A 144,179-nucleotide genomic window follows, 5' to 3' on the forward strand; every position below is an offset into this window, starting at 1 on the left:
CTAAACTTCCAGATCACAAGGCAACTAACTTAGTAATAAAACTCCAGTTAAAGGAACTTAGACATAAAAACCAGTGGAGACTTAAATCGAGCATCATGGGTAATCCCAAAGTTAGAGAAGAATTGTTAGCATAATTCTGGACGTATCCAAAAGCTGCAGCATGAGAGGGATGTGTTTCTGCTTGTGCAATCAATATTACATAGAATGAAAGTTTTGTGCAGAAGAAAATGCTCTGTTCTTGCGAAAAGAGAGAGGGAATACCTGAACAAAATTGAATCTACTTCCAAGAGTATTCTTACTGACGAAGAAAAAAATGCCAAGCTAGGCCAATTTATAGGAAACACGATCTGAAATATAGAGTCTGAATAAAAATTAATAATATTGATGACCTGTCACATTCCAGACTGCAGTATATGCACCAAGACAATAATAGAAATAGAAAAAAAAACCATGAGGCTATTTGATAACAATGGCATTAAATCGGATGACCCGAAGTTCATCTGCAGTGGGATCAATAAAGTCTACTGTAAACTCTACTCATGTTACGATTGCCAGAAGGATAATTAATGCAGGAGATGCCAGACAAATAAAGCTTCCTCTTGTGAGGTCTTGAGGTGTGAACCAAGCGATGATGCTGAGATATCAGAGGCAGGTATAGATATAACTGAAAAACATTTGATGCACTTTGAGATTATAAATGACATTGTCAAAAATGCTAAGCTTGATAAATCCCCTGGACCATCTGGCTTTACGTTCGAATTTTACAAAAAATACGCTTAGCTCTTGATACCTGTTCTACTCTCTTTTTACGAAAGACTAATGCCTCTTGAGTTTTCCCCGGAAGGACGGATCGTCTTGATACTAAATGCTAACAGGGATCCTGGATACCTGCAGAACTACCGACCGTTAACTATGCCGAAGGCTATGTATAAACTTTTCTCCTATGTATTGACTAACAGAATAAATAGTATGACAGACGCATATACGAGCCCCTCCCAGTACAGATTTCTGAAAGGTAAACTTATGGACAACATTCCCTTCTCTGTAGAGACATTCCTCGAATTTTCGAGCAACACCTCAGTGATCGTTCTAGATTTAGGCAATGCCTTTGAAACGCTGTCTCATGAGTTCATCATTCGTACGCTATATGATAGAGGGTTCGGCAATTATATTATTAGAATGGTCGGAGTGATATTAGCGGGTTCCCGTCCCATTGTGAGGAATGGGAATCAAGAGTCATTTTTTTGAGAATAGGAGAGTAGTAAGGCAGGGGAACCTCGTGTCTACGTTGTTATTCAACGTAGGGATTGACAGATTTTTTCAAAATATACAGAAAGTCAATTAAAAGAATTATGACCTTACGCAGAAAGTTATCCTCAACTTCCGGATTATATATTAATCCAGGAAAAACAGAGATATTGAGCACTTATGGAGGACTGATAGAAAAAAACTCATTGGAGTCTGGGTGGGGAATGAGAGTTGTCAAAAGAATAATGAAGAATACCTCTTTCTTCACTAACTTCAACCTAAATATGTGAGACAAAATATCAGTATAGAACTCTTATTTTGTCCCAACAGGGGTTCATCTTCTAAAAGTAACGCCATACAATGAGGACACTCTTAAAAATATATCCGCCATAGAGAGCTCATTTCTCCAAACGAAAAGAAGAAGGAACATCTCTTATGATAGGTGTCACGGTCTACTGAATAGTGGAGGACTGTCTGTGATGAGCGTCTCGGAAATATGGAAGGTACTGAAGTCATATTGGGTTAGGAAAATGTGGTATAGCGAGAAACCCTGGTCTATTATTCTCAGTGACTTCCTGAAAAAGAGACAAGTCTTTCTTATGGGTAACCCGTATGCTAGTTTTAAAAATATTCTAGAGAATCTCGCATTATACTCCAAACGAATGCAGTATCTGGGTAAAGTGTGCATAGATGTTACTACAAAGTTAGAGTTGCTTCTTGGTTGGGAGTTGCTCATAGGAGGAGGCCTTAATTTCCAGAAAGTGCGAACCGTCTCCACCGGTATTGCTCCCGGGTGTTTGATGGTCGACCTGTCTAATTGATAAAATTGCTGAACAGTCCTTTAGATCAAAGTTAGGTCATTTTAAGGCCTCTGGTGCCGTTCAGGATGAAAGCCTCAATAGTTTCTACGTCGGAGATTAGAAGATGTTTCAAAAATCAACTATGGCTCCTTATTGTAACTATTTGGAAAGGAAAAACATCAACAAAGGGGTACAGCATCAAAGTAATAAAAAATAAATATTTGACATCTTCTGAGAAAGGGTTCAAATATTGATTACTCTCAGGAACGTTGGAGATTGGGGCAAAATTCTTTAACGACCAGAGGAGTATTTGTCCGTTTTGTAATGAAGCAACAGAGACTACTGTCCATCTCTTCTGGAGCTGCAGGCTTTTAATTATAACATATGATCGGATCTCATATGGACTGCTTGATGATTTGGAGTAACAGCTGGTCTAGATGAATTTTTAGGACACTATTGTGGGAAGGAGGAAAGCAAGGTCAACGGATTATTACAAAGACACAACAATTAAAATAAGCAAAAATGATTAAAAAGAACTTAAACCTTACAGACGCCCTCCCCATTATTGATTTATATCAAAGTATTAAAAATATGGACCAGTTCTTCAGGTAAATGAAGACTATGCCACTAACGTTATTTTAATTTTGAATTGTTCTTCTGTTTTTTTTATCTTTATTTTTAGTTTGATAATTTTCTTGTTTTTACCATGATCTTTTTTTTTAAGTTTAAAATTTTATGTTTTATGCGATGCTAATAAGCCTTTAGTTTACTTCGTTTCTGAATAAAGTTACGCTATATGGAAAAAAAAAAAAAAAAAAAAATCACGAAAATAAATGGTGGACTTTTCATGTATATATACTGTGGTATGATATTTGAACTTTATAACACATTCTTTTTAAATTTATAATAATATATTTCATATTATACACTGGCGCTATACCGCAACTAATAAACAACTAATTTAAACAAGAAGCTAGAGACTTAGAGATAATATTTTTTTTGGTTTGCTCGGTTCTTAAATAAGGTAAAATCAATCCCTTATGACGTTATTGATGGTGTTTTTTAATTGTTCGACTGTATGTATAAAGAAAAAATTATATAATTAAGCAAAAATATGGTATGTTTGTATTATATTGCATTAAAATGAAAACAGGAATATTTTTGCAAAATATGTACAATGCTCTTAATGCATATCTGAGATATCTTATTTGGCTTAATGTACCATCGACTTTTTAGGGAAAATTCAAGGACCTACAGTTAAAGACCGGTCCTAAGGACTGTCACATGAATAGCTATAGTGTTTAAACAAAGTACAAATATCAGCGTCAGTTGATGCAAAAAAGAAGGTACGACGTATGAGGTCCTCAAAAAAATACATAGAGCCTGACAAAAAATAAAAATATCCACGATTTGAAAATTATTAATTTTAGTTCACGGTTTGAAATCACTGTCTCGACCGATTCGGTCTAGAAAAAATCATTTAAAATCTACCTCGCACGCAGCCTTCGGCAGATGGGTACAGGATCGTCCTCGAAGCGAAAGATTAGTCAAGCAAGCCTAAAGAAAGAAAAGAAAAGCCTTGACCAGTATATCGTTCCAAGACTGCTGGGCAGAAGTCAAAGATGTTTGAGGAGAGTCTTCTTATTTAACTTCTAGTCACCCCTGATCCCAAATATTGAAATAATGGACCACACCATCTGGTGGCAAGTGGATTCCAACATCTACTGAGTCTGTAACAGAAACATTGGTGATCTCAAAGTTATCCGTTGATAAGTAGTGGAAGAAAATGTATCATAGCTGTACCTCAAATCTGTGCGGCTTTTTGAGCACGCTTAGAGGCTGACATTGCCACAATTGGTGGCAAAATTGGCAAATAACGTTCTTGTATAAATATTGAATAATTGTATCTTTGATCTCTACCATGACCGAGTCCATTTGACTTCATTCATAAAAAATGAAGTACGGTAATCATCAAGATAAAGTAAGATTTATTCACTAGCCTGTATATCAACGTACATCACTCTAGTAGGAGGTAAGAGTATGTATTAAAATAGACGCTAGTTGACAAGAAAAAATACAAAGGAGCTGCTGTATAGGTTGATAAATAGAAAATGAATAATGGCATCAATCAATGAACTTAAAAAGATATATTTCTGCATAGTAAAATGATGATAATATATAAGTACATTTCTGACAGCTGTTAGCATTACATATTTTCTTCTGTTGATTCGTTTTGTAGCCACATATCTCAAATTGATCATTTCCCTAAAATGGAGAGGTATAGGAATTAGAACCCACTTTATTGTTGTTGTTTTTTTATGTGTAGAAGACATGAATACAAAATCAATCACAAGCCAAGTAGAATTCAATGACGATCATGGTAGGCGTTAAAGTGTAGTTTTGATAGGGCATTTTGATTACGACTATAAATGGTAACATGACTCCTCTCTATGTAGTGTGTCGATTTTCTATTGTTGACAAGAGAATAATTGATGGATATGGATTCTTCCTTTGATACTCATGGATTGTTGTTGATGAGAGGTGTTCGTAGAGAAGTAGCAAGGGCCCATTCCATCTCTCTCTTGATAAGGCGAAGAACAATTACATAAATGGACATATTTTTTATTATTTATTTACAACCTCATATTTTTTTTTGTTTTTTTTGTTTTTGAAATATGGGCATTAAATATTGTAGATTTAATAGTATGAGTTATTACTCAAGATATGATAGGAACAATAAAAGTATTATTATATTTTGTTCCTTCATCCTTTTAGCAACCCAAATCTTATAAGCTGTGATTACTTTTTAGTGTTTCATTTGAGATTATTATATTATGAGTATTTACGGAAATATAATTGCAACGAAGAACGGCAAAACCAGTTTTGTACATTTCACTTCTAACCATTAATATTATTTACAATTGTATAGAATATATTTGTTGCCAAAAAATTACCAAACAAAAAATAAAAAAAACGACAGGCTTAGCTAATGCAACATGTCATGGATGTAGGTAGATGGGTCAAAAATTCATAGAACCATGATAATGGATCTCTACAGATTTATATAGCAATAAATACATATGATTTGTTTTTGACATACATCAAACGTCTTTTATGACTTTGTAGACATTATCCTGCAATAAAGACTGCTCAATGTACAAAAATATTCACAAGGACGCCCTTTACCCAGTTAAAACCTGGGAGGAACTAAAATTTTAAACACTAAGATGAAGCCGAATTTCTGTCAAAAAATTCAAAATACTGCGTTGTGTCATCTTCCTGTGATATAAACTTTGCTTTGAGCTTGAATCTTTCACTTTGAATAATGTTCTATGTCATAATTATCGTTTTAAATCCTATTGAGTTTTGCTGCGACCATGCATCTGCAAACAAGTCGTGCAAGTATCGCGGAAATAAAAGACAGTTGAATCTAGTAAGAATAGAAATGATACATTATTATTTATAATCATAAAAGGTGATAAATCCAAGCTTAAAGCAAAGTATCAAAGGATCAGATATTGTTGTACTACTAATTATTTATCAGCCCCTGTCAGAGAATATGTTTGCTTCTCATCCTGTCATAAACGCTTTTCATAATAAGAGTATATTAAATAGTATATCGGTACATAACAGTGGATACTTGTGGATGATAGACAGAAAATCCTGCATTTTTATAAGTAATGTGCCATTAATTGAGTTGAGACGGGAGGAACATTTGCCTATATTTATCCTCATTCCCCTCAAATGACTGCCACAACACCTTTTGCAATTCCTTGCACGCTAAATAAATAATGTTAAAGAGCTGTTGGCCCATCATTATGACTATTTGTTTTTTATTTTGCAAATGGCATGTATCCTCGTGAAATATAAACATGCATAAATGCACTCGTTCCTTTAAAAAAAGGAAGTAATTTTGAGGAAAAAAAATGCATTTTTTCATTTAAAAAAACCAGAACAATGAAGTCTATCAAACATGTATATTGATGTACTTTAGTGTATTTAATGTATGTTTATTTGATTTGTACTATGCGCTAAATTTGAAACTTATTTAAAATAAATAATCTGAAAGAACAAACTATATTAAAAATCAAACATTCATTTAATACAAACACTCCTTTTTCAATATAATTACTGCTATTTGTCTCCAACTTTGCCCATCTCTATATCAAAGTAAAAGTTCTAACCTCCATCATTTTGCGGACAATATATTATAATGAGTATTATCATAATGTTTAAATAGAAATCGACAAAATAATTTGTTTATTGTGTATGCAAATCTTTTTATCAAATTGAGTAATCCATAAAGGTTCAACAATTTTGAAAAAATTAAGGAGTTCTACATATAAAAAAAATCCCTTCCAATAAGGTAAGTGGACCTAACAGATGCTCTTTGTATTTTTTCTTACATTTTTGAAATTTACTTTCAATGGAGGATTTACCAATTGGGACGTCAATTCATCAGACAGATGTAACCTATCTCACAGATTTGGTGCATTTTTGCAACATTTTTTTTTTTGAACTAATAAGAATATAATCTATTCAAAATTTCAAGCCAATATCTTGATGAACACCAGAGGTAGAATCGTTTAACGATCGGAAAATTCAAGTGCAGGATAAAAGTAAAACGTAAAACGCACACTCACTTCAAATCCCAACCGAATCAGTCTTTTTCAAAGTAAAATCTTCAAATTATTAATTAAAAAATGAGTAAAGGATACAAAAGTGTAACATCATTGATTATCTTGAATTCTTTTTCACATATTTTCTGTCGTACACATGTTTGAAAAATGCGTGACGTCACTATTTACATGCATATTTTAGCAATGTCTCCCATTTCATATTTAATTAAACATGTTATACATCACTGGAAAGAACACACTTCATACTATCAGAAAATCCAAGGTAGTTAAGTATGTTTATATCTCAGTTCAAAATTTTATTCAAAGTGACTGAATCAATAGGAGTGGCAAAATTAAATATACATACACAAAGTTGGACAATCGATCATAATACCATGCAACATAATTTTCGCCTCCTTCCCCGCGACTAAAACCCATTTTTAAATATTTCCCGTAAAAAAAAAAAAATGTTCTAAAATCAAATATCACTTGTTAATCGATTAGAAAATATTCTATTAAATAGACTTCTAACAATCCCTTCCACTAATAAATGAATATAAAGAAAATCGACTTCCTGTGGGTATCAAACAGTACATGAATAATTCCTTTTTACAGCCTCTTTATAACGTTTAAATATTACATCACCACGTTCCACACCTAGGTATATATTCAGGTGATGCTCAATAATTCTTTATAACTTGAATATTAATGACTGCCGGTATGATAGGCAATTAAGTTTGATAGAAAAAATAATATATATATATTTATAGTCAAAAAGAGAAACATATTCTCAGAGGTCAAACCCCTTAATAGTAGTATCGCATAAACCATAAAAATTAACAAACAATTCATGATTTGATGAAAAATGATTGGATAAAATGTAAAAATGTCATGCCCGAAAGTTAGCTACTCTGACTTGAAAATTTTCAACAGCATATAATTTGAGAAAAAGCAGTCTGACAATTCTAATACTTTTTTGAATATATTACCCAAAATATTAACTATATTTTATATACAGAATGTGACTCTCCAACAGTAACCATAGCCTCCACAGGAAGCTTGAATGCCTTGCAGACTTCGACAACATACTGGTATGTTGGTTCACTCACTCTTCACATCAGCTTTAAGGTCCTTCAAATTCCTGTAGAATAGGCCATAGTCCAATGATGAAGAATTTGGCATGGATGGAGGCCAGAAATACTGTCCGCTTTTAGTGTTTTGATTGTTAATCAGTCCTACCAAATAATATAGATATTGTTGGTTATTTCAAATTAAAACGAAAAATATCAAATGATTTAATGCATTGTAAAGAACTTGAATCTAATTCAATTCAGTTCATGTCAAACACAGAAAGTTATGGAAAAAATACTTGTGTTAAACTTATTTACATTTAAATCAAAACGAATAAAAAAATAGTATTAATGAAATTTTCAATCCTATCGTTAAAATTTAATATCCAAACATCCCTAATGTATTCATAATATTTGATCCCTCTACACAAGACATAGGCGTCCGCAGGAGTATATTTATACATATATCCTTCTTATCTTTTTCTTTTCTCTTTTTGGGGAAGGGGAGGAGGGGGGGGATTGGTCCTTGGAATTTAAAAAAAAAAAAAAAAAAAAAAAAAAAAAAAAATTAAAATTCTCTGTAAAAAATTTGAAAAATTAAATTTTTTTATAAAAAAAACATTTCAAAAATACACAGTTTTTCACAAAAAAAACCAATTTTTTTAAAAATTCCAAAATCTAAATTTATTCAGAGAAAATTAAATTTTGTGGAAAAAATTTGAAAAGTTAAATTAAATCGCAAGTTTTTTGACAAAACATTTATAATGTTAAATTTTCAAATAAAAAGCAAAAATTCTTAATTTGGATGGGAGTGGGGGAAGGGGGGATCTAAAGCCTCTCCAGCCCACACCCTGCCGACGCCCCTTGCAAAACCAAGCAATTATTATATTTATAAATCGAATGCAATAATGAACTATGTACGTATATATTTTTTTACTTTAAAAGCCATATCAGGGATAAACTAAATTCTATCAATTAAGTGAAGATTCTACATACTCAGTACATACATGCTATAAATTATTTGCTGGCTCAAAATTGTAATAAAAATATTTATTCAATATATATGTGTACTATTAACGCATTTAGCTATTAACCTTAAAAAAAATTTACGCCACATTGCTGAATAAGATCCTGGTACCTAAATTCTACGAGAAATTGTTCGAATGAATTTCTTACTTCGATTTTCATCCTTTGGAAAGGCATGGAAGGAGACATGATTCAGTGTGTTGTCGGATCCATATCCAGAACGACATCCAGGAATACAACATTTTCTTACCATTTTGATCAGAAATACCCTCTCAATTAAACTTGTACGTATAAAAAATATATCATACAATGGACCAAGGTGGTAGAAAGGTTGAGTGATTTGGAAAAGCTTGAACATCCATTCCCTTGGCATCCATGAATAGTGCTACTTTGTTTTTTTCTTCATTATTTTTGCAGTCGTAGCTTCATTTTATCTGCCACTGTGATGCTTGCCTATGCAGCTCGTCGGCTTCGTTTAAAAACAGCTATCCAAAATTTTACTTTTTTAAATAGAGGATCATACTCATCCAGAGAAAAATCTAGTGCAGTTTTTACATTGGTTGGGCTGAGGCATGTCAAAATATAAAAGTATTGTATCACATAAAAATGACTAATTGTCTCTATTTTCACAAACACACTGACATCCTTCACTATTCCTGTGCAATTTAGAATAGCTTAGAAGTGAGACACTTTTCTATTTCCTCCTTATTCGAATTTAAGATTCTAAGGTAAAGGCTATTTTATAATTAATTACACATCTTACATGAATATGTAATTGAGTAACATGTAATTATGCGTTTGATAATAATACGTTCCTTATTATTATTTTTTTTTTTTTTTTTGCAATATAATTGTTATTATTAATGAATAATGATCTTACACATCCATTGAAACGCGCTCTTTCATTATTGAATATTAAGTACAAACGATAACAACACATCCCGAGAAAAAAAAAAAGTGACTTGAACGAGCGGAGATTTAAAAAGGAAGAATGGTTCATAATAATAATAATGATAGAAAAGAGACTTGAACGCACTCAGTTCTCAAAAGACCGACATCGTAACAGCAATACATTGTAAATTTTATTTTAGTTGAGTGTCTTATTAGGAATCATTTCCTAAATAGTGTTTACTTCTTTCATTGCTCTCTGTGATTGTGATCTCTGAAAAATAATGTCACGGGAGCCAAAGAGAACCAATACAGCCTCTGGTCTTATAGGATTATGGAACTCACGCGTCGTGATGGCTCCTGTACTTGGAGCAACTATGAATTACAATCCTTCTTCATCCACTTCTTCGCCCCCACCCAGGAGAATTGCTGCGGCTGGAGGAGTAGGAGAGGAATCTTCGAATAACGTTGAAGGTCAGAATTTTTGCAACATTTTTTTACTCTATAATATGTAGATAGGGACATACTACTCGTACATTGCATATATGGATTGTTTGTTGCTAAAAAGGGCAGAACGAGTTATATAGTATTTGAATCTGTTATTTGTGGTTCGAATCCAGTTTTTTTTTTTTTTTTTTTTTTGTGTGTGTGTGTTTTTTATCCCTCTTTTTTTCGTTCGCAAGCCAAAGATACATGATCTGCATTTTGTGAAATATCAAGATCAATTATATGTGTGCTTTTTGAGCCATATTCATATCTAGTGAGAATAGAAGAAAATGGTAAAATCTGCTAGAAATTGCATTTCTTTCGACTACATGACTGTCATTAATTTAGAATTAATAAATTGTCATTTGATATTAATAGTTGAAATTAAATTATTGCAACCTTTTAATAATAAGGAAATTATACTATACGAAATATTGTATTGGACAAGGATTTCAATTTTTTCGAGATATTTCGACAAAATAAGTATGTAGAAGGTCTCATTATGTGTCGATCTGTTAAATGAAGGATGAGGCCGGAGGAGATCACTTTTTTTCCTTGTATCTACCATGAACAACTAACATATAATTGTAGGATGAACTTAATTCGTGTTGTGTTTGGCCTTATTTATTCGGTATAACCCCAGTCTTATCCGTCCTTGGGACCAGCCCTATAGACTTTCTGTACTTTGGAAGTTCAGTACTGGAACTGATTAATAAAACAAACAAAAAATTGAGGGACGTCATAAAGGATCGAACTTAATAAGTTTTAGGACTGAACTGGATCGGACCGAGACTGAAAGGGACGGGAATCCAGACTTCAGTCCTAAATAAGAACTGACACAACACTAAACGTAATTGGTATCATGGAGAGGAACTTCTATGTCATCAAATCCATTATCCAGCCAAGATCCCTCTCCTCCGAATCGAAAAATATATTCCTCCCTTTGCCAAGTTATTTTCTTATTATAAAAAGGTTGCAATAATTGAATTTCAACTATCCCCTGGTCTTGTCTCCGAATTTGAGATAGAATGAGAAAATGTATACTGTGTGCCCTTAATTTTTTGAACTTTACTTCGCTAAATATTTAATAAATAAGGGAGTAACGTGGAGCTAATCTAGTATAGGAGAGACTAGACAATAAATAACTATTATTAATCATTATCGGTGGGCAGTTTGTGAAAATATGGGGACATGTACATATATGATTATTTTTTATTTTTGTGTGTTTTTGAATATCTAATAAACTAAAGGCATAAAATTTGGTCCAAGGTTAATCTACATTTATAAGGAAATGAGCGCGCTATCAAATGTTTGGTTTTTTTTAACTATGTATACACATGTAGATATTTTATGTTTAGGTATTTGAAGAGGGGGGACGGAAAGGTTTATAATCATGGGGACTACTCACGTAGTGATGAACGGTATAATTTAGAAATACACACATAAAATCAACTCAATAATTAAATTATAGGAATTATACTATATACATTATTTACTGGGTGTTGCATGGAAATTATAATACTTTTTTTAGCTATAATTTCAATAACATATGTCAGGGGCGTCCGAAGGAATATGTATATATATATTTCCTTGTTTAGGACGAAGACCACTGTCCGAAAATTTATATAGTTATGAACTTCATGACGTCCCTCAACCGTATTTCTTCTTTTTTTAAATCCGATGCGGTTCAGTCCGAAAATTTATAAAGTTAGGAACTTCATGACGTCCCTCAACTGTATTATTATTTTTTTAATCAGTTCTAGTACTGACACTCCGAAGACCCGACGGTCCTATGACTGGAAAAATAAGGACTATTCTTGTGCCAGTCCTTATTTAATACTAAAGAATGCAGTCCCATCTAGTTCAGTCCTGCATATTAGTCTTAAATCTTTTAAAGTTCGGTCATTGATGACATCGCTCAACTTTTTTTTAAATCAGTTATAATACTGACAGTCTGAAGTACCATTCCGGCTTATAGGACCTGTCCAACGGTTTGACTTGACCGAATAGATAAAGACTGATACTGACTGGTAGTATTTTGCTGAAACAACCATCAATTTAATAGGCTGATTTTCCTCTCCGGATCATAACATTATAATTAATCATATCTTCTAGTAGAACAAAGACAACAGCTGCATTAAACTCCTCAAAATTAGAATATGTATTCTTCATCTGCCTTAGCAAGTAAAGTGCCCAAGTAAAAATAATCACCTTTATACATATTTTTCTTTCCCTATAGTTCACACGACCTCGATTTATAAAGTTAGAAGGAGTGTGCTAATTTCCATGCACCACCCAGTACAAGGATACTATGTATATAATATGTTTTTAACTTGGGTTTATAATATTTATATACCTACATACCTATGTAATAAGTATATATGTCTTGAAAGATAAATAAGGAAAAGAATAAGTAAGACGTTCCCCACCCCAAAATACAAAACAAATATATACATATATATTCATTCCTGAGTAAAGAAGAAGCCTTTGATTAAAACATCACTTTTCTACCCCTTTTCCATCCTGTCTGTATTACGCATGAACATCATCAAAATAAAAACCAATTCAAGAGACCAATGAATATCTAATAACTCCATTAGCTACTATATATAGTATGTACTTTGAATCATGAGTCACCATATTACAGATACAATCCTACTCCATTTATAATCATAGATAGTTTGTTTACATAGAAATACCATTGGGTGCCAATAGTTGGATCATTATTGGTTATGAACACGTATTGTCACTAGTAGAAGTTGAGTATGATTCTCACATATGAGTCCTTTAAGATGAGTGACTAAGCATTTTGGGTATTTATTTCTTCAATAATAAACCTAAAACCTTCACTTTAAAGTCAAAAGTTAAACTGTAGAGTATGATTTAGATCCTCTTACTTTCTTGAGCAAAAAAAAATACGAATTAAATTTAAAATATGCCACATAATTATTATACTAATGGTCCGAAACCCTTCCCCAGAAAATTTCACCACATAAATTACAGAACGTTTGACCCCCTGAAATTACTTATGCAGCCTAGAAAGTAGATTTTTTTTTGTAAGTCTGATACCACTAGCTGTGTCTAGCCTCAAGACCCCCCTGAAAATAGCCTTTGGACGGGTTTTTTGACCCATAAGGTGCATGGACATAACTTGCACCAATGTATAAAAAATTTCCATGGGAAAAGTGAGCTCAGATCACACACAAACACAAGGTACTCCGAAAACCCGTAAAATTTACAATTTTTTCAGCTCATAAAGGTTCATGGACAAAACTTTTATCAATGTTTAGTACTATGTCAGAACATCATAAAAAACCGTCAGGAAAGTGAGGTCAGACCCCCCAAAATTCGTCCCAAAAACGTTGAATTTACGGTTTATTTCACCCCATAAAGTACACAGACAAAACTTGCATCGATATAATACTATCTGAGGGCATTATAAAAAAATAAGACTGATAACCAATTTATGTCCGAGAAAATTAAGTAAGATCCCCAAAAAGTACCACTTTTCCCCATAAATTAAAACAATATATTGATTCTGATTTATCAAAGCATTATAACAATCCCAATGGTGATATGTTTTCAGTTACACATTGTTTATAAACTTAATAAATACAATTTCAATAAAAGTTATAAAGACATTTTCTATGGAAAGTGTGGATTTAAGTTTTAAAGTATCCGCTTACACCAGTTCCACTATCAATTTTTAATGTAGATGGAACAACCCCAATTATGACGTATCTCGAGTCTCCAGTTTCAACAAATCTCCATCATCAATTAATACAACCATCATCGATGTTTCATTCTTCCTACATCTTCAGTTAAACTCTGCTATACGGTCCAAATATGTTGAAGTCTCTCACTTTATTCTCAAGAAGATGCTTTCATGAGATGGGGACATTGTGAACTTTTTGTATGAAAAATAGCTGTCTCCATCAATCAAGGACTGCGAGAGAGATTCAAAAGCTTAATCTTCTATCGCATACAATATTACTGGACCATCACAGAAACGCCTAAGTAACTGAATTCAATCCCTCAGAAATACCAGTTTTAAAGAGTCATTGATCAATTTAGTTGTCGACAGTTGGGAAGATGATAGTTTTGCTTGCTTGTTGTAACAGAAACACTCTTTATTAATTCAGGGGATATTTGCGAAAGCTACAAGGTAGTCAATGGAAGAATCTTTAGAAGTGTAGAAGATGTGCTGTGCTGCGACCATAAAGAAGATGATAGTCGTATGTTTTACCATTTTGCAAACATACCACCTCCAAATAACGTTGTTATCCGCACATCCGACACCGATTGTCTTGTAATTGGCTTAGGCTGGTGTTACTCTTACGACCCTTCATTGAAAACATGGATAGAAGCCGGATAACAAACCAACAAAACTCAGTGATATATAAACATAACTCAGATGCATGCAGAACTTAACGATACATTCTACAAATCACTAATGGAAAGGTAAAATAAGACCACTAAAGCTCCTGACCAGAGTCAGCTTTTAACCAGCTTGGACTTGCATCTGAAATCAACATATCCACTAATGCTACTGTTGAAAAGTTTGTGTGCGAAATGTACTCCAGAAGAAAATTACATCTGTAAATGAAGTGCGGTTCGAGTTGTGGCTGAATTTTAAACTATTTTAAAACTAAAAACGGACTATATACCATATTCATTGACGTCATAAATTACATCATAATTGAAGGAGACGCTATCTTGCAGGCTCAAAGTTGATATTTTTACTACATAAAACCATAGAGTGACGAAGTTTAAGTTGATGGCGCAGCAGTAGTGGATTATGAGTCAGCTGTTGTCGGGGCAAAAGTTATGTTATGAATTGAATCTTGTTAGCTATTAATACTTAGTTATGAGTAACAACTAAATTTTTTAAATATTGGATGGATAGCTTTTGTAATTTTGTCAGATGATAGATAAAACATTTTGCTTGAATAATTTACGCTAAAAGTACCGTTTTGATAATGAATACGGTTATTCGAGAATTGATTAATATATATACATAATGTTATTTATTTTTGTATTTAAAAAAACAAACTTCGAAAAAAAATAATAATAATTAATAGAAGTTGTAGCTCATGCATAAAACTACAATTTAAAATAAACAAAAATATTTTTATCAAGTCCTACACAAAAATGTATTATTGAATGAAAAAAGATACTATTATTATGTACATAGAAATAAAGGATTAAATATGGCATAGATGGTTAATGCTAGCTTTATAAAATTTCATAAAATGAAAGATGAAATATTTTGGTTTAGTAATTTATGCTAAAAATAGAATATTTTTTTAAAAAAGTGAATTTTATACTTATTAGTTATCTAACCTTGAAAAATATCACTCTAATTTGGAGGGAAAAAGCCAAAAGCAGCACAACTATGAGCCCTTTTGGACACTAATTTGAATTATTTAATTCAATTTCGTATCGATAAAGGATTTTTTTATAATATCTGGGAATACAAAATTAAATACGTGAATAGATAATAAACATTAATGATAATTGCCTCCACGACCTCTTCATTTAAAATTATAATACGTCATAACTCATATGTACGTCATACATAAAGTTATTGTATCATTATAAAAATATAAAGTATTGTAAGATCACAACATCTCTTCTTAGAAGAATATATTTGATTGATTTTCTGCTCCCAACAATATTTGAATGAAATCAAAGTAATATGTACTAAAAATGGCTAGATTTGTATTTTTTTAATCAATTAGAAACGAGAAAAGTAGGATAATTAGAGAAAAATATATTATTTTTCCCATAGTATTAGTTAATTTAATTCTACAATATAAAAATAAGATTGTATAACGATGTACTAAGATACTTTTAATACATTTTAGGGTCAGATATATAATAAACTAGCCATTAGAGGGATTAAATTTTGATAGACAATAAGGTTTAGGCAATGTTACTAGAATGTTCTAGGAACATTTAGCTTAGGTCTTTTTATTAGTTGGTTTATAATCAGGACAACATCATCAATATTAGTTATGTCACGTAAAAATATATGAAATAATGAGTAATATAACTCTGGGATTTTAACTTTAAAATGTACCATAGAATGCTTGTATTTTCGTAATATGTATTAAAATAGCCCAAAATTACACTATAAATTTATTGATCATCCATGGAATATTCCATTATTGTTTGATCCTCATACCAAGTACATTTAATCCTTCATCTAATATTACTCATCTATTTTTTTGGCTGGAATTTGTACACAACATATATTATATATTTTTATCTCTCGGTTTAGGATTAGGTGGTCAGACAGCAAGAAAATAATACTGTTACCAAAAATGATTTTTGAATCGATTAATATTTGAGTATTTACAAACAAGGAAAAAGAAGAATATTTTAAATTACTTGGAATGAGGGTCATGCAATTATTGAATATTCTATGGATGATCCATATTTTAATGTTGTAGTTTTTGACTATTTTATTAGAAGTAAATAGAATTATTCTGTGGCACATTATAAAGTTCAACATACTCACAAATAAATAATAATTAAGTAATCTTTATAGATCAAAATGAAATGATAGAATTAATAAATAACTGGTAATTAGAACGATCAGTATTGTAATTAAATCATGCACAAATAATTATTGCAATTAGCTTATACAAGTACTATTTAGATATATATGTAAATTGCAAACACAACGGATGTTTTAAAGTGGAATTAATTATCTGCATAGATAATAATTTGCACCTCTGGATAATTAAGTTACCTTAATTTTTATTATTTTTTACCAGAAAAAAAGTGAAGAAAAATGTACTAGTCGTGACTAGCATATTTTTTTTTTTTTTTGCAAAGCAAACAAATTAGTCAAATTCCCATTATTTTATTTATGTATACTGTATATATATATATACATATATGAACCTGTTACTCATATAATTTTAAAGGAATTAATAAGAGATTGATGATATTTTATACTAATTAAAATTTTTATTACATTGCCTAATGATATATAATAAATAATTTAAGAATAATAGGATAGACTAAGGAACATTAAAACAAATAAATAAGGGTTATATATCAAAGGAGTAGAATAAATATTTAACTCTTCTACTGAAAAAATGAGGCCTAATAGAGCTAATCTATTGATTGATGAAACTATCTACTACAAATTAAATTACTTTTTTTTAATGAACAAAAATATATTATTATACGTAGAAAAAAAACATTAAAATATGTATCTTAGCTGATTTATGTAGGAATAAGTAATTATATACAAAGTATATATCTATATATATAAGCATGTGTTAACAACGCCTCCTGGTGTGTTGTTCAAAAAACAATCGAATCGTCCAACAAATATTATAAAGCTTTGCAAAAATCATGCATTTTGCAAAAGATAGGGAGCCCTTTCACATGATCTTTCTTTTCTTTTAAAATAATTTATGACAACATAAATTTAATTTTTTTTTGTTTTATCAATTTTCTTTTGGACAAAAAAATAATGAAGAAATAGCATTAAAATTACACGGAGTGAACTAAACTCCAGTTCTTCACAAGAATGCTTTTAATAATTAATGCTATATTGTATTTTTTAAAAAGAAGAGATTCTTTTAAAAGGGAGGAAAATGATATTCCGAGGATATTTCGTTCGTAAACGAAATCTTTTAAATCATGAGTATATCACACACTTCACATCTACCCTCGACTGTGGATACACATATATGTGGATTAATGTTATTTTCATTATCAGAGGAGGAATGAATGGGATGAGTTCGCTGATTGCGAAGAGACAGAAGGAGTAGGAGTCGTGTCCAAAATGCAGGTTTCTTCTTGGCAAAAGCAAGTTCTTGTTCATGGTTTAAAGAAGGAGGAGATGATTGTTCGGGGGAGGACCAATTTCCTGCATCCAATGAGATCTTGCAACATCAATGGCCCATTCGATATCTGCAGCCGCGGGTCGGGCGGGGTAATAGCGCTGTCTGTTACGATAAGACTCACGACGTAAGTCTGTCTTTTTACGAGGCTCTGCAGGTGTGTATACAAGGGGACTGGATGCTCCGAGATTTCCTCTTCGTCGTCCATCCTGAGGTCCATAGCACTGTGCAACAATTTCTGAGAGACGATAAATCCTCGGAGGGCGAGATGGTTCTGAGCCGGATGGAGGTGAAGGAGGAGGGGGCGAGAGGGCATGAGGATAATTAGGTTTCTTTAAAAGTCTGTTATGAACTGCAACTTTGAGGTAGAAATGCCCGGCTCCATTTCTATTTTTGGGCTGACTGGAAGAAGATGCAGACATTCTTCTCATGGATCGAGAGTTATCCATACTCACGCCCTGGTGTAGGATGGGGGAAATGGATTTCCTACGACGATGAATACTACGATTATTATTATTATATTGATTGTGAATGGATGACGGAGGCGGTGGATCAATGCGAGGGATACGATAGCTTCGCTTAAGGCTCCTGTCCATGTCCTCTATCTCGAACTGACTAGTTTATCTTCTAAGCTCTAATCATATATATATAAACGCGTATAATAAGAAAATAGAATAGATCCTATTCTTTCCAGATAAGAAGATGATCAGAACAAGTAGTTGTGCTCTGCTGCCATTGCGCTGCTCTCCCTAAAAATCTATGCCACCTAATCAAATAATCATTTTCCTTTTTTGCACCTTCACGTCAAACGTCACGACAGACCTTGCACGACAGTTATTGAGTGAATTGAGAGAGTAGGGTGGAGAGGGAGGCTTTTGTAGCCATTTTTCTGTAGCATGTCAAGGGATCAATTCATCTCTTTATCGTCACGACACGTGAACAATCCAGATAAAGAATAGACTCATCAATAACAAATTAGACTGAGTAATGACCCATATCCTTTAAACTTTTGCTGATAAAAGTTCCGATAATAATATTATTAATTTGTCTCATATTTTTATTTTCTTCATTGTTTCATCATTTGTGATGGGATCGTGGGATTTTGATAAAATACCTATGAGTGATGTTATGTAAATGACAAGCTAATTTTTAATGTGGGATCCCCAAGGTATTATGTAGTCTGTAGAGTGTAGAGGGAAATGAAATTACCGAATAACTCAGGCACAGCAACAAATAATAAACCCCTGTTTGTATCATTTAAATTTATGTAAGATTCAGTTCTACCGACTGTGTAATATCTCAGTCATTATACTCCCTATGATGATGTAGTATTTGAATAGTTTTTTAAAGGAGTGGAGAATATTTTAAACCTCTTCCTTAAAAATAAAGAAAAATAAATAAATAAGAAGATTCATCTTGCCCGAGGTCGTGTAAACGACAATACAATTTAATTTAAAAATCTTCATCTCACACCTTGGAATGATATGAATAATACATTCTTACATGATTTAAAAGAGTATTTAAAGTCAAATAATACTGTGAGGTCCATAGACCATCATAAGTCATAAAAGAGACGACGGAGAAGAGGCAAGCAGTACCTTGTCATAAATATATATTTTGTTGACGACGACACCTTGACCTTTGATCTACGAGAGAAGCACTTTCATTCAAACCAAGAAGAGTCTCTTATTTGTCTTCCTCCATACATTTTTCAGTCAAAGATGATCCACTTCTAAGGAGAAATTGAACTTTATTCCTTAGCGTGTAGGTTTGTAGATGTGAGATGAGAATATCACCTTTCAACCTCACCTTGAAGACATGTCTTTGAGGGTTCTATATTAGATCGGTTTGATTTTATATTTTTGTCGAATTTGGATAGAGCTATAAAAATTATCAATGCAAAATTGCATTGTCTTACGAGGTCATCCTAAGGTTGCACATCTCGATCAAATTATGAAAAAAGGCAAAAACTCTTTACTTAGTGAATATAGATACTAAAAATACATTTTTAGTTATTTTGCATGAAATATTTTTGATAAAGATTTTTCTATATAAAAAGTATTTAATCATTATTTTTTCTTCTAAAATTGTCATATTCAGGGGGGAAAAGAGAAAAAAAGGTTAAGAAAATTTGATTATTTGTGTATAGCGCGGATCATTTTTTTACATTTTTGAGAATGAAGGATCAAATTTTTCTGATGTTATCTCTCTTTTTTCTCCGTAGAGAAGCTTTTTAAAAAACTTTATTAATCTTTTTTATTGATTAAAATCATATCTATCATGATTAAACATGCGGAATATTGATTAATATTGTATTTTAATATTAATTGGCGAAATAAATAACTTTTGTCTTCTCTCAAACTTTGAAGATGTGCTACCTAAAGATGACATCCTAGAAAAATGAAAAAGGTTATTTCCTAACCAAATCCCAAATTTCCAAACTAGCCATAATCAAAATTCGAAAAAATTTGGAAAAAACCCGGCCTATTCTACATATTTATTTTATATAATGTACGCAGCAATTTTAAAAAGTTTGAACTTTGAGGGTGAATACATTCTATAGTTATTATTTAAGTTATCTGGGGCATTCGTTTTTTTTGTTTTGAAATCGTAGATGTGACGTAATTTCAATTTCATTCTTTCTTGACGAATGACTCATAAAGTAAAGTGTCATCTTTCGTATTATTATTTATCATTTGTTGTTCCTATTGTTCAGTATCATATTTTTCCCTTGCGTCGTAGAATTTGAATTTCTTCGTGAACTGGCATGGATGACTGTAGTGTTGTGTCGGTCCTTATTTAGGATTGAAGACTGCAGTTCCGTCCATAAAGTCCTGCATATCAGTCCTAAAAATTTATAAAGGTCGGTCCTTTATTACATAATTCAACTATATTTTTTTAATCAGTTCTAGTTAGTGTTGGATCAGTCTAAAAAACTACAAAGACTGCGTTCCTATCAGTCCAGCTCTTTTAAAATTTGTCAGTCCTGGAACGAGTCCTTATCGCCGACCTATATAATAAGTAATAACTGGATACTCAATAGCCAAAGAAAATGAGAGTCAACTGTCAGCTGTTGGCAGCCATCTTAGGTACCCATAATTTGTATATGAAGATATATAGGAGACTTCTCTCTCACTTCGAACATTGGAGGCACGACGATATTCTCGAAGCTGTACAAGGCTTAAGATAAGGATAAGATTCAAGTTCTTCTCCTTGCCCTTTTAATCCAAATTCATTTATGTACTTTGTCGTCTGTTAATACCTATAATCGGAATCCTTCTTTTAGTTAAAGCACTCTTACACTTTCAACGTTCAGCGTCTACACTCACCTACATCTTGCTCCGTTACCTTATCCTTCTCATTGATAACAAATGTTATACAATAAAGTCAGTGTTCTTTGAGAAGCCATGTTGTATCAGAATCAACAATAAACTAGAATAATTTTATTACAACAATCTTTGCTACTATTTATTTTAGAAAATAAAAATATATTATAGACTATATCAAGATATTACGTTTTGTAATTTAAGGATCCTTAAACATCTAGGATTTATGATTGCATATTTGTAGGACACGGCTGGTAATAGTGTTTTGTATCACAGTAGCTTTGGTTTTGAGAACTCCTTGAATTTTGAGTCTGGAGACATTTTTCAGTTTCTATACATATTTCTAATACACTTTTTGATGGATAAAGGAGAACTCCATTGGATTTCCTCGCAATTAAAGAATTGCGGTAGTTACATGGATTATGACAGTAAAGAGCTTCTGAGCAATCAAGGCATACTAAGTACTTGGAAACTGACATTAGTACATACCCACTGATGTATGCAACCACGCATTCTTTGAATTGTGTGAGGCTTTACACAAAAGGAGACACATTGCAATAGTCGTGGTCTTGGAAAAGTAAATGTTTTTCTTTCAGGCCATATTTCTTAATCAGGGATAAATCTTCATCATCCAGCTGTGATATGACTTCCCATTCTGTCCTCTTGTTCTTTCATGTAATGAAGAGTGCTACAGTATAATCGAGTCTTATGCAATTGCCTCCGCCGTCGAAAACATGATGTCTTACTAATAGCCGCTTATAAAAGGATGAAAACATTGGACAAGTTGGGTTATTATTATTCCCTAAATGTGATCGTATGGCACAGAAGAATAATTCGATATGATCCTAAAAAATAATGAGGAATAAATAGGGCTTACAGTGAAATTAATATGTATAGGATAATAGGATGAGCCGACCGTACCGGGTATTATTAAAACGAAAATGTATTTAATTTAAATACAGGAACGAACCGAACACAGCACCGGTAACAGGGCCTAACCAAACGGGGTACCCGGTTGGCTCCTGATAGATATCTACTGAGATAGTTTTTATGTCATTTTCGATTTTACAAGGGAATCGAATATGCCACTAATTGAAGTTATGGATGCCATGAATCCAACAAAAGCTGTTCTTTTCTTCGTTTTGACCAAAGGATTGCCAGATTCATCCTTCAATTCGTTAATATATACGATAGCATTTCTTCAATAAATGGTTTCCAAAAGACTTCATTCCCAATACTAAGAGGATATTTAAATCCTTTGGCCAAAGGATTTCGGCTGTTGGTGAAATCAAATTCTCTTGGACCTCAGGTCTTTTAGAACGTCAACCAAGTTTCCTAACTTCTTGGATATTGTATTCCGTTGACATCGGTATTTTTTTAGAATGGTCTGTAAGCCCGGAAATCCTATTCGTTTGCCATTGGAACTTCCCCTTAATGACTTGAGCTGATGGGAGAAAATAGGGATGATCCAATTACACATTTTTCGTAGCCTCAAAGTGGGAAGGATATATCTCGAGTCCAGGAAATGGTTTGACCTTTTTAGGAAGTGAAGAGGACCTCCTTGTAGGAGACTTGCGTTTTCGAAGAGTTCTTGCAACTTCTTCCTGAAGGCGAGGCGGGAATGCTTTGAATAGAGTAGGTATAGCATTTTCTCCCAGCCTTACAACGTCCAGAGTCTGATTGAAGGATTCTGGTCTAAAATTTTCCGAACAAATTCTCGAAAACTTTTTGGGAGTTTAGTCATTTCACTTGAGATTCCTTACCCATTGTCTGCACCTCTCTGGATCCTGGGTCTGAAAACGATGATCTGAAATTGAATGGCCAGCAGCATACTTGTTTTTGCAACCAAATGCGACACAAGACATGGTAATCCTCGACTTGTATGCACCAGTAATTTGCATTAACTTATTAATGACTAAGTAAAGTCCCTAAAGAGTGTTTCGTACAAATAGATACTCAAGATGGCAGGCTACAGCAGAAGGGTAACTAACTCTTTTTCGCCTTTTTATTCTATAGGTTGTGCATCCAGCATTTTAATAATAACTGGAATAACTTATTATATAGGTCGATGGTCCTTATCGGTCTTTTATGGTAGTTACAACAGTTGAAATGACGTAATTTACTAATTACGTTATCGGAAGTGTGTGACTAGAACGTATAATACTCGAGTATTGTATTTTCTATCTATCATTTTTATATTTTTTTTTATTCTTTAATCCTAGCTAGGAGTAAAGATAGCTAGGACAGCAGGAACGGCCAATCGGGTCTCTATAACTGATGAATGATAATAAAAATAGACTGAAAAAAAGACTGAAAGAGGGGAGGGGAGACTTTGGATTTTTTTGCCAAAATGAGCAAAAAAAGAGTGCTAAAATTTTGAAAATATGAGCACCCAAAATATCACAATATAGTAATTTGTCTTTGAAGAAAGATACAGTTTAATAAGGAAAATTTCAAGTAATTAATTTTTCTTTATATTTATGATAGTTCATTGATAAATTTTGCTATATTGTATCGACAAAGTAAGATTTTAGAAATATTTTCTTCCAGTAATTTTTTATTTCGATCAGTATTCGTAGTAAAAGTACTAAAAGACTGTTCAACGATCGCTTTCGTAGTTAGAACAACTTTGAAATTAGCGAGATCTTCAAGAATATTGTTAGAATGAGGCATCTCATCATCACTGCCATTTATTATACGCCCAAACTTTAGCATAAATGGAAGATCAGGATTTCGAAATTTGGTGCAAAAGTATTTTTCCTTTGTTGCAATATTCAACAGTCAATTTTGCACAAAATTTCCCTTCCTCTAATCGGCTGTTGTGAGAATCTGGCTCCCTTCCATATCCGATTATCTAAGAATTACCCTAATTGAATCATTTACATAGTTTTGCCTACAAAAAGAAAACTTAATGAAGAAAAGTTTTAGAAGGGGATTTGCCCTCAAAAAATATCATATAAAGCTGTTATATAATCTATCTAGAATGCTATTTTTTTCTATTTTTCTATTTTTTTTTTCACACCAGTTTAGAAAATGATCCATTTTTCTCAAGAAGATAAATGTGAGCAATTACTCAAAAATCTTAAGTCTACTGATTAGCAAAATCAGTAATAAAACCGATCCAATACTAGTTATGTTACTAACAGTCCGAAGGACCGACGGTCCTAAGGACTAGAACGTTCAGAGTAGATGTACCTTCATGTTGTGGATGTAAAAAATTTAACACTGATCTCTAACACAAAACAATATTTGAAGTTAGAGGCCTTTTTTAAAAATCTGCTGTATAGCTTTTAGTTAGATAATAGTATTATATGATGATAAAGTGACGTAGAGAGCACACACCTATATTGTGGGCAAAAAGTGTTTGTTTGTCTTTATATATACTCCAAATCCTCCTTTGCAAAGTTTCACAAATCTATACCAAAATTCAAAGGATTACTAGTTCTGGATGCACCTCCTACAAATTAAGGATTTGGAAGCCTCATAACAATATCAGAAACATCCACAGTGCCAATATTACTCCAATAAGTGTGTCCCACATTACCCCACAGAGACATTTGATATATTTATTATGTTTCTTAAAAAAATTATCATCTTAGAAACTAATTCCTAATACCACATAATTATTATATGTTTACTATTTTATCTTTGTTTGTACAACAGATTTAATCCATAAATGGAGTGCAATTAAATAAATTAAAAAATCTGGGGGAAAAAATAAAAATAATAAATAAATACATTCTTCACATGGGTCACACAATTTGCTTGAATTCAATATGCCTGAAAGATTATCTCATTTACTGTCACATGTCAAAGCAAAGTAATTCTAGTCTTAATACTAAAGTGTATAGATGGGTATCTCAGGAGCCATATTACCCCAGTTGCCCCTAATAGTTTTGTGATTCTTGATTTTTTTGTATTCAGGATTTTTGATCTTCTCTTTCTTTATTTTACAAGGGAGTCAATTTTCTAATATTATAATAATAATATAACTCGAACATTTCATTCCTTTATAAAAAAAAGTCCCCGAAAGACCTATACAAGATGTAAAAAGAGGATATGCTGTAGAAAGTTCGGATCTTTAGATGTAAATATTCGAGTAAATTTGGGATTCGAATTCGAAACCAAAATTAGACGGTTACTTGTCTTAAGTCTTATGGGTATTTTTTTGCCCCAATTTCGGACCTTGATAAAATAGTCTCCGGATTAATGATACATATTTACGAACTACTGATGCCCAAACAATGAATAACCCAATTTTATTACTATTAAAACATAATTATTAGTTATTATTATAATCATTGGTATTAATAACTTTGAAATAACCACATGAAGCAAGTGTTAATGTAGAGGTCGCTCCAAGCACTAATCAAGAGAAATATATATGTTACATTCGATATAGATAATATCTTCTTCTTATTCTTCGAGGAATACAAATTTACCTACACCGTACCTGATTACTTTGGATCCGGATCCAAGACCCTTTCTATCTTTATTAAAAAAATACTTTAAGTGTTTTTAGATCTTACAAATCCCTTATATTTCTTTAAAGATCCATAAAAGTTCGAGTACCCTGGATCGGCTCTCTGTTTTTTTCTGATAATACAAGTTTACTGATACAGTATCTGTGTACTTTAGATACAAGGGTTCAAAAGCCGTCCTATCTCTTACTGCAGACAGATATGTAATACCTGGGGCTGTTGCCCAACAAAATTCTACTTGTGATTAAAAAAAAAATCTTTGATAATTTCAACCCTAAAAAATCCTACAAACGCCCCTGGAGGCGGGTATTCAGAGATGCGAAAGGAATATTTATTTAGTTGTGAGTGTGTCTAGTTATCAATCTGGATAAGTAGAGTTCTCTCATTGTCAGTCAATCAAACCTATAATCTGTTTAACTTAGGCGTTCAATATGTAGGACAATTTTATGTTTTGATGTAGGGCTTGAGGTTGCTGAAGCTTTCAAAACCGCTGACAACAATACAGAAGTAATACTATCTAGATAAAAATCAAAATTAAAGGGACATTGATGCGATTGTCCAATGGTATAATAGATATGTTTCAAACATAAAGGAAAAACATGTCAAAACTTGAATTATAAGCTAAGCTTTGTTATCCATGTAGCCATGGTTTTATTATTAAACCTTTCTTTCTCCTATTATAGTCATAGATGCAACATTGCAGTAATATGCATTCGATGAGGTTACATACATACATTACTATCAATCATAAGTGCTCACTTCTAAAAGATGAATTAAATACTGTACTGATGAGTCACCATGACCTTTTTATGTAAGTTCATAATTCGTATTTTCTTAGTCTAGACCTCTTGCTTACATATTTGGTGAAGTTCAATTCTACTACAATTAACATATAGATAATGATGCATAGAATATGTCCTGTCGGTATGTAAAAATAAAAGAAACCAAAAATGATTGTGGTAATCCAAACTATTTGAAGAATATTATTGTGGAGATCAGCTTAGCTGTCTTGACATTTTATTGGATCAGCTGGAAGCACCCATGAGACGAAGTAAAGAAACACAAATCCTAATCCTTATGCATATATAAAAGTTTATGAGTTACTCTCATATCAATCTAAGGGCTCCAACAAGAATAGAATAGAGTTATCGGAGTAATTCATGCTTTCGCCCTTGTTTATTTCCGTCTTCCCCTCGTCACAGCTGCTTGTAGCTGATCCAATGAAATGTCATAAGAGCTAAGCTGCTCTCCAACAAAACATTCTTATTATTGTTATTTTTTTTTTTTTTTTTTTTTTTTGAACATGCCTAAAATGCTACAGACTAGCATCATTGCTTATAAGTAGTAAATGATCACTTCATAAGCCCACATACTAGTTATTACTTAGATGGTATGTCTTCAAGTATTAAATAATAATTTCAACAGCTTTAGGAAATAAAAAACCTTGTTTCGAATGTCAACTATAAAACGCCACTCCCGCCTTCTAGGACATATTATATACACCACTACATATAGAAATTACAAAGTGAGTGCAGTAAATATATGTAATATAACGAATAATACCTTTATTATTGTGGGAATGAGAATTGAGAAGAGGAGTTGGTGAAGAGTCAAAGGGTCATTGGCCAGGCAACTCCCATTAGCTCCTTTGTTTATTTTACTTAATGTCTTCCTTACAAAAACAATGTGTGAATAAAGTACAAAGGCATTCATTCTACAAGTATAAGGAATTAAATTGTCAAGCAGTAAAAAAACAAAAAGAAAAAAAATATCTTCATGAGTACCTACCCATATAAATACATTCATAATACATAAAACAGGCAAACAAGCCACTCATCAGTGTTGCCAGAGCTACAGGGGCTAAGGGGAATACATAGTATATAGATAAATTGTTTATAACATGATATCATATGTAGTTTCATGTACAATGACGTCATATGAAGTTTAAACAGGGATAGCTTAGATGAATTTTTAATCCCATCGTCTCTTGTGGAATACAGAATTATGAATTCGAGCATCTCCTGAGATGGATCTTCACTTTAGAAATATCTTTCGTCGATTTTTTCTATCTCCAATTGGTCCTAACTCTTGGAGAACATAGAAGCCCCCTTAATAAAATTATAAAACAAACCAAGGGGGGACGGATTCTTAATTACGACTTATTATGTATCACACAACTGATTTGCTTGTATAATCGAAATGAATAAATTTATATTATTTGTATACTGTATTTTTTCTAGAGAATATCTTGCACTTTGAGATTTTTTGGAAAAATAAATCACGGTTCATCTAGAGAAAAAAAAAATTGGCCTCTCATAACTCATGGGGTCACTTTCCTAACACAAAAATGTTCAGTGCATTTTGTTGTCAGCTGTCTATCTTTCTCCTTTTTCAGTGTTCTGAATTGGTTGACTCATAATTACCTCTTTTTAAGCTCTAAACAATAGGGCATGAGCAAACTATACATAGATGTACTATCTACAAGGTGAGGTGTCAGTCTGTAGCTTGTTTAAAAAATGGCACATGCTCGGAAAAACTTTTGACAGGACTCTCTATTTTCTGAGTAACATACCCTATGTTAATTCTTATTAATTGATATTATCATTGAGGGAGTCAACTCTCTGTCACTTGCTTTAGAAACAAATATAAGTAAAGAACGCTCATTCCACATTCCCAACATTAGGGACTGTTAAACGTCAGCACAACATATATGCAGATGCAAAGCGCTAGATTTGCAGCAAAACTCAATTGAACTTTAAACGATAATTATGAGTAAAAATATTACGAAATGTTTTAGAATCCTTGTTCAAAGCAAAGTGTACATCACAAAAAAAGAGGGCACTGAGTAATTGGAACTTTTGGACAGAAATTTGACTTCCTCTTAGTGTTTAAGATTTGAGTTTCTAGCAGGCTTTGACTACATAGAGGGGGCCGTAGGGGCTATTCTTGTTCATTAAACCGTCCTTATAGTTGTATAATAAAATCATAAGGTTGTGTGTATCGATATTTCCGCTTCTTTTCTCATAATCACTGGTCTTCTGATTGATTGCTTGAATCAGAATGAACTAGGTTAAGTCATTTCTCAACAATTATTGAATAATAGTTCCATAGTTGGGAAGAATTGGCTAACTACCAACTGATTTTTGACACTTTTTTTGTTGTTACTTTTAGCATAAAAGCTTGCGTGATACATTATTAAAGGAAACGAGGTTGACTATGACAACGCCATTATTTATATATACCCTTACAAATGCATTCCACTCTCCTGAGGTTACTTTTATCTTTCAACAAAAATAGAAGAATTTTTTTAAGGTGACCTTTGACCCAATATTGAATTATGCGTCTGTTTTTTTCTTCCTCTCTATTATTGAGCATGAAGTATGAAACGGGGAGTACAAGGATTAAAATCAAAAAAACCCTTTATCAATTACTTAAAGAATATGTCCTTGAATATAATGTGTATTCACCAAACCAATTAAACACATAATTTGAATTCTCTCTCGTTGTAGGTGCTCAAAAATTGAAAGAATTCTGTAAATTCATTTCCGTAGGGAAAAATAAAATCATTGAGATCTTTACCCCCTTAAAACCAATTCTTACAAACATAATATGTAGATTTATGAACAATATCTATTTCGTGTGTGGTAACCTTGAGTTCCTTCCTTCGTCTGACTTCAAGGTGCAACTCATGTTTTATTGGAGTGATTTTCATAGACTTGACTTACAAATTAACACTATTTTACAATAAATATAATTTGTAGAAAGTTCTTAATATGGGTCTCATGATCGATAAATACATCGCTCTTTGAAAATATCTCAAATTTATGAGGGAAAGAGTGCAACTTTGAGCATCCCCCATTGTTATGTATATTATTCTATCGAGTATACACGACAATATTTTCTCATTATTCTTAATTAAGGCTTAATTAATGTATTTATTGTTCTGATATTACAATGACATCGTTAGAAGATCAACAAAATTTCTTGTCAGTTGTTAATTTATCAACTCTTTGCACGGCGTTACCTCGATAATAATGGGACGGAGCCAAGTCGGTTCGGATCTTTAGAGGTAAATATTCCAATAAATTTTATGTACTCGAACTTTTGGTTCTAGATCCGTAACCAAAATTACAAGGATACTTTTTTGAAATTGTATGTGGACTTTACCCAAAGTTCGTACCTTAATAAAATAGGGTCCGGATTAAGGTTACATTTTATTTTATTACTGATGCCAAAAAATAAATAGATAACTCAAGGTTATTAGAGATAAAACATAGTAATTAGTTATTATTACAACTATTGTTATTATAAAATTGGACACGTCGTTACGTATATTGTATCTCACATCCTCTCATTCTAAAAGAAGTAGAAAACCCCCTCAAAATCAGTTGTTTGTTTGCCAACTATGAAGTTATTATAATTCAATAATTATAGTTGATAATTGTTAACAGCTTGATAAGATGGAATTGTAATTCACAAAAAATCAAAATTTAATTATGTCATTTGATTTATATTTTGATTATTGGTTTTACTTTTGTTTTTTTTCATTTTTGCTTCTTTTTTTTTTTTTGGGGGGGGTCGTCTCCCGTCATCGACACCAAACTAACCACACCCAAACACCAAAAGAGACGCACTCACAACTCCTACACATCTTGAGACCTTCATATACTTTCCAAATCCTCCAATGTATTAATTATCCGAATAACTCTAAATAGTCGAGGTCCCTCTCCTAATAATCCATATTGTTAATAAAAGTTAATCTATATATATAAATATATATTTTGGATATTTAAAAAAAGGCACTGTTGATACAAAAAATAATAGTATTAGTCATATTAATGAAAATTTGTCGGCGTATTGACTGTATATCAAGCGTACATACAAGAAAATGTTCAAAATACTTCTTGATTTACTTATAATGAAGGAAATTATTTATGAATTTGCTTTCCCCCAGCTTCAATTTAAGCATCCTAACGAGCTCAAAATGTAAGTAATATAAGTCCTGGAAATGCTCCTTTTCCAATGTAGGAACGTCCGCAGGATTACATATTTATTTAGGGGGAGGGACTTGATTTTTTAGATTTTTTTTTTTTAAAAAATTGAAAAATTAAATCTTTTAGAAAAAAAAATTTAATTAACCATAGCTATTCTCAAATAATTAAATTTTTTGGAATAAAAATTCAAAAATTTATAGCTACTTAGAAAAATAGTTCAAAAATCCGTAGTTATTTGGAAAAAAATTAAAAACTTCAAAGATATCCTCAACAAAATTAAATTTTTGTGAAAAGAATAAAAATAATATTAAAGGTTCTAATAGAAAGCCAAAATTCCTTAATTTTGGGAGGGGGCTACAGCCCCTACATCCCACCCCTTGCGGACGCCCCTCCAATGGGACTCCAAATAATCTTTGATATTAATAATACTACTGGGACCGGGCTCTACATGCTTTAAACTCAATGTGCCATCACATTGGCCAGTTCAAAGGATTCAGATAAGAGGGTAGGGAGCCCAAAAATCATTGTACCAGAAAGTTGTTTTCAGATCCTCCAATTTTATTGGTCTATCACTTCTAGGCCGATCCCTAAGACTGTCTTAACCCTTCTCAACCAATGTGACAATCTTTAAACTTTTAGCTTCTATTTTTATTAATATAAATGTTACACTACTTTATTATTAGTGAAGAAATCCAGCTTCATCTGATATCAATGAAAAAATTTGATTGAAAATTTACATAGGCTCTTAAATCGTCGTCATAAATGTTGTCCAAGACAATTCGAACCCCAGATAAATTTAAGGTATATGTTAAGAATTATTTTTTGGGGGCCTTGGTTTTTGAATTTTTTAATAAAAATCAAAAGACTAAAGTTTTTGAAAAAAAAAAATTAAAAATGCATATCTGTTCATAAAAAATCGGAAAATTAAATTTTTTGGGAAAAAATTTCAAAAATGAAATTATAAATTTTTCTGAAAATAAGTTCAAAAATTGACAGTTTTTCACAATAAATGAAATTTTTTGGAAAACAATTTCAAAAATTCATAGTTATCAACAAAAAATTTAAAGTTCACATTTAAAGAAAAATTAATTTTCTTGGATATTTGGAGGGGACGTACAACCCCTCCAGCTCACTTCCTGCAGACATCCCTGAAATCTTGTAGGCGTTTAGTTCAACTCAAATTTTGGAAAAGTGATGGAATCGCCATATCTCTGAACTTGATGTGTACGTTCGCGCCCCGGTGATTCCTAGAGAAAGTTATATACTATATGTTGTATATGGATTTCACCATAAGATTCCTCGGATTAGATGGAGTAATTGTAATACTATAATGTTTACTTATATTTAATCAGTGCAACTCCATTAACGGAACATAAAAAAAATAAAAAATAAATTGGAAGTTCTTTTTATGAAATTGAAAAAAAGAATCGGACTTTAGATAAGGCATTGAGGATGTATTGGGAGTTAACTTTTATTTTATTAAAACAAAGTATGTCTCTTTGTCAACGCCTAATAGCTCCAGGTAATGCCGGTTACAACTTAAAATAATATATAATTTGCTTCTCTATCCTTTTTTTTTAAATGCTGCAGGGATTTATTTTCAACTTTCCACTGTCACTGCCTCCAATTTCGAAATAGAAAGATAAAACAGACAAACGTATCCACAATACTCACATAATATAAGTCTGTATAATGTTCCATGTATTTAAATATTATGGTAAATTGATACAAAAGGTACATTCATTAAACGTAAAGGGTTTTTTTTTTGTATGAGGGGAGAAGATTTAAGGCCACGTTAATAATAAATATTCAAATGTATGACTATTTATTTTCTTTGAAAGATAAATTATTGTATTGTATGTTAATTACACATTTAAAAAAGAAAGAACAAACGAGGGAACGAACAGGAGTCAAGCTATGACTCGAGGATAAATTGAATACAAGATGCATTTAGTTAGGTGGATATGCTTGAGAATAATAATAATAGCAAACTGCATTATGTATTCTTTTAACCTTAACATATTCCAAGGGGTGGCCAAAGGGTAGGCTATAGGGGCTATAACCCCCTCAAATTAAGGAATTTTTTCTTTTTACTAGAACTTTTTTTCGTCATTTGGAGAAATTATACATCAGAGCAAAAAAATTTAATATTTGATATTTTTTTCCAAAAATTTAAATTCTTGTGAATAGCTACGAATATTTGATTTTTTGCCAAAAAGTTTAATTTTCTGTAAATAACTATGAATTTTGAAAAAAAAAATCAAAAAAGTTATTTTTTTATATTTTTTTTCAAAATATTTTAGTTTTCTGTTATCTTTATTAATAATTAAAAGTAAGACTGAGGATTTGTTGCGAAGTTATAGGTTTAGATAAGTGATTGTTGGACTTGGAGTATAACTGAAGATTCAAATCGGACTTTTCCTGCCTATATAATTGCTAGATAGGGAGTGGGGTTTATCTTTATTTCCTTAATATCATTGCTGTTTACAGTTAATCATATAAAACCTCATTACAGCTAAGCTTCTCTTGACCCATACGTTCTTCAAATTGTTCATTTTCAATTTTTGTAAAGCATACTGACAGATGAACCATGAATATAACACAATAGAGAAAATAAATTTTATATATTGTCTTACCACATGAAAACTTTACACACTAGTCCTAATCCAAATTCGAAAAATTTTAAAAACAAGCCGCCCTAACATACATCTTTGAAGAAATGAATCTCTTGACATTAAAGTTAAAGTCATGTGTGTACATTGTATATACACACATATGCATGTATTTTGGCAATTCTTTTTATTGCTAAATAGTATGTAAGAGTCATTTGAATGCAATTTTGCACACATTTGTAAGAATGCAAAATTAGAAAGGAAGATTCCATAAATGCAATAACTAATAATAATTATGTATGCATAAGTTACAAACATTTGCTTGTCGTTCAAAAACATATTATTAAGATTGAGTATTTCAATGTTTAAAAAAAACAAAACAAATAGACAGTTGTACTATAAAATCTTTATATTGTAATTGCCAGAAGATTTGGAATATGTAAAAATTTGGAAAGGCAAATTGTATTTCCGAAGGAGCATACAAATTTACCTTTTGACCTTAAAAAGCGCTCACATTATTGATCGGGCATAATATACAGTGTGTACAAACTATCTATGCCGCCATCTTTGACGCACTTTCTTGGGAAAACAAGGGCACTTAAGCAGTAGATTTGTTTTCTTGGATAGCTTGTTCAAACTTGCATGAGTGGGAAAAAATGGAATCAATTGACGAATTCATTGTCCCAAATATTTGGAAAAGGCAAGGAACCCTCATTCGAATCCACACCCGGAGTGACAAGATAACTTTTGCCAGGACAAGAAAGTAAGCAACCAGTTTTAACATTGTGTACCTTGTAATTTTTTATGCAATCTTGTTTCATGATTAGTATCACTTCTTGTAACTACTGAGCAAAGCCTCAATGTTACTGAGGACACGACTATTGATTAATTTATACTTTGCCGCGTTATATCTTCAAATATTAAACAATAATGACAACAGCTTTGAAAAATATATACCCTTTTCCGATTACCGACTAGAATAAGCCCGCGAATAGATGAAGGGCATGTCCATAGCGTAGCAAGCTGTCATGATGGCTGCTCATAGCAAATCCTAATTTGGATTATACATATGGTATCTCATAGACGCTCCAAACTTCAAAATACAGGGGTTTGATGTCTGGGCTAGAGGAAGGCCACATGGAAGCAGGCTAGAAGTCAGTCATATTGTTACTCCAAAATTTTAGGTTCTTCTTGGCTGCATGGGGCTGTAATAAACTTCTTGATGTTGTAGGCAGTTTGGATGGAGATGGCAACGGCCTTATAGTCCATCTTGGGACTGACGCCGGCCCAGAGAGAATCCCAGACGCCTGGGCTTCTTGTGTTACTACTTCGACATTTTTCCAGTTAGAGACATGGTATAAAAACAAAACTTGTTTATTATTGTTGAAGTTGTCGTTTGATTCTGTAACTAAAAATCTTTATCAAAAATTTCGGAAACAATATAATTATTATTAAAATACTACTACAAGTTTTGAGTCCCCACTCTGCGTGTAAAAAAATGTAGGATTTTCAAGAATGACAGGAACAACAAAAACCGAGTTTTCATAAATATTTATAATGTACATAATAATTATCTAACTAGACACCATGTTGGAGTTTGTCACTACTCTTATCATCACTTTGACACTTCAGAATGCTTATTGTTAAAAACACAAAAAAACTATGACTCATCAGTATCAGGAAACATTTTTAAAATTAAATCAACAAAGTCCTTAAAGTTACTTAGAATGTGTCTTTTAGTCGTTATTGAATAATATCAAAAACGTAGATTCTTTCAAAAATGTTATAAGCCCAGAATGGTATCTCCACAACATCAACATTTTTTATGCATTTTTTGTCAGCAGTTGATCGATCTTCTCTTGTCACTTATTTTAAATAGTGTCAAGAACGTTGATTTATTGAAATTACATTATATATATGTATATATAGTAAATTTGTAAATATCAAGACACCTTATAAATTACATCTCTCCTCGTTTCATTCAAAAAGAGAAAAGAGGCTTGAAATCAGTTAGTAGGTAGCCAATTACGCACTCTCTTCAGCTCTATATAATATTCTTAGCTTCATCAATAAATTATTTGAGTTCTACGAATCAATGCTCATAATACTAATAAATAATAAGAATGCGTAACATTTATTGTATTTTGTAACACTTTTCTTCCTAACTATGGAATTATTACACAACAATTGTAAAAAAATAGTTTAACATTAAAAAAGAGCTAATTCAAGTTTAACCAATCAACAGGCATAGCACTCATTAGGGAAAAAGAAATAGAAACATTGCAAGGAAGATCCGGAAGACAAATTTTATTTATCTTTATTCCTGCGTTGTCGGTCCGATGGAGGGAAATATATGTATGTAGTTCTTCTTTATATTTGAAGGATTTTCACTTGTTACGTAACAACATTACAAATGCTTTTCAATCCTTTTTTCATGAAAACAGTGTCTCTGATATATCTTGTATCCAGTTGTCATGAGTGAGTTAACAACCTAGTTTAGTTAGAGTTGCATAAAGTAGTACCTAGAATCCGTGCAAGACTTTTAAAAAGAAATTATAATACTATTATAAATTTAATGCTTGAGGAGGGAACATCTAAGTATGCAGATGAAAGAGGGAATAAAATAATGGAGATTTACTCGAGGGTTATAGGTAGTGAAACTAATCGGCTGTATTATTTAGCTTCCCCCTTTTTATGGAGTTGCCAATCTGAAGAGTGAATTTACTTTTCTTAAGCTGCTACCATTATTATTTAATTATTGAGGAGTAAACTTCTTTTTCTACTACATACAAGCTGTCATTGACATATACGAAGCCGTATTGAACATTTGTGTATCCACATAAAAGACGAAGGGTAGCCCTTGGGACTTTGGGCAAAGATATCATGGTAAGTCTTTGTTCGACTCAGAATAGAATTGAGGATCAACATCATAGTAGTTCATGCATATAACCATGTTTATTTCCTTCTCCCCTCCTCAAAGCTGCTTGTAACTGATCTAATGAAATGACATTACAGCTAAGCTACTCTCCTTCAAAAAAATCTTCCAACTGTCAGTCTTATTATGATGATTTTCGGCTTTTATTATTTAATATGCCCAAAATACTACCGATTAGCATCATTGTTTATTAGTCTAAGTCCTTGTTGGACTCAGATTAGAATTGAGGATCGGCATCGGAGTAGTTCTAGCAATTATGTCCTTGCTATATAGGGAGTGGGATTTATGTGTATTCCCTTCTTCTCCCGGCAGCTTGAAGCCGATAAAACAAAACTTCATTAGAGCTCAGCTGATATTCTCCCAAACATGTTCAAATTGTTTGGATTTACACGTTGATTTTCGGTTTCTTATATTTGTATATACTAGCAGGACATATTTTATACTAATCAACAACTATAAAAAAAAAAAAAAAAAAACCCTAATAAAAAAAAAAATATATTACCATCTATTAAAATATTCCTATGTCGCGCTTCCTACGCAATTTACTCAAACACCTAAAGTATCTAATTATTCAGAACACTTGCCAAGATTTTCATATCATTCACAAAGATATATAATATAACAGAAATTGACTTATTCACTTATGTTATACCAAACAACCTTTGCTCTAGACCCCTTCCAAAAGATACAATTATATATATATATTATGAAAGAAATAACAACGTCAGTTCTGAAAGCCAAGAGTATGAATCACTTAGTCCAATGAACCGACTCACTCTTAATTGCTGAGAAACATTCAAACATAGATAAAGCGTTCATCCATAAATAATACAAAGTCATGATAATGATTTTTTTTAAACTGACAGGTACACACACACAGACTAACCCAAGGCTCACGTTTTAAGAACTCACTATGTTTTAAGTAATTGAATATTTATCTCTTTATGTTTGTACGTTGTACAAACTTGTAGGGGCGTTTGCAGATATTTTGATAGTTATTCTTTATAAAATTATTGCCCTTTCATTCCTTCAAATTTAGTGTCTTCTATAAATTTTCTGTCTAGCATTTATATATATATATATAACTTTTGTAGTCTTTCACTTGTTATACGGTTAGTATAGGTACGATTTGGGTAAGAGCTGTTTATCAAATGATTTTGAGGGGCTAAATTAACTACTGCTATAAAGAAGAGAGACTTCTAAATTAAAGATGGCATTTGTGCAGGGATAATATTGTAATTACATACATTCAAACTCATATTTATTCATTTTATTTTGCATTCACACCAAAGATAGGCAAGAATTCTTCTTTTAGAGGGAGATGTTAATTCAGCCCCGACTCACTAAATAATGAAAAAAAAGAAGAAAGAGCACACGCATCAACTGTTTTTCCTTATCGAATTGCTTAACTTAGTTGGGTTTTTTTATACAGATTCCTTATTTTAAGTTTGTTGATGGAAATCGGGTGCATTTTTAACTCCCCGTTTTTTTTTTTTTAGTATGCAAACTGAAAAGTAAATTTTCTTTACCTAAGCTGTGTTCATCATTATATATCCTAAGGAGTGAACTTACTTTTCTACTGCATGCAAGCTACCATAACTATATAGTATACAAAAAAGTATTAAATATTTTTGTGTGTCCATAAAAGACGGAGAATAACCCTAAGGATTATTATATGGTAAGTCATTGATGGACTAAGAGTAGAATTAAGGATCAACATCGGATTAATTTGTACCTTTCTCCTTGTTTTAATTCCCATCTCTCCTCCTCGTCACAGCTACTTTTAGCTGATATAAATAAACGTCATAGCAGCTAAGTTCCTCTCCTCAAAAACATTCTTCAAATTGTCAAGGTTACAATGTGGATTTTTGGATTCTTTTTTTAACACTCCCATAATGCTCACGAGTAGCATCACTGTATATGATTATGTACTATAAAAATAAAGTAAGACGTATCAAAAAAAATTTGGGTTTGTTAATGAAAGTAATTTGCTACAAAGAAATCTTTGTGTCCTTTGTTGTAAATCGGATTTTGAGTATTCTATAAAATGAAGTCGATTGTATATATGTATGTTAGGGTGACTTTATATTTTGATTTCCGAAAAGGAGGAAAAGTGGTCCGATCAGTTATATATATATATATATATATGTACATTATATTTTGGAAATTTGATTACTTTTTGAAAATATATTTTATGATTTTTGGTCTTTCTTAATTTGTCAATATTCAACTGTGTGTCACACAAAAACTTGATATTTAATAAAAAATTTACCCGGGAGCCCAACAGGGACATGTTTGATGGAAAGAAAATGTTTGACCTCTCCTAATGTACTTACATTGTAGATAATATTCTTGTTAAGTTTATCGAGTTTCGGAAGAATAATCCCGAACTTATATAGCTCAAAACTGGAATTTTTATTTCTCTTTTCAAGGATTCGTTAATATAGTACGAAGTAATCTTCATTGCCCCGACAGTACTTAATTTGAGTTCAACAAATCAAGATTATACACACAAAAATCTATATTAATAAAGCAAAGTTTGTCTGTATTTATACCTGAATGTATGAAAAGCCAACACAAATTGAAGTGTGTTTAGTTCTCCTTGATGTATATCATAAACATATTTGGATACAAGAAATAAAAATGTAGTCACATTAATTAAATATGAGAGGCGTTTCGCATGTAGCATTGGGTGTGAATACAAGGTGCATTATTATATATAATGATCCCTGATTTAAACGATATAAATATTGTAGATAGATAAAATAATAATGTGGTCGTATTAATGAAATATTGCAGGCGTGTGTATGTACCATCGAATATATAGCACTCTTCCCGTTTGTTTTTTATTGCTCTCTAATGTTCAAGGGTTGTTTGAAAGTCCCTGCTAAATCCTAGAGATGGTACTACTGGCTTGTAACGAGGTTATATTTAGTTAGTTAGATATCTTGGAAGAATACACACCAACTTTCAGCCAGATCGGTCTATTTCTTTCTGTTTTTAAACATCTGTATCTATAGATTAAGCGATTGAATCTATAAAGGTCCCCTACTTGTAGTTAGCTACATTAATTGGCTTTATTTTTGTTATTGTTCTTAAATCAATTAAGTCAGGTTTACGATTAACAACGAGGCCAAAAGTGTAATGGTTGCAACATTTATTCGCACCGGAAGGTCAATCGGGAATCTAATTAAAGACACAGACATCTAAGACCTCCGTCTAACTAGTCCCAAAACTTTTCAGACAAGGTAAATACATAAAGGAAGGTCTTTGGAGCAGTAGATCTCGAAAATTGCATTGGACTTGCTGAAGAAAGCCTTTATGGCCAACCCAAGGATTTTCATAATGAAAGTAGCTAATAAATAAATGTCCACCAGCCTACGAAAGCAAGATGGGCGATCCCTATGCATGATTGAGTGATCTTTATTGTCTCAACTTCGACGTAAGAGCGTGTGAAGTGTTGTTAGAATGAAGCATGGACTTACCGGTCGTATTATCATCTTTTCGGATAAAAATAATTTTACGGTTGATCCGCTGGTCAACAAGTCCAATGGTCGTGTGGCAGTCTTCAAAAATAAAAATAACGTAGTTGACGGACTTTGCACAATAATTACAGTCAAATATACATCATATTTGTTGATATTTGGTACCATTAAATCAAACGGAGCGAAAATTAAGCATATTTAGTTTGAAACTGGTTTCTAGCTTACATCAGAAATTTTCAAGGGCAAAGTGCTACCATAGGCCCACGAAAACTCCAAGGGGCCTCATTTGTATTCTAGCTGGACGGGGCAACTGTTCACAACGAAAATAATATCAAGACCTTTTTGGGTCAAAGACTTGTAGCCCCCACAATTACATGATTTGAGCCCTTATGACTACGAAGCGTATGGTGTAAAATAGAGAAAAAGGTATGTGCTATTCGACTGTAAAATTTGTACTCATTCAAGACCACATTATATTAGAAATGGGCGGTCATGAAGTCCCAGTACATTATCAACGTCTGCAAGGCTTTCGATGACCATTTGGAGAGCGTCCTTGCGGCCAAAGGGCGGATATATTCTCCAACTATATCTCTATTTATAAGTAAATATACTGTTTATATGCAAAAGGAAATATTTGTCATTAGTGTATTATCTGACGTGAATAAACAGATTCAAATTATGCAACCACCACTTTGTTAATATACAGAAAAAAGACAACTAATCTATAGCTCCCGGAATTTCTTTTTCCTTTTGTGTAATCCATGGTAAAGAATAATATATATAAAAATATGATAATTGAAAAGAACAAACCTATTAGTTTATTTCAATCTATTTATGTGTAGGTCTCAGACACACTTCTTCGTTTATTAAGGTTATATAGGAATTTAATATAACAAAACACTCATTATAAATAAATATTTCTATTGACAGGTATATGTTTACAATTTTTCATTGGATATTTTTGACTTTGGATGAAATACAATTAAGCCCTTGGGATGTTTTGGTTCAAATTGAGTTCAAATGACAGGTTAATAATTCACATAGGCTCTTTTCTACTTCATGAGCGTCTTTCACGATATGTGTACTGTGTACCCTCAAGAATATTTTGTTTATAAGACTTTTCCTTCTTTTTTGTTGTTGAAAAAAAGAGGAGTTATTTTTTATTTGTAAACTGTCAAAAAAGACAATTTAAAAATATTTATATTTATTATCGTTCTCGAAAGATATATTATGTTCATACGAGTACATGAAATGTACTCGTATGTCCTTGTAAATCTGCCTTTTTGTGGTTTGATATAAACAAAGGGGGCATTATAATTATTAATAACAAAGTCCACCAACATATACTCGTATATATACAAGGCTTTTCAAATGCCTATATCTCGGCTCCCAATTTGAATTTTGCTCTAAAAATTGCTTTGCTGAATTCTCTCTTTCGTAAGCCAATAAGAGGCCATAGTTGTTTCAAGCTTTTGAACTACTTGAAGCACCAGGGGCTTCAAAAGTCATTGTGTATCTCCATGAGAAAAAGTTTGTGGTGCACGCATAAATTAATCGGCAAAATGCACAAGTGATCATATGCGATTCGACTAAAATCCCCCCCCCCAGTTCGAAGTTGATGAATCTGACTGGAATCATGGTTTTTGGAGCTGTGACCAGCGATGGTTCCATCGTGCCCGTACATTTAATCGAGGAAAACACTTAAGATCAACATAGCTGAGTATCTGAAGATCCTGAAAGATGACATTTTGCGAAGGCCACTTTGATGAATGGAAATTTCAGCGAAGGGAAATGTACCACCAAATGTACAATTTACAGAACATAAATTTTGCCCAAGGACCATTTCTAATATTTCGCCGAAAATGTATTTAATAAATTGATATATGCAATTGTATATTTTAATTCAATTTGAAGGGGTAGTATAGTAAATCAATATTATTGATATACTATATATGTCATATAAGTAAATAAATTATTGTTATTTTGCAGAAAAATACTTTTTTTATTAATTATATTAATAATGATCTTTATGTAAACAAAACACAGTAGTATGTGGTTCGAATGTAGTTCGAATCTTTACCGTTGTAGTACTTTAAAAATATTTATTATTAAACAAACAAGACAGCACCTCGAGTAGAAGAAGAGCTAATCACTATTCCTTCATCTATTAATTATCATTCGACATAACAGATTATGGGCACGTTTAGTAAAATCTACCATCACCACTTTCTCTTTCTAGTTATTCTTCCTTTTCTCTCTCTCTTTCTATACCAAGAACTTTTTTTACCTAGACTCAACCAGATATTAATATTTTTTTTGCTAATTGAATATACTTTTCTACGAGATGCCGAGAACACCTATACCAGGAAATGCCTGCACGCAATACTTCCTTACAATTTCGGCCGTACGAACAAATTACGACCGACGGAAGGAGTCCTCGGTCTTGAAGCCAAACAATTGCAGCTTCTTGGGATGCAAGAGCATTAAAAATATCAGCACACGTGTTTCCTCTTCTAAATTCACGAATAGAATGGTACTATGGGGAATTATGAGTATAGTAATGCCCATTGATGTACTTTGAACGATCCAGACTATCAAGATAATAATTATCATAGGGATGTATTTATGTATTGTAGGAAGCATTTTAATATATTGGGTTGTTGTAGGATTAATATCTAGTTAAGTTAAGGGAAGAAAAGTTCTTGGTATAGAAAGAGAGAGAGAAAAAAAGGAATAATAATTAGAAAGAGAAAGTGGTGATGGTAGATTTTAGCAACCGTACCCCAGATTATTCATGGATTGACGAAGAAGCATAATATCAGCAAAGATCATTTTTTATTTAAAGTACTACAACGGTAAATATTCGAACTACCTTCATACCACATAGCCCTTGTGTTGTGTTTTTATAATGATAACTTATTAATAAAAATACTTTTCTATAAAAGAACACTTATTAATTTACCTATGTATATGACATATGTACAATTCCTATTTATCATACTATCCTTTTAAATATGAAATCTTACATATCAATAAATTAAATAATCCCTTCATTAAAAAATGAGTACCCCACAAGCAAAAAGGCATGAGCTCTTGACTACTTCAATCTGTATGTCACCTACGAAAAGAATGGGAAAAAGGTTTGGGTCACCATTGCAAAAACTGTTGCATATATCTGCCTATATTTTGCGTCATTTTACTCCTTATTAAAACAAATTGCAACCTTACAATCAAAACATCAATCTTTTAACAACCACATAAACGTAATTATTAATTTAACTTGATGACGTCAGTTTTTGTGATGTATCGGATTACTCTTGACATCATCCTTGCATTAATCAGTAAAAAAAATCAGTATATTTTGATGAAATAAATCAATAAATTGCTACTAAATCTTACAAAATGTGTTTATTAAATAGGAAGTTCTTAGTCAGTTTTGATTTACGAGCACTCCCTGGGAAGGGATTATGTTCGTACATCAATAAATAAATACTTAAATATGGAGCATTAATTGTTGGCTGATTATTATCTACTTTTGCCCAAAATTAGTGTTTTGAAGTTAATATAATCGGATAAACATAAATTAAATCATAAATATCCTTCTCTATAAAATAAATATGTAACACTAGTCTACATAAGAAGAAAAAATCCTTTAATCTCTGTATTCAATTCCAAAAGTACTTGACGCACTGATTACGGATCTGTAACTTTTGCCAACGTCCTTGTTTATTTCATTCTCCCCCTCCTCCCATGTCACAGCTGAGTGTATCTAATCTAATGAAGCATCATAACATGAGCAAAGCTGCTCTCCTCCAAAACTTCTACAAATTTGCCAGGGTTACCGTGTTGATTTTCAGTTTCTTTTATTAATATGCCCAAAAAACAACCGAATTTCAATTTCATCCCTTTTTTTTACTTATTGAAACCGTCTTATTAAGCCCTTTTGATACCTGCTAAGACTCTTGTGAGTAGTTTATTTTGAAAGAAAATAAGTACCAGTAGCACTGGTGTGGTTTTTTTGTCATCTCTTGGTAAAGAGAAGATGTGTGAAGGAACTCCCACTGTGAACCATTAGTGTTTTTATTCCCTTGAAACAAATAAATTATGATACTATCTATCTGCAATAATAACAACAGTATAATATAATGTGCATTTGCACTGTCTCATACTCACTAAATTTGCAATGAACTTTGCACTCTGAGTTCACGAGAAGGCGCGTGACTGATCCTTTTCGTAGCTATGATAATTGTTATTATTATTCAATCTCTGAATACATGAGACCCTTATTATTATTTTTTTTTTTGTAGATTCTCAATTATTATAATAATATGTAATATTGATTTGATTTGATTTGTTAAGAATTAAGGATCAATAACAATTTTTTTTTTAAATAATAACAATAATTTGATCATTTCCTCATCTTGAATAAAGAATGTGAGGAATGAAGGAGCTCTTATCTGCTTTGCAAATCACGACATTTCTGGGATAATGATTCCCTTCCATATTTTTTATTCAATATTTAATATGAGGCATTACTCAATTTGGGGTTCCTAAAAAATACTTGGACTTTGTAGTAAGTACATTGCATTTACTACAACGACCAAAAATTGTCTTTATTTAGTTCCTTGGAATATATGAGCATCTTAATGCAGTTAATGTTTCTAAACATCCAACAGGATCCTGAATTTTTCACCCGGCTTGGCCCAATGGAGGGAGTTACTCCCTAAGATGAATCATGCACAGATCTGCCACCTCTATGTAATATTTTCTTAGATTTCCTTCAACAAAGATATTTCTTACGGCTTTAATTGTTATGTCTTCTTCTGTTATAAGTATTTTTCAACTTGGTCCATATTCTTGGGCAGTCTTTATTTCATACTTTCCCACATTTCTTTCAAAATGTTAAAGATTGGATTGTCAGGACTATTAACTTTACCAAATACAGCATGCACTTCCGATCATTACCTCTGATATGTATGCCTACAACATTGGCTGTGAGACCCTGTGTTAATATCAGCTTCAATGAAGGAACTTTCTATGAAGGGCACAGAACGAAGTTTCCCTTTTTCATAGTATGGAGTATCAGAGACAAGTAAGGCAAGAATTTCCACTTGGTATGTTTCACCATGAATGCCCCTTATAAGTTTTACATCCATGTGCATTCATCAGTAATCAGCCAAATTTCCCTTGAAGTAATTCAAATAACTTTGGCATAAGTTATGGCGAGTATTTATTCTATTTCGTCTAGTTGTTGAGGCTGAAGGAACGTCCATAGGATTATATTTTGGGTAGAGCTGGGTTTTTGAAATTTTTTCCAAAAAAAATACAAAAATTACGTTTTTTTTTTGTAAAAAAATTGAAAAATTCAATTTTTCTCCAAATAATTTCAAATATTACATTTTCGGATTTTTTTTCTTAAAAAAAACCATAACTATTCACAGACAATCAAATTTTTTGGATAAAAAACTATAAAAATTCAGAGCTGTTTACAATAAATGAAATTTTGTGAAAAAAAATGTCAAAATCCAAAGCTGATCAGAAAAAAACTGATATTTTTTGACAAAATATTTCTAAAATTAAATTTCAAATAGTAAATTTTTGGAAAAAAAGATTGAAATAGTAAATTTTTTTTGAGAAATTTTTTCAAAAAAACATAAGTATTCATGACAATTACATTTTTTGGAAAAAAAAAATGAAAAATTGAATTAAATTTCAAATATTAAATTTTGTAGTAAGAAGAACTACAATCCCTCCAGACATCCCCTACGGACGTCCCCAGGCTGATATAACAAAGTCAAGATCTGCGCCTCTTGTCTTCAAAACTGCAGTCACTATGAATGTAAGCAGATTAAGAGCAACTTTTGAGATTAAATTAAATATCATACACTGGGAGAGGGTGCCCTTGTTGGAGGGCTGAAAAGGGGAGAATAAAAACAAAGAATGGAGGTGGAATGTAGAAAAAGGGAGAAGAGAAGAGGGAAAAGACAGAGAGAATGGAAAGGAGGTTGAATTCTGGTCAATATTTTATGATTTGATAGTCAAAATTGGCTTCATATAAATAAACAGATGGCCAAAATAAATATGTATATATTCCTATATTTTTGGAAACGGTGTATAAGTGTAAAATAACTTATTACTTTGTTTATTTATAAAAAAAAAAAAAAAAACGCAGGAATCAACAGCTGACAATAAAATACATGGGGCATTTTTGTTTTAGGGAGGTAACGCCGTAACTAGTTATTAATCAATCTGATCTACATAGATACAACAGTAAAGTTCAACCCGATTATATAAAAACATTAAAAGTCGGTAATGCAGCAAAATCTCCTCGAATCAAAATATTCAGCCCCAAAAATGTAGATGGCGAAATTACCGGTCACGAGTTTATATCTTGGAGAATGGGAATCATAGCAGTTTGATGTAAAAAGTCAAACTTGAAGAGTATAATGTACAAACTTGACGAAACTTTTATGGTCTAACTTGTGTTTCTTTCACCAACCTATAAAGGGCACGAATAAATGTACCTTATACAGATGAAAATAATGAAAATCAGAAAGATAGATTAAATAAAGAGAGAGAGAGATCTAAATAAAGTTAGGAAATTGGATAGTTTTCAAGTCTCAAAAATTTTGAATATTTATTCTTTGACCTTTGTAAACATATGCATATATATATATATTTAGTAAACAGGGATACATTTTTTTTAATGTGTACGTACGTATAATAAAGTATATGTAAAATACGGAAGCTCAACGTATTAACATTAATTAAACACATACATATTTGACAGACGAGTACTAACGAGATTCAATCCCTTAATATGATGCATTATGCAAATAATGTTATATGTAATAAAAAAAAATAGCTATACATTTGTGAATTTTTAATTTAAAAAAAAATTAACATTAAAAATTTTATTTTGTTTTTAAATTAAAATTTTTTTTTTTTAAATTTAATTTTCTGTAATCAGCTGCAGATTTTCGAAGTTTTTTTTCAAAAAATTTGATTTTTTAATTTAATTTAATGTTTGAAAATTATTTTTTTTTTTTTCCAAAAAATTCAATTTTTGAAAGTTTCTTTTAAATAGCTTCGGATTTTTGGATTTTTTTATATCAAAATTTAATTTCCACCTTTCTTAGCCTGACCAAGTTCAAAAGAGGAACACATGCTGCTATGTTTCAGCATCCTAAAGCAAACAGTGTGGGTACCCATAAAATACACACACAATCTCTATTATATATATACAGATAATATGTAAGTGGGTAGCAACGCCTTGGCGCTTTTTCATTTGCTTGAATGTTGTGTACAAGTTGCAAACTTGTACACAACAAATTGTACAAGTTGCAACCAAAAAATGATCTGAAGCATCTCGTACGATTGATTTAGTGTACTTGGGATGAGGACAGTTGACAGGAAGGAAATGGGCTATTGTGCCCACTTCTAGGGTTTTTTTATAGTTGTCACCAAATTCGACTTGACTTAAAAGTTTAAAGTCTCCTAATTCTCGAAAAAAAAAGTTATTGATTCAAATTTAGTCTCTTCCCAAAAATGTTAACTCTAGTTACGCAGATAACACTGATGACGTCACTTTTATATGATCCCCCCACCCCTCCACTACCACTTGTAAATAAATTCTGAAGCCGGTGGATAAGGATAATGCAATAAGCTAATAGTCCTTAGATCAGGGGCCATCAACCATATCTCAGGCGCACCCAGTTGCCTTATGGCTTCTTCTTAAACGCCCACAGGACTTGTTTTAAAAATATTGTATGCTTTTGATTTCTTATCTTAAAGTAGCCCTGATCTTTATATAGGTTGACGATCCTTGCCTCAGATGATCGACAGATAAATTGCATCATTTTTGACTTTTTTTGATTAAAACTACTAATTGATAGTGTTGGATCGATCTAAAAAAACTAAAGAAACTGGAGTCCATTCAGTCCAGTCCTAATTAATTTCTTCAGTCTTAGGACCGGTCCTTATCAGTCTTTTCAGTTGTTGGAAGTTTTATCAAATCTTATCTTCCAAAGAGACGAGATATATGAAGTTTAAAGTAGAAAGTGTGCGACTAGAATGTATAGTTTAATACTCAAGTATTATACGTTTTAGCTATCTTTCATTTCTTTTTCGTTTTTATTTTCTTCGAACCTAGCTAGAAGTGAAGAAATTAAAAAGACAACTAAGTCTGAAGGACTGACTGATCAATCTGAAAAAGACCGGACCAATTAGGAAAAAAAACCTTTAAGAGGAAGAAAATAAAGACTGATTATAAAATCAGTCCAAGGACCCATCCAACACTACTAATTGATCAGTATTCCGTGGTACGCTGTAAAGTTCAAATGCCCATAGTTACATTACTCATTAACAATGAATAATCAAGTAATTTTAATCAATCAGAATCAAAAAATAACATCAATTAATATCCCTTGGTATTGAGAATGCCCAAAATGTATTTAAATAAGACATTTCAAGACAAAGAAATTGCTAGTTGTACAAATTCGCTTATACATGTTTCAACTTGTACAAAGAATATTTATAAAATATATACAATAGTGTATAGATAGACTACATACCTAATCTTATGTTTGTTCATGCGCCTGGTATTTATTGACGTCAGTATTAGTATTTTAACATTTATTAAATGTTTGATTTTTATTTTCGTTCTCTTTTTAATCTAGTAAATATCTTTATGGCATCTCTCAGACTTTTTTCCTCAAAAAGAAAGAAAATAGAGGTAAACTTAACGGGTAGTCTGCAAATTAACTTATCATTCATTCATCAACTCTTGAAGAATTCTTATTTATTGGTATGGAATTTTTCAAATTAGCAAAAACTGATTCGAGTTCTATAAATAAACTTTCAGAGAGATACCTAATAACTATTAACCAATGGACCTACACCCATGATTAGAGGTGTATAAAATATGTTTCAGTTGAATGGGCAACGCGCTTAGGAACAATTTTTTTTTTTTTTTTTTTTTTAAATCAATGTGCGCAGTTTTGTGTTTCGGTAATTGCTAAAGAAGATAAGATATTTTATTTACAAGAGGGTCTGAAAAGTTTTCGACCAAGCAAAGATGTTAACATTTTTCCTGATTCATTTTTTTATTTTTTCATCTTATCTCCTTGTAACTTTAAACACTTCCCTCGGTAATGTTCCCATACCTAAAACCTCTACAAATAGTACTCGGCCTTTTTCTCTGAAAAATAATTACCTCTTCATTTGACCAAAATATTTGTCCTCCGAGCACAATTTTTAGATGAGATAACAAAAAGAAATCACTTGGGGCTAGATCTGGTGAGTAAGATGTATGGGTAAGAAATTCAAACCATAAATCGTGGTTTTTTGGTTTGGCAACCGCTGAGGTGTGAGATGGTGCGTTGTCCTGGTGAAACAAGATTTTCTTTTTCTTCCCCCCCCCCCAAAAAAAAAAAAAAGGTCATAATCACTTTCACAGCCAAAAAAAGTGTTTTTGCTTTTTTTGTCAGTCCACTGTTTGGACTGTATTTTTGTTTTTGGTGTATCCAAGTTTCATCTACAGTAATTAATCGGCGCCAAAACTATAATTTATTACACCAAACTCGAATTTATTGTGTCTAAACTGCACCAACAGAGCTTTGGAAACGTTGATTCGAACACGTATTTGGTATAACGTGTGCATACATGGTACGCAACACGCAGACAGCTTTCTCATGCATAAATGTTGACATAATATGTGACAAACACGTTATAGCAAAGGGCCATTAACTATTTAATATATATATTTTTTTTAATTGTGGATGTTTTGGAAACTTTTTTAGAAGTTAGATCGAGATTTTTTTCACTTTATACAGTATATACTGCTCTTTTTTTTTAATAATATATTTTGCTTTATGAATCATGGAGCACTCACTCTATACAGTTCACCCGGTGACGTCTTTTTCATAAACTATTTTTTAGTCGCTGGATGACTCTTAAGTTTAAATATTGTTACTTATGAAAGACTTTTTTATAACAACAATTATTTAAGTTTTTTGCAAAAGGGCAAATCTTTCACTCAATTCAGTCAAATTATATCAACTCAACGAATACTCAAATTGTATCTCATGGTCAAATGTCTACATGGGGTAGGTTGGAGTGGCTGTAGCTCCCAGCCCCCCTCCCAAAAAAAAGGATGAAAAAATTTAATCTTTAAATTTTTTTTACAGAAAATAGTTATGGATTTTTGAAAATTTAATATTTGAAATTTTTTCCCAAAAAATGTAACTTTCTAAAATAGCTATGGATTTTTAAATTAAAAAAAATATATATATATTTAAAACCCTGCGACCGCCTTAGTTGATCTTACTATAAATATTCATCAGAAGTTAATTAAGTTTTATTTATTTTTAAAGTGGGAAAATATGTATAATTTACTATCAACCTTTTCTCTTATAGGTAAGTTGATGCGAAAAAAGAAAGATGAGTTCCCATATCGTTAAAATCATCAAATTGTCTTCACAGAATAAGATTTTAACCCTTTAACATTAACTCTTATTTCTCTAGCGATATATCTCTCTCTCTACTGTCTGTATGTGTGAATCTTGTTAAGGAACAAGAAATATCATAAATTATCGTATTACCCACTACTAAAAGTATTATTATTCTTGTAGTGTTTTCAAGGGCATCACTTTTTCACTCATTTCTTGTTTGTTACTCAAAAATACTTTTGTATTCTTTCTTAATAAGACTTTGAGTGTGAATCAAATCATGTTTTATAGTATCTCCACGTTGACATATTCATATTAATTAAGAATACGTACGATGTATAAGGAAACTATGAAGATAATTAATTAATTTTCAAGTAAGAAGAACAGAAAAAAAGAGTAGGATTGAAGCACCGTTATATCGTAGAAGGCAATAGATCAGATTGATTCATCAGGAATTGGAAAAGTCTCTATGTAAGTAATCGCATTATTTATCTATCTTTATAAATGTTCATTCTATTCCTTTTGGATCAAGATTTATTATAAAGATCTTGATCTTTTATTTTACCTATGTACATAATATAATTTTTTTCATCTATCCATATTCTTAACCCTCAAGGAAATGATTAGGTTACACTGTAAACCCTCCTATACATTTCATGAAAATTAATTAATACAACTTTTAATTAAAGCCTTCAAAAAACCAAAAGGTGGAAGATATCTATTAAATGACTATCCTGTTATACCTAAATAAAATACTTTTGATATACATACAGAATGGCCAACTCAATTGAAAACAATGAATCCTCTTCACATTGACTCGCTGATTCTCATAAACCACTAATGTTTCGGGAATTTCTTTTTGCAGGAGATTAACTGTAGAAAGTGTCAGATCGGTCTAAAAAAATAAAAAGGCTGCCGTCTCAAACGCAAAATGGTGCTTATTTCTAATATACCCTCGACTTATTTGCAAATAGCACACCTCTAAAAAAAATATGATTACGATTAAGGAATGTTTGCTTTTTACAAGATTTTTTTTTTGTCATTGAGCAAAAAATTGTATATTAGAAAAAAAAAATTCAAAAAAAAGTAAAAGTTGTGAATAACTACGAATTTTTGAAATTTTTTTCTAAAAAAATTTAATTTTGACTCTATAAAGTTTGTGAAGCACTAGGCTAGACACAAACATATTTTTTATTTTATTTATAATGCACTAATTGAAAATATGTGTGTTTGTTTAGCTCCTAGATACACCCCACCAGACCCGAACTCAATCCGGTATGAGCCAGTAGAGGTTCATGTATGAGTCTCTAATTTTATTACTTTAAAATAAGCCCTAATTACACAACATATTAAAAATCCTCAAAAGTTGCTCCTCCATTGATTTTTTCTTTTCCACAGACTCCATAGCAAGTTCAGTGATTGAAAATACCAATTGAGAATCCAAATTCACATACCCCAAATTATGTTAGATTTATTTAATATTTATGCTGATTTTTTTGGTTTTCCTTGAAATTACCTTTTTTTGGAAAGATTTCCTTTCATTTTAAAAAAATATATGCATTGAGAGGCCCTTATTTTGAAAAAGTCAAGCGTGGGCTAGGGCAAATTAACTTAATACACATCTAAAATGGGTCCTATGGGCCTGTCTTCTCCCACTACTACTAATATTTCAAGGGAAGGTATATTCTAGGGGGCAATTAATTGAGTAATTTCTGCATAAAAAATATAGAGTAGGTCGAAAATTTTTATTTTTACTTTCAAAAAACGAACCAGCAATTCACCTTTTATAAATAAATCCGGCGTTTTTGATTTATCTACTTTAAATGGTCATTTATTTCAAAATTTTAGCAACAAATACAATAATTGAAAATATATCTCCGTTGGTCTCAATAACGGCCTCGATTCGGATCCTGAACCGTACGCAGGCTTTGAAAACTAAAGTATGATTTAAAATTCAGCGTTTCTCAAGGTGGGCGACCCCCCTTGGGGGCGGTAATGCGAAAGGGGACGATGTGGGAGCGGTAGAGCAAAAAAAGCGGTGATTACATATTACTATATATAACAAACAAATTGATATTCAAAATTTAAGAAATATGTGATTACAAGGTAGCCTCAATTAATATGCTGTATATTGGCTAGTTGATAGGATAGAAGTATGTTATATCGAGATCGTATTATTGCACTTCATTATTGGTGCCTTTATATTTTATTGTAAACTTAGTATACTTTTATTCTCTAATGCAAACAGTCTACTTTGAATAAATACTTACACTCTAGTTAAAAACGTGGAATCACAAAAAAGTAATATCCATAAACTAAAATCAAATTATGTAACCTAGACATTAAGCAAGTACTTAAAGGACATCCTGCAATTATAAAACTGTATTAAGATATTTTTTGCATCAATAATCCTTTATTTCACAAACTATTTAAGCGAAAAAGTCCCTCAGAGTCAGACAACCTATTTGTCTGCGGCTTCGAGAAATATTCAAGGCACAAAAACTATTGGAAATATAGACTTAATCAACTCACAACAATCCACTAACGGTTTGTATGCTTCATATGACATATCTTTGCTGGTTGCTAGATCTGCTAAGACTTACACGAATGGGCAGTAAGAAAGATTATGCACGCAGTTGAATATAAGTCACCAGGCAAAACTATGAAGTTTACACCTCCCACTAATAACTCAGTCCAAGGAAGAATAGATTAAATGGCTGAAAACATAGAATATAAATTGTACAGGATTCTTGCTGCAACAAAATTTAGCTTCCAGTTTTATTAGTCCATTTTACTAGGAAATGAATAGGTGCTTCTCGCTTATGTTTGTTTTTGTTAAAGATGAAAAGTTGGTTCAAAAAATAATATTTGTAAGAAATCTTCTAATAAATACTAAAGGAGAGTCAGTATATGATATCATTGATAATTGTTTCCAAGAAAAAAAAAGCCCACTTGCTAACATTCTTGTTGTGCAATAGATGGTGCACCACAAGAATGTTATCACAGCAGTAAATAAGTTCCAGGGGCATTCCCTCAATTCCCGACTGGGGTTTTAACGTATATTCATACACACGGAAGTAACATGGGTATTAAAGGGAAACCTCCTCAAACTTTTTTAATCTTTTTCGACTCTAAAACTGGTCTATGTGAGGATTTATAAAACATCAAGTATATCATTGCTTATTGTAAGATATATTTACAAAATTCAATGAAATTAATTTGAAGTTGCAAGGAAATTATACTTATCCTTTTAAGTTAGATCTGTTATCTCCACCTTCCTATCTAAGTGTTATTTATTGAAACAAAATTTAGCCTCCCATGAATTGTACCAGTTCCCAAGCCGCTGTGAATTGGATAAAAAAAATTATCACCTCCAAGTGTATTGTACTCTCCTGGAAGAGTTGCAAAGATACATGTCTAAACGATTTCAGGATTTTTATAATTAATAGTACCAGAAGACTGGGTTGTCAATTCATTCTTAGAAGTATGGAGTGAGGAAACAAGAGAGGTAGAGCAAGAATTATTTTTTATCAAAAACGATGGGTACATTCTACAAGTTTGCCCGCACGTCATACTTTCTCTTTCTATCTTGAAATTTGAGACAACGACAATGGATAGTTGAAATTCAATTATCGCAACCTTTTAATAATGAGGAAATAATTTCGTAAAGCGAAGAATATAAAACTGGTTTAGGAGAAGAAGGATCTCAACTTATATATTGGACAATTAGCATTTTGGGGGATCATGAAAGTAAATGGAAGGTCATATTATGTGGAAGAGGTTATCAGTGGACTGAGGGATGAGGCCGCAGGAGATCACATCTAATTAAGTAAAGCACTACAACTGTTTCTTGTATCTACCATGAACCATTACAGGATGAATGTAATTGGTATCATGAAGAGGAACTTTTATGTCATCTAATCCAATAACTCCTGTAACAGAAAATGAATATAAACATACATAAATATGCATAACAAGTAATGATTCTCTAATCCTACGTGGAAACTTATTCGAGCAATTATGATCGGTTGAGTCGATGTCCCTCTCCTCCTACTACAATAATAATATATTTTTCGTTTCAAAATTATTTATGTTGTATATAATTACCTATCAGTAAAACCCTAATTAATATCCCAGACTTATTGCCATTTTCTATTTATTAACTATACGTCTCATTAAAAAAAAAGGCACAGACGCTACAAAAATATAGAGTTCTTTTTAAGATATAGAATACTATAATAGATAAACCCGGTAAAGTAAGCCTACTTAATACTATAAATTACTAATATATATATATCTACTATATATTTGGTAGAACGGCAAAATATACTCATTCCATTATTTTCAATATGGAAGAAAAGCTTATATGTGTTTACGGGGGCACTTGAAGTTTATATTGAAGCCAAGAGGGCGCCAGCCTGAAACAGTTTTCGAAGCCCATTCTAAATTCTTACATTCCATCACAATGGACTTCTAGGTGGCCTGAGGACATCTGTTAACTAGTGTTGTGTCGGTCCTTATTTATTCGGTCCAGTCTTAGGACCGTTCCTATCGGTTCTTAGGACCGTCAGTCCTTGTGACCGATCCTTAGGACAATCAGTCCTTGGAATTTTTTTTTTTCATAAAAATATCGATGGTTTATTAAGGCAAAAAAGATATAAGAAACATTTATTATGATTATTGCACATATCTTACAATAAATATGCTATTTTTCCTGATAACACTATTTAATACGATCATATTATATTGTTACTTAGTTATATAATTTATTTTATTATATAACAGAATCATTAAAAAGAGGAAAAACACGCTCATTGACGTCACAAGGGATCGATCTTAACTTCTTTAAAGACCGACAAGTGGGACTGGACTGAATCGTGGTCCTCGGTACTAAAAAAGGACCGACACAACACCACGGTTAACATTTTACTCAAGGTAGCTCTACACAAAATAATCAATCGGATTCAGTTCCGGGGAGCTAGGAGGCTAAATATCCTGCTGCGTTCCGGCAGCTTCTTCCTTGTGATCACTGCTTGTGTAAACTTAGTTTTTGCTTTACACAAATCCCTTCTTTAACAATTAAAAGTTATTCTCTTGAATAAAAAAAATAATAAGAGCTTGAGAAATTTACCCAGTGCACACTGTATATACACTTGATGCTACATGCAAAACGCCTTCCATATTTCATTATTATGACTATGTTGTTATTTCTTATATTAAAAACTTATTTTTCAAACGTCCAAAGATAGATAAACTTTGCTTTATCAATAGCCAATAAAATATCAGTTTGTTTCTCTTTAATGATCCGGGTGGCCCGTAAATGCAGGGGAAGTATACCCTTCCCCTTCCTGATTAAAATTATTTATATTAAGTTAGTTTGTCAAAAAATCAAATTATGTTGTCAATTTTTTGACATTTAACAACAATTAATAATTTTCCATTTATCGAAGAAAACGCAATTCCAAGCATTTGAAATACATTGTATTAAAATTATAAACTGTCGAAAAGTTGTCATATTTTTTTACTCGACAATAATAATAAAAAATTGCTGTTTTAAAATAACGTCAAATATTTTGTCATTCAAAATGTGTGCCTCGTCAACACAAAAGCAAGCTAGAATGATTTTCCTCAAAATGGAGCGTGGATTATATATTTTGTATACTTTGACGAATGATCATCAATTTCGATCTACATATTATTCTTATTAATCACTTTTGCGTGCTGCAAGTTCCACTTATAGTACCCAAAATTGATGGAAACAATAAAAAATGGACAAATTATGTTTGAAAGAGGCCAGTATTAGTCATTTTAACGAAATAAAACTTCTAAACTCTAGATGAAATTCTTCTGTATCTTAACCTATCCCACAAATTTTAATAATAAGCCTATAATTGAAATTAAAAGATGTCTTTCAAATGTTGCTCCGTATTTATATATGATGTAAAAAAGTAAACCTTTTCTAGATTTTGTTTAAAGTTGCTTTAATGTTGATGTACAACATGTATCCCGAGAAAAAAGTCAACTACCAATGGGACATGAGCGGGATTTATTTATATTTGCAAACAAAGCAACGGAGAGTATCGCCGTCTTCTAGCAAAAAATAATACAATTCCATGAATAAAATTATTATTTAAAAAAAAAAGACAATTATGTATGTTTTCCCCATAGACAAGCACTGTCAAAATTAATCCACAGACTACAGAGTAGTGATGTAAATAAGGGGAGTCCACAGAATTTTCTTTTTGGAATTTAAAAAAAAAAAAAAAGCATTTCAAAAATCCATATTTATAAAAAAAAATTAAAATTAAATTTTGAATATTACAGTTTTTGGAAAACAGAATTTAAAATCCATAGATACACACAGAAAATTAAAATTATTGGAAATTTTTTTCAAAAATTAACAGCTTTTTACAAAAAATTAAATTTGTTGTAAAAAATAATCAAAAATTAAATTTCAGCAATTAAAAGTAGTTCATTTTTTATTTACTGCATAATTTGCCAGAATGACAAAAAAATTATAGTAAAAGGCAAAATTCCTTAATTGGGGGGAGGCTTATAGCCCCTCCAATCCACCCCCTTTGGACATCCCTGTAAATGGTGTATATTTTTTAGACTTAGTTGTAAGCTGTAGCCCCCCCCACCCAAATTAAGGATTTTTTTCTTTTTCATAGAAAATTAATATTATAATTTTTTTTCAAAAACTTTCATGTTTTAAAATTAATTTAGTTTTTCAATTTTTATCCAAAGAATTTAATATTTGAAATTTAATTTCCAGTGAATATTTTTGAAATTTTTCTCAAAAAAAAAAAATTATTCTTGTAAATAGGATTTTTAAATTTTTTGAAAAATAATAATTAAAAACAACAACCCCCCCCCAAAAAAAATATATATATATATAATCCCTCGGACGCACCTAGTGATATTACTTAGAACTACATAACAACCATATAACTTTCATTTTTTGAGAATACCTAAGGAATTTTGAATAAAAAAATCTAATCTTTTTTATTTTTTGTGTGAATAGCTGTGGATTTATGGAAATTTATTTCTCAAAAATTTAATATTTAAAATTTTTTCCAAAAATTCATTTTGTTCATTGGTTCCCAAAAAAAATAAAAAATACTGAGGACCCCCCTGTTTGTTCATGCTCTATTCGGCGGACACTTTGAGATATTATTGTAGGAGAAATGTCCTTAAGTTGCATTTACGTATGGTATTTCCGGAAATACTTATCCGAATCATACGATAATAAGTAATATATTATTTAGCTAGTAGTCTACAACATATATAACTATAATAAGTAGTAGATCTGCCTGCATATATGTATGCACGATATTACTAGTATAAGAAGTGTACCTATAACAAGTAGTTAAATGTTCCGTCCCATCTTTATTAGGTAGGCATATTATATTATTTTGTAAATCCATTCTTAGATGTTATTGAATTATACTCGTGAAGAATAAATGTACGGACACATACTTAAAAGTCAAGAACATTCTTATTTCAGCATTTTTTTTTTTTTTTTTTTTTTTTTTTTTTTTTGTCATGAGATAAGTATGTTTTGAATTCACTTGTCCAGCCTTCCTCCCTCAATGACAAAAACTCATTCAAGTATTATTTTAACTCTAAGGTGTAGAGACTCTCCATACTGAAATATTATCTTAACCCTTACAACAAAAATGTATTATACATATATTTATAGTATAGAAATAACTTGACATTAGGGTAATTTATATATGAAAATTAGGTTTAGGCATGCGGATTACTTATGTTATTAGTCTTATGATTGTCTTCATCTCTTCTCTACTCTGTATGTTTGTGTCAGTAGTGTTGTGTCGGCCCTTATTTAGGAATTAAAACTGCAAGTCCTGACTCTTTCAGTCTCGGTGCGGTCCAGTGAAGTCCTAAAACTTATAAAGTTTGGTCCTTTATCACGTCACTCAAATTGATTTATTCTTTTTTTTTTATCAGTTCTAGTACTGACAGTCTGTAGGACTAACGGTCTAAAGGACCGGCCCTAAGGACTGATAGCACCAGCTCTAAGACTAGACTGGACTGTTTGTATATAGAGTTGTGTCGGTCCTTATTTAGAAATGAAGACTACTAGTCCCGTCTAGTTCAGCCTCGGTTCAGTCCAGTTTAGTCTTGCATATGAATCCTAAAACTTATCATGATTGCTCCTTGATGACGTCATTCAACTTTATTTCTTCCTTTTTTAATCAGTTTTTGTATGAACAGTTCAAAGGACCGGTCCTAAGACTCGACTGGACCAAATAAATCAGGACTAGAACAACACTATTTATATATATGTATGTACTCACTTCCTAAGCCGTTAGTGCTTCGAAATGCGCAAAACTGTATTTACGGGAAAAAACGTAAATCAAATGAAATTCCAAGTATTTCAATACATAAATAACTATTTTACTTCTGATGATTTTTTTCAGCTGTATGTTGTACTTAAGTTAGATTATATTATATTTACTAATATTATGTTTTCTATATATTATAATAATATAATATGTATATTCGAACCAGTTTGAGGAGGACTTACCTATAGCTAGAAGTATATTTGATAACATTCGGTACACTATGTCATCGATCATATACCGATTTGAAGTAGGGAGCCACATAGCCGTAGCAACAGGGGGGGGGCATAGGGTGAGCTGAACATTTCTTCCTACGTCCCTGAATGAGGAATTTTTTTTATCTTGATATTAGCTGAGGGTGTCTTCTTGCTCTATTTTTAGGCTTAATGAGAGATGGGAGTGAATTACTCCGTATAGAACACATAATATATCATGCACATTATTAGTATAATCACTAAAACAAGTGATAAATGGGCGACCATTTAATAGAGTGGATTGCCTCGCTCCCTTTCTCTTATTGTTTATCAATGATCCTTTTTGCCATATACACAGAGTAGCCTCAGTGGGGTACACTCCATGGAGATCCTACCTAATGATAAGAAAAATACTATTTTACGATAACTTTGGTTGCTTGCCAAAAAAACATCTAAGTATGTGTAGAAAAGAAGGAAAATAAAATATTCCGCTTTCCCCTTCGATCCCAGCACTTTATAGCAGGCTTACACACGCTTCTACATCATATACTATAGTCTATACTACATACAATGAAAGAAATTTTTTTAAATTTTAGTTGTTTCATTTAATACTACTTGTTAAAATACTTATATACCCAGATATCGACTTGTCTCTTCTTCTCCTTTCTTCATCATTTGTACATGTCGCTGTGTGTTAGAGTATATGTCGTGACTATCCGTACAGTGTAAGAGCTGAAGGGGGGGAAATATATGTACAAATAATAACAGTAGATATTATAGACAGTAGTAGTAGCCTGAAGGGGGGGAGCAAGTAGTACTCCGTGCCTGATATACCTTATCCTTTTTATACTGGTGTAGTCCATACGGTGAGAGGTCAACTCTGAAAATACAAAAACTTCCAATCATTATTTCCTCACCGAAACATTTATTAAAATTAATATTCATCATCCGTAAGGATCATCCAGCAAGGACACACCAGCGCCATTTTTAAATTTGAAGAAGGTAAGTGTCTCCTTCTCTCACAATTAAACCTAATATCTAGCTAGCTAGATAAGTAGTTGTCTTGATGTGATGTTCCCTGCTAGATACATAACTATTTATTCCATTATACTGGAAGAAGTTATGACAGTATTCATAATATTCAATTCACTACAATTTAGACTCGTATCTTTTTAAAATATCCTGGAGAAAGTATTGCCTCCTTATGTCTAGAAAGTTCGACAGGGAAAAAAGAAAGACTTAGAAGATAAATTGTTGTGTCAGATCAATGACGTTTGTGTGCCATATTTAGTCAAATGACAAATAGCGATCATCTCTCTATTATTTTATTGAAGAATCCTTGCATTCATGCTTGTTAAATTATCTTTACATAATACAAAAATAAGAGTACTTCAGAATGGTTAAGCAACAGTTATTTTGCTTAATAAATGCACAAAAGGACTTGAATTCATTGACTGTGTGGGTGGAACCCCTTTAAATAACTTGTTGACAGTCATGCCATTAATGACTATATATATACAGTCTTGTATCCGTATATCAAAAATGGTTGATATGAACGAGAAATATGTATTTCCATTGAATTTGTGAGGTTTTGATGTATGAGATACGTATGTTTGTTTGTATATAAATAGAATATCCAGTCTGATATTAAGTTTCCTCTTGTATTAATCATAACTTATAATTGTTAGTCTGTAAGAGCCTCCTCCCTCCCTCATTTCACCTTCCCATTTATAATGAATTCAGTGATCATTTTATGCTTATCTTTACTTGATTATTTCAGACTGGATTTTAATTAAAGTGTACATACAATTAAACTGTTACGCATCTCATCGATAATCAACTCTCTAATAATTAGAAGAGTTCACAAGTTGTCATATTTCACAAGTTATCATGACTGTCCATACCCACCAATTGCACGTACCAATTAAAATCATTGATAGATATAAGAAATAATATAATCTTTTAGCTCCCATAAAAAACCACGATCCTTTTATTACTGAGTGCAATTTATTTTCTACTTTAAAATGATTTATCAGACAGCAACTTGCAATATGTAGAATGACAGTCAAATTAAATGTGGTGTTTTGTATTTTTATTATGCAATCTGTACATGTCTGTAATTTATCAATCGCAAGAGCTTTTCATATGTTCTTGGTTTTATAAAGTACATACCTAACTTGTGAAATATGATTGATCTTTTGAAGTTAAAAAATGTTTATTTTCTGTTTTGTGTTTATCGAATCAAGAGCAATAATAGGACTGAGATTAAACTTTGATACAAGTGTCTGACACATATAATTAAAAGCTATGACAGAATTGGACTTTTTAACACGACGAGCCCTGAAATCCGAGTTGATTACTTTGATGGAAAAAGGGGATTGGAGAAAAATTTTGCAGTTCTATGAAGAGAGGGATGACTATCGAGAACCACTCTTACTATGGATACGACCCAGCCTAGAGATTTTGCAATATTTAGAATTCGAGTTGCATTCTTATGGATTGAGCAAGGTTTTTCCTGTTTTTCACTTCTACTTTTCCATTACTACCATTGACTTTTGTTGATGAAAGGAGCCTATTTGAAACACTCTGAGGAAACAGTAGCCAATCAAATTTAGAAAAAGCGAACATTAATATTTTCCCGCTTGTTTTCAATATTTTTATTACATCTAATAGAGTGTTTCAACTAAGTTCTAGTACAAAAATACCCATTCAGAAGTTTTCAATCATGGTTAAAATAGCTCCTATGATCTCAGTGTTCTTACGTACTTATTTCCGTCCCTCTCCCAAGTGAAAAGTTTCTTACTTTTCAACACTGAGAAAACAATTTAATTAAGTACTACTCCAATCATTAACATCTTCATTTCCATCCTTGGATGAACATAATAGATTTTGAGCATTGGGTGTGGATGTGGATTCTTGGAATGGCTCATATGCCAAACAACAACCCTTGGAGTAACTGGACTTGAAGTGAATAAATCATGGTGGACAGGCCCTCATGCAACACCTCACTACATACCATTGGAATTCACTGAACCTGGCTCTATTCCAAAGTTGAGTCCGGAGGCTGCTCTTCTGTTCTGTTATTTTAATAACTCTGAATACTTCCTTCAATATATTAAGGAATATAGTGGTCCCATGATTATTTTGATCGGTCCCATGGATGGATTGAGACACTGTGATCCAGAGCCAAAGTTTTTACTGTCAAGTGAATACAAGGATTGGAGACGAGTCTCAACCAAAGACATTTACTCTCGTGATGAAAGGGATCAAATTGCTATTTATATTAGGAAATCCATTTTATAAAAAAAAAATAAAACATGTTCTGTATTCATAAATAAATGTTTGCAAAATATTTGCAACCATGCTTCTACTGTTTATAATTTTTTTTTCCCTATATATATATCATGGAGTGGGAATTATTTTTTCACTCTTCATCTACTATGTCTTAGTAAGGCCAGGGTTTGTCAATATGCCAAAACTATCTGTATGTATATAATACATAGATAATTGTCAGCAAACGGTGAAAATAATAATATATCCTTCGTTCGCTCTTTTTAATAGATTCGCTTTCTTTTTCCACAAAATAATATCTATTTATATGTAGAATTCCTATCAAATTTGTTATTAAATAAGTTATGCATTTGAATTTGAAATAACAGCATGACAGAGCATAGTTAACCAAGCTAGTATTGAAAGAACACATAATCAATTTTGAAGATTAATACACATACGATAGATACCTACATGAGTTTCAATAATAATAGCTATTATTAAACTGTTCCCTTCACCATGGGCCTACTTCCCTCTTATGTACATATTATTTACTTGATAATGATTTTCATAATAACATTGCTAAATGAAGACAATACTCCATCTTATAGTTCTTATTTATAACTGAACACTTCCAGTTCAGTCCTGTATATCAATCCCAAAACTTAAAAAGTTCGGTCCTTGATGATATCACTCAACTTTATTATTTATGTTTTGAATCAGTCCTATTATTGACAGCCTAAAGCACCGGTCCTACAACTGGACTAGACCGAATAAATAAGTACACACTAAACTAGTTAAATGTATCCCATGTAGTGTTGGATCGGTCCTAGGACTGATTTCCTAATCAGTCTTCCTTACCCCCCTTCAGTCTTTTTTTTTTTTTAAGAGTAGAATCTTTTTTACCATTCAACAGTCCTAAGGACCGGTACGGCGGTCATGTAGTCCTAGCTATTCTTCATTCATAGCTAGGATTGAAAACGAAAAAATAATAAATGAAAGTTAGAACGTATAATAATAAGTTCTAGCCACACATCCACTACTTTAAACTTCAGCATGGATTCCTCAACTACTTCTGTTGAGAAATCCATAACTTTATGAGGTTATATGAACGCCATTTCAGCTATTGTCGTTACTATAAAACACCGATAAGGACCGGTCCTAGGACTGACAAACTTTCTTGCTGGACTCCTGTCTTTTTAGTTTATTTTTTAGACCGATCCAACACTAATAATAATTAATAATACGTTCGTGTCACACATCTCCTACTTTTAACTTCGGGTATCTTGTCTGTTAAAAAGAGGTTAGGATTTATGAATTATGATAAAACTTAAACGACGGAAATGAGGTAGTTAGTTATAACTACCTCATTTTAGTTGTTGTAGTGTCCATAAAAGATCGATAAGGACAAATTTTATTAGGTCTGCAGTCTTTTTAGTTTTTTAGACCGATCCAATAGGTATGGATAGTAATAATGATTTTCATAATAACATTAATAAATGTAGCCCATGGCTACTTGCTTTTAAATCCATTTGACGTCAGTCTACCAATTAAATAAATGGATAGAACATAGTCAATTGATGTGTTAAACTGAATATAAAATATCCCATTCCTTGAAGGTGAAGTAATAGTTTAATAATGGAAAATGTTAGTTTTTATAATTTCTTTCATTCGGCCTCGATTTTAATGAGTTTTTTTTCTTTTTTTGTTTTTTTCTCTCTTTGTCGTTATTAATGACGTGAACTTAGACATTTTCTTAGTTATTATTGTTATACTAGTATCAAAATATACATATAATTATTAAGAAAGCCGGAAGGGAGCAAGATGAGTTGTATTATATTATGCTATATAAAACTAATTAATAACCCATTTGATTGCTGTACAAAACTAAGTACATATTATAACCATTCAAAAATTGATTTTTGAATGTACATAGAGTTGAGAGAAACAAGTTTTGTCTTCCTTCTATATAATCTATGTATGTTCCACCTATAGTATAGACGATTCTACATAATATGTAGATTCATCTGTGCCTTTGATATATATTATGTATGTAGCCATTTTCATAAATATAATACATTATAACAATGAGGAATGATGAAGCAGGTTCTTCATCCTACGAAAGAGAGAGGTGGTTTACATATTATTATGTATTCAATGAAATACAAACTAATTAATTATACATCACTGACAAATTTTGTATGAGAACATGGGTATCCACTACTTAAACCAAAGCAAACTCTATTGTAATCCTATTATTAGTTGTGTATGAATTATGAAGGAGTTCTACTCTACACTTCCGCACTCATTGAATATGAGGTTATAGATATGGGGGAGGTCTAGCTCAGAAATATCATTAGTTGTGGGTATTAAGCTTAATCAACTAGACATTATTATTGAATAATATTCTTTTTAGGGGGGAATGGAACTACAGACCTTACTCCCTGTGGATTCCATGGTAAATGTTACCTAAGAACTATACCCTTTGCGTATCACATGTCCTGTTACCAATGACCCAGCTTGGGTCAATGCTATTAGATTTTTTTTTAAATTGTCTTGGGTTTCAGTCAGACTCGAGTTGATTTCCTATTTCAAGTCGGCTTCATTTTTATCACGAAACCTTATTAAATGTTTTTAGTTTCGTGGAGCTGTTCCTAAGTGATTTTCTAATTCATCATAATTTCAAATGAAGTTCTTCTAATCTCTGAGGTACTAGACAATGCTCTGTAAGGAATTGTGCGATCTCACAGTTACTAAAAAATATATACCTACTCATAAGTGTTCAGAAAGCAAAAAAAAATACTTTTAATTATAACAGAGGACATGTCTAGCTACTTAATTTTGTATGTTCCTTTTTTGCTTTTCTAATTAATCGATTCGCGTCGATATTTAACGACTCAAGTCGATACAACACTAGTCAAAAAGTATTTTTTATTTCGTGCAACTGTAATTATGTCTACTATTCAAGGCTTTGGTTTAGAAATTTGGCCTAACTCTATTTGTAATTGAATATTCCTGTATTGTAACTATATATTACATGTTATTTTAAATATTTAATATGTACAACCTAATATAATATTATGAGTAAAATAAATAATTTTGGATGTATTGTCTTTGTCCTTTTCGGCAGGATTCACTACGAATGTTCATGGTAGATGGGCAAATTGTTTCTGTAGATGGTGACGAAGAGGGAGGAGAGGAAGACGAAGAAGATCCGATATTCTTTGGGTTAAATACTCATCTAAGTACGTGATTTTGTTTATACTCAATTTGTAATTATTTAACATCCATACATAATATATGGGCCCTGGTATTATAAGTACATATCACAATGAACATAGATTGATTTTTCTTTTGCAGATTAATTGAAAGTGGAATATATTCTGTGCATCTTTATTTTTCATCCTACATACAACGTTTTTCGAATTTTAAAAAGAGCTTACAATAACACATTGTCATCCTTACAAGTTGAGAGATTACAATATGGAAGGAGTTGAAATTAAAGAAAATAAGAAGAAGGAGGAAAGATCTTCATCTTTGACGTCGTGCTCATTGATTACGGAGGATTTAGCCCCCAAATTACTTAACAAATTAAAAGAAGAATCTCTCCATTCGACTTCTCCCAAGGAAGCACTCATGTCTGCAATCTCAGCATCCTTTCAAGATTTATCCCAATTGGAGGATAATGTAGACGATGAAGAAGGACCGGGTTTAGCGCCGGAATTGGTTGTGGAAGTTAATAGCGTGCTTTCTAAATTAATGAACTCACTCAATGAAAACCTTGATCCTGAGCTCATTCCCACCATTAAGGACCTTCAGGCTACTCTCAATTCCAAGAAGAAAAGAATAGAACTGGAATCAAGATTTCGGCGCCAATGTCCTCCACAAGATACTCCATCGAGTAAGGTTCCTTGGAAGATTCGAGCTGCAAGAAAGAGAGCAATCAAACATCATACCACAGGCATGACTAAAGATGAGTTTCAGCTTATAAAAAACTCTCTTCAGGAATCTGCTAAATCATGTGTGTAATCTTCATTTTGAAATCATTATTCATGTGATTTCTGTTTACTTTATTTAAGCTTATTTAAACAATACTTTTATTTATACACTTTAGTCACATCGATTCCAACTCAGTCGTATGCTTTATCCCGAAACAAATCAGAGAGTGCCATTCGAAGTCATAGAAATGTGATATCAGAGAATTTGAGTAATATTCATCCAGAACCATTCCACAAAGATATATCAAGTGTCATAAGCAAAGATGGAAAACCCATTACTTTACCACTTATAGCTAATGGACCCGAGCTTAAGCCATCAGACCTAGGCTATGCGTCAGATGTGTGCGACTATAATATCAGCTCTTCAAGTGCATCCGAAAAAGTATCTAAGTCCACTCCCACATCCAAGGCCGATGGAAAAGTAAGTTATTTTCCCATATCATTCCATCTAAATTTGTTACATACGGCCATATATGAATGAAGAGGCGTGGGCTTCTTTAATTGAATTCAAACTTCAAGTATACTCTTTTTGGTAACACAAATAAATAAATACATAAATATATAAGGCTCAGAAAAGGTTTTGTTTTGTGCTTTTTTGTCCTGTAAATTGATTGTTTTTATGACAGGATCTGTGTTACTTTAATATATTAGGAGTCTCTAAATTCAATTATATTAAGAGGGTTTCATGCTAATTGGTAGTTCCCTTACTACATGAAATCGGGAATTTATTTATTTCCGTGATTCCTATTTACCTATGTAGAGATCAATTATTTTTAAGGGATGTTATAGGATATATTAACAACTTTAGCGAGTCATTTTATACACTAACAAATAGATTATGTTTTGCTTTAAAATATGATTTTGCATATTTTTATATATTGATATTCAATTTCATTTTATTTATATTTTTAGACTGAAGCCTCCACTCTTCAAACAAAAGAACCCATTTCAAAAAATAGCGAAAAACCACCTCGACGCAATACAAAGTCTACTTCGGGATCAGCTATCAAGGCTCGAATTGATCGTCGTAAAAGAATGAGGCATGCTAACGCTATTGATAACCCTCATGGATCATTATCAGATCAAGAATCTTCCATGATCGAAGATAATGACGAAGATGATGAAGAAGAAGAGCTGCTTCATTTGGATGACCATGATAAGACTGAACCTAACATAAATGAAGAATTGACGTCCGATGATTATGTGAATCACGAATCATATCATTATAAATCAAATGGAGACTCCTCTGATCAGAAGAATCAGCTATCAAATTCTACCAATTATAATAGTTCTAGTAGTGAATTAACCCCTGAAACCCATAGAAGAAAAAATTGGAATTCTCGTTTTTCTAATATAAAGAATGCTTTCGCTTCAGAAGAAGAAATTTTTTATAAGTCTCGCTCACCGTCTATAAATAGAGATAATAATAATAACGCTATTCCTCCTCAAGGAGGGAAAAAACCTGAAGACAAGTATATGAAAATAGTTGTTCAAGCTCGACTTGAGAATAACAAATCTCGACGAAATTTAAGCAGATCTAATTCAAAGAACAATGGCTCAAGTAGCAGTAGTGGACACAATACTGTTCATACTAGTAATAATAGACTCAACAATAATCACTCAGAGAATAATGAGAACAAGATATCATCATCCAAGTCTAAGCAGCCCACACCAAATAGAGATCCTCAACCAAAGTCGCCTTCTAGAATATCTAAAAGTCTTCCAAAGGAATCAAGAGCTGAAGCCATGGGTTTAGAGCCTACAAATAAAAATCGAAATGATATGGATTATCAAGAGTATATGAATATTATAAGTCGTGTTCGAAGAACGAAAGAATCAACACGTGTCAGAACAGAGCAATTCAGATTGGCAAGTATGTACGCCCAGGAAAAGCGAAGGCAAGAGGAAATTAAACGTGAGGAAGAGCGTTTAAAATTAGAAAGGGAAAAAGTTCAAAAAGACTTGGAAAGGCAAAAACTACAGGAGCAAAGTCTAGAAAGTCAAAAAGTCAAAGAATCCAGGTCCCCTAGCTTAGTTACTCCTGTTCAAAAAATGACAACAGCAACTCTGCCTTCAGATATTAATTTAGATGCATCTAATGTGCTTACTCCAATTAAATCCAGTGATAACTCTTCAGATGCATCTCCAATTCTAGTTTCTTCTACTCCTATTAACCCATCTGATAAAGTGGTCAGTGATCAAACAGCAACAATTACACGATTGGAAGAACAGGCACGTCTTGAAAGAATGAGGCAAGAACAAAAGAGACAGCAAGAGCTTCGAGAAGAACAAGTAAAAGCTGAACAAGAGAAGCTGGAACGACTTCGTCAGGAACAAATTCGCCAGGAAAAAGAGCGTGAAGAGATTCATAGGCTAGAGTATGAACGACTCAAACAAATTCAGGAGGAACAACGTAAATTAGATGAGGAAAGACGGCGTCAACAGGAAAGAATTCGACTTGAACAAGTTCGACTCGAAGAGGAAAGAAAACGGCAAGAGACTCTACAAGCCGAGAGGAATGCAGAATATAACAGACAACGGTTGGATATGGAAGCTCAAAATGTTTATCTTCCACAAGAGACTAGAGCAAAATTGTTAATGAGTCCAACAGCTTCCTCTGCTCCTCCTATTTCTATAGCTTCTTCAACTTCGAACAACTTATCTAATTTTGATGATCTTAGTCCAGAAGAAAAAATTATACAGAAACGTTTATCAGATCAAGAAAGCTTAAGGAAGTCTCACAGAGCTGAAGAGTCTAAAATTCGTCAGGAAAAGTTAAAGTTAATACAACAAGAAGAAATGCTTATTTCTAGACAAGAGGAAATGCTAAGACAAGTTGAAGCTGAAAGGCAGAATCTTTTAAAACAAGAGCAGCTTATTCGATCCCGTCAGCAAGGACGTCTCACACAAGTTCGTCAAGAGAAGATGCTATTAGAAAAACAAGAGGAAATGCTTCAAATGAGAGAACGACAGCTCATAGAAGAACGGATTCGACAAGAAAAACTTCGTATGGAACAAAAGTCTTTAAGGGAACAAGAAGAAGTTATTCGTAAGAGACAAGAACAAATATCAAAGGAATTAATGGGAAATATGTCGATTTGTGATTCATCTGAAACGAGGCCGTTTGATCCCTCACAGTCCTTGGTCGTTTACTCTACATCACAGTCCAATGATTCAAATATCCAAATGGAGGGAGATGAGGACGAAGATACTCTTGATGAAGATTCTGAAGAGGAAGAGTTTTACGAATCTACAGTCGAAGTGATGCAAAAATCTACTACTGTTCCTACTAGTGTAAGAACTGTCGGTCTAGCTAATACTGATCATAAACCCTGGGCTCATATTACTCCATACTTATCGACCTATGAAAACTCTCGAAGTGGGAATATGAACCAAACGCCCCCATCAGAAATGTTTATGGATGAAAAAACGTATGTAAAATCAGGAGTTATTACATCTCCAGAAAGTTTGAGAACTTCTTCGACATTAATCACTACACCTGATGAAAGTTCTCTTCAGCTCTCACTGGACGGAAGCTGTATTAGTACTCCACCTCTTGTGCCACCTTTACCCTTAGATGATGTATTTATACCTGTACAACCAGAAATTCCTCCAAGAGTTTCATCTTATGATATCGTAGCCTCATCCGTATCAGACATTATTCTACAGGAGTCATCTCCAAGAAGAAACTTAATTGATACAAACGTGAACGTAGTTCATACTAAAGCCACAAATAACTACAAATTATCTCCAAAGATAGGAGGCCCAGGCTCTGCCTTCAAACCCTATTCTAGTTCGGAAAATCTACATGACCCTTCATTGTTTTCACCTATTGTATGCAATGCCTCTTATGAAAGTAATACAAATCTGCTTCTCCCTCCGACCTATCCCTCTGGAGGAATGATGATTACGAAGAAGCATCCAGTGGTCTACAATAAAGTAAAAGAACTGAGAAAGCCAATAAGAGCTCCATTCTCAACGACTGATACTGAACCTGAAATGAAGGAATGTCATTTCCCTCCGGAGAAAAATAAAAGAACTGTGATAAAGCAGCATCCGTATAAACCTTCCTACTCTACAAGTGAAACGGAAGACGAGTCCTATCTGGCCCGTAAAACAAAATGGTCCAGACATCATTACCATCAACATCAACAGCATAAACATTCTGGATCTTGGGATCCCCTTCAAGTCGACAGTCCTCCTCAAATTACTCAGAAACCTGTTGGAATTATCCAAAAGCCCAAGCCTCAACATCAATTTAATCCATCAACAATTACTCTGGGTGCTGTTGAAGCACCAATCCCTCCTGCTACTTTATTGGAGTCATTTTATCCTCCTGTAGTGATCGAGAGAGGCGCTCAAGTACAAAATGAAACAATAGCTCATTTCGCTAATCTCTTATCTACTAATTCTAAAAATCCGAATGAACAGGTTGAAATCAAACCTGATGATCCTTTTTCTTTAATTTCTCTACCAAGAGGAACAACACATTGTCCTCAAGGCGCAATTTCTTCTACACAGTCCAATCAAATTCGAAATACTTACAATGATAACCCTAACCACCGATTCCTACAACAACAACATTTACAGAGTAAATTGAATATCAATATTAATAATAATATCGACAATAATTCAATTATCCATGACCAAAAACATTATCATCAACCTTCAAAGCCTACTATTGACAGTAGTCATCCAAGTATATGGAGTCAAATCCCAATGGGAGGTACAAATTCAACGATCCAGACTGAAGATAATTACCCAAATGTAGTTATTCATCAGTCTGGTCCTCCACCGCCTCCACATCACCAGCAACCTAGTCATGTTGAGGAAGAAAAAGATACAATTTCCTCTAAAACCGATAATAATCCTTATCAAAAACATGGCCAGACACTTATACCCATGAATGAAATCCCCTCTGTTATATCCAATTCCACAGTCTCAATAACAGAATCATCTAAAGAAAATAATGGGCCTATGATGTTTGAACCCTCCAAAGTTTTAAGGCAATCTTCATTTTCTAATTTACCCATTAGAAACTCGACCAACGAAAACGTTCCTCGCCAGGCCTCATTCAATTGTGTCTCAACATTTGAAAGACGTGGGGAAGAAAGGAGTCTTGCTGATGCATTTCTGTCTGATATTCCGATCAAAGGAAGTTCGGCTTCACAGCCAGATAAGAAGCAGGACTCGGCCACAGTTATGAATAATAATGCCTCACTTAAAAAAACTACACATCTTCAAAAAGAACTAGAGCAAAAGCTAGAACAGCGCAAAATTTCAAAAGAAGAACTTTTGCATAAAACGTCAAAAGATGAGGGTAATAACAGTGCTCTTGTGCCCTTGACTGTTGTTGAAATTAGTTCTCAAGGACAAAAAAATAGGACTAAGGAAGAAGAAGCTTCAATCTTCAGTGATCACGATAATAGGAAGAAAAAAAGCTCTCCATCACCGATTAGTGAACGAGGCCGTGTCTTTTAAAAAAGATTATGAAGTGAAAAAGAAGTCAGCTCCAAGAAATAATCCAACCATAACAGCCATGGAAATAATGACACGGAAAGAAATTAGAACTTGCGAATTAGAAGAGCGTTTATTTAGAGAAAAATATGGAAAAGTGAATGATTCCTCTGAGTCTCTAAGAACCACTACGTTCCAAAACGTGAATTCATCGAACAAACCCGTGGTCACTCCCAAAACATCGGGAGCTCACAACTACAATAGTACAAACTCAAGTAAGCCTCCTCATCAGACTCCTCCCAAAATAATACTTAAGAAAGAGCCTAAGAGGCTTGATCCTGAAGAAATCAAGGCTCGCAAATCTTCTACTGAAAAAATGCCAAGCCCTACAGCACACATGGAACAGAAGAAAGAAGCAAGAGTTATCAGTGCCAGCAACGTCATCACCCGGTCTAACAACGGAGTTGTTGAGAAAAAGAAAGAAGAGTATATAGAAAATCTTTCGAAATCTTCTTCTGTTGAGGATATGGAAGATTCTCGAGCTGCAATAATCAAACGAGAGAAGGTGAAGAAGGCTGCAGAAAGATTTGAAAAAACAGCATCCCCTGTATTAGGGCCCAGTGCGTCACCAGGATGTGATAAACTTCCTTGGAATGACGAAAATACCCCTTCCTTAGGTAAACCTAAGCCGGGAATCCTTCGAAGACGAGAAACGTTTAGAAAGAACGGATACGCTCTAAGAATGAGTAAATCTTCAGACAGTATAACAGCTTCAAAAATGATGTCGAAGAATGCTAGTGGTCTACGTATCAATCAATTTAATAATCCTGATTCTGAATCACCCTCTGATGTCTATCATAAGACTAGAGATGAGATCAGAAAAATTTTGACAATTGCGAAACAGAGCTCTGTGACTGAAAGGATCAAAATTTTCAATAATCAAATTATGAGAGACGTAAGAGTAATGGATGATCGGGATCGTAAGGCAGAAGCCATCAAGAAGGAAATTTTTGAAGCCAAATTGTCTGCAATTGAGGACAATAATGAAAATGACGTTCCACTTGATATGAGAAGAAAGTCACTTCAAATTCCTAATAAGAATCCCAGCTCAGAATGCCGGCTAAGAATCAATCAGCCACCAGGTAGTGATGCATCACGGCAGAAAATTGGCCGTAAATTGAGTGAACCAGCTTTGAACGGATCCGTTAAATCCCGAATTGAAAATTATATAGGAAGGAAGTCTGCAAATAAGAAAGAGCCCAAGTTAATCATGAACTCGCAATCTCACCAGATTTATACACAATCCGCGACGGATTATTCAGCAACTGAGGAGGAGGCAGAGTTCAGAGGAAATAATGGTCACTCTATGGATTATTTGGAAGTGCCAAATTCATCGTACAATAAAAAACATAGAGGACTTCGAAGAAGCAAGAGTTTTGCAACTTCGGGTCAATATGAATGTGTACTAAGTGACGAAGAAGTTGACGAAAAGACCCGACAAATGATGGCTTTTTTCAATACGAGCTCTTCTTTCAGCCAAGAGCAGGTTCAACCCGTGTCTAGTAATAATAGTAGCAGTAACAGCAGCTCCACCCCTTTGAAGGGAGTGTTGAAGACGAAACAGCAATCGATTTCAGAGGAAATTCTAGGGGACGATGACTTGGGGAATGTGGACGATATTTTTGAAAGGTTACTCGTAGAAAATGCAGTAGGGGATGACGGAGGAGACTTGGCGCACTCGCCTCGTATTAGTAGTATTAGAACTTCCAAACTTAAAAATACTACTCAGAGTAGTTGTTCCAATAGCAAAAATAATGTAGTATTTGAAGAAGGAGGAACAACGCGGAACCGGAGGGGCTCTAAGAGTGGCCCCCTTTGTGATTCCTTGCCACCCACAAATCATGTTATAAGTAGTGGTAAAAAACACCACCATACTCATCATCAGCACCATTCCTCATCCTCTAGGTTACAGGCCGTAGGAGTTGGAAGACATGAGTATCAAAGTTCCAGTCCTACTCAGAGTGAGTACGAGTCTTGTGATCCATGGGAGGATTACTAAATATGATTTATGTAAATTGTCCTAGTCAAAGTAACAAACAAGCAGCAGGCAATGCTAGTATAATTTAAATGTGTGCTTCTACATCTCTTCATATTAATTATGTGTCTTTTTAAATTTAAATATATATATATTTTTTATGGATTTAGATTTTTTTTTCTTTCATAGAAGGCTGTAACATCATTTATTTTTTCCAATTTTATACAGAGATATTATCTCTTGATAAGATATTATTATTATTTTTTACTGCATATTATTATAATTATTATGTTTATTCATTATTATAAACCTACTCTTATATACCCCTCAAATATTATCAATGACCTATAAAAACTTCATTGGAATAGCTAAGCATAGAATATATATTTCAAAGAAAGTAATAATTACTAAATTAATAAAACAAAAACAAAGAGTAAACGATTTTAAATAAAGATATTATTTTTAAGAACGACTAGGCCTTTTTTAATCCTTGCACCTTACATCATACACACAAACACACACTGAGAGAGATTACATTTCGTTATAATGTACTTAGTAAGTATGTGCTATACAAACTTAGCTAGTCCTTACTGAGAATACTCGTCTTTTTCTTGGTGAGGATCTTGTTTGTTCCTCCCTAATGCCTTGTATTAAGGTCATTCAATAATATGTATACACGGGTTTTGGGGAAAAATTGCTTTCATCTCCGCTATTCTGTTTGTTAAAGTTCAATAGAAAGCAAAGTTAGGAATAAACTAATAATTGTGTGCTTTAGATATTTAAATGTGCTATTAGTTATTATTAGTGTAGACTCAAAAGTGTTCCATATCGGACTCTCAGACTAATCACGACCTTTTTCTTCCTTATTCCAGGTATGTTTCTAATTTGTGCATCCAGTATACTTCATAGATTTGTATGTACATTTAGTTAGTATTTATAAATATATTAAGAGATGGGATTGGAATTTTTCTTATTAAGAAGTATGATGTAAGTATAGTCCTTCTCTACTCCACACGTCATCTAAGTAATAAGGATTAGTGGTATCGCCTCTTCATTATTTGTTAATTAACAAAAAAACTATAAATCTTAAAACAAAACCCGCAACATATAATGTATAAAGTAACGAAACCTTTCTCTTTCCATCATTGATGTAGCTGAAGATGTTTAATTAGTTAATTAAAAGAGGAAAAAATTGACGAGTTAGTCTAAGTCTAGAATTAGATAATTTTGAATCATCTTATTTAGAACAGTTAAAAGAAAATTCTAAATTTTGAACCTTCTTATTTGAAAAAAAAACGATGTTTTAAACAATTATCATAATTATTATTCGTATTTAACGGGTTACTGCAATGAGCTGTCTGTTAAGGTATTTGACATAACGACAGCATTGTTGATGTCGGCCGTTTTGGGAGTCTAAACAACCAAGTTTTCTAATAATGAGAACCTTTTTCTCATTTATATTAAGGGAATTAGTTAACTATTGGATGTGAAAATGGCACCAAGAAATAAAAAGACTGCCTATAAAAATGGTATCCCTCTATTGCCTAGTTTTATGTATATCTGACCCTAAAAAAGAATTAGAAATAGGCTATCACATCGTTATACAATTTTATTTCTATATTGTAGATAAAATTAACAATGGAAAGAGTAAGATATTTTTCTCCAATTACCTACTTTTCTTGTCCTTAATCGATCAAAAAAAAATTATACAAATCTAGCCATTTTTAGCACATATTACTCTGATTTCAGTTGTAATGATTAAACACTACCTATATATTTACGGAAAAGTGTAAAGTCATTTGTACGTGAATGAGGAGTGACATAAGTAGGTCACTCTTCTAAAAAGGCCACCCTATCTCAAGTACTACATGATTCAAGCCATTCAGCTTCTTTGATTATACTTAAACACCATTTTTCACTTATTTCTAACATTTTGAATTGCATGCACTTATTTTCCTAGGATAATTATGCTTGTAACCCATTATTTGCTTTGTTCTTTCAATCTTCAGGAATATCGGTCAAGTATAAGGCGGATAATAATGAAAATGTGTGCTTAAATGCCAAGATACTTTTCCATATTATAATCTCAAATTGTTACATACATATATTATGAAATCCATTGGCCTTTCATCTTCTTTCCTCTATAAATCTAGTTTAACTGAAGAAGGCTTAATATTCTTCAGTAGAGTCATCTCGTCATCTTTCATTTTGTTGAAACCTCAACTCTAGTTCTCACGTACAAGGAAATGTTATGTGTATATTGTATAGTCATTGAAATTCATTCAATTGAATTAATTATACATATACATAAGAAGGAGTAAACATTTGTAATCCTTGACATCGGAGAATACATATTATTTGCCTTAATGATTCATTTCTTTTAAAAGCTACTTATCTGCGTTTCCCTTTATTATACGTACAAGGCAATATGATACCGGATAAGGCTTTTTCTTTCAAGATAATTATAAAACGACATCCATGAAGAAAATAACTAAGCTATTCCAGGTGGATAGTTGTTAAGAAATTCTCATTTTGAAATAGTTGCACTTTTTGTCTAATTTTTTTTATTGCAATGACTTTAAGAAATTCCCAAAACAGGAGCGTCCGTAGGATTTTATTTGGGAGAAGGGGGCTTAACTTTTTCCAAACAATTTTACAATGAAAAATTTCCTTAATGGCTTAGATTTGATGATACATCGAAAGAATTCATAAGTGACACCCTCCCCCCCTACAACTCGAATCCTGCTTATGAGCATTATTTTTTACATTTAGGAGTCCTAAAATTGATACTGAGGGAATTAAATCATTCTGCATTTTACTGCTTACATAAATTATATTGTAATTAATAAATGACGATAATACATGATTCATAAATCTTTCAAGTTGTCGATCGTTTATTTACCTATTAAAAGTTAATTCTTATAGAAATGAAATGATGTATGGTATATTGTTTTTATATATTTTAAGCCGAAGAGTTATATAAAATAGTGTAAAGAAGCATTATTAATTGATTATAAATATTGTGCATACGATTTTTCTATTCAAAGGATTAATATCTATCGAAATATTTGAGATTAAGTGATGAAGGATGCAGTTTTTACTCAGTTGATTTAATAACTTATATCGACATAATATTAATGTGTAAATACTAATATTCAATACTATTATCAAGAAAATGTTAGATGCGATCGTTGACTTTGGCCTTTTTTTAAAAGATAATATTTCCATTGATTAGCGCATTTATGTATCCAAATATAATATTAAAGAAATGAAACAATTAGAATAAGTTTCAAATTACAATTTGAATCCTGATGAGACTAAGGGAGTATTGCATGTCCATTTCCCAAGTGTACGTAAGAGTAACAATGAGTTAATGGAAATCCATAGTTGTGACAAGGCTTGTAGTTGGTCCATAGTACATATTTTTGAAGGATCCCATAAATTAATCATTGACTATATTTCAAGTACTGTGTGTTCATTAGTGATTTTTATATAATTGAAAAACTTCATTAAGTTTTATATTCTTGCTTCACCAGGCGGGAGTTCTTATTTGAAAGTGGAAGCTGGAAATAAGCCCAAATCCTCGTTTACAAGATTCAAGCAACTGGATAGGCAAGCAGTCATGGCTCAAAAGTAAATTGAAATTAATACAACTTTTTTTAAATGTTTTCTCAATTTTTTATAACAGCTCATCGTCTCCGAAATCAAATTCTCCTCTCCTTCCATCATCTCCTACAAGTACTCCATCCAAAAATAGTAATACAAGTTCAGATTCCACTGAGAAAAAAAAGTTTGTATCTCGATCAGCTTCTTCTGCCAAGGAGGTGATACTTTTATGGGTCAAAGAAACCATCAAAGACTATGATGTAATTTTACTATTTATCCAACATTCTCATTATATGGGTCTATAGTGTTCTTTATCTATTCTAGAGTATGAGTGTGACTAATTTTTCTTCAAGTTGGAGCGATGGTCTAGCCTTTTGTGCACTTATTCATAACTTTTATCCTGAGGCATTTGATTTTGCAACCCTCAAGTCTGAAAACCGAAGACATAATTTTGAATTAGCATTTTCTGCAGCCGAGTAAGATATAGTTATATATATATATAATTCTAGAGTCATTTCTACATTAAATCCTTTTCAAAAAAGAATAAATAATAATACTGATTAATTAAAATTTTATTATAGGGAGTACGCAGGAATATATCCTTTACTTGAGGTAGACGATATGATGAAAATGAAAAATCCGGATTGGAAGTGTGTTTTCACATATGTTCAAAGCTTTTACCGAAGATTTAGGAATGGAAGAGAACCTCCCACACCAAACAAGTCTCTTATACTAAATGCTACCCCCTCCACACCTTCCTCCTCCTCCGATGTAAGACATCGATTAGAGAAACAACTTAATTAAGTTGAAATTAAACATACCATCCCTTCCTTTCATTTCAGGCAACCCGAACCCGCTAAATCCGCAACCATGTCCCTGCAATCCTTATTCCTTCCATAAGCAGGACGGAGTTACCATCTTCGTCCTAGACATGACACGTTTAAACCGTTAATTCAAGTGCACGTACCAACTAACCCTAATATATATTTGTATTTATTAAAACAACCAAATAGAGAAATAAACGACATCCATTCAATTAATTCACTATTTTATTTTATTCCACAAGAAGTTTGGGTAGTTTCATATATAGGTTATCAATATTACATTTCTTTATTTTAATGATGTACAAATTCAGAAAAGTATTTTAACAAATCCACAGTTTAAAGCAAAGAAGGTTAAAATTTAATCTACTTCTTCAATGGTGGGTCCGCCGGATCCAGATGGGGGTGGAGGGCCACCGGGCATACCACCAGGCATTCCTCCGGGCATACCGCCTGGCATGCCACCGGGCATTCCTCCTGCACCTCCGGCAGCAGAGTACAATTTAGCAATGATGGGGTTGCAAACACCTTCAATTTCTTTTTGCTTGTGTTCGAACTCCTCAACCTCTGCAAGTGAGTTTTGATCCAACCATTTAATAGCCTCATCGCACTTGGAATTGATAGCTTGTTTGTCAGAGTCTGAGATCTTGTCCTTGAGCTTTTCATCATCAACAGTAGACTTCATGTTAAAACAATAAGATTCTAAGCTATTTTTGGCAGCAATCCTATCCTTTTGCTTATCGTCTTCAGCCTTAAATTTTTCGGCGTCAGAAACCATTTTTTCGATTTCTTCCTTGGACAGACGTCCCTTGTCGTTGGTGATGGTGATCTTTTCTTGTTTGCCTGAAGACTTATCTTGAGCAGACACGTTCAAAATACCATTGGCATCAATATCAAAGGTGACTTCAATTTGAGGGACTCCTCTGGGTGCAGGTGGAATACCTGTGAGATCAAACTTTCCCAATAAGTGATTATCCTTGGTCATGGTTCTCTCTCCTTCGTACACTTGGATCGTGACAGCAGGTTGGTTGTCAGAGTAGGTGGTAAAGGTTTGAGTTTGCTTGGTGGGAATGGTGGTGTTTCTCTTGATGAGAGAGGTCATCACTCCTCCAGCAGTCTCAATACCCAAAGAGAGAGGAGCTACGTCCAAAAGGAGAAGATCAGAGACAGACTCGTGGTTCTCACCGGTCAGGATGGCAGCCTGTACAGCGGCACCATAGGCAACAGCTTCATCAGGATTGATGGACTTATTCAGTTCCTTCCCATTGAAGAAATCTTGAAGGAGTTTTTGGATCTTGGGGATACGAGTGGAGCCTCCAACCAAAACGAGGTCATTAATGGCAGATTTGTCCATCTTTGCATCTCTCATGGCTTGTTCAACGGGAGCGAGCGTTCCCTTAAAGAGGTCAGAGCACAACTCTTCGAAACGAGCTCTCGTGATGGAAGTGTAGAAATCCACCCCCTCGAACAGAGAATCGATCTCAATGTTGGCTTGAGCAGAAGCAGAGAGCGTTCTCTTGGCTCTTTCGCAAGACGTTCTCAGGCGGCGAACAGCTCTCTTGTTCCCCTTAATGTCCTTCTTGTGCTTCCTCTTGAATTCGTTCACAAAGTGGCTCACCATTCTGTTGTCGAAGTCTTCGCCACCCAGATGAGTGTCACCCGCCGTCGACTTCACTTCGAAGATGCCATCCTCGATCGTCAGGATGGACACATCGAAAGTGCCGCCTCCCAAGTCGAAGATGAGCACATTGGACTCCTTCCCCTCACTCTTCTTCTTGTCCAAGCCATAGGCGATGGCAGCGGCCGTGGGCTCATTGATGATCCGAAGCACGTTCAGACCCGCGATCACACCTGCATCCTTCGTGGCTTGACGTTGCGAGTCATTGAAGTATGCGGGCACTGTCACAACGGCGTCATCCACATCCCGACCCAAGTAGGCCTCGGCTGTCTCCTTCATCTTGATTAGCACCATGGCGGAAATCTCTTCAGGGGTGAAAATCTTTTCTTCGTTCTTGTACTCCACCTAAACAAAGCAAATCTTAGTTCGAAACGGGCTCCTTGCGTCCTGCCACTCTCTCTCTTACCTGAATCTTGGGCTTCGTTGCGACCTCAACCACGGTGAATGGCCAGTGCTGCATATCAGCTTGGATCACGGGCTCGTTGAACTTGCGCCCGATCAATCGCTTGGCATCAAAGATAGTGTTGTTGGGGTTGATGGCCACTTGATTCTTGGCGGCATCACCGATTAAACGCTCGGTGTCTGTAAATGCCACATAGGAAGGCGTTGTTCGATTACCTTGATCGTTGGCGATGATCTCAACCTTTCCATGCTGGAAAACACCCACACAGGAGTAGGTCGTTCCCAAGTCAATTCCGACGGCGGTTTTCTTACTCATAGTGATGTATTAGGCGCGTAAATACGAGGATAACAAAGCTCTCAATGGAATGGAATGAATTTGTCGTGTGATGATCTCTCGATGACACTCTTTTGAGGAATGATCACACTTTTGCCGAATTAAAATGGCGTTTCTTCTTCTTTCTCTCTCTTTTTTTTCTTTTTGTTCTCTATTTAAAAAAAAACCGGGTTTCCAGAATCTTCTAGAAAACAAAACAAGTGCGTTGGCCCGGTAAACTTTGCACTCTAATATAGCCGGCATAGCAATTTACTATGTAAGTTTCTTGAGAATGCCGGAAAAGGGAAAGAGCATGAAAAGGCTTTTCTCTCCTTTTCTTTTCTATCTAGCTATTGTAGTTAATAGGAACCTGATAAGAAGAGAGGGCTTGCCATACCGTAGAACATTCCAGATCTTATTCTTCTTATTTTAACTACCTCTCTGAAGTAGCATAGCATAGCATAGCGTGTAGGAACCTCGTATGGATTAAAAATCAGACGCTTCCGATTCATCTTTAATTCGTTTCCATATCATTCCGTGGAAAAATAAATTCAGATTTTCCAAAATATGACTCCTATTCATAATAATTCAGTCATGTACATGTAGTCATTGTTTGTCCGGTCTATTAAATTATTAATTACCTTTCCTGAGGCTATTTTTTCTTTTTTTTTTACAATATTTAAAGTTGTATCTATTAATTTTAATCGTAGTTCATACTTAGGTAATTCCCAAAAAGGAGGAAATATAGTTATCTAAATAGCTGTAGGAACCCAGAATAGACTGATCAGTGACCATTATTAGCTATAGAGCATTTTTATTGACGTCACAATGTGACGCTATTTTGGGGTCTAAAAGTTGATGTTTCTACTACATAAATGGACAAATCTCCTAGCAATCTTGATTAAACTTCATCAAATGGCTTTACGAATAGAAAAGGATCCCTAACACTTGCTATTTGATGTCAATAAAAAATGTGATATTTGAATATAATCAGTTATTGGTATGGAATATCACTAAGAAATATCTTATTCTTTCCATTATAATGATTAATTTGTATCTAAACATAGAAATAAGATTGTATAATTGATGTAATAACATAATATTTTAAATACATTTTAGTGTAAGATATCTAATAAAGCAAGGCGATTCAGGGAAACCATTTTAGTTCAAGTCATTTTATTTGTTGGTCCCATTTTGACATCTTCACTACTATTTTCCTTAATATTTCTGGAAAAGTGTTCTTATTGTTATAAAACTAGGTTGCTTATGGTCCAAAATGTACGACATTAAAATTGTGACGTCAAGTGAAAACGTTTTATGATATAGCCAGGCTAACACGTGGGGAAAAATGGATTTTAGTGTTTTTATCTAATCAAAACTTGATTCAATCGTGAATCAGTCTCATTTCTTCAAATTATGTATCAAAAGAAAATAATTTAAGCATTTCTTGCTTCATTGTCTCATAATTTATAGAGCATGGATAGAACTTCTCATTCCTAATTATGTGATTTGTAACCTTCCACCCGTGCCAAATTATGGAACAAATTTTTATTTGTCAATGAACAATAGAAAAGTTTTTCCATTTCACTTTTTTTCTTTTCAGCTGAACGGTCAATCATAATTATAATAGTCAATATAATATTATTAATCCGTCATAAGTTATAAGCGCTAGTTGGAAATACATTGATAATGTAACTCCTACTAGTTTTTTAGTGTAATATGCATTAATTATCATTAACATAGCTTATAATAGCATAAAAATAAAAGAGACAATCTTAAATAAAAAATATAAGAGGTTGAGTGATCTTTCAAAAAATAGAACTTGGCATTTTCAATTAAGCAAATATACTTAATTATATAACTAACTTTATAGAGCAGAATTTGATAATTGAATTGCCATTTGTTCATGCTTGTAATCTTTTCTACTGAATATTTTTAAGGCTTCTATTTATGGCCATCCCATTTAAATATGGCTTATGTTTTTCTTTTACATACTTTCTTTCTGTCAGAGACATAAGGATTCGTCTTTTATTGATCAAACTCAGGTTTTCCTCTGGATAAGGTAATATTCCCCCTATATTTGATATATATATATGTTTGATAGATTGATTCGGATCGTCTGGACATATTGATAATAGTATATTACATAATATTTCGTTTGCTGTTGATAGCATTGATAAGCAAGATAACAGCTGATTGTTTAGTTACAGACGTTTGTTATGTTTATGAATGATTGTAATTAATGCATCGACTGTTCTTATTTGAGGCAATCTGCAAAAAATGATCCTTTTTACACAAAGACTTAAGCACAAGATTCCATACCTACCTAGATACTATAGTTCCTCAACTCAGGACAAGGAGAACCTTGGACAGAACTTAAAACGGGATTACCTAAACTTTGAAAAAAAATTCACTCAGAACCTAGATCTTGAATATCTATCTCCAAGGGAACTCACTATCCACAATGCTCATACCCTTGCAATATCCAAAGGACATTATACTTATGACGATCCAGAGACGGGTCTAAGAGTTATGAGTCGTATGATCCATTTCTATAGAGCAAGATGCTGTGGAAATGCCTGCAGGCACTGTATCTATAACTTTGAAAATGCTCCAGATGAACTAAAAATGGGCAAAAGATTCAATACATCGTTTTGGACGGACTGATAGTTATTGTTCCTAGGATTACAATTTAATTTGACAGTTGATAGAAGTTTATTTTTAATTGGTATTTGGTGCTAAATTTTATATATGTATTTTTTTTGATCAATTAATGAACTTAGAAGTAGTAAAATGTATGTTCGTACTTAATAAGATATACACATTGATATATAGGTGAAATTATATTAATTCATGAAGAATTCTATTTTTTATCGAAGTATGGATTAAAGCCTCAAATATTACTCCAATAGCGAAATACATAAATATACATAATATTAATTTTTATATTATAATAACCTCTTTAATTTAATATCAAACGAATATTTTCATAGAATGAATGAGTATGAATATACTGACAAGGATCTCAAAGAGTTTCTCGATGTTGGTGTGAAGGTACGTTCAGTTTTTGTAACAAAAATGGAACTTATGATATAAAAAGTAATAATTTTTTTATTTTTAGCTAGTTAAAGAGGCAGGATCTATTATGAAAAGTGCTAATCGATCCCCTAAAAACGTGACTCTCAAAACTGACTCCAAGGACTATGCATCACAAGTATTAACAGAAACCGATCAAAAAGTTGAGAAACATCTTAGTATGATAATTTATTATCTGAAATAAATATGAATTCATTCATTAACTCTCTCTATAAATATATATTTCAGTTGCGGGTTTGTCTAAAGTCTTCCCAGATCATGAGTTCATTGGAGAAGAGTCTGTTTCGGAAGGTGGAGATATTACAAAGTTTTCAAATAATCCTACATGGATCATTGATCCTATTGATGGAACTATGAATTTCATACATAATAATCCATTGGTGTGTACATCCATGGGGCTAGCCATTAATCGAAAGTAAGATATTAGCTTCGCCCCGTATTCAATTTTATAATAACATGGTCATTAACTTTTATCCTACACAGAATTGTACTTGGTGTAGTAAATTGTCCAATGATAGATCAACTTTTTACGGCTATAACTGGAAAAGGAGCCTTTTTAAACGGTGAAAAGTTAAGCGTTTCTGATTGTAGATCTCTGGAAAAGGCAATGGTAATATGTGAAGTTTCTTGTGGAGGTAAGTCTAAGCGAGGTAACTTTTTTTTAGTACTTGTGTGTTAATGGATCGTTTCACTGTTGTATAGAAAATGAGGCCAAGAAAGAAGCAAACATTGGGACAATGAAAAATCTATTAAATAATGTACAAGCCATACGCTGTCCCGGTAATACCAACGTATAATAATCTTCATCGCCATTTTTTATAGAATTATAATAACATTTATATTACAGGGCCAGCTGCGTTGGATATGTGTTGGATTGGAGCTGGATATGCTGATAGTTTTTTCCATTTTGGGATTCATTGCTGGGATATGGCAGCAGGTAAACTTAAAAGTTTTAGAGATATTTTTTATATAATTCGATTGAATACATTTTACAGGAGCAATTATAATTAAGGAAGCTGGAGGCGTAATTATGGATCCTGATGGAAATGATTTTGATTTTATGGCCAAACGATGTCTTTGTGCTTCTTCCAGAGAACTTGCTGAGGAAATGAGAAAATTGATAGTTTCATATAAAGTTGATCGAGATTTTCCTGAAGTTTGCAAATTTTAGAGAAAAATAATTTATTTATTTTATTTTATAATATTAGATATATATATATATAATATTGTGTGAAATTATTTAAAGAGAAATATCATATAATGAGGTTGGAGAATATGATTTGAATGATTTCGTACTAAGTAACATAATTGATTCATTTAGCTATAAATGAGTATTATTTACTCGAAAATGAGACCTTGAAGGTGGAGGCTGGGAAGGGAATAATAAGTAATCATATATCATTTAAAATGTGTATTTCGTAATTATCAAACATTGTTTTACTTATCTTAAAATATACCTTTTTTAGATAATACTATTATGTATTACGTAGATTTTAGGTAAATAAAGTTATGTTATTGTTGCACAACTGGAATCCTTTATATTTGCGATCATTTTTGATAGAATATGGAGAGGTTTGTGATAGCTATGGATATCTTTTACGCTCCCTTTTAATACAAAATACTATTGAATGTGTTTTATTGATATAGAAAATGTACACAATCCTGAAGTGATAGATTTGAGTTTAAAAACACATTATGAATCAGCATTTGGAAGAACAAAAAAATTTGATAAATGAGTGGCTATTATAAGCAAATAGTTAATATGCCATAGTAAATAACATATTAGTTATGTCTTATCCAATGTATACTTCTCATCTTATGTAGTTTTATCGTGGATTATTTTCCCTTTCTTGTTGTTTTTAACTATGATTTTCCATTCCATATTTTAAAAAAATTATCGCATTATTATTACAATGTATAATGATATATTTATTATAATGTTTTTCTAGAGCTGTTATCCAAACCAGGGCTACTTGAGCTCATTGATGATTCATCAATAAGCTAAATGCAATTTCCAAAAAAAATCAACAAGAGATAACAGGTTATCGCATTATTCAGTTTTAACTAGATTAAGTGAATTATTTATCAACTGTAATATAATTGCTAATTTGTTTATGTTCTTCACACTGTGGCCGAATAATGAGGCTAACTAGGTCCATCAGTGGATTCTACATAATATAACATTAATTTGTAAGGAAGAACATAATTACAAATTCGCTTTTAATGAAATAGAATTATATGAAGAGGTTGGATGAAAAACGCGTTATGGGAATATTATGGTATTGGAATATTAAACATCCAGCTGCTCATAGAGTATTATATCCAAGTTGACTCTATATATAGATACCAGCTTGATTTTATAACTGTGTAGCTGCTACACACAAACGTATATAGGGAAGACGTGGCTATGTGTTACATGCCTTGGTAGTCAAATTCACTATATTGACGAAATTCGTTTATTATAGGACCTATTTCATAAAATAAATTGTATAACCCTAAATATCGAGAATATCCATACACAATTTAATGTCCCGATAATCTTGTAAAGAGTAGATCTCCAATGGCACTAACGAATTATTCTCCTGATAAAAAGTATATAGCTACGATCCTAATTTTCCAATCTCTTGATTCTTTTAAAACTCCAAAGTTACCCAAATGGCATTATTTGGAAATTATGATGAATCATGTGAAAGGATGAACTGATGGAGTGCATAAAATTATACAAACTTGTATATATTCCCTAGCAAAGATAGGGTAGGTTGTCATAATTTCTTATACAGTGTGCTATATCACAGACTAAAAGTTGGAATAAAATTAAGCTACTTATCTAAAAATGATCTCCTATTATTTAATCACTTTCTAAATAGTTCGAAATATTATTAATAATAATAGACTAGTAGATATTAGATAGACTTATATCCTTGGGAAGGATTTTTGGATTCATAGATGATAGATAAATCCATAATAATATACATTAAGTTAATCAACCAAAACATATTATCTTACTTAGAAATAAGAAATCTATATCCAATAAAGAATTTTCGAATAATAGTCCTTCTAAATATATTAACATTCGATACATAGATATGGAATTTAAAATATTTGAATAAAAAAATCATTAGAAAAAAGATTATCCTAAAAAAAAGTCTTCAAAATATTATATTTCTAAGAAAGAGGTCAAATATAAAAAATTGACGATATTCGATTTTTTCCCACGGTTAATTTAATTTTCTTGTCTCACTGTCTAGTTGTATGGGACTGACGAATAATGGGGCCGCACTGAACCGTCGTCTTTGGTCCTAAATAATGACTAGTGACAACTGTAAAAAAATATTGAGGTGACACGGATTTTTACTTAACTGCTTGGCTTTGTTGTCTACTTGCAGATATGTTAAAACCCGGAGGAAAAAAATCAGCCTGTTAAATTGATGGCTGCTTTGAAAAATACTACCCCTTAACTAGTTGACTATATATAGACATAGTTACTCCATAAGTTGTCCAAAAAGGATTTCAAATCATAGAAAAATTGGCAAAATACCAGTAATAATAGAAAATAATAGTAATCCCAAATTTCTATTAACCTTGAGTAACCCGTATTAAAGTATACATAAGTTAACAGCTGAAAACAATCTTTTGCTTGTTGTTGTCCATGGTTAAAAAAAAAACCTATAATAATTAGAATTTGTTACAACCAGAATCGGTCTACCCTACAAAATTCAAGTGTTATTAGTTTAGTTATTACGTCAAAATTTATCTCTTAGCTTTAGTTTTCTACAGACTGCCTTTTTCTTTAGTGAAATGTTATCAAACAAGTGCTTCAGCTTAGCTTAGGCCCTCGAGGACATAGAATTAGATAAGAATTAATATATTTTTATAAAAATGAGTGGAATACATATTAATTATTATTATCTTATTGATATTATTCATTCAATCATTAATAGTTAATACTAATCAATTATAATCATTCACATTGGTAACGAATAAGTAACGAATAATTAATAAATTATATTAATTATTATATTGCTATTGACTATTTTGAGAGTTGTGCACTGTGAAGCCTTTTCAGGCCTTCAAGAATATTTTTTATTTGTATGCCCTTCAATAACGTCCTTGACATCGGAAATGCTTTGGAAATCGTTATTATTAATATTTATATTATAATTGTCCATTGATGATCGTATATTTCTGGCAAAGGAAAACACACATCGATATTTAAAAGGACAGAGTTACATTATTGTCAATAATATAAATTATACAAGGTCTTAATGGAGGTTATTGAATATTTAGACAATATCCCTGACTCTATGCATCGACCTCGTCCTCACTATCAACAGGTATTATGTTTATTTTATAACTTTTATCTTGTTCAACCTCATTTAGCTATTTCCTCATTTTTTGTATTATTAGAAATCCTTTTGGGACTGCGGAATCTCCTGTTTCATTATGATTCTGGATGAAAAGGATCGAAAATGGATGCTGAATGACAACAATATTGCTAAAGTATGTGCAGATGAGGGATTTGCACAATCCACTTGGACTATTGATCTCTGCTATCTCCTTAAAAAGTTCCGTATTCCATTTCTGTTCACAACCATTACAAAAGGAGTGGATCCAAACTACTCAGAGGAGGTACATTGTAACAATCACTTGCTACTCTTGTAACTTAGGAACATCTTTTTTTTTTCTAGACATACTATGATAAAGTCCTTCAAAAAGATACAGAGCGTGTCATTAGAAGATTTGAAGAGGCCGAAAGGAATTGTATTTCCGTTCAAGAGCGAAGTGTCCCATTATCCGAAATTATCACACATCTTGCTAAAGCGGGACCCATGATTGCTTTAGTCAACGCCAATGCGCTCAGAACTTTTCCAAGTCTAGATTTTAGTAATTACCAGGGTCATTACATTCTTGTTGTGGGGTATGATCTTCAAAAGAAGTCTATTTATTTTCAAGACCCTAGTTTTAAATCATCTGTAAACGTTGCATCTTTTGCACAATTTGAAAAGGCGAGAAAGTTTTTTGGTACGGACGAGGATATTATATTTATTTACTCCAAAATGGTTTAATGGAAGGAATTCCATTTATTTATAAAATTTTGTCAGGAGAGAAGATGAAAATCATAAGGAATTAGGACAATATTTCCTATCTGACATTATATCATAATAGGATTAAAATGTCTTCTCTTTCATCTCTGTTCAACTATAATCTCATTTGATGCTCCTAATACTTGTAAGTCTCTTGTAGCTAAAAGAAACTTTTAATTAACACTTTCCCAAACTAATTGCAGTTAGTATATGTTCAGTTGATAAAAGCCAAAGTTAAAACTTTGTTCCGGTCAGTTTAGACATTCATTCCTCAGATTGTAATATTCTTTCCGGGTCTTATCAACATTCCACTAAGTCGGTTATTACAAATAATTTAATCTCTTACGTTTGTTTAATCATCATAATTCTAATAGTTATCTTTATACACATTTAAACTAATTTGTAGGTAGCTTTTTTAAACATCATCATTGTCAGTCAGTGCATATTAATTTTAATATTTTCATTAAGACGTATATTTTGTAAAAATGAAGTTAATTATGTGTATGATTTATTATTGATTTATAAACATATATTAATATATAATGTGTCAAAAATTGTAAAGATATATTTTATGAATGATATAAATGGCAGTACTAAAGAATTAAATTATCGGATTTTTTTTCTCATTTGATAAGAAATTCATTATCGTTTAATGTTATGTTTTCTTTTTTTTTTTGGTACTTTTGACAAGAAATTTATTATTATTTAATATTAAGTTTCTTTTTTTTGGTACATTTGACTCTTGAGATAAAATCGCCAACAGAGATTCGTTTGAATAGATTGGTATTTATCTATGCACTCATAAATAATTTACAGTATATTAGGTATATGAATTAAAGCCAGGAAGAATATTTTGTTTCACAGTCAATGTCTGAAATTATTTTTCGATCAACATCCGCATCGAAAAGAACCGAAATCCTTTGCCTTTTTGATTCTTGTCCACTCATTTTTTGCCCGATTTTAATAAAATTAAATCAATGCTCAAGAAAAACAACACATGTATCGGATCATTGATTGAGATGTTCCCTAAAACCTTAATTAGCGCAAAAAAAAATAATTTTAATGACGCGGAAAATTTCCCAGTCACATTTCTATAATATATTATTATAATATGTTACATATAAATATGACATAATCCACTATCATAAATATTGCTTGGAAGATTTAATGTCAATGTGATGTGTACTTTCAAAACCAAGTTGTCAAAAATATTATGCACGATCAAGGTATACTTCTATGCAACGTATAGATACATACTTTTTGCTTTATTAAGATGAGAATCATTTTTAACTTTTAGAAAAAAAATTTAAAATATTTAAAAATAAATAAGCTAGTTTGGTTTCATTCTGTTTTTTTTTTAAGTATGCTAAAATGTTATTGATATCAAATAACTGCTCAGTCTCTTTAATATATGATCATATACGATTAACTTCGGCAATATGTATAGGAAGTCCTTTTGAAAAAACTGAGAAAGAGATGTCATTATTCACTTTTAAACCAAACAAAATGTAAGGAACAAAATCCTTTGACGATAGTGCGAAACCCCTGACGAAGTCTTCATTATATACACGATTTTTCAAGATTTTTTTTATATCCTTGAAATTTTTTAACGCATCTTCCTGAAATAAACGTTAAGTTTGAGAATTAAGACGAAGAACCTTTTACTAGAAATAGAGGATCTTTTTTTTGCTCAAGATTTTTGGGATATCCAAAAATACTATGAAAATCTGATAGCAAGTTCTTATGCCAAAATTTGCAGTAAGTAATTCAAAGATTTTCCTTGAACCTAAAAATGTAACTTTTATATGTTAAGAAGAAAATTAAAGCCTTGATGCATTGCCAAACACTATTTGATGTAATTTTTTCAGATTATTCAAAAAGTACAGCGGAATAAATATTGAATGATCATCTTCTACTAATAAACCTTACTAAATTTAATTTAAAATGGTAGAGAAAAATTAAAGCTTTATTCTCTTCGACTGTGAAGTCAGCAGATACGGAGATTACAGGTTCTTGAATCTACAAAACAAAATATATAAGATTAATTAACGTACGGGAATCTAGCTATGGGTGAAAAGACTTAAGTTAAAGAAAAATTGCATGGTATAAACTATAAAAACTTTGGTTCATCTACAGAAAATTGACAAATACTTTACCCTTTGTAAACATGTATAAATAACTCTGGAGGAAAGACTATATGTTCTTTCTGTAAAATTGAAAAAGAGACCCTGGAACATTTTTTCTCAAAATGATAGGGTACTTAATGCACAAGGAGTCAAGTTTTAAAGATATTGTGTGAGAGATGCAGAGTTACATTAAGGGCAAATCATTTTCATTTGACCTATATTGGCCCAAATCAAGAAATCATTAATTTATCTTTATAAAAATAGTAAACATGCTTTATAAATTTAGAAGAGGACGAACACTCATTTACCAATTAATATTTTACATTTCTTTGTATATAAAGTTTGTGGATTGCATTAAACTTACAGCTGCATGATTTAAAAAAATTAAAAATGTAAATTTTTTTGATATTGTATATTTAAGAGAAGATAAAGAAAAATAAAGTTGTACCTATGTATATATAAGAAAAATATATATATATTCTTTTTATAAAGAATAAAAATTATATTAAGATATATTTTAATTTTAATATGATTTCTATTAAATAAATGAACGGAACATTTATAATAAACAAACAAAACCTTTATTCTACATATTTTAATATTTCTCTCCCTTTCTTTCTTGAGGGAGTCAGCTGCTGACGGAAAGAAATACACAGTCGATTTTAAGAATGTCTCTAATTGGAAAAAACTCCCGATTTTTCGTCCAAAGGCTTCTGAGGAACCGATTTAGTATTCTTAATCATAAATCGATTTCTTTATCGGCTCCTTGCGTCGTCAGAACGGAGGAGGAGATTACAGAGTATGTCAGAAAACTAGAATCCAAAGTGAGTATTTTTCCATGAAAACGTTTTTTACAATTTTTATTAACTTTTTTTTACAATTTATTATTAAATGATATTATTTGTCTTTTAGAATTGGCAAAGCTATGGTTATGACTATGAAAATAAGACAACTGACCGATTATATGCCAATTGGTTCGTTTTCTTAGCATGTTTTATCGTCACTTATTGTACGTTTTCCATGTACTACTTACCCGATTATAGATACAGGGACTGGGCCATGAGAGAAGCATATATCGTTCTCAATCAAAAAGAAAGGGATGGAATTCCTCCTGTGGATAAAAATTTTGTTGATCCCGAGAAATTAGAGCTTCCATCTGAAGAAGAATTGAAAGACACTCATATTTACATTTAAAGTTATTTCAATTATTAATAACTATTTTAAGATTGAAGTTTAAACATTTTTAGAGTAGAGATATTTAAGTAATATAAAATCTTCATTCAGATACGTTCATGCGTGAATATCTATTTATTTAAGGCGTTTATTAAAACTTAGTTTGTATTATCATACTTTAAAGGCAACTGGATATAGAGCATTTCCACTGACGTCATAAATTACATCGTAATTAAAGGAGACTCAATGTGATATTTTTATTACATAAAATGAACAAATTTCCAATAAACCTTGATAAAACTCCATAAAATGGCTTTATAATTAAAGAAAGGCTGAACACTTCCCTTGAATACTACATGATGCCTATGATAAACACTAATATCTGAATTAATCAAAGTAATCCTTCTCTCCTCAATGTCAACAAATAAACTTTATCCTTAAAAAGTCAAATTTTCTTCCTATGCTCCAAATTGGGAACCATTGTCTTGAATAAAGAATAATATTAATAGATTCTTAATAATAACTGCATAATTAGGTAAAATATTAAAGAATCGATGCAAAAATGATCTGTACAATCTGGGATTTTGTACAATTTGTGTTTTCTAGCGATGGTATTTTCTATTCAGTTATTTTAGCTTACAATTTACAGGGCGTCCGCAGGATTATGTTTGTATATATATATTTTGGGAGGGTGGCTTTGTTTTTATAATTTGTTTAAAATAATTTTTTTAGACGTTTTCTCATGATAATTTTTTTTCATATCCATAATTTTTCAGAAATTCCTTGGTTTTTTTTGGGTGGGGGGGGGGCAACATCCCCAATCCCCTGATTGGTTCATACTACTTATTATTATTTAATCGATAGTTTAATACATAATTTATATTGAAATAACTTGCAGGAAAGTAAGAAAGAATCTGCAAAATTAGTTTGCCGTCCACTAAAACAGTGATATGGTTTTTTTTAATAACTATTTTATCGAAACGGAAGTGAGATTAATAATCTGTGTGTACAAGTAGCAGTTTTTTTTTGTCTTAAAATGTATTATTTAATTGCAATATTGGTATTTCTAATTACCAACTATTAATTAATTTCATTTTGATCTATTAAAATAACATGGTCATCATGTATTTATAACTAATATAACTGAGGGCATTTGAACTTATAACACTTATATATTAGTAATTTGTATTGAAATAATCAAAAATTGCACCATTAATATATTGGTTATCCATGGAACATTTAATTATTGCATAATTATCATCCCAGGTACTGTAAATCCTTCATTTAAAATTTTTCATCTCATTTTTTGGTTGGAAACTGTAGAAAATTGTAACTTGTACACCAAGAACTTTCATTCTTAGAAACGTCATCTTTTGACCAAGGTTAATAGAAATACAAGGTTATAACATAACACTTTACCGACTGATCTTTGAATTCCACCACGCTTTTTAATAGTGACGTCAAAGAGTATAACTGTTACCAAAAGTATCTACCAAGGAATACTAGAACTTCTGGAATGGAAACAAAAATAGCACGCTCACACAAGAAGGCTGACTCTCCCTTTTCCTGTAACTAGATTAAGGAGAAATGACTAGTATGATTTATGAACATTGATAAATTTATCCAACTCGTAACAATTTATCACAATCTTAAATTAATCAATTTCTTAACTTATCCTAAATTATATTCGATATTTTAGGAATATAGGTAGAAGTAACCAGATTTGCAAGTTGTTGATGGTTTTTCGTAGGATATTGGATAAAATACAGGGTACATACTCAATTACTATTACCTATTAAAAATTATAATAATACCCTCAACTAAAAGTAAAGTGATTCCAGAATATGACTACACATAGTGTAAACAAAACGGTAGACATAATAGGAATCTCTGATCATTGCTAAAATACTTGAACGTATCTCACTTCTATATAAGTTTCTAAGACGTTCATTTATAGTTGAAGGTATTATGATAACTGACAGTAGTTGAGTATTTACTTTTATTATTTTCCTGTTAGTGTTGGAAATCCTCTAGAGAAAGTCATATAGCAGGGAGATTTCCTCATAATCTTTTCAATTTACATATCATATTGATCTACTTTCAGGGCTAAGATTTTAGAAATTATTCTTTTTTTCGGCTTCGTATGGATGGATTTGAACTAGCTGAATTGTGTGAAATAAGGAAACTATTTACGTTTCAGTAGTACCCTTTAGATATTTGTTAAGTACACATTTTTTCACTGAAGTACAACTAACTATATACACTAATTTATTTTTGTTGATATAAGCATCACAGATTGATAAGAGGAGAAGAATTCACTTTTTTGTACTGGCTAGAATATTTATTTTAGAGGCAGATATCTATAATTGCTAACTATTTCTTCAACAGGCCCTTCCTGTTGTAAATTATAAACCGTTTTATAAGTTTGATTTTCCTTTCTGTAGAATTGTCCATTAGGGTATCACCAATAATTGGGATATATATAAAATACTATTCGTTGCTGTTTTTGGAAGATCCTGAAAAGAAAGATTTATAGTTAGGAGATGTTCTACAATGGTATTAAATGACCTACAATAAGACGATGAAGAATTCACTTATAGTTATTTTTTTCAATAACTAGAATCTATAGATTCAGTAATAAAATCAGTCACTTTAAAATACAGACTGCATAGTCTTGAATTCACTGTTATTGTCTAGTAAATCGTATCTCTTGGGATGGTCCTAAGCCATTTGGTTAGAATTTTGGAGTCTTTCATGGGACATTTGTTAAAGCTCAAATGCAGATCCTTAGTAATGCCGTCATAGCCTTGCTTGCATCCAGAATCAGAACACTTGTACACCATTATTAATTAAGTAATAATAATAAAGAAAAATTAATTTTGGTGAACCACGTTTTGCTTTATTATGATTTATAAAACTAAGGAAGAATGTGTCAGCCTCCTCGTGTAGAACAAAAGTGAGCGCGATTTTAAGAACCACATCCAATTGTTTTTAGTATCCCTTGTATCTACCTATATAACGCCTACCTTAACAGTTACTTTTAGAGTACTGCTGTTATAATCTGGACAATGACTGTTCAAGAATGTGATGAAGGTAATAACCATTTTTCAAAAATCTAGATTCTAGTTGATTGGATTTTTTTACATATGACGTAAAAATGTGACTGTCTCACCCAACAGTTGGTACGGTTTGTTGAAGTTGAACATTTTAGCAATCCCAATTACATGATGGTATAATCTTGCATTTCTATTAACCTAGCTTAAGACAAACTTTTGAGTTAATTAGAATATTCTTGTTAAATTTGGGAGGTTCAATTCTCTCAATGTGGCAAATATGATGAAAATATTTATTTATTTATTTTGAGGTATATTGGATAGATTAACCAAGACTCTGAGATATCGTGACAGAAAGATGACAATTTTTATGAATTTCCATATGTTAAAACTTATTGAATGTTTAAAATAAAAAAAATACATACTTTGGGAAATATTAGTAGATACTTGTACATTTTCTAATTCTAATACTAGGTATTATCTTCCTTTATACTTTTTAAAACTAGAAAAAAAAGTATTAGGTTCAAGAATGTGATGATTTAAATACCCATTTTTCAATAATCTAGATTATAGTTGATTGGATTTTTTTACGTAAGCATATTTAACATTTGTCTGATCAGCCGCCCACTTTTACATTTTGATCCGGCAATTAATTTATGAAATGTCCGGGTTTTCGTAAATAATTTTAAAATAATGAAAGACCAAAATTAAAAATATAAAACAATATCTAAAATAATAAAAACACAAGAATAAAAATGCAATGGTTAGTTGAAAATTAAATATTATGATTAATGAATATACAATATACATTATAAAGATAAAGACCCCTTAACCGTCAAGATTTATATACATTATATATATCCAGGGGCGTCTACAGGTTTATAATTGGGGGATGGGGGTTTGGTTTTCTGGAGAAAAAAAAAATTAAGTTATTGAAAAAAATTTCAAAAACCTCGAGCTATTTTAGGAAAAAAATTTCAAAATCTCGAGCTATTTTTGGAAAAATAAATCAAAAATTCAATCTCAAATATTAAACTTTTTGGAAAAAATACTAAAAAATTCAATTCTTTGGAAAATAACTAGGGATGTACCTATACCAAAATTTCAACCGATTCCTATTCCATCTTTATGAACAATTCCGATTTATTAATAATATTATGTATAACGCAGTTATATAAACAAATAAGAAAATGATCTATTTTTCTCCGTGAGAACATCTCATCTTCCGATATCTGTCTATATTATTGCGATCCAATATGAATTGGGTGTACACTGTACACGCACGATAGATGTGGTAACGTGCCTTTACATATTATATCTAAAATAATGATGAATATATTTTATTTAACTTTTTATAATTTAGGACTTGACGAAAAAAAGGCATAAAACAAATCATCTTTATGATCATAATTAGTTGTAAATGATTTAAAATGATTGAAAAAATAAGTTTCTCTCCGTGCAAAACAGTCAATTTATTCCTGGTTGCCTAATATACTAAGTCTATTCAGTAGTGTTTGGGCAAGTTGAACATTAAAAAATGTAGATCATTTTCTTATTCTTTTTTGAGAAAAGGATGATTAATCACAATAGATGACGTTTGATGAAATTACTATCAGAAAATTTAAACATGATTACTTAAAGTTCCTAGCAGAGCTAATTAATCAAATATAAAAGATATTTAATTTTGATAAAAATGTGGTAATGGCAAGGCTAAGGTTTCCTAGATCCTAAAGTATCCCAAATCCCCAGCATTTCAACCCCATCTATTATTCCATTATGTGTCAATTTCCCTTTACTTGCACCGAAACATCTAAAAAACCTTCTTGATGATCTATAGCCGTTTATTTGCAGCCAACCATTTGCAATTATCTACAGAGATTCCTTGAATAATATGGAAATAAATCATTATATTAATATTCTTGCAGCCTTGGTTTTTAAAAATCTTGGGTTTTAAATACAGATTTTGCTGAAAAGTTATCTTATGCACATATATAATTTCTAGTTCGTTGATTAAAAGAAGTCTCCGTGAGAAGAACTCTTCTTCCGATATCTGTCTATATTATTACGATCCAATATAAATTGGGTGTACACTGTTCACGTACGATATATGTGGTAACGTGCCTTTACATATTATATCTAAAATTATGATGAATATATTTTATTCCTTTTGATTTTCGAATTGTCAAGTTTGTTTTTGATTTATCTTATGAAAGCTATAAACAAATATTCAGGTTTAGATGAGAGAGATTACTATATTATTTTTTTTTAATAGACAAAGTCGATGAAAAGAGTCTCAAGGTGCAAGAAGAAAATAATATTTCCTTGGTTTTTAGTAAGCAAGAAAAATATATTAATTAATCGAAACTCAATATATACTTAATCAATAAACTTAAGACGTAGATTGCTAAAATGGTTGAAATTATGTCTGTACGCGATCTAAAGCCTGGGCAAAAAGACCTACAACTCATTTGTATCATTTTAGAAATAGGACGCTCAAAATTGACCAAGGACGGTCATGAAGTATGTTTAACATCTTCTCAATTTTAAACCAGAATTGAGGCTCTTATAATGTCTAATAGGGACTAAGGTATTTATTTTAGTTGCGTACATGTATTTTGCGATTTCATTTCAGGTTAGAACAGTCAAAGTCGCAGATAAAAGTGGATCCGTCAATCTGTCAGTTTGGGATTTGCCTGGGAAATTGATCAATTGTGGAGACATTGTCAAGCTCTCGAAAGTTTATACAAACGTTTGGAAAAACTGTTTAACACTTTATATTGCCAAAGGAGGTGAATTATCAAAAGTTGGGGAATTTTGTTTGGTTTTTAAGGAAACACCTTTTCTCAGTGAGCCTAATCCGGAATTAGTTTCTCGTCAAGCTCACACTCGTGGGGATCGAACAAAAGCCTCATCTGTAAATATGTACACTCCTAAAGCTAACAATAGACGCGATCATCATGGAAGCAAAAGTGATAACGTTTATAGTCCTGATTCTTCATATGCGATAAATCGACCGAAGGGAAAGTTTAGAAGGATCAATCATGACCAAGAGTCAAATAACATTCGAAGGGGGTGTAAACGTAAAAGAAACCTTAAAGATAATTAATATACACGCTTAATTGAGAGTGTTTTATTTGACTTATCTTTGTACATCAAATATATTTTACAAATATTTTATCCTTCAAATTAGATGTCAGATCTTAACAAATCTTTGTTGTTGCATTTTAATATTGTTAATTGTTGTATATATAATATTGTTGATCTAATTGATTAATTATTTTTTTTCATTTCTCTAAATATATGTACATACATGCATAGATACTGCTTTGAAATGAATGAGCCTTCAACAAATTCGATCAATTTACTAGTGACATTCAGTTACCGTTTAATATGCAAAATACGTTGTAACATTTTAAAGATACATATTTAGACAAAATAGTTTGGCTAATCTCAACTTCAATCACTCTCAATGTGTATCTATGTATGAATAATATTATCGAAAGCAACACTTCCTATTTGAAACGGATGTATGGCTGAACATTTTTACACAATCAAATAGAGGAATTTGACAAATTTTTAATTAATTGTCTAAGTAATGTTAAGACTGGAAATACCTTGCATTTTTGTACTAAAATTTCTTAATATAACTTTAGTGTACTTTATGAGAAAGACAAGCCGAATTTATAACCAGATCTCGACGGTCGTTCAAATTAGCCCCTAGCCAACAGGATTAGTTAATTTTTTTATTACTAAGCCTTCATGAAAAATTTAATAGCCATGAGTACCACAAATATTGGATAATTTTAAGACTTGTATTGAGGTACTTTGGTTTTAAAATAAGGTAAGTTTTGGGAGTACAAAAACAAAGTAATATATTTTTTGTTAAACACAATTTAATAAAAGTGCAACTAAAAATGGAAGTTCAGTTCGAATATAACAATTATTATTCATGTTTCATACAATTGAAGTTTTTCTTCAAACTAGCACAATCTCTTAGTTATTCATTTCGAAGTAAGTAAGTTGCTCTGTTTGCCTCATCTGTTTTACTTAACAATCACCCATAATATTTGTTGTCAATGTCCATTCGACGTATGAGACGTTGACACAAGATGATATTTATGATTAGAACCCAAAATTGTCTGTGTAAAAGAAAGTGCACATTCGTCAACCGTTTTTCCTTTTCTAATCGCTATACTAAATTTTTTCTTTACACTGACTCCTTAATTACATATACTAGTGATGAAAATTCTCTGTACAATGTCATACTAAAGAAATAAAACTAAAATCAACATGGTAACCCTGAGAATTCGAAGAATGTTTTGGTGGGTATCAGTAACATAGAAGTAGTTACTCTATATTTCTTAAGCGATATTTTACTAAAATTAATGCCAAAAGTAAATTTTTAAATTTAATAAATTATCAAACTCTAAGAATCAAAATGATGAACACAAATTCTGACTTCATCAAAATTGAATTCGTCTTTTCTTCGAAAAGCCAAAATCCAAGCCTGCTCTTATGCAATAGCCACTGCACAGACTCTTAGTTTTATTAATTGAATTAAATATATGAAAAATCGAAAATATTATTTATAAACATGTGTTATATCTATGTCTTAATAATTTATGAAATTTAAAAACTTACTTTTGGCATTATATTTATTAAACTGTCGAGTAACCACAAATTTTTACTTTTAAAATTTATTTAGGATTAATAACCAAGACTCGTCCCCATAACGTCATTTGCAATGCTATAACTATAAAACGACATGAAGTAAATATTCGATGCGTCAACGTAACAATACAAAAACAGTATTAATAAAAAATAAAAAAATTACTTAATCATTGTTATTACCTTTGGTGATTTTAGAAAGAAGCATTGAGGGCATAGGCTCCTATTTTAGTGTAAAAAATTGGGACTACCTGTGGGAAATTGTTATGTTTAAAAAAAACATGGTTCCAAATTAAATTCAAATCTAAAAAAAGAAAGAACATCACATTTATTATTTAATATTAGTGATGTTAAAAATTTTAAATTTATTTTAAGAAATTTTGAGGGAAAAAATGAAATGTCAGTTGGAAAGTTTGAAAAAAAAAAAATCTACCCACAAAAATCATAAGCACTGGCTTTGGTACTAATTGACCCTCTTTCGACTCTTTGTGTACTTATCGGCCCCTTTAAATTCGACTACATTAGAGACCCTTTGGTTGGAGTCTTCATTTGATTTATAAGTCTTTATTTGTCTCCGATATCTCTTTTTAAATATAAACCATTAAATTAATTTATTAGAATAAGCTACTAATTAACACATCGTTACCTTTATTTTATTACGTAACTTTTCATTTAAAAAAGAAAGAGAAAAAAGCACAATATCAGTTGGTAGTTAGACAATTCTTCCCTAATAAGGAATTATTCTTAAATAATTGATGATAATTGTTCCCAGCTTGATGGGGGATAGTTCCACTATGCAACAAAATCAAAGTCTCGGAGAATGAATATAACCCCCGAGTAAAATGAAGGACCTTACTTAGAAGCTAATTTTTATTTTTCCTATACTGTATGCCCTAGATTAAATTATACATGAATTACTAGATTTATGGATGAGTGGGAATTTTAAAAGTCAACGAAACCTCAGAAGCTCACCTTTTTCTAATATTAATAACGAAGGACAAATATATTAACTCTTTAGTAGTCCTTCATAAATACATTGAAAGATGATAAAAATAAATAGTTGTATTTGGGGTTTTAAGCAGGGCTACAAGTCTTACATTGGAATAATCTGGATTTAAAAAATTAAGATTTATATTCATAAACAATATAAATATAACTGACCATAAGTATCCATATAAATCTTCTAAATTCACTTTATACTCAATTTTATAACATTATTTTTTATTAAAAATATATAAAGGCCATCTATATAAATAGTTCCATATTGTAAAATTGGAAAAGTTGCTAAAAATGTGTGAAAGAGGATAAAGAAGCTTCTTTTCATTTATTTCCTGGTAAAAATGGAAATCTATCATACCTTGTAATCAGATGTTTAATAAGTCCATTTGGATACTTCTCTTAATTTTGTAATCTATAGAATTACACTCAAATATAGAATCGAATAGTACTTAAAAAACTAAATTTACTTGAAATACCTTACATTAAAAATTCCAAAGACATAATAAGTATAATTAGTTTGTATTTAACTTTGAACTTGGAATCAATTTATTTGACAAAATAAAATGTTTAAAAAATGATATTTTACTAATATTTTTTAAATACATTTTGAAAGACCTCAGCCATCAATTTTTTGTAATATTTTTCGATGGAAAATTAGTTGATAGTAAAAATAAACTTATTTTTTCCTTTCATTTTAAAGATGAAGAATTTTGCATAGAATATATTTGTTCTGTCAAACATATGAAACACCGTTCGCTGAAGGAAGGTGAAGTTCCGTGATTAAATCTTCATAATATTTCCCTGATTGAGCAGAACACCAGAAGAACATCAAAATCTTCTTGTGCTGAACCACGACAGAAGAGAACAATAAATAAACTTTATCAAATGTCTGAATTTTGTTTGGGTGATGATAATATTTCATCTTTAACTGAATTGAAGGGAAAGTAGGATATAAATTGCGTTCCATAATGAATTTAAGTTATTTGGGTGGAAAATTATGCTCAATTTTTATTCCTAACTAAAAACTATGAAGGTCTAATAAAATTTAATTATCTTATTGCAAGTAGTAATTAGGTATGTTAACAAAGTAGAGGGCGCCACTGATCATGTTTTCACAAGGAAATTATGTAGCTTTACCCATGGAAATCTAGAACATGGAACGCTCACGCCTTTTTATTCATTCCGCCATGAGTCTGATGCATATAAAAAAGGAACAAAATTCAATTAAGAAAAAGAAGAGGTCGCAAAATTTTAACAACTATTATTTATTATTTTAAAGAAATTAAGGAATTATTGACAACTAGCATAATATAACAACAAGACACAACATACATGTATATTATTGCGAAGTAAGTTTAACAATTTTTTATTCTGTTTACAAGATTTTATATTGCCGTGCAACCTTTTCAAATTAATTTTATCATTATTTTTTAGACAAATTCTTGGTCATAATATTGAAAACTTGGCAACAAATGCTAAAAAATAAATCTTTAAAAATATTACCATTAAAACAATTTTGATTAATTATAATTAGTTCTTAATCTATCATCTCACAACATATTTTGTAAATACTTTTCTTAAATAGTTGCATTGAAAAATAAAAAATAAAAATAGATTTTGCATTTTCACTTGAAATAATAAACTTATATCAACAATAAATTTTTGTGATAATCGAAAATAAGTCATCGTTTAGAGTGACCAGTCCTCTATTTGCAATAGTAGATCATGCAATACAGACAAATTGAGGCATAAAATAGGATACATCGTAACTGTATCCTGATACTTTGAGCACACAGACTTGATCTTGAACACAAGGAGTGTCTTTGTTATGCTTCCTCCTTCTTGTCCAGTCATCTTTCCTCCGAAATATTCCACTCTTTGGGATGTATATACGACATCAACCATTAGAATAACCTTCTTTTGATTGGGTGACAATAACTTCAAGTCTTACGGACAAGTTGTCAACGGACAAAGATGAAAAACCAACATTCATGGTAAATGCAGATGCCAATTTTCTTAAGTGACTTAGGGAAGGAAGAGTCAAACCACTCTGAGATAATTGACGATATAAAGCTGGGCTGGTGTTATGCCATAACAGAGAAGTAGCTAATAATACAGGATAGTATAGCTTCTGTGTTGGTGTAGAGTTTATCAAAGCAAGTTGCTCTCTTATGAAAATCAACTTTTTCCGTTTGTGAGAGTCTATATCAGACGGATAAAGATTTTCAACGATACTCTCAACTTCATTAATTAAGTGATTAATCATATCTTTCATTGGAGGAAAAGGAATACTCTTCATATGAGCAAGGATGTTCTGGAGAAGGCTTACCGAGGTGATCTTTCTATTCGTTGTGAGGTGATTCATGCAGCTCCGATATAGGTTGACGTTCTTGTGGTATAAATTGAATGTCCAATCACTATTTATCATCACTGAGAATTCGATTGTGACAAAATCAGAACACAGTTCAGATAGACAGTAAAACTGAATTGAATCCTCCGTCCTCCTCCAATGAACATTCGTCGGGAATTTTTCATCTCCACACATAAGACACAAATCACTTAATTAAATAACAGAATCTTTAAGGAATACAGATCGTTGAGCTTCAACGATACTTTCATTTTCCTTAGAAACCCTGGCTGATGTGGTAGCTCTAGATGTAGGCCGTTGACTTTTTGACGGATAATAAGTATTTCGGAAGATTGGGGAAAATACTAGGGACTGCAGAGGGTTTCAAATAACGTTTTTGGAGCTTATTATCTTCAACTCCTTAAGATCGATATTTCCTCTTGTGGGCTGCGCTCTCATATACAAAGTCATCCTCGTGAAAATGGAGAAAACAGACCTTTGAATACTTAGAAGGTGCCTAAGTCCCATTGCTGTCCCGTGGAATGGCTCTAAGCCACCCACCTTTTGAGGATTCATCCAGTGGAAAAAAATGGAGCGATAACCTTGCTATGGCTGGGTTTCCATCATATCGAGAGGATCACTTAGGTAGGAACACATCACTTATTAAGCATGATCTGAAATATATAGATAAATTATTAATACCATATCCACAGGTGCTACAGGATATTTTACTTACTGCGCTCAAAAGTAGATGGTAGAAAAGCACACAATTTCAAGTAATTCACAAGCTTTAGTTAAATAAGCAAATATTATTTAAATTAACTTAGATTTTTGTCAGCAACGCACGTTTTAATTATGATGAACAAAGCTGAACTAATTAATTACTAAATACGCTGTTGAGTATGAAAACACGAAGGAAAAACAAAAGCCTCATAACCGAAATTTTCTTTACTTTTTTTCAAAGCGTGAGCGTTCCAGTTATTCTAGATTTCCATGCTTTACCTGATATTATTCATTTTCATACCGGGTCTACAACGAATGTTTGATTATTGAATGATTAAAAATTATTTGATTTGAATTTTGTATTTTGGCAAAGTTTCGCAAAAGTGTATTATATATATTGAGTTTAACGTTTACATAAAGATCCCAGCCAGCTTTTAAAGGTTGAGAGTAAGGTTTTGGATTGAATGGTGGTAAGGGAAATTACTCAGGAGGAGTCATTGACAGGCTTATTTCATTCATGGTGAGGAAAACCATCCCGTCAGCCGAGCGGGAAATCCCTATAACTTTATTAGGCTATATATGAATAGTCATAGAATATTATGTATCTCCATACGCTTATGCCGATAACTCTTCCTCGAAAACCTCAACGTGTTTGATCATTTATAAAAATGTCGTAGATATAATCCTATATGTTGACGGTGTAGTATGTAAATTAGGAAAACTTGTGCCCATTCAAATTAATGAGGGATTGTATTGGTGTTTTTCAACTCCTCTCTTTCCTAAGGAGAGGGATATCCTCCACCACTATAAGGAAATTTGAAAAAGTAATAGTAACAATTTATATTTACATTTATTTTCATCTATATTGTTTTTTCATGTTAAAATGTGGTACTGAATCGTAGTTAAATCTTACAAAATTCATTAAAAAAATAAAGGCTTTAAAGGCCAAACCAATATCAGTTGAAAGTTTTAATGGGCATATTCGTGTTCTAAGGCGTAAATAACAAAAATAATTATGGGTTTCAGCCTTCTGGGCAAAATGGTGATTCTAATTCAAGAAGTCAACGTTCAAAACACTAATTAGGATATAAGAATCTTACAACAAAATACAATGAATATTGTGTGAACTAAGTACCACCATTAATATGATGATGAGAGGGGATTTTGAAGACATACATAATATGTGAAAAAAAATGATAGAGGAAAATATAATTTGATTTCATGTCTTTGAATGATGTAATCAAGAAATCTCTTGTGATTCATTTACCTTTCCAATCCCAATTGTATATACCTATATATATTATGTTAACGTACGTTGAAGGATTTTTCCATATAATTAAATAGCTTCCAAAGAACAAGTTAAATGTTTCAAACTTACATAACTCATATAATACCAGAAACCTTCAATGGAAGGCCTCAAGTGCTAAAATGGGGTAGAAGAAATGAGAAATTACTTTAATGACTTAACATAAGTTCATAAGGCCATTTGTCATATTTTTATAAGAAACCCACTCTTTTATTAGATTCAAATAGTCAAATGTATATCTATACTTAGGGCTGGGCATACGAGCGAGTGTGAGGAAAGGGCAGACATAAGGTACTATTGCCTAAAATTTATTTTAAAATCAGCTACTATATCATTCTCCTATTGAAAGGATAATCATATATATTTCTAATGACAATAAAAGAGTTAATATAAAAAGTAATTGAAATATTCAAATTCAGGAATACTTGATTGACTTCGTAAAACACATAAAAAAACTTTTATATTTAAATATTGATTAACATTGAGATCTTATAAATTTCTTCTCTTAATGTCGCTAATATAATATATTATACAATGATTCACGAGGTCAGAATTCAATATCACATACCTTGATGGCATCTGCCCATTTCCATCCTTCCATCCCAACGATCCTTTCATTAAAGAATATGAAATCCACCAAGTGAGGCACAGAACGGAACATGTAGAGAGGATCAAAAGGCGTGTGGCTAGTATATCCAAAATGGAAAAATACGAGCTCTTATGAAAAATGGATAGATGCAGATACCATTAATTGCTATGCAGGTGGAAAGATATATTTTTTCAGACATTTCACTGATAATATTAATTATATTGTACAAATGTACGCGGTAAACTATAGATTCTTTATTAGAGGGATATGTGAACACAACAATGATTAAGGTATGTTGCAAAAAATTTTAAATTCATTTTTTTCCTTTTAAAGCTATTTTATCTAATAGATAATGGTAAACAAATATATTATGATACCAAAATAATGCCTCTTGCTTCAATATTAAGGAAGTGATGACCAATTTATCATCGGAAGTTCACCTCTTTTTATCATTGTTTATTTTATAACCTACACCAAAATCTGTGATTTAATAAAATATGATATTTACACAACATACTTATACATCAAAAGAATTGAATGAAATTTTCAGGAATTACAGTATTGTACAAAAGTTGCTACTTTTAAATACCTTCAATTAAATTTTATAATATTAAATTCGAGTATATGAATATCTTCTCACGCTCTCCAGACAGTAAAAGATAATTATTGAATAAAAAAAAAAAAAAAAAAAAGAAGAGAGGTTAAAAGATAAAAAAAATAATTTCTTATTGTGCAAAAATAAAGATTGAAGGTGCTAATGTCGGGTTGAAATTTATGCATTTCGCATTAACAAATTAATTGAAATATTTACAAATACTAAGTCAATAAGTGCATTACTGTCCATTATATCTTTTATTTGATACAATATATCTTATGCATGCTTTTAAAGGCTATATTATAACAACTTATTTTCCAGCAAATATTGCCATTAAACGAAGCAACTGATCGAAAAAAAAAAAATTCAACTGGGTAAAAGATTAAAAATTTACCTATATTCAATATCATTGACGTGCAATTGATGTCTCCAATTTAATTAATGAAAATGCAGCATTTCGATGGCAATCTCCAAAACGCTTATAAACTTCTACGCACGCCTCCTGCAAGTTTTTTTTCTCTCCGTAAATCGGCATTTTGTAACATACCTAAATGATTTGATAAATAATGAATAAATTAGAAAAAAAAGAAAACGCATGAACCCCTTTTCCTTTCTAATCTCAAAACAGTAATTTTTCTGACCAAGTAAGACCATCCCTGGCTATACTTAAAAAAGAGGCCGTTGATAGGCTGATAATATAAATATATAATTTCATAAAATTATGATTTAAGAATTTCATAGCCCTGATTTTTTATTATGTATTTGTTTGACTATTTAAATCTAATAAATACTTTTTTTTCCATGAACTATGACAAATGGGCACCTTTTGAACTTATGTCATGTCATTATTGTAATTTCTCAGTTCTTCCACCCCATTTGTAGCGGGTGCGCTTGAGCCTTCGCTTACACGTTTCTAGTATTAGTGATGCATAATTAGTGATGTAAATCTTGTTAATTTTTTACCTGTCCTATTTTTTTTGGAATGGGTAATCTGAAGAATAATTTTTTTTACATTAGCAGTTGTCATTAGTGTTTTGTCAGTCCTTATTTATTCGGTTCAGTGTTTCCATTATTAGGCCGGTTTAAATCAGTCTTTGGGACCAGTCCCAATACATATAATTCAATTATATTCAAACCCTGATTGAACATTCGTGTTTGTGCATAAAAGATGGAAAGTAGCCTTAAGGATTTGTTGCAGAGTTATAATTGTAGGTCCTTGTTGGACTCAGAGTAGAATTGGGGATCGATATTGTAGTAATTCTTACCAAAGTCCTTTTATATTTCCTTCTGCCCTCCTACATTGTCACAGCTGATTGTAGCCAATTTAATGAAAAGTCATGACAGCTAAGCTGCTCTCCCCCAATAGCTTCTTCAAATTGTGAGGGTGACCGTATTGATTTTCGTTTTTTTTAACATGCCCAAAAAACGCACATTTTCATCATTTAACATAAGTCTCACTCCCGCTTCCACCTTGCACTCTCCAAAAATTCCATCCCTAAAGATACGTACATACTTAGGAACAAAATTAAAAATACCTTTTTTACAACATGGTTATGGTAAGTTCTACATAGTTTGAAATGTATATACATGTAATTGCCTGGAAAGAAAGAGTTTTTGAGTTTTCAAATAAAATATTTTCAATATCTATTACGAGTAGAAATTAATGTGTAATTCTAATGATAGATTGGGCAGGAGATCAGTAGTGATGATGCTCGAATTGAAGGAGTCATATACATCCTTTCCTTCTATTCATGCTTGTATTGGAAAAACATGTATTTAATATATCAATAATAATATGTACAATATTGTACTCAATATAAACTTGTTGAACCCCACAATTAAATCATATCATATATGTCATACATATATTATTTAACATATGTTTTCTTCCCAAAAGAAGATCATTTACTATCATAAGATTCATTTATTTAAGTGTAGAGAGTGTTGCTCCTCCACATGAAGCTACAAGTTGCTTTAGCCGGTGATTATTGTTAAAGAGACCTCGGAATCATGTTCAATGATCGGAAAACCATTTTTATTTGTGTGTGGATCTGTTTAAACACTTTGGGTGAATGTATTCTTCAGGATCCTCCCATTAAACATCAAAAGGATACGATTTCCATCGTTCAAAGTTGGTCTTCGGGTGTATATGAAGGAAATTTAGCTTCTGATGGGATTACTCCTCAAGGATTCGGAGAAATGACATGGCCAAATGGTACAAATTAAGTTATAAGGCAATCAAACATTTATTAATTAATTCAAAAAACTAAATAAATGAAAACATTTCTCACCAAATTTTTGTAAGTAATTAATTTATTGTTGCAGGGGCAATTTTTTTTTTTTTTTTTTTTGGGGGGTTGGTTTTTTGGAATTCAAAATTCACAGTTGATTACAAAAAAATTCTAAAATCCATAAGTTTTCTAGAAGAAATTAAATTTTTCCAAACAATCACAGCTGTTCAAAAAAAAAAAAATATTGAAAAAAATTCAAAAATTAAATTTCAAATATAATATTTTAAAAAAAATTCAAAGATTACACTTAAAAAACAAAAAAAATTCAAATATAATAATTCAAAAAAAATTAATTATTTACAGAACAATTTCTTAAATCCATAACTATTTGCAGAAATTATTATTATTTTTTTTTTTAAATTTGAAAAATTAAATTAAATTTTCTAGTAAAAAGCAAAAATTCCTTCATTTGTCTGGAGTGGCTGCGTACACCATGTGTTGATATTTGTATAATATACAAAAACATATTCTTACTTAAATGGCACAGTAATTGAAAGACAGTTTGACATAGTATTTTGTGTTATCATGTTATTTTAAATCTTCTGTTATCAAATATATTACTGGGGTTGACTGTTTTAATATACCACAAATTATGACATTTTAATTCTTAAATTACGATTGGTAAATACATCTTACAACAAACTAAATCATACAATTGCAGAGGCGGTTAAAGGCAAGGTGGTCTCTGTTTTAGCTAGTATTACTAGTGTTATATCAGTCTATATTCAAAATGGTCCAGACCATTCTTAGGACCAGTCCTATCAGCCTCTGGGACCGGTCCTTAAGACCATTTGAATTTCGTACTAACAGTAGTAGAACTTATTTAAAAAAGTAGAAATTATGTTGATAATAAAGGACCGAACTTTACAAGTATTAATTTTTGGAAAAAAATTTCAAATATTAAATTTTTTTCTCTGCTATATAATTTACCCGAATGAAGAATTATTTTTATAGTAAAAAAACAAAAATTCCTTAATTTACTACGGGCCCTCCAGCCAACCCCTTGCAGATGCCCCTAGAACTAAACGGGGCTGTAGTCAACAGTCTTAAATAAGGACCGATGCAACACTAAGCGTTACCATCAAATTTATCAATCTTATAATCCCAAAACATTTTTATTCGAATATCGAAAATCTCTTTTGTCAATTTTGAGCTATAACATAAATTTTAATCATGGATATTGTTTCTTACAAGTTATCCTTTAATTTTTCTATACTAATATAAAAATAAACTACTGCGTGAGTTTTAAACAACACATGGACGCAATTAATCAATATATTATTTGAACAGTTTCTATTGAAATAACTGCATTTCTCATTCAATATAATTAATGACCAAATTATTGTAGAAAAAAATCCCATTTTAATGACCAACCATTTATTAGAATGATTTATCAAATTCATAATTTGATAAATGATGAACTTATAATATCTAATATTCATTAATCCACCCATCTATTAATACACTGATGACTGGTATTATTATTTAATCAAGAATTATTTGACATCAACAAATGAATCAAATGTATGATGTGTAACTCGATTATGGTGACCATAAAAATAGGACATTTGCTTTAAAAGGGCGATGGGGTTAATATTTTGAAACTAAAAAAGTCATAATTAAGAATGATTAATTCTTGTTTTTTTTATATAGATTTTTTAAGTGAAGATATTTTTTATCTTGCCTTTTTTACAAAATATATTTGTCCCTGGATGTAAAAAACATCATAAAAATAAAATGGTTTACAATCCTAACTCTACTCAACATTTTCTGTCCTATAAGTCCAGTCTAGGGTTGAGTCAGTCATTTTTTATTCGGTCCTATCAGTGATTAAGACTCTCGGTCCTTCGGACTTTCAGCACTAGAACTGATTAAAAAAGAAGAAATAAAGTTGAGTTCCGTCATCAAGGACCGAAATTTATCAGTTTTAATATTTATTTGTAGTATTAAACTAGACGGGACTGAGACTGAACTTGACAGAAATCCTAAATAAGGACTGACACAAAACTAGTACTAATAAAATTTGTCAGTCTAAGGACCGGTCCTTTATGGTAACTACAACAGCTGAAATGACGTAGTTACTTAGTAATTTAAGCTGTTTAACATAATATCTTTCAAAGAGGGAAGATACCTGAAGTTTAAAGTAGGAGGAGTGTCTCTAGAACTTATTATTATAGATTATCCTTATGACCGTTGAATGCTATAAAAGATTAGATCGATAAAAATGTAAGACTGAAAGGGGGGAAAAAAGACTGATTAAAAAATATGTCCAAGGACCGATCCAACACTATTCAACAAATACAATTTTGATAGTTGATCAACTATATTCAAAATTACAATATAAAAACCAGATATAATTCTAAGTCGCATAAAATGTTTGCTGTATTTTTTTAATTCATTAATAAACAATATGGATAAAAAACAATTGAGCTATAAACAATGCTTAGACATGTTGGACAATATATATCAATCTTATTTTTGGCTTTATATGTAGATGTATTTTGTACATGAAAAACATGCTTTACAGTCTTTTTTTGAAGGTGCAATTCTCTCCCAATCTTCTAAAACATTAGAAATTAGTCATATTCAATATGATTCGTTCAATATTTGGAGTGATGAATATGCAAAATGTTAAAAGAATGTCCTTGGAATGGACAATAGCATATCTTGTGGGCACATATGTCATTGTTATGATGTCGTTAGTATAATTTCTACCCTCGTTTCTATTTCATTGTCAATGAGAACCATTCATTCTTACCAAGAAATCAAGGAAATATCACATTCCGGAAAGAAATGACTTCTTCATATGAAGATGAGTCAAGTATTCATCGTCATCAACTTCTTCTGATACATCCTCTTCAAACTATAGATCTTGTGATTATTCATCATTAAAGATCTTTTGACAGGTTACTTTTGATCTATGTTTTTTTTGAAGAACTAACTATAGATTCGTCCTGCAATCTCAATAACTAACATATTGATTAACATATTGTAATTTATCATCATCGAAAAAACATGTCCTCATTTCTTTGTGTACGATTTTAATTCTTTTGAAATTATGTAGTCCTAAGCTAATCTGTATGGATTTTTTTGTTACTGCATCAAGAAGTACATTGAATAATGTTCATGAAGATACATATTGCGTTCCAGATATCGTTGTTGAATCGAGGATTGACATCAGAGTAATTCTTCTTGCTAATTTCCTGTTTTATTTCATTCTCCCCCTCCTCCATGTCACGACCTTGTAGCTGCTCTTATGAAACGTCATGCATCAGAGCTAAGCCGCTCTCCTTCTAAACATTCCTCAAATTATTAGGGTTACCCTGTTGATTTTTGTTTTTTTAGCATGACCAAAATTCACACAATTTTCATCACTAGGTATAACTCTAAGATTACCATTTATGTTTTTTTTTTGTAATATCATAATTTGACAATAATTGTCATCGAATTTAAGATGATATTGGGAGTACGTGGGTTGATGAGTAATATTTTATGTATATTATGTACAAGTTGTAATTTATATCAACAGATTGCCATTTAAAATTAGTTGGAGTATTATATAAATCAAGGTTATAAATCCTTGTAATAAGAATGATTTAATGATAGAATTCTATCAAATGTTCCATAACTTAATATTCATTGTATCTACCTTTTGATTTTTATCAAAAGTTCGCTAGTGTGAATTTGCCAGATGAATTGATATTGCCTAGATTGGATCCATGGATTTGGTAACTACGGTTCAAAATGACTAAAAGAGTATAGTTTGATCTATGTATTTGCTAATTTAAAGCTGGAGGTTAATTTGATATTATGTCTTTTAAGATTAACTTCATCCGATTTTAGTATAAACTCAAGCCAAATCGGTAATCATCATAATTGACATAGTCTGATACTATTTTCAAATATTTAACATTTATTTGATAATTGTTACCCATTTAATAAAATAATTAAAATTTTAATTAATTTAAGGATATTTTGTGCAATTGCATATCGATCCAGTCATGAAATTTAACCCTTTTTAACTAATAGAAATGATTTTTTAAAGTATTTTTATATAATAAATTATTATTCAGCAATACCTGTCTAGTTCGGATTCTATCGCTCACGGATTTGTTCATTTCAAGAGCCTTAAAACATCATACCATAACATTTTATGATTAAAATTAATTGTACATTTGTGTCTAATCTATGTATTTTTAATTTGAGTTCATTGCCATAACTAAATATATATTTTTCTTTTGTTTTGTAAACCAATCATAATTTAGGAACGGGATATGTTGGTGAGTGGTTCAATGGATTACCAAATGGTCAAGGAGTATTAACAATTCACCCAAGAGATGTTTTTAATGGATCCTTTGTGAGTGGAGAATATTCTGGAAATGGTACTTATCTTTGGATGGATGGACGCACTTATAAAGGAAATTGGAAAAACGGGCAACGTCACGGAAAAGTATAATTTTCATTTCTATGTAGTCCTTTGTTGCACATCTTAATGAACAAGATGCGAATATTGATTTGATAACCCAGTTAAAAGTAAAACTTCTTTTTATTGGTGAATACCAATTTAATTCATCGTAACGATGTAGTCATTAAAATATAGGGATACGTAATTATTATAATTATATTGACGGTGAAGATATTTATAAAAATTTATTTAATAACTACATTATTTTTAGTCAATGATTACTTGTCTTTGCTAGTGATTCGTTGCCTTCATTTTGAAAAGTATGTATTTATTTTTATAAAAGGGTGCTCAAACATGGGTTGATGGCTCAAGTTATGTTGGTAATTGGAAAAATAACAAGTTTGATAAATGGGGATCATTTTATTGGAGTGATGGAAATTCATATCAAGGGGCTGTAGAAGATGGAAAAATCCAAGGACAAGGCCTTCATTATAGATGGTCGGACGGCGCGATGTTTAAATGTGCAAAACTTAAAACTTGTTTCAATGATGGGAAATTAGTTCCTTCAAATGGAAAGTTTATAAAATCAAAACGTCATGCTGAAAATGAAAATATCGGAAGAAGGGTTATTCCTGGCGAAGGATGGTATTTTGGCTCTTTCAGCAACTCAGGAACAGTACGATCTGGAAAAGGTACCATGTATTTTCTGAATGGCGATAGGTATGTTGGATCTTGGTCAAATGATATAATCGAAGGAAAAGGAGCATATATTCATAAAGTATTCAGTATTCTGTTACCTATATTATAGTTTAAAAATAACAAAAAATAATCGTCATAGGAGGGCAGTAAATATATTGGTACATTTAATAACAATCTCCCAAACGGGGATAAAGGATTTTACAAATTCAATAACCTCGACGAATACCGTGGTGAATTTCGAAGGGGTCATATTGAAGGCTTTGGTAATATGACTTATAAGAATGGTCGGACATATTCTGGAAACTGGAACAATTGGAAAAGGTTTGGTGAGGGTGTAATGAACTTCCGAAATGGTGATAAATACCAAGGGATATGGGACGATGGTAGAGGACAAGGTGAAGTTGAGTATGCTGATGGCTCAAAATATAATGGATCCTTCAATGAGGATATGAAAGATGGTAATGGTACATTCTTTTATGATAATGGAGCGGTGTATGTTGGAGGTTTTAAAAATGGAGACAAGGTATTATAGTTAATCTATTTATATAATGTCTTATTGTTGGATTGGTAAAAAAAACAAAAAAAACAACTAAAAAGACTGCAGTCCTATCAGTCGGGTTCAAATAAAATAACCCTTATCTTTTAACTACAGTAGTAATAGTCGTTTCAGCTGTTCAAGATAACCTCTTTCAATGAAATGAGATACCTGAAGTTTAAAGTAGGAGGTGTATGACTAGAACATATTATTATCGTTCTACCAATCATGGATTATTTTCTTCGTTTTTATTTAATCCTAGCTAGAAGTGAAGAAAAAGTAAATAGCTTGTACCCTAGGACTGAAACACCGGATTATCGGTCATTTGGACCGTTGAATGGTTAAAAAGATTAAACTGATAAAAAAAAAGGGTAAAGGGTAGGAGGAGGAAGGCTGATTAGGAACTCAGTCCTAGAACCGATCCAACACATTCAAGTATCTCTATAAATGTGCACTAATACATTTTAAGGACGGATACGGGTCTTACACGTGGGCAGACGGAGCAAAATATGAGGGAAAATGGTATAGAAACCTAAAGAATGGAGTAGGAATTTATTCCTTTTCCAATGGTGATAAGTATGTTGGGAACTTTACAGATGATCGCTTCCATGGATTTGGAACATATTATTGGTCTAATGGAGCAAGGTATGAAGGAAGTCATATCCATGATTCTCGAACTGGCATTGGAAAAATAGTATATTCGGATGGGACTGAGCTTGTAGGAGATTGGGATGATGGCCGTTTCGTTGAGCCCATCTCTACTACAACAAGATCAACCACAACAACAACAGTAGCAACGACTTCAACCATGCCACCAACCACTTCTCCTGTTCCAGTGACATCGACCAACAGTTCCAAAACTATGAGCAGAGAAGAAAGGATAAAACGACGACGAATGATGGCGAGACGAAGGAGGATGAAGAATCGAAGGCAGAAACCAGGCGGATCAGATAAATTTCGGCGTCGAAAAAAACGACCCAGAGGCTCCAATGAGCAAGCAGAATAAAATAATTTATCACATGAAACGTTTGAATAGTTGTTTTTTAAATACATAATAATGTTCAATTCACTTATGCTTTATAAGTGTAAGGAAATAAATGCATACACATACCTGGTTTTTGTATATATTTTTTTCCGACATACATACATACATGACTTTTAAAACGGTGTTACCTTTATTGTATCATGCACTATTTCCTCCAAAAAGAAAAAGAAAAAAATACCCGAAATCATCTGGTGGTTAGCCAAATATGTTTATAGCATCTCCTATTTATTTTTACGTACTCTTTGATTTTCATTGCTATATTTTTTCTCACAATTTTAAAATGAGTATATGTACATACATCATAATCCTTAATACCTAGTATTTTATTCGATACTGTATTATAATATTTCAACTAAAAGCGAAGAACTTTGTATTTCTATATGATATCCAAAATTTCTTAATAAGATGACCAATATAGATGCCACCTCTTTGGTGTACTCTCTTGCGAAAACCTGGGCACTTAGGCAGCTGATTTTCACCCCTGTTATATAGCTTCTCCAAAACTGCGCCAGTTGGGGAAAAAAATGGAATTAATTGACGAATTCGTTTTCCCAAATATTTGTAAACGGGCAGAGCCATCTATGGAATCCGCAGCGGGAGCTACAACATAACAATTGGTTGAACTCTGGAGCTCAGTGATATGTACATAAGTAAGGTTAGGAGGGAATTTGATGCCTCTAAAGCTGATTTTGAGACAACAGCAAAGCGGTCTGAGGTCAAATGGTTCCAAAACAATTTTGATGACTTCATCTCACCAGACATTTGGCCTCCAAACTCGCCAGATCTGAATCTGATACGTCATGGCAATTTCATAATTTATTCTTTTTGATATAAAAAAAGAAAAGTAATATACATATGTTGCATTCATTTCCGAAAGGTTAGGAAGACAAAATTTTTGTTCATCCCTTGTCATATATATACACAGGCTATCTGTTCCGCAAAAACAATTCTTTCAAATGCAATTTTCTCTCCAACTAGTAATCAAATCGACAGCTGACCGCAAAATATAAAAGGTATCTTTTTATTAGTGAGGTGAGGTGGAATGTGTATGTGGAAGATTCTCTTTTTTATGGCAGGTAATCATTTTCTCTCACTCCCAATCATATAACAGGCAGCTGATATTAACAATGGTCTTAATTCAGTAATACCATATGTCTCGCTTCTGCCTTCTCCTCGCGCTCTTCAATAAATCCCATCTCTAGTGGATATATTCTTATATTCCGTTTCCAAAAGGAGAGGAATATAATTGTTGTTGATCCGTCATCGTATATTTATATATTGGAGCCATTGTATTATTTATGTGAAGAAATGTGGGCTACCATATACAAATGCAAAGGTACAGCTACACTTTTATTAAAATATTACAATATTATTATTCGGTATGGAATAAAATACTTTTTAGGATTTTAATAAAATATACATAAATATAGTAATTCATTTTAGAAATTGTGTAAAATACTACATCAATGACAGTCTGGGAGTACCGAAGAGATAAATATCAGTTTGTATGACTCAATTATTTAGCTAACTACCAGATGATTTCCGTCCTTTTTTGTGTGTGTCTTTTTCTTAGAAAAGGTTGCGTGATAGAATAAAGGTAACGATTGATAAATATCTGAAATATGAAAAGAAAATTATACTAAATATTATTAATGAAAATATAATATTACATTTTACAATTATATTTGCAATTAAATCCAAATAAGAGCAATACCCAGTGGTAAACAAGAACAATAAAAAGTTGTGTGATTGTATTTTTATCAATATTTGACATAATTTTAATAAAACTGGTACACACTAATGAATTAGTTCCAGTGCCTCCAGCAACATCTCAGTTCTAATGAACATTATACTTTTATTCAGATATTATTTTATGTAAAAGACATTTAAGAATGATAATTTAATTTAATATTTATTTTTTACTCTTGTTATTATCTGCTGCAGAAAAAAACCGATCACCAAAAAAAAAAGTACTTGAGTAAATTTACCAACCATTTTTCCTTCCTTATCACAAAACTGTTCTTTTCCCTACAAAAATCCCATACTAACATATAAAAAACCAAGTCTCCCTCCTCACGACAGTTGTGTTCAGAAAATGATTAATAGTGAGGGTAAATGTCTAACATCATATTATAAAATTTGAAATTGTACTTGAAGACTTTATTTGGAATAATAAATTGAGAATTTGAGTGGCTTAATTTTCATTTTTTTTTTTGGAATTTTGAGTACTACAAGTACAGAAAAGTTGTCACATAGTAAAATTACATTGTCCTACAAGACCATCTTTAGGTCGCACATCTCGATCAAATTATGAAAAAAGTCAACCATTCTTTACTTAGTAAAATAGATACTAAAAAGACGTTTTTAGTTATTTTGCCTAAAATAATCTTGATAAACATTTCTAATCTATATGTATAATAAATGTATTTTGATAAACACGTCCTATGAATCAATTAAAGAGAAAAATTAGAAAAAAAATTGATGATTCGTGTATTGCACGCCTCCTTTTTTTACATTTTCAGAAAGAAAGAAAAAAATTATTTAATTTTATTATCTCTTTTTGATCCATAAGGCAGCTTATAAAAAAAACTTTATCAATATTATTATATATTAGAATAATATCTATCATGATTAATTTATGTCAAATTATGATTAATGCTGTATTTTAATCTTTATTGATGGAATAAATAACTTGGTCTCCTTGTAATCTTTAATCAAAGTGTGTGACCTAAAGATGAGGTCATGGAACAACAAAATTTTGCTCAGGTTATTTTCATACCACATAACGTAATTTGAATTAAAAAAAGTTAAAAAACAAACCACACCATCGAGCATATTGAAATCGTAGTAGTACTTCTGATATCTGAATTTATCCGATTGAAATATCTTGTAGAGGTGGTCCTGCCTATACTCCCCAATTAAAATCCTAGGAGGGATGTATTCTTCGTCTTTTTCATCAGCCATCACTTCTGATTACTATTCAAAAATGGTTTTTGCCCATATTTTTGTGTTTTAAGGGTAGTCTCATATTCTATTTCAACTGAAATTTTAATCTTATTAAATATTTAAATGCTCTATAATATTGAGAGTAAAAAGTAATTAAGGGCTTAAATGTTTTATTTTTTACTATTATTAAGCAAGTACATTATTTATACTTTACTGATCTCAAACACTTTTTGTGAGATCTCATCTACAAGATCAATAGTAAAAAGTTTGTCTGTTTGTATCTATGTTCTCTGTAAATTAATTTTTGATTTTATCTTAGAACTGCGTAGATACTTGATCTACGAAATGAAAATGCAATCCACGTCATATATATAAATCAGTATGTATGTATCAAGATGTATACGATCACTATGTAAAAATGAATGAAATCTCGTTGGCGTTTAGGTCAACTCATATTTTATACAACTCTATACTGTATAAAAGTTGTATAAAGTATGAGTTGTTGACTCATTTTTAACAATGAGCGTATAATGAGTATATATACATCTCATATAAAAAAAGAAAAAAGAAAAGGGAAGTACATTATATTAAATAAAAAATAATGAATCTGACTTTAGATGAGGTCTAGCAACGATTTTGTATAGCTAAAGCTCAGCCAGGAAATGCTCTAAAGTCTAGAAAATAAAGTAATCCCTGGCTCATCACTTCACATTAAAAAAGAAAATGAAATACAAATATTTAGGGTTGCAAATACTAAGCATTCTTTAACGCGCGAGTTTTGTTGTTGTTGACAACCTGGAAAATGTTTTTTATTTTCTCAAACAATTTTTGTTATTCTGTTGAGGAGAAAGCATACAGGATATATGTATTGAGTAACTACGTTGACCCATACAAAACGGAGAAAAATACTGATAATTTCTTGCGAACTTATCTTCTATTTTATTAAAGCAAAGTTTGTATGTTCGTCAATGTCTAATTACTCGGGACAATGCCAGGTACTACCGCTAGTTGTATAATATGGTAATATTTATTTTTAATATTATAATGTTCGACGAATCTAAATGGGTAATAAAAACAAAATAGAGTAAAAAGCAGTGGTGTTGGAAGAGTAATGGTTTATAAAAGGGATAATATTTATTCATATAAGTAGCATAGCATTTGTTGGCAATCTTTTGGATTGAGAGGGTCAAATTATTTACATATTCAGTATTTATTAGGAGTACCATATTTTACTATGTAACAAAATTAAGGTCTTGGAACGCCTATAATATTTAATAATTATTGCTTCGTATAAGTCGTAGAATACAAAAATAACCATTATAATCTTAAACCGAGATAGGCTTGACCTTTATAGCCTTTATTAAGGTTTTACAACATAATTTTGATTCAGACACATATTTAGACGTGGAAGAACAAAAGATAAATAATACATTTTGTTATCTGGATTGCAGTTCCTTAAAAAATGTATCAAACTATTTAAAAATCCAATATAATGAAGAGTTTTATTTGGAAACTATTTGATTTTTTTTTCAATTGCTTTATATTATATCTAAAACAATAGAATAAAACTTATATTGCAACCTTTTTTTTTAGAAGAAACTTAATTTGAACAAAAAACCTTATTTAATCTTCTAAATTAACAAAATACAGAATATTACTCCTGGATATTTATAATAATATAAACTCTTGCTTTCATCACTATACAAGGATGATACCCTAAGGGTGTTAGGGCATTTCATTATTTTACCATGAGATACAATTTGAGTATTCAGTGAATTAATACCATTTGACTAAATTGAGTAAAATCTTGCTAATTGTCGTGACAAAGTCTTTCAAAAGTAACATTGGTTCAACTTATGAGCCATTTACCGAACAAAAATTAAAGTATGGATGTTTGAACTTATATCATATTAATATTTTTGATCTGAAATTATTAAAAAATGAAATCTTACATGAGTTTTGGAAGTAGAATGGAGCCTGTATACGGGGTGCACTGTATATAGTGGACCTTGATGCATATCATATTCATTTTTTTTGATCTAAGAAATAACAATTTAGTCATATTAATAAAGTCTCGCAGGCTTTTTGCATTTAGCGTCGAGTATGTGTAGTACGACTCATCCAGGTAGCGCAATAGGTACTCCTTGGCTCATCAGTCATATTATTGCATATTTTTATCTCAACTTGTAATTATTATTCTTTCATTCTCGAAGATAAATCACTTTATGTATTCAGTAAATACGTATAACACGGAGAGTTCCAAAGGTGATTTTTTGGGGAGTGACAATAAAGAAAATCTATATTTTTGGATTTGCACTTTTCCGAAAAAGTTGTAAGGAAACTAATATAGTTAAAAAGACACCTTTTTTTATTAGGGTAATTTGAAGAAATTAGAAATACCAAGGCCTATCAGAGATTTTGGGTTCAAACTCTTGGAAAAAATAATATCGAAAATTTTCTACAAATTTCTATTAAGAAGGATGAATGAAAACAGACCATGGATGGTGAAAAGGAGAAAAGACAATGATTTTGTGGTGGCAGAATAGGCATCCAAAGACTTACTGGATATGGACCTTATGAAGAATATGAGACTGCAGGCATGAGCCAGAAACATAAATTTAGTATAAAACAAAGACTTCTCTAACATACACACGAAATAATGAATCATCAAGGGAGCAAGAAAGGGCAAAGGAAGGCTAATATAAACAAGATGACTGACTTGATAATCTAGCAACTAGAAATGGGTGATTGATGGGATCTCTTTACAAAAAGGTCTTGGACTAGACAGGGAAATAGCAAATATGTCTTACAAGGTTCCTAACATCATATTGAAAGTTGGGCTAGGTTTTGTACCTAAAGAATACATTAATTTATAGTTAGAACAACCTCTTCTCATTGGGTAGGCCTTTAAAGTTCTAAATTTTAAAAAGTGAAAAAAGCATATGGAATAACTTCACTCATGTCCTATAATTAAGGTCAACTCTGGATTCAGCTGTGAAAAGATAGTAATAAAGGCCAATATCCACTCAAAAATCTACCAAAGATCTGAATTTCCATAGGGAAATAATATCGAATGTATAAAGGAGGTCTCAAATAATGCAGTTTCAAAAACAACTGGTTTTGCATAATGCTGTACTTGGAATTATTTTGACTAGACCCGGATGCAGGATTGTAGGGCCTGGTAACACCTTTGGATTGTGGCCTCCCTCCCTCGAACAAAATTTAACATCCCCCCGACAAACATGCATCTGTTCACACGCCCCTACATCATAATACTATCGTCACATAAATGTAATCACTATTGAGTATTTTATTTTAAAGATCTTTTTTTTTGCAATATATATTTAAAAAAATATATCATTAGAAATTGGGTAATTACATTTCATAAAAAAATATTCATAAAAATTGTAGTTTAAAATGAGTGCCCAAAAGACCTCTTTTGTTACAAAAGTCCAATAAAAATCTATAAAACAAATAAACACCAACATTAAAGAAAAGTCTAAAATAGCCAAAAGTCAATTTTAGAGTTCTCTGGAAAATACCGTACACTATCCCCCACAATATCGAACGTCAATGTATCGTGGTTAAAGATTTTCAAATCTAACGCCATGTATCTTGACGTAGCTGCAAAAAGTATGCATCTTAACTCCATGTATCCATTAGTTCCTTCAAGCTCAACTTTTTGACAACGTAAGACTTGGAGTTAAGAATGCAAAATCCAATTTTTTTAGCTTTCTTTGAAGGAATTAACTTATTTTTGGGCTGCCCAAAAGGAATTATGGCCGAGATTTGGTTATGTAATGTCCTTTTAAGTTCCAATCAACAAACTTCCCCAGTAAAAGCAAAAAAATACATTCAGCAAAAGTATGAACAACTGAGTTGTTCACCTTCCGGCGTCTTTGCAATAATAATTAATTATTTTGCAACCCGTAGCCACTTAAAATTGGAAAGTGAATTTCTTGCCATCGGCAATCCTTTTAGTGGAACTCCTTATATGTATGGCTTGTCCATTTGTCCTTTAAATTTAGAATACCGAGATATTATAGGTATAGTAAAATGAAAACCATTTTTTCCCAATAGATAGCTTTATTAATGCGTATCTCGTGTTTTATAAGTACAATTGGTTTACGCAGGATGGCCTTAAAAAGTTAATATTTTGTACTAAAAATCTTTGCTTCCAAGCTGTGATAGAGGCGACAATCACTTTTACTAGGACCCTTGAAATGTTGTTAGGCAAAGCCAAGGGTCCAAATATATCGATCTGGATAAATTTAATACAGTTGTTTTGTTTGGTATATTATTAGATAATATGTAGTAATCCATATGAAAAAAAAAAAAAAAAAAATCAGCCAGATCCCAGATCATATTTCCCAGATCTTCACCACATCCAAAAATGGGGCTATTTACAAACATAAAGTTTGTTATTTTTCTGAATTAAAATCTGAAAAAACAAGGACTTTGTTCAAAATGTCAATCTTATGAACACAGACACAAATTGGAATTATGGACAGAGTATATCTCTTAGAAGTTAATAATCCATTACCTATATGGTGAAACTTAACTCTGCCTGGCATTAAAACAATTTGATCTCAAGACTATAGTGTTTGTTGATAAGATGGTGTAATACTAAGTATTATTTCATAGCATGGTGCAATCGAAATCGGTTGCCTGCCATTTCCTTATATAATAACATTTTATGAAATATCTTATGTTTCTTTTCAGTTCAAGTAATACTAAGCATGTTGCCTTTCAAAACAATAATAGTAAACATTCTCCGATTTCCTCGTAATTTTGTATATTTTTCACTGGCGTGGGGAACCGGGTGATGCACAAGTGTATAGATATGGAAGGTGGCACCCCTGATCGGAAGAGGGACCGAAGGGAGGGAAGTAGTGAATAGACGATATTTTGCATGATTAAGGTAGTCCTGATCTAGTACCTTTTCTAAAGTAATAAAATTAATTTGGTGGCTGTTTTGGCAAAATACTGTCAGGCTTAAGAATGCCAAGGTTAACAACTGAAGGCAATGGAACGGTCTAGTCACCTCTTTATTTTCTTCTTCTATGATTATTCTCCACATATTAGAAAATTAAAATATTTTTTATTTTCCTCCCCCTTTTTAAACTGTCTCAATTTGTAGTAATTAGCCCCACATCACCTCTAACCAACAACAACTAATTATTCACTCAATTTACATAAATATAATCATAAAATGGGATTATTTAAGAATTTAAGGTAATACTTGAATTTTATAAGAAAATTGATGTACAGTCAGCTGATTTTGACAAGGATCTTAATTCAAGTGTACCCCATGTCTCGCTCCCGCCTTCTCCTCGTGCTCTTTTTTTCTTCTTCTTACAAACAACTTAATTCATATGGTATCATTTTATGAGTCAAGAGTTTGTGGTAACTGCTCTTCATTGTTTCATTTTGGAAGCTCTCAAAAGTATACAAAAATTAGATTGAAAGGTAAGGTGTGACATACGGGCCAATACAAATATGTACATATCCACATTGATAAGGTGAATTAGGTTGTAATGATTGGAAAACAAACAAACAGCAGTTAAACCTTGGCTACATTCATCACATCCTTACAAATGGTCAAAAAAATGTAATAAGTATGGGAGCTATATCTATAATGAAACCCATTAGTTACAGTCAAATATTTAAAAAGATTCTAATGTATGGTGGATAGATTGTTAACTTTGGATTAAGATGTAGAAGCGCGCTATATGCATGCATGAGCGTCTCAGTCACCATTTATTGTCCTCTCTGTTAGGTACTCTTTTCTAATGTGATACTTCATGAGAATGAAACTGTATTTATTCATTGCTGTAAGTATATTCATTTTAATTCATTAGAGCCTTTATTTTTGTTCTGTATAAAATATTGGAGGTAAAGCCAATTCAGCCAACCCATTTATTTATCGAATAATGCTTATATATAGTTTAGATATTTTACGTCGATACCAGTGATGTATGCTATTACTTAATTATAAAAAGTAAGGTTGTGGCCGGTTCAGGTTCAGCAGTTCTATAAGTCCCGGTCTCTGTTCTTTCATTTCAATGGCTTCGGTTTTTTTCTCGGTTCAGGTTTATCAGTCTCGGTTCTTTTTATAAAGGGTCAGTTTGGTAACTGGCACTTATAACAAGGGCGGCGCTTGAAAATTCGGGTCCTGGAAATGATATTAGATACCAACAGCACCGTAGCTACCTTATGCGCAGAGTGCGTTGTGTCCCAAGTTCCAGCAAGGAACCCGAAAACTAAATGTGCTTAAGACAATGGGTTTCAAAGGGGGGCATGAGGAGAGGCTTGGGAGGGGGGGTGCAGGAAGATGGAGAAGGGTGGATTGCTTTCAGTCTACATAAACATAGTACACATGTTTCGTATAAAGGGCCCTCATCTAAAAAAGTATTAGTGTAGGGGGCCTTGGCATAGTAAAGTTTAGGAATCCTGGCTTAAGAAATATTATAATTGTTATATTATAGGGCCTCGGCTAGGTTAGTAGAGGACCTGGATCTATAATCTACCCCACCCTTCCCTCTTTTATTTACGACGTCTGATGTCTAAAACCACTTTTCCAGATCCATAAGAAGCTCTTAGCTATTTGAAACTCACTACGGTTAAGCTTATTATAAATACACCAAAAAATAAAAAAAAAACCAAAAGAAGCTCAAGAACCTAGACCGATAAGGACACAACCTTGATAATAAGGGTACAATTTTTATGAAAGAACTATCATATTAAATATATAATTATAAGTATAATAGATCATACATGAATTACATATCGAGACTCTACATCTTCAAATCATGGATCGTCAAGACACTGGTACTTGCTTCTATAGGAAGTGCAGTCAAGTCGTGTCTGCAAGAAATTTACAGTACGAAATGGCTTTACGAATATTACAAGAAGAAGAATATTTGGGGCCCTCCGACTTTTCAAACATTCTGAGGAGGAAACGGAGGAAAAGACAGATTAGACCAACAATTAATCCAATGCTTGGAAATATGACCGACGTTATGGATAATCAAGGTATGAGCCCATATATAATACATATTATATCTTATAATTTGTAATCATCTCTTCATAGATGGTGAACTTGACAGCAATGACATGGAAAATTTGGATTTTATCCCAGAAATGACGCTTATGACTGTAGCAACAGTTGTAATGCTGGGAGCTATTTATTTCTTTCTAGCACCAAATAATGCTCTTTTAGCTTTAAGTTCAGTGAGTGCACCTCTTCCTGGTTCACCTGGAGGGGGTATGCCAATACCCTCAAACCCAAGTGACTTTTCACAAACAACTCAGGAAGGAACTCAACTTGCACCAAGTGGCACCCTTCCCCTTTCTGTTTTCCCTCCGTTTGCTACACCCAGAAGGGTTCCTGCAGTTTGTGTTTTATTTAAAGAAGCATCCAGACCCGGATGGAGTACACAAAGGATTCTCCAACAAATCAGTTTAGTTTTTCGGAGACTAAGGAACAGATTCATCTTCGGAAGAACACGAAATACTCTTATAATTGATCCAAATGAAATTTTTGGATTTGCTTGCAATTTAACACAGACTGAAAAATGTTTCACAATAAACTTTAATGGTGACTTGGATTCATGTCAACCCTCCCAGCTCCTTATTTTAGAGAGCCGACAAATTGGAGAATCATTTTATTCAACGGCTGAGAAGATGTGTCGAACTATAAGTTCAGGAGTGTGTTAAAGTCCAAATACATTTCATATTAAAACTTAAATCAAAGAATTTGAATGCTTATATACGTACATAACTATGATTTTTACTCCTTCAGTTATTGGCGATTATAACATCCACAGTAGTGGAAGTAAATAATTTTTCCATGGAAATTTGGAAATAAATGTGGACGACCTTTTAAAATGCATTATTTTTTATTAAACACGTACCACGAATTGCAATAAAATTATTCATCTATTTTATCTATCATTTGTAATAGAGTATTTAACTAATATGTACATTAACTCTTTTATACTCAAAAATAAAATATGAATAGAAAATTCATTAAAATATGAGTCATGAGCTGTGATGGCAATCGGTAGTTTTTTACTCTCCGTCTTTTATGTGTACATACAAATGTTCAATCAGGTTTTGTATTTAATTGTATGTTTAAGAAAGGGATCTTCACTCTTCAAGAATTAAATAAAAATTTAAAAAAGCTTACAGGGGTGTTTTCCAGAAAATTTAATTCTTCAATTTTTTTTTTCAAAAAATTTAATTCTTTGGGAATAGCTATGGATTATTAAATTTTGAAAAAAACAAGCCCCTCCCCCTCAAAAAACAAGACAAAACAAAACTGGTTACCCTGACAGTTTGAGGAATGTTTGAGGGGAGAGCAGCTTAGCTGTCATGACAATTGAAAAATTAAGCTAAGACTAGTTGTGAGATGTAGGAAACAAACACAAACCACACTCCGTATTTAGCAATGATATTGGCAGGAGTTACAGCCATGCGGATCCTGTATTCTACTCTGAGTCCAACTAGGACTTACACCTACAGGGGCGTCTACAAGAATAAGATTATACATAAATATATATATATTTATTTTTTGGTTTTTTATTTTTTTTTTTCAAAAAAGAGTTAAATTAAAAAAAAATCAAATATTAAATTTTTGTGATAAAAATTTCAAAATCCACAGTTATTCACAAAAAAGATTTTTTTTGTAAAAAAAATTCAAAAATCTGTAGCTGTTGACCAAAAATTTTTTATTTTTGTGTAATGAAAAGCAACATCTATTTACCAAAAATGAACTTTTTGAGTTAATTTTGATTTAAAAAAAAAAAAAAATCACAAAGGAAATTTCATATATAAAAGTTTTTCCAAAAAAATTTGCAAACTTACATCTTTTCACAAAAGTATACATTTTTTTAAAAAAACAATCAAATTCTAAATCTATTACTTAGCTGCACAATATTACTGAATGATAAAGAAAAAAAAAAAAGTTATATTTTGGCGTAAAATTTTTTTGTCCTGACAAAAAAAATGTGTAGTCAAAAGCAAAAATTCCTTAAATTGAGGGTTGGGGCTACAGCACCTCCAGCCCACCCCCTGAAGACGCCCTTGACTTATAACTCCACAACAAATCCTCAGAGTTACTCTCGTCTTTCTCACAACAACAATTACTTTATACTTATTGTTCTTTTCTTCAATTAATAGAAGAATAAGTATGGGAGCTTAGGTAAATATAAAATTCTTTTCTAGTAGCAATTAAAATTAGAGCGGGATCTTCAAATTTCATAATTTTATAACCCTTATCAATTAGCATCACTAGGCCATTATATTCAAAAACAATGTGTAAGGAAAAAAAACAACTTTTCATCGATTTAATACACTTTGCCTTAATGACTGGAGTAAAACTTGGCCTCTGCGGCCTCACAAAAGACTTACCACACTCCTTCCGTACCACCTTAGTAATTGCAGAGGGTACAAAGCCCAATTTTAATGCGTGCGTCCAGATACTTAATGATAGGTTCGCCTTAATTGCACGTTTTAACCTTACAATGTTGATTTTCGGGTGTTTACCAGATCCATGGATTAAATGAAGATTATATCAATCCTCAATATCCTTTTTGATCCAATAAACTGTCTTACAGGTGACCTTTAGCTGCTTTGGTATTGTAGGGACAAAAAAATCCACGCCCAGTAATGACAAGTCTGCTTGCTTTTCGTCTCTCTTGTTATCATTGATGAAATTAACGCGAATCAACTTTTTCAAACATGTAAATAAAGGCTTACAGCTGAATATTTATTATATTGGAGCTCCACAAAACCTTTCAGCAACGATTTCATTGATGTATACTGTTCAACGTAATATCCGGTATATCTTTCTAAAAAGCTAGATCATGGCTACATAATCCAAGTTCTTTTTTATTCCTAGATTTTCCTACAAGTCTTCATTCTTTACCCTACGTTCGATTCAAGTTACAAGTTGTTTGGAGCTTAAATCCCACTTAAGTCTCAAGTCATTACAGATCATCTCAAGTATCAAACTAATAAAGGAATGTACCCAATCAAGTTACAAATCACTATTCGATGTGTTTCATCCTAAATCATAAATGTTCATATTTCTTCAATCATGTTTGTATTAATAAACATACTGCTCTTAAAGTCTTGTGAATAATATTTCGGAGTAATGTGGACATGATATGCAAATTCTTACTCAGATAATTCAGGCAAATTCAGGCAATGCTAGGTAAACATACTACATCATTAATTAGATACAACTTAGCTAAACAAAACGTATCTTACATTTTTTTTTTTGATTTTTGTTATGAAAAAAAAAAAAAGTAAACCTAAAAAAAGTTTATGGTCTTTGTTTTTTATTATTTTTTAAACATATACTCGTAAAGATAAAACCTTTAGAAAAAAAAAAAATTGTGGAGTGGTAAATTTATTGAAATAAGGGTAATAGTATGATTTACATATAAAGCCTAACTTCATTTATATAGTATTTTTTGTACATTCATTATCTGAATATATAACGAAGTTTGTAAATGGGACCATTATGGGTGCCCATACTCTTGGACCTAGGAAATTGAAACTTTGCACATAACTTTGTACGGCCCTCGATTGTCTAGGGCTCATATGAGAGGCTTATTCAATACCCAAATCACAAATATATTTTTTTGAGCTCAAGGCCACTGGATAGGGAGTTGAATTATGAATCAAAAATTAATTTTTGTCTCAAAACACAACTATGTGAGGAAGGACATTTTCTAAATTTATTCAAATAAAAAAAAATACGGATCAAAAAAGAAATCCGTGAAATTGCAGTTTTTTTCAGTTGCACAAAAATCGATTGTTAGTGGAATATTAGATTACATAGAGTATATAGAAATTTATCTATAAGTTAGTTTGCAGATAAATTGAACACATTAAAAATGTATACTTAACTAAAATATATGTCATTTTCTGAGTAATTTTTCATTTTTTTTCTCTTTTTTTCATTTAACGTCAATTTTCAATTTAAAAACAGAAATGCTACAAGACAATATATTTCGGACTTATTATTATAAACTTCAACGTTAAAACCATATAGTTTTTTCAATTTTAGAACCCTTTTATTATATAATTTTTGAAATATTGGCAAAAATGAACCAATTATCGAGTGTTAAATTTTCGACAACATTATTCTCCATAACTTTTTTGATTTTGTAAATGGGATTTTTTTTGGGTAGGTTTTTGTTCGTCTTTACAATGGTAATAAATACTATTAACTACTTTTGTTTTTGCAAAACTAGTCCAGAACAGTTTTTGCAACTCTCTTCACTAATTTCAATTTGGCAATTTTTGACAAAAATTAAAGATGAACTTCTCATCTAGGCAAATCTTTCATGCAAATCTGATGGTGTCTTATTTGAACTTTACAACACGGATTTTTTTAAATAAATATTCCTATATTTATACATATATTATAGAATACACTAACACTTGCACAACCAAATGGGTCTTAACATTAAGAAAATTGTATTAACCATTGCCCAGGCGATTTCCTGCTCTCTCTTTGGCCCATGTAACACCAGGTTACCCTTTACTAAAAAATATTTATAAGTGATTTATCTTTAACTGCTTAAATTTCATACAATCTTTTTTTCATAACAAAAATTTAGAAACAATATTTCATAAGTTTTGTTAAACTATGTAATGGATTTTTAATGATGTATTTTAACTGCCAATAATTTCTTTGCTTGACAATATATAGAAATAAATATTCTTTCGATATATCTAATTTCTTCATCATTAAAGTCTCAAAACTAAGAGTTGGATTGAGTTACGGATCTAAAATTTCTACAGTTAATAATACCACACACCCAAATTTGCGTGAAATACTTTTCTTCGTAAAAATTTATCATGGAATGGCCCACATATGTATAATTTTGTATATTTTGAAATACATTGTTTGTCAGATTCAGGAAACTTTAGCTGAAAATTCAATTCAAATACATATTTGCCAATATTTTGAGAAAATTTTACTTTAATGAAAATTTATTGTGGAGTTCGTGAATAGAAAAAAATGACTTTAATTAATGCCAAAGTATCTAACACAAATACATTTTTTCTTTATGTTTTTTAATTGTTTTATTTCTTTACATATTGCTATCATTCATTTTCTTATTAAAATCAAACTATTCCCGAAACAAACAAATTTACTCATGTTAATTACTTAACATTGAAATATCTTCAAAGTAAAATTCAGAGCTGGAAAAAGGAATCTTGTTCGCTTAAGATAAAATTTGATTAGAAGAGTAACAATTAAGAACTAAGTTTAAGGTCATAGCTAAAAAATAATTTAATGGATAGTAGTTTTCAGACAAAGTAACTTTATAAAGTTACTTTAAAATTAGATATAAAACTGATGATATTTTCATGATTGAATATTGATTAACAACTTTTTAAAAATTTGAAATTTATATATTTGCATTCAGACTAAAATCTGCAAATATCAAAATTTATATGCCCGTTCAATGCCATTTGAAAATGATTTTTTCTAATTAAAAGAAAGGCTCAGCATTATCAATGTATGATTGATAGATTAGGGAATTTTATCTACTTAGTAATTGGATGCATATGATTATGTCCAATATAGTTAACGGAAGAAAATTCACAGCTCAATTTCAAATGGTCATATGAATTAAGTTTTTCACCACTCCATGTAAAGATTGTGTTAAATTATACTGAGGAACACAAAATTTCTACGGATGAAATGAAGCCTACACTATAATTTATCTCCAAGGGCAGAACCCAACACTGATCTCAGTTTTTATCCAGATCATCGGGTTTCAAAAAAATTTGAAATTATAGTAATTTGAGACTATTATCGTTCAAAGTAATTTTTCAGTATTCAGACAGATTACAAAATTGAAGTACGATGAATAAAACTGTTGTAAAAGGGTTTTTTATAATTGTAGAAATGTTTTTATTGATTCCTTATCTTGTTTTGAGCTCGACCTATTTCCATTTTTAGGGTGAAAAATGATGAAAAACGTCATCATAGCCTATCCTATATAAAAATATTCCATGTTTTATTTAAAAAATAAATAAAACCTTTAAAAAAAATGAGAATAGTTATGAATTTTTGAATTTTTTTCGCACAAAATTTAATTGTGAATAGTAATAGATTTTTTTTTTGCCAAATATGGTTAGATGGTGATATTTCCATCCAGGTTCGTATCTGCAAATTTCTAAATTTCGATATTAGCTTCCATATTTACATGGTTAATTTTTTAAATAGTCAATACATCACTTGTATATACACGTACATTGAACATGCAATGTAATTGGTTTCCAAATGAGCCACTCAGCTTTTCATTCATACTCCCTCAAGCATAAAATAATAAAACTATTTATATGATTGAAAAGTCCATAAGTGTCAATCATCTTTATTCGATTATGTAAGCCAATATATTCAACTCCATTATGAGTAATACCAAGGGTTCAGTAAGTATAGTGTAATCATTTCTAGGTTGTCGTTATAAACAAATAAGTATTAAAACTACTATTGCACAATAATACACACTTTCCTCGGTTATGTCAACAAACTGTAGTCTGTGAAATCAAAACGAAAAAATTAGTTTGATTACTTGTATCTTTATAGTATTTACTTTAACGCATTTTTATGTTTTCAGCCTGTTAAGTAGTTCAAACTTGACCAGTTTGATCCCTGGACAATTTTATAAACACACTTCAGATCAAAATAGAGTCCCAGATCTTCTCGACGCACAATTCTCAACTGGAAATATTTTTCATGTCATTCCTTGCTCCAGGAAGCTTCTGGATATTGTCAAGAAGCTTAATGAGAGTGAAAAATACTTTAACTGGAAGCCATGTAGTTGAGGGCAGAACAAGATACATACTGATGTATTTATGCTAGTTTATCAGAGAAAATCGATGGTTTGGTTTGAAAAAGGCCTAAAAATCAACAAATATTCCTACTTGAACGTCATGAAGAATGTGATTATGCTCAGGCTAGACAAGAACAACACATAAGGCTATTACGTTTGGCAACAAGATTTCCCTCGATCATACAAAAGGTCAATGGTCCAAAATTGGAACAAAAAAACTGGTTGCAATTCTGAAAATATGAAATGTGACCTCCTTCATCATATGTATTTTGCCTCTCGATTATGCTGTGTGGGGCAAAGTTGAGTGGAAGGTTTCGGTGGAAAATTACTAAAATTTGGCAAATCTCAATACTACAGTTGAGTGGGTTTGGGCTAATATGTCACAAAGTTTTAGGATTTCGTATATTGGCTGTAGAGAGGAGAAATGTAATGCAAATAAATTTTGTATTTATATTTAATAACTTTCAAAAAAGAATGATTGACCTAGCTTTTGTGTTGTATGTGAATCAGCGTGTCAAAGTTATAAAGGGATAAATGTTTCCAAGGGAGTATCCACTACAGTACCAATAAGTAAAAAACGCTCATGTCCCACAAGTTTGAATGGTAAAACGTAGATAAAAATAACGGTTTTAGAATTATAAAAAGGGGAAAAAGTTGGTGCTATTGTTCTTTTTTTCTATTAGTTCATTCTTAAATAGATGGTCATAGAGTTAACATCCCTTTCTATAGGAAGAATTCTCGCTTACATTTGGTGTATTAAAAAAAAATCTACGTTCAAACATAATCCTTTAATATTTTCCCTGTACTGATGCCAGAAAGGCTTTCTCCTCTTCATAGCAGTTATTCATTTAAAAATATAACCGACAACTGATGTTAAGAATAGTCTTAATTCAGTAGTACCACATGTCCCACTCCCACCTTCTCCTCACACTCTCCAAAAGGCACATCCCTACCCCTAAGTAAAGAATTGATATCTGTAAAGAAAAAAATAAGTTCAGACATTTCAAAAGGAAAAATAGTTGATGTGTTTACTTTTTCTTCATTATTTAATTAGTCGTTGTTTTGTTAACTTATTCCTTCTGAATTAAATATTATCGCCTATCTTTGGTGTAAATCGTTTTAAAAATGCATTAGGATAAATAATTATGAACTTAAATATAAGAACATAAGATACTGTAGAAAAAAAATGAATCCTTATATGGTTTATAAAAAACGTCCAGAACAAATTTTTTTGAACATCTGATAAACTAACAAAGAAAAATGCAAGGTTTCAATTAGCAATAGGATGATGATAAATCGGAATTGGGAATCGGGTATTTTTTATCGAATCGGAATTGGGGGAAAAAATGTTTAATTGAGATTTTTATTTCATTACAGGCATTTTTAATGAATTTTTGCTTTTTACTTCAAAATATTATATATTTAATTAAATTTAAGTTTTTATAAAATTTAACTTTTGAATTTTTTGAAAACAACGGGGATTTAAAAAAAAATTCCAAGAAATTTAATAATTGAAATAAAAAAGAAAGAAAGATTATTTGTTAACAGTTGTGGATTTTAGAAGTTTTTTATCAACTCTGAGCCATGGGTTTTTGAAATTTTAATATTTCAACTTAAATTTCTTATATTTTTATCCAAAAAAAAATTAAATCTTTGAATTTTGTACATCAAAAATTATTTTTTAGATTTGTTTCCAAAAAACTTCCAAAAAACAAGCTTCCCAAATATATATATAATATCTTGTGGACGCCCTTGATAGCAAAATTGTATTTTTTAAATTATTATGGAATGGTCATCGGGAATTTATACTACAATCCTATAGAATCCACATCGGGATTTTTGTTGGAATCGCCCCATCACTGGTTTGAATATAATGAGGAGATCTTATATATGCTTCAAAATATATTTATACCCTAAAAATATGTGATATCCCATTGCAAAAAAAAAAAAAAAAAAAAAAAAAAACATTTTGAAAGGTAAAGTACAATTCTCCATGATATATGTTATATGTACAAATAATAATGTGATCTAAATTGCAACAACCTTACAATATCTACTTATAAGATGAAAAGATAAAAGTAATTTATTGCTTTTACATGCTACAAAGTAGATGTAATTTGCCGCTAATGCATTAATAATATATAAATATTTGAAATGCTGCGTTAACTGCATTAATAATATATACATATTTGAAATGCTGCGTGAACTGTAAAGCAATATGTAAACAAGAAAATGAGATATTCCCCCACCCCTCTCTGTAATTTCATGTTAGGCAGGGACGTCCACAGGGCGTAGAGTGAGGTATTTTTGGTTGTCAAAAAATTTAATTTTTGTGAATATCTATTGATTTTGGATCTTTTTCCCCCAATTTTTTTCCGTACAAATCCGTTTATTTTAGTCACTTCCAGCATTTTTACTGCTGAACATCCAGGGGCGTCCAGAGAGTGTGGGTTGTAGCCCTATTCAAATTAAGGAATTTAATTTTTCAAAGGAAAATTTAATATTTGTAAATGATAAAAAAAACATATAGTATATGAAATTTAATTTTTAATTTTCTTATGAATTACTGTTGTTTTTTCCAAAAAATTATATATTTTCAATGTAACTTCTTATTAACGGCAGTTTATTTTTGAAATTGTTTCCAAAAAATTTATATATGAAACTATTTTAGCTACAAAATTTGATCATTGCTACGTTGTTATTTCTTAGATCAAGTATGTTCGCTGTTCCAAGATATTAAGACAAACACACTTTTATATATTAATATAAATTTTGGAATAATATATCTGTGGACATTTGAACTCTATCATGTGCAAAATAATACTTATGAATGATCAATCATTTTCATTAAAAAGTCTGGAACTACATAATTAATATATCAACCATTAATGGAGTATTCAACATTTTCATTATCACAAGTTATATAGTAAATTATTCATCTCAATTTTTGGTTGTTGGTCATTCATATGCGTTACTTTACTATAGATTTGCATCTAATCCTATAGAAGATAATTCCTCTACAATGCATTAATGTTACTCTCCATTTTTCAAAGGCCCTCCCAGATGTAGTTACTCAATACTTAAATGTTCTCTCCTCAAGAATGAAAGGATAGTGATTATAGCTTAAGAAAATAAAAAACCTAGTTTGGCAAAAAATGATGTCAATTCTCCTTCATATGAGGAGCATCTTAAAATAGAGAAAATTGATTCTAAGGTCCGGGAAGTATTCTACACAGTGAAGCATACGAATGGGATTATTCCATTCAGGATTCCAAGCTGCATGTCTACTTTGATTATTATCATGGACTCCTTCTCAGGCGGAGGCACAACACAAGCCACATAATAGTTTGTTAATCACACTGTTGAGGAATAGTGTCCATTCAAGGAGCGTTGTTTGTTTTGTCTCGACCTGGTTCTCTATCCCTGCAAATTTTTAATGGGACATTTACTTGTATGTGATCCTTTTTGAGGGGGGAGAATAATTTTTTTAATATTCAAGCTGTGGAACTAGATCTCATTTTATTGTATTTAATTATTCAAGTGCTAAAAGATGTTAATTATTATTTTAGATTAGTTGAAATCCTTCATAATATAATAATATCTGTGGTATAATATGTAATGTTCATTGTCATTAAGAGTATGAAATATATTTATTTATATTAAAAAAAATTTAATAATATGACACACTGAGTTTTAACTACAAAATCAAGTTTAAAGTCACATTCATAATTTTATGTGGAATGTATATTTTTTAAAAAAGGAACCGAAATTCTACTTTGTAACTTTAACAATTTGCAAAATGTTTTGGAGGAGAGAAAGAATAATGTTCATGACGTTTCATTAATCATCTACAATCAGCTGTGGCAAGAGAGGAAGGACACCAGGATATAAACAATGATATTTGCTAGTATTACTCCGGTGTCGATCCCCAATTCTACTCTGAGTCCAACAAGGGCTTACAATTATACCTCCGCAAAAAATCTGGAGGGTTATGCTAGGTCTTTTATGAGCACACACGAACGTTCAAACAGGTTTGGAATATAATTGAATCTATTTAGGAAATGATACTAAGGAATTAAATAATAATGACAACTGCTGTGATAATAAAATACGTTCTTTATACTACCAATTACAAATTAACAGGCCGGCTAAAAAACAATCCGGATTAACATGTATGATTATATGTATATAACTCTTCTTTTATTTTATGTGTATATTTACACACACTCATTTCTAACTTGTTATTTCTTGGATCCTGTAGTCACTCAGTAGTGCAGGGAATTGTTATTTATTTTTAGAAAACTAAATCAGTTGAACCGTTCATTAAAAGTTTTGTCCACTGGATTAGTTCTAATATCTCTAATTCTTCAATATCTTAGCTAATTTTTTATATAAAGCAAACAGCCAATTCCTTGCAAATCAAAAAGGTAAAAATGTTTCAATAAATTTTTTCTTCTAATAAAAAGTTATATAGGTTATGGTTTTAATTCTTGATTGCGGTAAATTTCCCTATCCACCTCTGTACAAACTTTAATATAATACGCAATCTAGTGCAGTTTTTGAAATGCCTATAATGTTTGCTATCTCGTGGACTCTTAGTAGACGATCCATCAGTACCGTATTGTTGATTTTCTTAATAATTTTTGTAGTTGTCATCTAATTGGTTCGTATACTGCGATGTTCGTCTTAGCAGTACGTAGGGCCTTGTTTAATCTCAGCTAGCTAAGATTTTACGTTTGTAATCGAAGGAGCAGACGGACCTAGAGAAAAATAAAGTTCAGATTTTATATTGGTTTGGCTGAGGCCTTTCAAATAAACATATTGTATCTAGTGTTAGTGCTATATTTAGGACTGAAGACTACAGTTCACTCCCAAAAACATATAATGTTCGGTCAGGCATGACTTCCGTCAACTTTATTAATTATTTTTCAAATAAGTTCTTGTACTGACAGTCCTAAAGACCGACGATATTAAGAACCGTACCCAAGGAGAGATAGGAACAGTTCTAAGACTGCACTGGACCGACTAAATAAGTAACGATACAACACTAATTGTATCACATAACGATGATCAATTTTCTCCATTATCACAAACTCACTGACAACGTTCACTATTGTTGACTGCCGAACAAATAAAATAATAAATTAATAAAGGGGTGTTTTTAAACAACTACTGCAATCTCTTAGTTAGTTCAGGTCTCGTATATGAGACATATTTTCGAGAAAAATCAACCTATTATATAAGTACATAGACGAGTTCTTGAATATTTCACCTTCCATTGAGTTTGTTGCAGACAAAGCTGTAAGTAAATCTATTTTTCCCGTCTATAAACAGAAAATTATACAAATGAGTCCTTAAAAAAATATTAAATACTTATAGACATATGTCTTTTCAAACCCAAATATATGTTCATAGGCATTTTTAACCTCTGACCTTTCATGTACATTGTTTGTTTGAGGTATTTTCTTTAGGTAAAATGTAGATACATCAGTTAAAAAAAATAAAATTAAAATACACGTCTGAAGATAAATTAAATCCTTTAAACCAGGGTTAAAAGGAAATTAAGAAGGAGATAATGAAATTTAAAAAAAAAGAAAGAAAGATTTTGAAAGTAATTTAAATATAATGTTTGACTCTACATATTTGTGTAATCTTTGAGCATATAATTATAACTTTTAATGTAAATAATTATTGTTATAAAAACATGATATCTTAGTAAACATTTGCAGATAATTTGTTTAGACAAAACAAATTTAAATAATAGTACTATTTTTGGTAAAATAAATTCTTCTAATGACTTTAATAATAAATCGATTATATGTATGATGTGGGCTTGTTTCTATAATTTACTTAATGGTTAATTCGAGGGACAAAAATGATAAAAGTATAAGGTTTTTATCTAGATAAGGCCTGTTATTATGTTTTTGTGCTTGTACCAAAAGAGGCCAAATATCTTTTGGATCTTGACTCTCAGCTGTAATTACTGCTCCAACTCCTATGTCTTGATTGGTTTAATCTTCTACCTTAGTTACTGCTGGGGTTTATTTATTAATTCGTGTCTTTGATAGACTAATCGTAGTGTTAAGGCAAATAAACTAGAATATTGTTTTATCAAATAATAGCTAAATACTCAGCTATCCAAAATTTTACATTATAAACAAAGGATCAGACTCACTCAGAATAGAATCCAGTTCATTCAATATATTGGTTGGGCTCAGTGCTTTCAAGATATAAAAGTATTGTATCACATACCGATGACAAATTTTCCTCATTTTTACAAATTTACTCACAACGTTCACTATTGACGACTCCCAAACAAATACTGAACAACGTGGCTCCTTCAAACTTGAATAATATAGAGTGGGGCCCCAAAACATGCAGTAGCATTTAATTACAATTGTATCCCCATTATTTTTAATGACAAGTTTACATTACGCCACCAAAAAACAGTTGAAACATAAATAATCAATTTTTTTTACCCTGTCTCTAAATGTAAGAATTTCGGAGCAACAAGAGAAAAAGAAAAGCGAGTGCAAACTCCTCTACGCCAGTGTGAGTATTGAGATGGTGGCAAAGACTTTTGGCATCTCCATTTGGATTTTCTAGAACATCATAAAGTACATTACAGCCCCATATAATCAAAAAGAACAAAAACTTATGTAGGAACAATATGGCTGATTTCTGGCCTGTCTCCATGTGCCTCTGATCTACATTTGGATCCGTCCCGAGCTACCATCGTGGCACTATGGTATGCCATAGACACGGGTTTCATCGTCAGAAACCGGCGTACGAAGGCTTCTGAAGAAGGACATATAGAATAAAAAATATATCTAAGTATAGTATTTAAACATATTACAAACTGCTTGTGAGTTGTTTTTTCTCCACTCCATCAAAATTCAATTTTTCGTAAATATGTCATGCTACTGCAAGTTTTGTACCTCCACTCTGTATGCTGTATAGATTCTTCATTCTGTTCCATCCTTTGAGACATAATAACAGTTTCATTATTTGAGGATGGAATATGTCAAAGACTATAGATTGATATACCTATTAACCTCATATAATATATGACAAGGCCAACTTAATTAAACAAGTGCATTTTTTGAATTGTGTACTTTTTCCCCTGTTAAATTTACAAATACGTCTTTTTTCTCACAGATTCGATGACTAATTTTTTTTTTCTGTGGGAACATATAGCTATAAAATATAAATGTAACTGAGTTTATGAAAAGGGTGTACGGTAACTTCGTATGAAACCTATTCGTATAAGGAGAATTTGTATGAAACATTTCGATATTAGGATATTTCGTATAAAAACAATTTCGTATTAAACCATTTTGTATAAATTTATGTGAAAACTTGAATAGGGTTTATGAATTATAATTTTGAACCCCGAATGTTGTGGGGTTTTTCGGGTACCGGAGATACTTAAGTAACTACTAAGAGCCCCTCAACCCCCCCCCATTCTACCCCAAATGTAGTGGGTGTTTTCGGGTACTGGCGGATCCCGAAAACGGGATGCAACTTACTGCAAAAACTTTAAAAAACAATTAAGAGCCCCTCACAACCTCCCAATTGTACTTTGAATGTTTGGTAGTGTTTCGGGTTTTTATTGGCTTAAAATTATAATCTGCTAATGTTCCTCCTATATGTTTGAGATACAATTAGGGGAATTAGTAATTCCTTCAAGTATCGCCGCTGGCTTGCATCACGTTTTGGACCTGGCGGAAACCAAAAACACCCCTAATATTGGGGGGGCCCTCTTAGTAGTTTCTTCAAGTATCGGCGGTGGCTTGTATCACGTTTTGGACCAAGTGGTACCTAAAAACAACCCCAACATTCGGGTACGATTGGGGGATAGTGGTGGTGGTGGGGAGGGGTGTTTCTCTTACAAGTTTCTTGAAGCATTGGTGGTGGGTTGCATCCTTTTTTGGGACCCGGCAGTACCCAAAAAACATCCCTAAGAATTGGGATACCTGTGGGGGGTTGTCACTCTTAGTAGTTTCTTCAAGTATCGGCGGTGGCTTGCATCATACTTTGGATCTAGCGGGACCCAAAAAGACCCCCAACATTTGGGGTTCGATTTGAGGGGGTTATAAGGGACTCTTAGTAGTATTGCAGGTACTCGAAAACACCCCCAACATTTGGGGTATAAAATGATAATACATAAAGGATATGGCCCATTTTTTCATGAATTTATACGAAATTGTTTTTATACGGATATGTTTTATATGAAGTTACCTCTGATTATTAAGATAATTGAAGATAATTTCAAATTTAATCGTAGTAAATATGTTAAGAGTTGTCAATATCTCAACCCTGAAGAATTCCATTTTATGTAAGCAATAGTTCTATTTTTTTACTTTTGGTTTTGAAATTCAAGTTTCAAACAGTTTCTTGTAGTTGAATGTTGAACTGCATTGAAATTGTTTTAAATAGTTGAAGGCTTGTCTTTTGATAATAATTAGTGATTATGATTTCTTGTGAAATAAGTTTATTCAGCTTAAAAAAAAAATACTTGTATTTATAATAAAAAGGTTGGAGAAAAAGTAATTTTGTATTTCCCGCCCTTTTTTTTTAAACGGAGTATAGTTGGTTTATTATTGGTCATATTAGATCATACGATAAAGCGTTGTAAAGATATAATGTAATGTATACTACAACCACATTCCAGATAATATTGCGCTCGACTAGTTCTGTCGTGAATTATTGGTCACAATGGAAGAAATTCATCATATTTTACAATTTTGCTTCTTGAAAGGGAAAAACGCTTCGAAAGCGACGAAGAAATTTTTAAATGTATACAGGACCAATACTCTTCTGGTTCGTGTTGCACAACAATGGTTTGATCCCATCTATTCCGGTGCAATAGAAGTGAATGATGCAACACGCACTGACAGGCCTGTCCTGGAAAATTTCGATAAAATCAAGAAAAGTGTTGAGATAGACCGTCATCTTAGCAGTCGTAGCACCGCTCAGAAGCTAAACATCGATCATATAACCGTTGTGAAACATTTGCAAAGACTGGATACAAAAAGAAACTCGAATAGGAAAGGAATAGCATTTCAAGACAACGTCAGGTAGTACACTTATATGATTTTGTGCTAGAAGCTCCGAGAGCTTGTATGGATAAGTTCTTATGCATTCACCCTAAGTGACTACCACTTGTTCTTGTATATGACCTTCTACGGGAAGGGTTAATTACTTTTTCTTTAACCTAATATATTGGTATATGGATTTTTTTTTTCATCCATTTTGAATCAAATTTAGTATTAGGTTGATTCATAAATAATTTGCAAGTGCCATGAATGACCGGTGTCTGTTTAGAAATATGAAAAATCCAAGGGAACGATTTTGACAGCCTTAACCATTGATACGACGTAATAGTATCCCAGACCAACTATTTAATATGATTGTACAATGTACAGTTATTTTAGATTTTTTTAAAATGCTCCTTTAAATTGGTTAGATGGAGCTGCAATGATTAAGTATAAGTAAACATTATAGTATAGCAATTATTACATCTAACCTAGGAATCTTTTTTGTCAAATCAATATACATACATAAAGTATTATATGTTTCTTTCTCTAGGAATCACCTGGGATCGAATTCACATTGAGTTCAAGTAAATAATATCTTCCGAGCGTGTTGTCACTGAGCTATGGTGATTTTGTTTTTTATAAAAATACCTGTTTTTATGTTCTACACAAATTATTTATGACTTAACCTAATATGTCAAATTACCTATTAGTGGGAAATTCAATAATGAAATTTAAGATCTGTAACTCAACCTAACTATAAGCTCTGACCTCATTATATGATGAATTTGATTAAAAATCGTCATGAAGACCCTATCATTTTGAATTATTGTTTGTAAACAACTCAACAGATGAGGGTATATCATTTAATAGAGATTGAGTTACACAAAGAAGTACTTTGCTCAATTTGTTTACTTCTCTCATAAAAAAGTATGATTGACCTGGACTATTATATTATTTGACCATAAATTTCTCAAAAATCATATGGTCTCATTTTGATAAAAAAAATTCTGAACAATATCCAATCAATAACTCACTTTAAAAAAAAGACTAGAGTGCTTGCTCCTAAGGTTTGATAGATAGTAGAAGATTAATTTGTTTATATTTACAAAATTATATTATAAAATTGATTTTTGATGTGTAACGCTTAGGTATATAATTATGAAAATTTTATGATTTTAAATAATTCACGTGTAATATTCATTCCCTTAAATAGCTCTTGTAAGGGTATGTTTAATACTCCAAACCAATGGTTTAAATAAACATTATACAACTAAATCCAAGACGCAAGGATCTTCCAAACAATTTTTGACCAAAATCATCATAAAAAGGAGCTCATAACTCAAAATTGGATGGAGTTACATCTGAAATTTGATTTTTGAATTTACCATTAATAATTTATTTGACATACCAAAGTATAATGAAATCGGTTGAAAAAAATTATGAAAAGTTAAATTCCCGATGTAATTACCTTATATTATTTTATTTGACTTTTTTTCTATCATTTTGGTTAATACAGTCCAATGTAGATAAGAATATCTCCCCGATTTCAACAAAATTGTTGCTCTTATTTGATTAAAATATGTATATGATAAATTGACATTTATTTACTTCGTTTATAAATAGATTTTAGAAGAATTAATTTAATAAAATAAGTCATTTTTTAGTTTAACGTAGGCATTTCTTCCCATGTCATATAGGGTGAAGTTATTAGTCTATGATGTCATTAAGGACTGTACAGGAGAGAAATTTACGTGAGAAATGATTTTCAAATACATTAAAAAATGATTCAGTTATTAATTGAACATCATTCGATAGCAATTGAATAATCCCATCAATCTGGGCATGTTACCCGATCATCTCAGATTTCAATAACAGGACCACCCAGATATAAAAGATTAAATCAATTCTTCTGAACTTTAGGCCATAAGGGAACTGGGACAAGTACCTATATCTCATGCACGACTTGATTCATGCTGAATTTTGGCACACTTTATGTGCTCTTGAATTTTGATCTTGTGTCCCAAAAATCATCCAAATCTTAGAGGGTACATTTAATTTTTTTTTTTTTTTTTTTTTTGGGGGTTGATTTGACATGATCCCGATTTGTAACTGGAAAACCTCGTCGATCATCGTCTCTATACTCAAGAACACATCAATTCCTTTAGATCTTCTACATAATTGTCGTATACTTCTACATATACTAAGAACTAAGGAATTCTATAAAAAGAAAGAACAATCAACTGAAAGACCTAAAGAAGAACAGAGAGAGTTTTCATCTACCCTTCACAGTTCATTTGTTAAAATTATTTTGTCCATTCCATTTTGTCGTCGACAATTTTCTAAAGCTAACCTTCTGAAGTCCGAAATGAAAAATATATTCTTTTTTTTGTTTGTGTCTATAAACGAAAATTCGGTGTTTATTGCCATATTCCCTTACCTCCAAAATCAATTATATACCACAAGTTAGGTAATTTTTTTAACAGCAGTGGATTATGATGTTGAAAAACTCGATAAAGTAAAAGAATTCATTAAGGGTCTTAGTGAAAACAACAATTATATTATATGCGTTAATGTAATAGTTATTTGTATTTTCTAATGTAATTATATTTTTCTTCATGTTTCAATTTTTATTTTTTATTGCTAAAAATTAATTAATTCTTCATTACTATGAATACTTTCCTTAATACAAAAATATACCTGATAATAAGAATAATTCGATATTATAGAAATGAAATGATCAAGTAAAAACATAATAAACTTTGATCTTAATTTGACACTTATCTTGAATACTATTATCTATAGTTACTAGCAAATGGTTACCCGTAGTTGCTCGGGCCAAGAAGGGAGTGGGAAATCACATAGACAATGGTCAATGCAATTTTCTTAATGTTTAGAACCCTTTGGTGTGGCAAGAGTTAGGGTCTTCTATAGTGTATTATAATACAGCACCTTTATATTACCTACTATATGAAATGTATCCATATATTAAATTAGAATGTATGTGTTTGTGTTTGTCCTTCAATCACGACCAAACCAATGAATGGATTTCCTGAAATGTGTCTTGCAGATTCTTAAGTCTCCAAAACGGGTTTTGGTAACATTTCTTTTGGTCTTCAAGGCCATGGCGGCCTTTAAAATAGAATTTTTTTTTTTTTTAGCACTTCACC

The 144,179-nt window shown here is 31.6% G+C and overlaps 8 protein-coding genes and 1 long non-coding RNA gene across 19 annotated transcripts; 7 read left to right on the forward strand and 2 right to left on the reverse strand.

Annotated features, from left to right (window-relative positions):
• The first annotated feature begins 9,803 nt into the window (after positions 1 to 9,803).
• LOC121128127 (smoothelin) lies at positions 9,804 to 78,249 on the forward strand. Of its 3 annotated transcripts, none has more exons than XM_040723700.2 (6): positions 9,804 to 10,125; positions 77,140 to 77,215; positions 77,292 to 77,469; positions 77,534 to 77,685; positions 77,791 to 77,980; positions 78,052 to 78,249. In XM_040723700.2, exons 1-6 carry the CDS (start codon positions 9,936 to 9,938, stop codon positions 78,067 to 78,069), a joined length of 804 nt encoding a protein of 267 aa, XP_040579634.1. In that variant the 5' UTR covers positions 9,804 to 9,935; the 3' UTR covers positions 78,070 to 78,249. The 3 variants fall into 3 exon arrangements, with proteins under 3 accessions (XP_040579634.1, XP_040579633.1, XP_071748613.1); XM_040723699.2 differs by having other exon boundaries at positions 9,807 to 10,125; positions 77,140 to 77,236; XM_071892512.1 differs by lacking the exon at positions 9,804 to 10,125 and adding an exon at positions 76,726 to 76,744 and having other exon boundaries at positions 77,140 to 77,236.
• On the forward strand, positions 50,252 to 74,072 carry LOC121128124 (uncharacterized). Of its 4 annotated transcripts, none has more exons than XM_040723693.2 (5): positions 50,252 to 50,754; positions 65,244 to 65,358; positions 65,474 to 66,134; positions 66,228 to 66,532; positions 67,024 to 74,072. In XM_040723693.2, exons 3-5 carry the CDS (start codon positions 65,597 to 65,599, stop codon positions 71,590 to 71,592), a joined length of 5,412 nt encoding a protein of 1,803 aa, XP_040579627.1. In that variant the 5' UTR covers positions 50,252 to 50,754; positions 65,244 to 65,358; positions 65,474 to 65,596; the 3' UTR covers positions 71,593 to 74,072. The 4 variants fall into 4 exon arrangements, with proteins under 4 accessions (XP_040579627.1, XP_040579628.1, XP_040579626.1 ...); XM_040723694.2 differs by lacking the exon at positions 50,252 to 50,754 and adding an exon at positions 57,591 to 57,679; XM_040723692.2 differs by lacking the exon at positions 50,252 to 50,754 and adding an exon at positions 59,360 to 59,845.
• On the reverse strand, positions 78,241 to 80,881 carry LOC121128125 (heat shock 70 kDa protein). The gene is made up of 2 exons (XM_040723696.2): positions 80,115 to 80,881; positions 78,241 to 80,053 (listed from the first exon to the last, which is right to left on the reverse strand). Exons 1-2 carry the CDS (start codon positions 80,424 to 80,426, stop codon positions 78,392 to 78,394), a joined length of 1,974 nt encoding a protein of 657 aa, XP_040579630.1. The 5' UTR covers positions 80,427 to 80,881; the 3' UTR covers positions 78,241 to 78,391.
• A 1,468-nt stretch (positions 80,882 to 82,349) lies between these two features.
• Positions 82,350 to 84,793, forward strand: LOC121128126 (inositol monophosphatase 1). Of its 3 annotated transcripts, none has more exons than XM_071892511.1 (8): positions 82,350 to 82,485; positions 83,417 to 83,477; positions 83,545 to 83,677; positions 83,748 to 83,934; positions 84,003 to 84,154; positions 84,222 to 84,310; positions 84,367 to 84,456; positions 84,515 to 84,743. In XM_071892511.1, the coding sequence occupies exons 1-8, from the start codon at positions 82,400 to 82,402 to the stop codon at positions 84,524 to 84,526; spliced, it is 810 nt and encodes a 269-aa protein (XP_071748612.1). In that variant the 5' UTR covers positions 82,350 to 82,399; the 3' UTR covers positions 84,527 to 84,743. The 3 variants fall into 3 exon arrangements, with proteins under 3 accessions (XP_071748612.1, XP_040579631.1, XP_071748611.1); XM_040723697.2 differs by having other exon boundaries at positions 82,356 to 82,485; positions 84,222 to 84,299; positions 84,515 to 84,793; XM_071892510.1 differs by lacking the exon at positions 82,350 to 82,485 and adding an exon at positions 83,021 to 83,151 and having other exon boundaries at positions 84,222 to 84,299; positions 84,515 to 84,793.
• A 2,204-nt stretch (positions 84,794 to 86,997) lies between these two features.
• LOC121127912 (uncharacterized) lies at positions 86,998 to 89,256 on the forward strand. Of its 4 annotated transcripts, none has more exons than XR_005867951.2 (4): positions 87,137 to 87,853; positions 87,927 to 88,148; positions 88,208 to 88,748; positions 88,807 to 89,256. XR_005867951.2 is itself a non-coding variant. In XM_040723487.2 (3 exons), exons 1-3 carry the CDS (start codon positions 87,785 to 87,787, stop codon positions 88,583 to 88,585), a joined length of 669 nt encoding a protein of 222 aa, XP_040579421.1. In that variant the 5' UTR covers positions 86,998 to 87,784; the 3' UTR covers positions 88,586 to 89,256. The 4 variants fall into 4 exon arrangements, 2 of the variants coding, with proteins under 2 accessions (XP_040579421.1, XP_071748614.1); XR_011783083.1 differs by having other exon boundaries at positions 87,303 to 87,853; positions 87,900 to 88,148; XM_040723487.2 differs by having other exon boundaries at positions 86,998 to 87,853; positions 88,208 to 89,256.
• A 7,926-nt stretch (positions 89,257 to 97,182) lies between these two features.
• Positions 97,183 to 98,306, forward strand: LOC121128535 (SOSS complex subunit B1). Its single transcript, XM_040724121.2, has 3 exons — positions 97,183 to 97,287; positions 97,350 to 97,475; positions 97,588 to 98,306. Exons 2-3 carry the CDS (start codon positions 97,365 to 97,367, stop codon positions 98,059 to 98,061), a joined length of 585 nt encoding a protein of 194 aa, XP_040580055.1. The 5' UTR covers positions 97,183 to 97,287; positions 97,350 to 97,364; the 3' UTR covers positions 98,062 to 98,306.
• A 3,565-nt stretch (positions 98,307 to 101,871) lies between these two features.
• LOC139906907 (uncharacterized) lies at positions 101,872 to 103,964 on the reverse strand. Its single transcript, XR_011783084.1, has 2 exons — positions 103,706 to 103,964; positions 101,872 to 103,643 (listed from the first exon to the last, which is right to left on the reverse strand). It is a non-coding gene; the product is annotated as an uncharacterized lncRNA (long non-coding RNA).
• Positions 103,965 to 107,991: 4,027 nt separating this feature from the next.
• LOC121127666 (uncharacterized) lies at positions 107,992 to 115,222 on the forward strand. The gene is made up of 5 exons (XM_040723093.2): positions 107,992 to 108,397; positions 112,739 to 112,923; positions 113,222 to 113,656; positions 113,717 to 114,100; positions 114,582 to 115,222. Exons 1-5 carry the CDS (start codon positions 108,193 to 108,195, stop codon positions 115,116 to 115,118), a joined length of 1,746 nt encoding a protein of 581 aa, XP_040579027.1. The 5' UTR covers positions 107,992 to 108,192; the 3' UTR covers positions 115,119 to 115,222.
• Positions 115,223 to 124,447: 9,225 nt separating this feature from the next.
• LOC121128525 (uncharacterized) lies at positions 124,448 to 126,052 on the forward strand. Its single transcript, XM_040724109.2, has 2 exons — positions 124,448 to 125,138; positions 125,197 to 126,052. Exons 1-2 carry the CDS (start codon positions 124,916 to 124,918, stop codon positions 125,820 to 125,822), a joined length of 849 nt encoding a protein of 282 aa, XP_040580043.1. The 5' UTR covers positions 124,448 to 124,915; the 3' UTR covers positions 125,823 to 126,052.
• The last annotated feature ends 18,127 nt before the right edge of the window (positions 126,053 to 144,179 follow it).

This window comes from Lepeophtheirus salmonis, chromosome 13 (assembly GCF_016086655.4).
Source record: "Lepeophtheirus salmonis chromosome 13, UVic_Lsal_1.4, whole genome shotgun sequence".
In the NCBI taxonomy this organism is placed as follows: Eukaryota; Metazoa; Arthropoda; class Copepoda; order Siphonostomatoida; family Caligidae; genus Lepeophtheirus; species Lepeophtheirus salmonis.

Excerpts from the sequence above, each read along its gene's own strand:
- LOC121128127 (XM_040723699.2), top strand. The coding sequence starts at position 9,936 with ATGTCACGGGAGCCAAAGAGAACCAATACAGCCTCTGGTCTTATAGGA. Across the intron at positions 77,470-77,533 it reads AAACCATCAAAGACTATGAT|AGTATGAGTGTGACTAATTT; the intron begins GTAATTTTACTA and ends TATCTATTCTAG. Across the intron at positions 77,686-77,790 it reads TTAGCATTTTCTGCAGCCGA|GGAGTACGCAGGAATATATC; the intron begins GTAAGATATAGT and ends ATTTTATTATAG.
- LOC121128124 (XM_040723693.2), top strand. The coding sequence starts at position 65,597 with ATGGAAGGAGTTGAAATTAAAGAAAATAAGAAGAAGGAGGAAAGATCT. Across the intron at positions 66,135-66,227 it reads TCAGGAATCTGCTAAATCAT|TCACATCGATTCCAACTCAG; the intron begins GTGTGTAATCTT and ends TATACACTTTAG. Across the intron at positions 66,533-67,023 it reads CATCCAAGGCCGATGGAAAA|ACTGAAGCCTCCACTCTTCA; the intron begins GTAAGTTATTTT and ends TTATATTTTTAG.
- LOC121128125 (XM_040723696.2), bottom strand. The coding sequence starts at position 80,426 with ATGAGTAAGAAAACCGCCGTCGGAATTGACTTGGGAACGACCTACTCC. Across the intron at positions 80,054-80,114 it reads CAACGAAGCCCAAGATTCAG|GTGGAGTACAAGAACGAAGA; the intron begins GTAAGAGAGAGA and ends TGCTTTGTTTAG.
- LOC121128126 (XM_040723697.2), top strand. The coding sequence starts at position 82,400 with ATGTTTTTCTTTTACATACTTTCTTTCTGTCAGAGACATAAGGATTCG. Across the intron at positions 83,935-84,002 it reads GGGCTAGCCATTAATCGAAA|AATTGTACTTGGTGTAGTAA; the intron begins GTAAGATATTAG and ends TATCCTACACAG. Across the intron at positions 84,457-84,514 it reads TTGCTGGGATATGGCAGCAG|GAGCAATTATAATTAAGGAA; the intron begins GTAAACTTAAAA and ends TACATTTTACAG.
- LOC121127912 (XM_040723487.2), top strand. The coding sequence starts at position 87,785 with ATGGAGGTTATTGAATATTTAGACAATATCCCTGACTCTATGCATCGA. Across the intron at positions 87,854-87,926 it reads CTCGTCCTCACTATCAACAG|AAATCCTTTTGGGACTGCGG; the intron begins GTATTATGTTTA and ends TTGTATTATTAG. Across the intron at positions 88,149-88,207 it reads ATCCAAACTACTCAGAGGAG|ACATACTATGATAAAGTCCT; the intron begins GTACATTGTAAC and ends TTTTTTTTCTAG.
- LOC121128535 (XM_040724121.2), top strand. The coding sequence starts at position 97,365 with ATGGTTGAAATTATGTCTGTACGCGATCTAAAGCCTGGGCAAAAAGAC. Across the intron at positions 97,476-97,587 it reads TGACCAAGGACGGTCATGAA|GTTAGAACAGTCAAAGTCGC; the intron begins GTATGTTTAACA and ends ATTTCATTTCAG.
- LOC121127666 (XM_040723093.2), top strand. The coding sequence starts at position 108,193 with ATGTTCAATGATCGGAAAACCATTTTTATTTGTGTGTGGATCTGTTTA. Across the intron at positions 108,398-112,738 it reads AGAAATGACATGGCCAAATG|GAACGGGATATGTTGGTGAG; the intron begins GTACAAATTAAG and ends ATCATAATTTAG. Across the intron at positions 112,924-113,221 it reads ACGGGCAACGTCACGGAAAA|GGTGCTCAAACATGGGTTGA; the intron begins GTATAATTTTCA and ends TTTTTATAAAAG.
- LOC121128525 (XM_040724109.2), top strand. The coding sequence starts at position 124,916 with ATGGATCGTCAAGACACTGGTACTTGCTTCTATAGGAAGTGCAGTCAA. Across the intron at positions 125,139-125,196 it reads CGACGTTATGGATAATCAAG|ATGGTGAACTTGACAGCAAT; the intron begins GTATGAGCCCAT and ends ATCTCTTCATAG.